Source organism: Eschrichtius robustus, chromosome 6, assembly GCF_028021215.1.
Source record: "Eschrichtius robustus isolate mEscRob2 chromosome 6, mEscRob2.pri, whole genome shotgun sequence".
NCBI classification, from domain to species: Eukaryota; Metazoa; Chordata; class Mammalia; order Artiodactyla; family Eschrichtiidae; genus Eschrichtius; species Eschrichtius robustus.
In genome coordinates, this window is record NC_090829.1 from 22,807,505 (window position 1) to 22,950,979 (window position 143,475).

At 46.7% G+C, this 143,475-nt stretch overlaps 1 protein-coding gene, 1 long non-coding RNA gene and 1 other non-coding gene across 11 annotated transcripts; 2 read left to right on the forward strand and 1 right to left on the reverse strand.

Moving 5' to 3' along the window:
- Positions 1-1,489: 1,489 nt before the first annotated feature.
- On the forward strand, positions 1,490-70,870 carry PXYLP1 (2-phosphoxylose phosphatase 1). 9 transcript variants are annotated; one of them, XM_068546005.1, is made up of 11 exons: positions 1,490-1,559; positions 1,960-2,175; positions 2,756-2,901; positions 13,863-13,909; positions 14,331-14,396; positions 20,917-21,154; positions 38,480-38,611; positions 54,212-54,370; positions 55,659-55,785; positions 63,610-63,749; positions 68,495-70,870. In XM_068546005.1, the coding sequence occupies exons 7-11, from the start codon at positions 38,533-38,535 to the stop codon at positions 69,430-69,432; spliced, it is 1,443 nt and encodes a 480-aa protein (XP_068402106.1). In that variant the 5' UTR covers positions 1,490-1,559; positions 1,960-2,175; positions 2,756-2,901; positions 13,863-13,909; positions 14,331-14,396; positions 20,917-21,154; positions 38,480-38,532; the 3' UTR covers positions 69,433-70,870. The 9 variants fall into 9 exon arrangements, with proteins under 9 accessions (XP_068402106.1, XP_068402104.1, XP_068402105.1 ...); XM_068546003.1 differs by lacking the exon at positions 20,917-21,154; XM_068546004.1 differs by lacking the exons at positions 13,863-13,909; positions 20,917-21,154.
- A 6,982-nt stretch (positions 70,871-77,852) lies between these two features.
- Positions 77,853-77,925, reverse strand: TRNAA-UGC (transfer RNA alanine (anticodon UGC)). The gene has a single exon. It is a non-coding gene; the product is annotated as a tRNA-Ala (tRNA).
- A 52,276-nt stretch (positions 77,926-130,201) lies between these two features.
- On the forward strand, positions 130,202-142,467 carry LOC137766180 (uncharacterized). The gene is made up of 3 exons (XR_011074277.1): positions 130,202-130,530; positions 131,728-131,802; positions 142,193-142,467. It is a non-coding gene; the product is annotated as an uncharacterized lncRNA (long non-coding RNA).
- The last annotated feature ends 1,008 nt before the right edge of the window (positions 142,468-143,475 follow it).

Sequence of the window (143,475 nt, forward strand, 5' to 3'; positions counted from 1 at the left end):
GGACAGTCAGTGGGGTTGTGGAGGGAAGGAGGAGAGGTGTTGGGTGGGGTGCGGTGGGCTGAGAGCCAGGTGGGAGAGTCTGGGGCGATGCTAAGGCGGACAGTGAAAGGACTTTGTGCTGGGAGGTGCGGCTCATGACTGGGAGGGGTTGTGTCAGTGGTCAGGGCAGGGAGGAGCCGAGCACAGTGTGGCATCCCAGAAATGGGGTGAGAAAAGCAGGTTATCAGGATTTAGAAGCAAAGCCTCTCTGGACATTGAGCCTTCAGCTGAGGAAGGCAAACCAGGGGGCTGCGTAAATGGTGAGACCATAGAGCAGATGCAATTGGGAGCTGGCAAGAGATAGAATTTGGTGCTGGGAGTGCTGAACTGAGATGGAAAGTTCTAAGCGGAAAACCAGAGAGTAGGTAGAAATATGGGTAAAGTATCTCCGTGTCGAGTGTGGATTTGGGAGCCATCAATACAGGAGTGAAAGCGGAGGCCAAGTGAGAAACTCCTCCAGAAAGTGCGTCCGGGAGGTCAATGGTAAATATACTTAGGAGCCTATTTTCCGCAAGACCAGTTGCTCTAGGGCACGTAGGGGTCACTGCAGATCTTGAACTGATACCAAAGTCCTCTCTGACAGTCGCAGTTGGTCAGATCATCTCGCGCAGAGAAATCAGGTAGGAATCACCACCAGCTGGGACCCAACATTTGAAAGAAATGACCCCCAATACGATATCATATCAAGTTCAACTGCACGTCTCTCGGGTGTCTTAACAGGGAGTTACAGAAATCAGTCAAGTTCTCTGTGGCTCTCCAGTAGCTCCGAGAACGCTGAGAACCACGGGACGGTGAAGGGGTGGGGAGAGACGCTGCCCGGACCGCGACCTCGCCAGGGCGCCGGCAGGCCACCCAGAGACAGCAGCGTGAAGGTCTAGAGTTGACACACAGGGCCGGATGTGGTGGGAGCCGGAAGGGAAACGTGGAGTAGTCTGAGGGGGGAGGGGGCAAGGTGGCGAGAATCGTGACAGTTTGGATCAGTCACCGGCAATGGTGGACCCCAAACACGCGCGTCCAGCTCAGCACCGGCCCCCGGGTGGCGCCGGGTCAGGCACACTGTCCACAGGCACCCACACTAGGGCTCCAGGCCGTGTCTGTGTACCCGGCCTAGGCGTGCGTCCACGCATCCCTGATCCCGAGCCCCGCGTTGTTAGGCGCGCAGAGGCCCTGCGCCCCGGTGGCCGCGGTCCTCGCGCCCTCAGGGTGCCCGTGACCGTGACTTTCGCACGCTGGGATCTCTGAAGACTGGCCCGTCTCTGGGGCCTGTGTTTGACCTCCTCCAATCAGTGTCCTCTCCGCAGCCCCTTCTGCTCCCTTCCGGCCGCCCGGGCCGCACCGCATCGCCGCCTCTGGGGCGGAGCTCGAGGGCGGCGAGGTCACTAGGGGGCGCTGCGGGCCGTCGCGCTGCCCCGAAGTCGCTGCGCGCCGCCCTCGCCTCCCCCTGCGCCGGGCGGAGCGGGCGGCGAGCGCCGAACCGGGCGCGCTGTGGCGGAGCCGGGGCCGGGCCGGGACCATGGGCGGTGAGCGCGGCGCGGGCCGCGGTAGGGGTGGTTGCCTTTGAGGCTGAGCGGAGCCTCCCGCGGAGGCTCGAGGCGGGCGGGTGTCCCGGGGTGCCGGTCTTGGAGACCGAAGGGGTCCTCTGGACGCGCCAAGGCCGGGACGACCGGGCGTGACTCCGGTGCGAGAGGCGTGGGGGGTCGGGGGCGCGCTTGCGAGCACCGGGTCTGAACGCGGCTACTAAGCTCCCTCCTCCATCCCCGGCCCTTACCCAAACCCCGGCTCCAGACTCGCTTCCACTCCCCAAGCCGCCCCCCCACGCCCACGCGCCCGGATCCCAGTCCCCGCCTTCTCATCCACCGCCCCCTCTCCTAGCCCCAGCGCCCCCTAACCCGGCCTACGATTCCGCCGCCCTTTCCCCAGGCCTTTGCCCCGCAGCCTCCGGTGGGTGCCTCCCTTCACCCGCGCTGCGTCCTGCTTCTCCACCTCCAGCCCCGCACCTCGCCAGCCTCCATCCGCGGTCCCGCCCCTCCAGCCCGCTCCTGCCCGGCCCCCGCACTCCTGCCGCCTGATTCCTGCCGGAACTGGAGCTCGCAGGATCCCCCCTTCCCCGGCCGTGGCGAGCCAGCTGGTCTCCAGGTAAGGAGGCTGCGGTGACGGCAAGTTCTCTGCCGTCTTCCTCGGGGGTGGGGCCGGCTCCTGCCGGCAGCTACCTGCGCCCGGCGCCCCCGGGAGTCCCGGGGCCCAGCGGAGGGGGCCGCTGCGTGCGCAGGTTAACATTCCGGGATGCTCAGGTTAGGACTGCGTGGTTTACACCCCCCGGCGTTGGTTTTGCTCGTGAACTTGCTTAGGTCGCAGTCTTTTAAAGAAGCCGGCTTTGTTACACACACGAAATTGGTTGTGCTTCGAGCTGGTGGCCTTCTTGGCGGCTGCAGCGGTCTTTCAAGGTGTAAGTGTGGGTCGTTAAAGGATTAGCAGTGCCGGAGGATGTGGAGCCATATTTTCCCGCTTAGGCGGGACGTTTCGTGGGGAGGGAGGACATCACCGCCTGGGTGGCCAGTGCCTTCGTGGGAAGACAGGGATGCTTTGTAAGCATTCGAAAAGTAAAATCAGGAGAGTTGCGGAATCAGATCGCGTGCGAATGGGCAAGTGTGGGGTGGACGGCCAAAGGAGCCTCAAGAAGGCTCCACAACTTCGGGACATCTGTTGCTATTTGCAGAAGGCCGGCGGGTGAGCCCGAGTGTGGAGCAGGCAGTGCCCAGCCAGCCTCACAGACGTGACGTGACTGCGGACGGAGCTTGGCAACTCCTCCTCGGAGGTGTTGGTGCCCCGTCTGGACATCTGTGCGAAGAGGATCTAAAGCAGGTGGTTTTTTTTTTTTAATTTATTTACTTTATTTTATTTATTTTTGGCTACGTTGGGTCTTTGTTGCTGAGCACAGGCTTTCTCTAGTTGGGTGAGCGGGGGCTACTCTTCATTGCATTGCGTGGGCTTCTCATTGCGGTGGCTTCTCTTGTTGTGGAGCATGGGCTCTAGGTGCGCAGGCTTCAGTAGTTGTGGCGCACGGGCTTATTTGCTCCGCAGCATGTGGGATCTTCCCAGACAAGGGCTCGAACCTGTGTACCCTGCATTGGCAGGCGGATTCTTAGCCACTGCGCCACTAGGGAAGTCCTAAAGCAGGTGGTTTGAAAAGCCTCGTGTTCCCTGGAGAGAGGTGGAGATGCAGGGTGACAGCCAGAAAGCCAGTGCATGAACCTGCCCCATCGCTTCTCCTGGCTTTCATCAAGTCTTGGATTAAGTTAATTGCCTATTTTAGAGAAAGGGCTTGTAGGAGTCATGTCTCTTCTACAGATCAGCTCCTGGCCAGCCCGCCCTCACTGATGACGCTTGGGAGCCTACTTTTGGGCACCAGGGCCTAGATGGGCCACCTGACCTTCGGAGCACTGCATTTGGAGCATTTGCGGCACTGAGATATCTGCAACTCTTTCTTTTTAGTGATTGACTCGAAGAGTAATTAGCTCAATATTCGTTCACTGTTGAGTAGTGAATTAGTAGGTAATTAGCCCAAGGTCACACTGGGGCTGGGTAGGCTCCCTCTGAGTGCCCACACACTCCTGTGGGTATCTCCTCAGCCCTCGCCAGGTTGCTGTGTGATGAGTTGTTGAACATCAGATGCCCCACTGCCCAGGGTCACCTTCAGCGGTGGGGTGGAACCATCTTTGTGGCCCCAGCACCCAGCCTGGCACCGTCTAAGTGACCGGTACTCAGTGTTTGTCTAGTAAAGAAGTGGTTGTCTTTCCTGATTCCAGGCTGAGTCCATTACCCATGGTTTTCCGTTGTGCTGCACTGTTTCCAAAACATTATCCTTCGATTCATCAGATTTTAAAGAAATATCTTATCTCAACAGAGACAGTCATTTCTGTGTGTATTTGGGGCAGAGAGCTCAATTTATGGGTCAGGCTTTGACAACTGGGTCTCTAACCTCAGGGGGCACTCCAGAATTTCCACGAAGAAAAGCAGTTGTCCTCATGCCACAGCTAGGGTGAGAGGGTGATGGGCACTGTGGAGAGCTAAGGCTTTCTGCTGAGGGGTGAGTCCTCCACAGCTTAATCTCTAGGGCCCTGAGCTGTGGCCGCAGCCCCCTTCAGCATCCCTCATCCCCGCGCATGGTGGGGGAAGCCACTTGTGGAGCCCCGCTGGCTGCTTCAGACGACAGCATCTTCACTCCAGTGGATGCTGCCCACCCCAGGCAGAGCTGGGAGCACCTCTTCTTGCACTTTTTGGGCAATCTGATTTGCTGTGCTGTTGGGGGGAAGGAGGCTGGTGTTTGGGGAAGGTGTTTCTGTCTGTGGGAGGTGGCCGTGACCCACTGGCAGGTAGATCAAAGTCTAGCTCTTCGGCCTCTGTCAAAGGCCAGCTCTGGAGAGAACGGCCAGAGGCCAAAGGGGTGGGAGCAACCTGTGTTCCCTTTTTTCAGGAGTATGGAAAGGGCTGGAATTCAGAATGTCACTTTGATGCGGGAACCCGCACTGCCCACAGGTTTACAGCTGTCATGGGCTTATCTTCCTCACCTGGACTGTCTGTGTCTCCAGGTCTGGCTCATACCCAGGATAACTGCAGCTGGTGAAAATCTGTTTTCTAGAAGACATTTAATTAATGCCTGCAGTTTGTGAGTGAGAGAGAAAGGGGGGGAGGGAGAGAGGAAGAGAGAGAGAGAACTTGCTATATGGAGGGGGTAGGAAAAAGGGTAGCAGAATAGCCAAGGTCCTGAAAACTCACAGAGGTAGACTTCAGCCTTGGGACGAGGCTCTGGGTTGGTGGATGAGGACGTGGGTCCACATTCAGGTGGAGGGGTTGCCATTCGGAGCAAAGTCACTGTGATAGGAAAAACGGCCCCACAGTTACCTGAAATAAGGTGTGCTGGGCCCACTGTTCTGCTTCCTAGAAAGCCTTGAAAGCCAGGTGAGGGCTGGACATAGTGAGGTGGGAGAGCACTGAGCCATTTGAAGTTTTGGATGAGGGTTGTGCCCCTTTGGAAAAGGTGGCTTGAGTGATGACATTGGTCTGGGGTCTGGCCTGGGGGAGCCAGCTCACACCTGAGATGCGGTGTGGGGGAGTGTTCAGGGGTGTGGCCAAAAGAGATGCGGCTGGGAGGGTCTGTGCCCCTGCACTTAGGGGGTGGAGGAGAGACAACAGCTGCCTTCTGGTAGGATGGTGGGCCTGTTGGCAGAAGCAGCCTCCCACAGACTCTTCTTGAGCCTGCTGGGCAGCCTTGCAGATGGAGTAGGGCCTGCTAAGGCCCCTCAACCTGGAGATCCTGCAAGGCAGCCATGAGGAGGCACCCGTGAACCGGGAGTGACCTGTAGGTCTGCTCTGAGTGCAAAAGGCAGGAGGGCCAGGGTGGCCTAACTAAGCCACAGACTCCAGGATAGTAAGCAGCCTTCATCCCTAGAACCAGGAGGCTGCTCCGAATCTTCTTGGGCCTTGGTTAGGGGGGCCACTGGCTTTGGAAAAGAAACAGGGCTATCAGTAATGAAGAGAGGAGACATCGCAGGAGCATGGAGGATGTTAATGATTTTTTTTTTTTTTTGGTAAGATATTCGCCATGTATTTTTTCTTTAGGTCTTTTTTTTTTTAAATTTATTTTTATATTGATTTTTGGCTGTGTTGGGTCTTTGTTTCTGTGCGAGGGCTCTCTCTAGTTGCGGCAAGCGGGGGCCACTCTTCATCGCGGTGCGCAGGCCTCTCACTATCCCGGCTTCTCTTGTTGCGGAGCACAGGCTCCAGACGCGCAGGCTCAGTAGTTGTGGCTCACGGGCCCAGTTGCTCCGTGGCATGTAGGATCTTCCCAGACCAGGGCTCGAACCCGTGTCCCCTGCATTGGCAGGCAGATTCTCAACCACTGCGCCACCAGGGAAGCCCGCTGTTAATGATTAAAAAGGCATTGAGGGCTTCCCTGGTGGCGCAGTGGTTAAGAATCTGCCTGCCAATGCAGGAGACACAAGTTCGAGCCCTGCTCCTGGAAGATCCCACATGCTGCGGAGCAACTAAGCCCGTGCGCCACAACTACTGAGCCTGTGCTCTAGAGCTTGCGAGCCACAACTACTGAGCCCTCGTGCCACAACTACTGAGCCCGCGTGCTCTAGAGCCCGTGCTCCACAAGAGAAGCCACCACAATGAGAAGCCCATGCACCGCAATGAAGAGTAGCCCCTGCTCACTGCAACTAGAGAAAGCCCGCGCGCAGCAGCGAAGACCAGACACAGCCAAAAGTAAATAAATAAAATTTATTTAAAAAAAAAAGGCATTGAGAAAGGACTTGGAGGAGCCTAGTTGTGTGGTTCCTGCAGCCAGGAGGCAGCCTTCACCCATGTCCTCTACTCCGCAAGGAGTATCTGGGATTCACCCCTGCATTCCGGCCCCTCCCTCCCTCCCTCCTCGTCCCTCAGCCCCATCCTCCTGCACTGCACACATTGATCGAGCCACCTCTGTGCTGGTACTAGGGTGGAGGAGAGGTTGGGCAACTCAAATATCTAGTGGTAGCAACTTAGGAACTTGCAAATTCTCTGTGTATTTGCGTAGTCACTTCCCCAACGTATGTGTTCATGTTTCTGTATTATGAGGCATCCTTTTGTCATCTGCTTACCACTCTCTCTATCTCTGTGTGTAACCCACTTCCTTAGAGAGAGCCACAATCAACAGCATAGAAACCAGAGCTTTAAAGAACAGACTAAGATGAAAATTATTGCACCGGGTTCTGACACCGCCTCCCCCTCCTCTCCTCTCCTGTGTGTGGTCAGAGTCATCATTTACACCCAGTTTACAAATAGTTTGAATACTATTTGAACTGCCCCTCAATTACATGGAGACATGTGTCTTTCCAGCTAACAGAAACCACAGCTTACTTTCCTAGACCCACCTCATTCTTGGATCTAACACCAAACTTCAGGCCTTCAGAGATAGAGCAGTATCATTTTGAGCTTTTTAATTATAAAGCTCAAATGAAGCTCTGTTTGCTAATTGTGTTGGCTGCTAATATAGGAGAATTTGAAGTTAGAATGAGACATTCACTGCCTTGTTAACTTTTTATGCTTCTGAAATGAAAGGAGCAGTTGGATTAAGGTAGAGAAAGTAGAAATGTCTGGAAACTCAGAAGTGATAACAGAGGGACACAGTCTTACAGAAATAAATTAAGCTTTAAACATTGTTACTGAAATGTGGAGAGATATAAATAGGAACTACTGTAGAAGTATATGCAAGTACAGAATTTTGACAAGTATAGATTGATAGGTAATAGAAATTCTGGTCTGTCATTTTATTGAAATATATTAATTATTATGATCATATACTATGCTTATGTAGTAGCTTGCCATTTAAATAGGCAACTATGTCCATGATCTTGTTCAATCCTTCTAGCAAGTCTGGGATCTTCTTAGAGGTGGAGACATTGGACCACAGAGTATTTATAAGAGTTTCCCTAGAATTCAGATCTCTTGAGTGGAGAAATACTATGTACCTAGATGTTCCTGCTACAGTTGCTTGATAACTCAGTGTGGTTACATAGTTATTTGAAAATTACAGAACATCTTTACAATGTTCTGTAAGTCAAACAAACAAAAACGGTGTATGCTTAGCACCATCAGAAACTGTCTGGAAGGATTTTTCAGGGTTTGTGGAGGTCAGAGTTTCTCTCTTTTTATTTTAATTTAATTTTTTTTTAATCGAAGCATAGTTGATTTACAATGTTGTGTAGAGGTTCTCTTCTGATTACTTCCTAATACAGAAGTTCCTGTGATTGTGTACTCAGCACAGTGCAGTGGTTCAGCGCGTGGGCTCTGAAGCCAGATTGGCTTTAAATCCTGGATTCATCATTATTAAACTTGTACCCTTGGACAAGTTACTTAACCTCTCTATGCCTTGGTTTCTTCTCTTTTGTGAAGTGGAGGTGATGATAATAATACCTACTTCATGGTATTGTTGCGAAGCTGAAATGAGATAGTACATGACAAGGACTTAGAACACATAGTACATGCTTAAACGTTAGCTGTTTTTTGTTTGTTTTTGTTTTTGTTTTTGTTTTTTTTACTATTCATTCATTCCTTAACGTATTCATCCAAAAAACATTTTTGTTACCAACCGACTGCACTGAGATGGTGGGTATAGGATGACGGATAAGATACGCATAGCCTCTGTCCTCATGAAACAGAGGATATCATACTTAAGTTCACAGTGAAGGACAGGAATAATAGCGCAGGCATTTCCCAGGCACTCACCTGGCTCCAGGCAGCCTTTTATGGCCATGAGAGGCTGCGGTGTAGCCTATAAAGGGTTCACCATGACTGGGGGTGGTGGCAGGCGGCTACCAGATGATCTTCAGCTGGTACACAGTGGTGACGTGGCCTTGCCAGCTGTTGAAGACAGGCACTCATTTGACTGGTCTGTGTCTGACACATGCTGGTTGTTCACCTTTTAACTATCACTCTTGGCCTCAGGTTGTTAGTGGGACGCATGATAAGAGACTGTAAACCCAGTGTTTACTCACCTGGTTTGCCAGCGCTATTCTTGGTCCTGGTCGACAGCACCAGATGCCCTGACCACTGTTCTGGGCTGGCTCTCTAGCAGCCCCGGAAGCCCACGATTCTATCAGAGACCCAGTTCTCTGCGTGAGGAATGGCACAGCTGCCCCTGAGGGCGGGTAGGGGACTAACCTGAGGCAGAGGCCAGACTACTGCTCAAACACAAAATCCAACCGAGTAAATGTGAACATCTAATTGGCTTTATTCAATTGAATTGGGCAGCATCGCATCTAGTAAATAGAAGCCCCCTCTGAGGGGCTGCACAAAATAGAAGGTTTTTATAAATCGAAGGAGGGAGGGGCAAGGAGGCTATTAGTAAAAGAAAGTCAAGGGTTGCTTCAGGCCAGGTCACCTTCTTCTGGGTGAGGGTCAAGGGTCTATCATGTCGTTTACCTCTACTTCCTTTGGGGGATGCGGGGGGATAGAGGGGACCCATGTGACAGATTATGTCATTGGTGCTGGCCAGAAAATTCCATACTGGCCAATTAAGATTACATTTCTGGGGAAGGCTGAAGCTGCAGTTAGGTTAGGTAATAAAACTAGGTTTGAGTTAAAACCCATGATAATGGGTTTTAACACAAGTAATGCCATTTTGGGCCTGTGGTTTTCTCTTTAACACTATCATGTGTCCTGTGTCTGCCATAGCTGGAATCTTCTTCATCTGAAGGTCTCTGGGAAACTGTTGATAGGCTTGGGTTTAATAAGAGGTCCTGGAAAGGGAGGTTCCTTCCACCTCAGACCTCACCCTTCCTTGCTCCATGTGTCCTACAGAGAAACTCCAGCGTGGCAGCCTGCCCAGCTAGCCCTTGCCATCCTGCGGTGGCCCCCAGCGGTGGGCTGAGGACTAGAGAAACCTGTGATTGCTGCCTCAGAACTTGAGCGCTTCTCTGCCTTGCGTGATTAGCACACCCGCTGTTCTACACTGGAGTTCTTTGTACTCATAAGTCAGCAGACTGGAAACCTGATAATCAGTTCTCTTATTGGAGAGCCTGCTTATTTTATTCATTTTTAAACTTCTGGAATCTGAAGTCAATAAGGCTTTGTCTTTTTTTCTTAAAACACTTTCCCCATTCTTGGAAAGTAAAGAAATGGCAAATAATGCCATTCATTAACAACAACAACAAAAAAATTTGTGTGTAGGCAGCATTGAGTTAAAAGGAGGAAAACCTTTTCTCTAGTTTCTGATTTGTTCCCTAGCTGCTCTAACTTCTCTGGTTTGGTTGCCTCTTGATTTCCCAGATGGGGTTGACTTCTGTCACCAGTTTGTCTCCATCACAGTTCTTAAAGGAAACACAGACCTGAGAATCGGAGCTTGGACATTTATGGTTGAAGGTCATGGCTTAGAGGTTTGATTCTTCTGGCTCTGTCTTCAAGGTGAAAAATTACTCTGTCTTTGAGAAAGAGAGTATATTTTAGGAGATCCTAATATCAACAGGCAGGAGGATCTAAGCCAGCCTGCCTCATCCTCGGTTCACATAATTTCCAGCATTTCTAAGTTAGCGGCGTGTGAGTTTTTATGTTCTCCTCTTGTGCATCTTGCTCTAATGACTGCTGATTATCTTGAAACAGTTGCATTAATTGATGGTGTTTAGGGACTCAACGTTCAGTAAGTAATTGCAGTTGGCTGGCTCCGCTGAGCATTGCACGTTCCTGCTACTTGCTTTTTTAGCTTGAGGGGTGTTTGCTGTGTGTGCCCAGTGCCAGAAGGGGAGTGGGGAACTCCTTGCCTCAGGGCGCACCCACCGTCCAGTGCTCACCCTGCCGCCACCCGCAGGACATTGTGTGTCACTGCAGCATCCGTTCCCACTGCATGCAGATTGTCTGCTCAGGGACCTTCTCCCCAGCTTGACTGGGAGCTTCTGGAGCGTAGGGGCTGCACCCAGCTCACCCCTGAATCTTCATCCTTAGCCCAAGAACTGGCATAAAACAGGCCTCAATAAAGGTTGGGTGAATGAATGAATGAATGGTTGCATAGCAGTTAGGATTGTGTTTGGCTGCAAAGTAACAGAAAACCCTACCTTAGTGGCTTAAGTAGATAATGGTTTATTTTTCTCACGTAACAAGATGTTTGAAGGTAGGTGGTTGCTGGCATTGGTTTCAACAGCTGATGTCTGTCTGGACTGACACTCTTATTTTCTTGGCCTTTTCTTCATGATGGCAAGATGGCTGCTGCAGGAAGGAGACACTGACATTCCATTGGCCAGGGCTCAGTCAGATGACCACACCTCCTGCAAGGGAGGCTGGGAAATGTGGTCCAGCCCTGTGCCTAGGAGGAAGAGGAGATGGGTTTCATGGTGAGCTGGCCATCTCTGCCACACTTTCCCTCCCCCGTCCCCCACCAAATCAAGATTCTGTTGGCAAGGAAGGAATGAATATTGAGGGGCAACTGGAGGTGTCTGTCTTGGAAAGAAATGCTGTGCTAAGAAAGCTCCAGACAAAAATAGTCTCTATTCCCAGATCATCTGTCTTAAATCCTGGCCTCTGTTCCCGCCTTTGGGAACCGGACTAACAGGACAATGGAAAGCCCTCATTATCCCTCTTTCTTGACTCAGGCCATGTTCTTAACAGCTTTGAGGGAGTGAGTCCTAGTGGATACCCTTCAGCAGTTGGAGGTTACCCCAGAAGAAATGGCCTTCAGCCTCCTCGAGACCAGAGGAGCCTCTGAGAACTCGAGCCTGTGAGAACTCGAACCTGTGAGAGCTGCTTGCTCATGAGCCTTCCAAGTGCCCCCACTCACCCAGCCTCCCAACGTTTCTCCTCCTCTCCATCCCCCACCCAGCCCCCCTCCAGAGAGGAGGAGAGGCCACAGCAGAGGGACCTCAGCTTCCCACTTAAACCCACTGAGAAGCATTTTCCTACCACTTCTTGCTATCTTTTCTCGGTTACCTTGTTGGTCAATGGTTCATTGATCTATTGGGCTTCAGTGCTTTGTTCTTGTTCAGTTTGCTGTAGGTTTCAGTGACAGGTGCTTCTCCATCCACAGCATCCTTCTCGGTGTCCTTTCTTCCCTCCGTCCCTTCCTTCTTCCCGCACACACCTAATGAGTACCTGCTGCCTTCTCAGCTCTGCATCCACCGAGCCCCGGGGGAGGTAGGCAAGGAAGCTGACACAAGCCTGTGGCGTTGAGGAGTATTGTGGGAGGGCTGTGGTTGCCCAGTGTGGGGGGACCTCACCCAGCCTTGGGTTTAGAGAAGGCTTCTGGGGGGAGGTGGGATTTGAGCTGAGTTTAAGGATGAGCTAGAGGTAACGAGGTCAAGAAGGCATCTGGGCCAAGAGAGTGAAATGGCACAGACGCTGAGTTGGCGGAAGGGGCTCTTGGGGTTGGGGGGAACGGTGAGGAGTGCAGTGCGCTGGAGTTGACGCACTGGGACGTGCGTCATTCACTCATTACACACTCCTGTGCTCCAGGCCCTGGGGTTAGAGCAGTGGACAAGGCAGATTAAGTCCCAGCCCCAAGGGAGCTCGAGGTCTGGGCTCTAATGGGGGATGAGACTGCAGAGGAGGGTGGGCTTGGCTGCTGTCCTAGACTCTGCTCGGAAGGGTTTGCTGTTGGAGGCCGAGTAGGATGTGGGCCCCGTTGCTTGTGCCATCGCCTCTTGTGCCCTGTCCCTCTGTCTCCAACTCCCGTCTTGGTCCTTTGCATTACGCAGTCTATAAAAATAGACGCTGGCACCAGAACATCAGCGTGTAGTTGGTGAGGAAAGCTGGAAACTGTCGCTACATATCAAGATATGCGCCAGCTAGATTTTTGGTGGAGCTCATTCTTGGAGCCCCAAGGATAAGGTCCTAAAGTTTGCTTCAATTTTTTTTTTCTCCTTTCAACTCATACCAAAACTTCTGGCCACTTGGCTCAGAATGAATATGTATTGGTTGTGCCGATTCCCCACCTATGAGCTCATTGGAATGAACATTTAATGCTGAAATCCACCAAGTGAGGACTGGCCTTGCCCTGGGCCGGCCTGATCGGAGGGGCTGAGTCATCTCCACAGGGCAGTCCATCCAGGGTTCGTGTCCAGGTGAGGACCGTGGTCAGCACTACCTGAGAAGGGACCAGCTCTCACCAGCCTGAAAAGTTTTGCTCATCTCCCCAAGGAGAGGAGGGCTGAGCCAGGGTTTGGAGGAGCTGTCAGCTGCCTTTTCTGTGACGAATGGGCGCAAGCGTGGTACTTTCATTCTCCCTTCCCAGCCCTGTTTATTAAGGTGGAATTGACAGTGCTGGGGGCGGGGTGCGGAGTGCAGAGAGAGGAAGCTTCATGCTAGTCTGAGCTCAGGGCTGAATGAAGGGCACTTTGTTTCCAGATAGAGGGATCTCAATCTGTAGGCCAGTCCTATGGTGTTTATTGGGTACCTTTTTGGAGCCAAGTGCTGTAGGGAACGTGCATAATAATAAAACGAGGAGAGGGAGGATCCTTACAACCTGTGATGTTGTGATTTATAATAAGAAATATATATTTGTTCTTTGTCACTGTTTCTGGCACAGAGCTCCTACAACTCTTGATATTTCCTAGAGGAGACCAGAAAGGTGTCTTTTATTATGTTAATGAGGTGACTTTTGGAAAGCCCCCAGGGAACCTGAGGATGGGGGCTGGTTGCCAGGAGAACCAACCTTGTGATTAAAGGATTGGAACTTTCAGTCCCACCCCTGACCTCTGGGCAGGGGTTGGGGGCTGGAAGTTGAATCAGTTGCCCTTGGTCAATGATTTAATCAGTTATGCCTATGTAATGATGATCTTGGTTCTTGTCTTCTTTGAAAAAAAAATTTGGAAAGCGATGGAGATTGTAAAGCAGGTAAAGTGTTTATTAGAAGCAGAGTACGTGTGAAAAGGACACACGGGTGGACTCAGAGGGAGAGTTGCCCTTTTCGGGTGACTTAAATTGCTTATATGGGGCATTTTTCCAGGTTTCCCCTGGCCAATCATCTTGCTAGCTGTCCGTATCTGATCTGATTTAGGGCCCTGCCCAATGTGTGCGCGCATCTTTTAGCCAAGATGGATTCCAGTGTGAGGGTTTCTGGGAGGCTGGCAGGACATATTACGGGCTGACACCTCCTCCCTTCCCTGACCCCTGGGCAACCTTTCTGTGCACATGTAGTTTGGGAGGTCTCCTTGACCCCAGGAATGAGAAATATGTGGCTTCCTTTTTCACCCAAGCAGGGATCAGCTCCTGCAGAGAATTATCTTTGTCTTGAAGTATCTGTCCTCAGGAGACAAATTCCAGCTTCTCAGCTGGGACCCATCTATCTCCTCCCTCAGTGATGCCTCCATAACAACCCAGAGGACACAGGTTGGAGATCCTCCAGGTTGGTGAATGCATGGAGATGTAAGGAGAGTGGGAGAGAGTGGGAAAGCTATAACACCTTTCCCACTTACCTTGCCATGTGCATCTCTTCCATCTGGCTGTTCGTGAGTCATATCCTTTTGTAATACACCGGTAATCTAGTAAGTAAATTGTTTCTCTGAGTTCTGTGAGCCTCTCTAGCAAATTAATTGAACCCAAAGGGAGGGGGGTCGTTGGAACCTTCAATCTATAGCCAGTTAGAAGCACAGGTGACAACCTGGATTTGCAATTGGCATCTGAAGTGGTAAGGGGACAGTCTTGTGGGATTAAACCCGTAACTTGTGAGATCCGAGGCTATTTCCAGGTAGATGGTGTCAGAGTTGAGTTTGTCGACTGAAAAAAATGCATAACCTAAAATTTGAGAATTATGTTTTATTTGGCAGACAAAACTGAGGACTTAAGCCCAGGACACAGCATCTCAGATGCTCTGAGAGACTGCTTCTGCAGAGGTAAGGGAGGAGCCGGGATATATAGGAATTTTTGCTACAAAGATCACACAGTCAGAACATCAAAAGATTACTGTTAATTAAAGAAAACCAGATATCTCAAGTTAAAGAATTTAGTGCTTTTCTATGTATGGGAAGATGCAAAAGTCAGGGCTCACTGAAATCATTCCTTTGATACGCACCTCAGCTATCTAGGGCCAGTATCTTGTGCTTTCTCATCCTGAGTCTCCTCAAGGTGCACCTTGGGGGGTGGGGTGAACAACCAGCTGGTGTTGGAGAAATGCTTGGTGCTGTGGGGAAGAAAACCCCACACACATTGGAATTAGATGAAGAATCATTAATACCCTAAGTGCTTTCCAGGAAATATCTAATCCCTTCCACAAACCCAGGAATGGGGAATTTTACATTCCCCTAGAATGTAAGCTCCACGCGGGTAGGAATTTGGACTGATTTGGTCACTACTCATCCCCAGTTTCTATGACTGTACTTGCCATATAGCAGACGCTCAGTAACTGTCTGTGGGATAAATAATTGAATCACCATTTACAGGTGAGGCATCTGCAGCTCAGAGAGGTAAGGCAACTTGCCTGAGGTGCCACAGCCTGGATCTCAATCCCAGGGGAGGTATCATGAGCTGCGGCTTGGGGTTCCCAGCCCTGTTGCCCTTGGAATACGGATTACTTCTAGGATAACGCTGACCAAGTGCAGCACAACTGTGACAAAACCTTGAGTTGAGTGGCCCGGAAGGTGGTCTGTCTTCTTTCTGCCAGTGCCTTGTAACTCGAGGGTAGGATGAATATGCAGGATGTACCCATCAGCAGAGAGTGACGTTTCCATAATGCCACCTTCATCCTGTCATGGATGCGTTCAGGAACCTCCCATGGCTACTTTCTCCTGCGGGAACCTAGTCTGGTCCCAGCAGTTCTCCACCTGTTCACTGATGAGTCACTGCGTAAAGCCTGTCATCAGTCGACAGTTCAGGGAGGAGTTGGCTGCCCACCCCCCCCACCCCCGGCTCTGTACCACTGCACACAACCTTTATCCTCCTCCAAATGCCTGCTCACATCAGGCGTGCCCACTGATGTCCTCCTTGCCCTTTTAGTTTTAACACAGTTTCTGCCGCTTCCCTGAAGCCCTCTCTGGCCATTCTAGCACAAGCCACTGCCATCCCCCTGAAGCCCCAGTCTGTTTGTACAGTGCATTTCCTAATGGTGTTCCTAGAACCCTGAATTCTGCAGTGTGATGGGGCTTCTGCTGAGTGGGGCATGAGGCCCCTCCTAGCATACTCTGCCTTTATCTTTCTAACACATCAAGTTCCATGTTGCATTGCGTTTTGTTTTTCTTTAACATCTTTATTGGAGTATAATTGCTTCACAGTGGTGTGTTACTTTCTGCTTTATAACAAAGTGAATCAGTTATACATATACATATGTTCCCATATCTCTTCCCTCTTGCGTCTCCCTCCCTCCCACCCTCCCTATCCCACCCCTCTAGGTGGTCACAAAGCACCGAGCTGATCTCCCTGTGCTATGCAGCTGCTTCCCACTAGCTAGCTATTTTACGTTTGGTAGTGTATATATGTCCATGCCACTCTCTCACTTTGTCACAGCTTACCCTTCCCCCTCCCCATATCCTCAAGTCCATTCTCTAGTAGGTCTGTGTCTTTATTCCCGTCTTGCCCCTAGGTTCTTCGTGACCTTTTTTTTTTTTTCTTAGATTCCATATATATGTGTTAGCATATGGTATTTGTTTTTCTCTTTCTGACTTACTTCACTCTGTATGACAGACTCTGGGTCCATCCACCTCACTACAAATAACTCAATTTCGTTTCTTTTTATGGCTGAGTAATATTCCATTGTATATATGTACCACATCTTCTTTATCCATTCATCTGTTGATGGATACTTAGGTTGCTTCCATGTCCTGGCTATTGTAAATAGAGCTGCAATGAACATTTTGGTACATGACTCTTTTTGAATTATGGTTTTCTCAGGGTATATGCCCACTAGTGGGATTGCTGGGTCATATGGTAGTTCTATTTTTAGTTTTTAAAGGAACCTCCATACTGTTTTCCATAATGGCTGTATCAATTTACATTCCCACCAACAGTGCAAGAGTGTTCCCTTTTCTCCACACCCTCTCCAGCATTTATTGTTTCTAGATTTTTTGATGATGGCCATTCTGACAGGTGTGAGATGATATCTCATTGTAGTTTTGATTTGCATTTCTCTAATGATTAATGATGTTGAGCATTCTTTCATGTGTTTGTTGGCAATCTGTATATCTTTTTGGAGAAATGTCTATTTAGGTCTTCTGCCCAGTTTTGGATTGGGTTGTTTGTTTTTTTGATATTGAGCTGCTTGTAAATCTTGGAGATTAATCCTTTGTCAGTTGCTTCATTTGCAAATATCTTCTCCCATTCTGATGGTTGTCTTTTGGTCTTGTTTATGGTTTCCTTTGCTGTGCACCTAAAGCAATTAGAGAAAGAACAGAAAAACCCCAAAGTTAGCAGAAGGAAAGAAATCATAAAGATCAGATCAGAAATCAGTGAAAAAGAAATGAAGGAAATGATAGCAAAGATCAATAAAACTAAAAGCTGGTTCTTTGAGAAGATAAACAAAATTGATAAACCATTAGCCAAACTCATCAAGAAAAAAAGGGAGAAGACTCAAATCAATAGAATTAGAAATGAAAAAGGAGAAGTAACAACTGACACTGCAGAAATACAAAGGATCATGAGAGATTACTACAAGCAACTCTATGCCAATAAATTGGACAACCTGGAAGAAATGGACAAATTCTTAGAAATGCACAACCTGCCAAGACTGAACCAGGAAGAAATAGAAGATATGAACAGGCCAATCACAAGCACTGAAATTGAAACTGTGATTAAAAATCTTCCAACAAACAAAAACCCAGGACCAGATGGCTTCACAGGCGAATTCTATCAGACATTTAGAGAAGAACTAACACTTATCCTTCTCAAACTCTTCCAAAATATAGCAGAGGGAGGAACACTCCCAAACTCATTCTATGAGGCCACCATCACCCTGATACCGAAACCAGACAAAGATGTCACAAAGAAAGAAAACTACAGGCCAATATCACTGATGAACATAGATGCAAAAATCCTCAACAAAATACTAGCAAACAGAATCCAACAGCACATTAAAAGGATCATACACCATGATCAAGTGGGGTTTATCCCAGGAATGCAAGGATTCTTCTTCAATATGCGCAAATCAATCAGTGTGATGCATTGTGTTTTGGAAGAGGTTACTCTTTCAAAACCATTGGTCTCTTTATAATTTATCCTGTACCCACCTTGTGACTTCTTGCTTAGCTACATTGTAAATAAATTTTACAGCTTTCTTTCTTTCCTGATTTTAAACGTAAGACATGTCTACTTAAGAAAATTTGGAAAATGCAGAAGATTATCAAGGAGAAAAGAAATCTTCTAAGATCCCACCACCTGCTTAAAGAAATGTAAGCCAGTCTTCTGTCTTGAGATTGTTTGTTTTAATTAATTAATTAATTTATTTTGGCTGCATTAGGTCTTAGTTGTGGGATGTGGGATCTTTCACTGGGGCGCGGTCTCTTCATTGTGGTGCGCTGGCTTCTCTCTAGTTGTGACGTGTGGGTTTTCTCTCTCTAGTTGTGGCACACAGGCTCCAGAGCGCGTGGGCTCTGTAGTTTGTGGCATGTGGGCTCTCTAGTTGAGGTGCGTGAGCTCAGTAGTTGCGGCACACGGGCTTAGTTGCCCCGCGGCGTGTGGGATCTTCCCAGACCAGGGCTCAAACCCGTGTCCCCTGCATTAGCAGGCAGATTCTCAACCACTGCGCCACCAGGGAAGCCCTGTTTATTGTTTTAATAAGACCAATGGTTCTTTACAGATTCCATTCCAGTTAACCCTCTCACCAACAGTATGTGAAAGAACTCATCCCTGTCGAGACTAGCTTTCACTGGAGATGAACAATCTTTTATTTTTTTGCCTATCTGAAGGGTGAGAGATGCCATGTCATTTTAAAGTTTGTATATCTTTCCATCCTAGTTTTCCAAGCATATACATATATATTAGCGTCATGCAGTGCATGGTTCTGTGTGCTTTTTTTCTTTTTCACATTAAGTCACATTAAAATTTTCATATTTTCTTTTCCCAGTCATTGCGTTGTCCTCAAAAGCTCAGTTGTTCGGGGGTGGTGTCTTAACTGAACTGTTGCAGATCACCTGGAGTTTACTTCTGTCCTCGATCTCCAAAGACCCTGGGAATGACAAGGAAGAGAAAAGAAACCCTCTGTAGAGAATTGACACAGGGTCTCTCCAGTAAACTGGAGCCAAATTGAAATCTGAATTCGATGTTTGCTCAGGGGCTCACCCTGTAGGCATTTGGCAGGGAGGTGCCTAACGAATCACCATGAGCTCTTGTTTCATGTAGGTATCGAACACCATGTGTTCAGTGTTAAGAAGCCTCACCGGTTTCATATGTTCCGTTATAAAAAGCGCCCGGCTTTGTTTGTTGTTACAGAGCGTTTAACATCCGTGAAAATATCCAGGAGGCAGTGTAGTGTAATGGGAATAGCATTGAACTGCTGGTTCCAGATTCCAGCTCTTCCCCTGACTGCTGTGTAGACCTGGAGAAGACACTCAACCTCTTGGGTCTCCCGGGATCTGTGTGGTGAGGATGACCGGGGTGTGAGTAGATTTGGAAAGCCTGGTGGCAGATAGGCTAGTAGTTAGAGGCCAATTCTAGCTCAATATTAATGAGAATTCTAAGAATTTGCAGCTTCTAATAATGGGATTGGCTGTTGTGGTATCATAAAAAACTTAATAGTTGGTCTTTGTCCCAGGTTCCTGGCACACAGCTCCTAAAACCCTTGGAATCTCGAGTGCCAAGAGTGTCTTTCTATGCTAATGAGATGACAGGCTGTGGTGGGGAGGCTACGGAGCTTCAGGCTGAGGGCCTGTGTCTAAAAGACCGAGAAATGACTAAAGGGTTGTAATGATCAGCCCCACCCCGGAATTCCAGGTAGGGGAGAGAAGAGAGCTGGAGGTTGAATTCAGTCATCAGTGGCCAGTGATTTAATCACTCTTGCCTACATAAAGCCTCGATAGAAAACTCTAAACAGCGGCGTTCAGAGAACTTCCAGGTTGACAAACAGAAAGGTGCCGGGAGGGTGGCAAGCCTGGAGAGAGCGTGGAGCTTCTGTGCCCTTGCCCCATACCTTGCCCTTTGCAGTTCTTCTATTTGGCTGCTCCTGAGTTGTATCCTCTATAATAAATCTGTAGTAAGTAACAGAGTTACTTATTCTGTTTCCAGATTTGTGAGCTGTCCTAACAAATGATCAAACCTGAAGTAGGGGGTTGTAGGAACCCCCCTGGCTTTGTAGCCAAAGCAGGACAGAAGCGGCCAGCCTGGGGACCAAGACTTGTGACTGGCATCTGAAGTGGGGCAGTCTTTGGGACTGAGCCCTTAAACGTGTGGGGTCTGAAGCTAACTCTGGGCGGTCAGTGTCAGAAGCGAATTGAATTGTGGGACACCCAGAGCTGGTGTCCGGAGAACTGTAAAGTTGGTTGGTGTGAGAAAAAAGCCCCACACATTTGGTGTCACAGCTATTGTGAGTAAAAACAGCTGAGCTGAATATCGTCCTTCTCCAGAAATGTTCTGACGTGCCGTCAGCCGGCTCTGTGCCAGGCTTTGTCCAGTGCTGGAGACACACTTGTGAACAGAGAGACCCCGTCCCTGCTGTCGGGTGGCTTACGGTCAATCACAGGTGACAGCGGGCCAGCCAGGAATTTCAGCGTGCTTGGTTGTGTAATGACAGTGCTGAGAAGTGTCATGAAGGAGAAGCACAGGGTGACTTGACAGTATCAGACAGGATGCTGATCTAGATAGGGGAGTTCAAGGGCAGCTGCCCTGAGAAAGTGATCCAAGGGCTGATTGGGAGTCAGCAAGGTAGAGAAGAGGGAGGGACAGGAGAGGCAGCATGCCGGCCGGAGGAGGGCAGGGAGGATAGATTGCTGGTGACTGGAGTGAGCCTATTCTCTGTTCATTCATTCGTTCATTAATCCGACAAATATTGACTGAGGACCTTCTCTGGGCCAGGCATCGTTCCTGGCACTGGGGATACAAGAGCAAGACTAAAGTTCCTAGCCTCATGCCGCTCACTGTTGCTGCAAAACAAATCATCCTCAAACTGGATGCTTAAAGCAACCACCCTTTTACTCTCATTCTCATGGTTTGGAGGTGAACCGGGCCCAGCCGGTGATTCTCACTCGGATCTCTCACACAGTCATTCAGGCACTGGCTGGTCTGGAATCATCTGAACGTTCCCTTACTCACACGTCTGCTGTTAGGCATCCCCATCCCTGGCTGGTCTCTCACGTGGTCTCTCCTGTGTCGTGGCCTCAGAGCTCTGAAGCAAGTGACCCAGGAGAGAGCGAGCTAGGCAGAATCTGCATAGACTTTTCTGACCTGGTGTTGGAGCTCACACAGCATCATTTCTATGCCTTTCTACTCCTCCAGGCAGTCCAACGCTGTGCCCAAGGCCTAGAACCTACTCCTGGTGGGAGAAGTGACAGAGAATTTGTGGACATGCGTTAAAACCACCACGCTCTCATGCTCTGCTCTCCCGAGCGTTTCAGCCTTGGCTTCAAACTTACCTGCCTGCCATGGCTCACTCACCAGAGTCTTCCCGAAAGAAGGCAGTCTAATGGCCCCTGGGGGTTCCACCTCCCTCCTCTGCGCGAGCAGCTTCAGAAAGGTACAGTTTTCTCCACCTCAGGTTCTTTCCTGTGAGGGGTTGTGCCCCTTGTGGACTAGCACCGCAGGCATCTGCCCAGCTGCCCCACCTCCTAATGGGTTGTCAGAGGACAGGCATGGACACAGGTCCCAAGTCTCCAAGGAGCAAGGCTCTTCTGTGGGGCTGAGAGACGGCCAGGATGGCTGGAGGGCTCTCGTGCGTGGGCTTGAGGTGAGGCTGGGCCTGCAGGCCACGGGCAGGGTTTGGTCATCATCCCAAGAGCATTATGGGAAACAGAGTTCTCATGACCACCTGCTGGGAAAATGATAGAAGACCGTCCTTCTGGGGGCAACAAGACTTTGGTTGAACATGGTTTTAAATGAATCTGTTAGAATGGTTTGTTTTTCTTACAAAGGAAGATGTCAGGTATGTTCGTAACTTGAGAAAAAGAACCAGATCTCCATCCTGATTCGATCAGTCATAACAAGACTAGTGATATGGCAGTCTGCGGTTAGTTATCACAAGGTTGGCGGGCAAAGCCAATCTTCCATAACCAACAGTTCACAGCACTGCTACTGAACACGATCCACAGCAAACATTCCCACCACCGTGATGTCCTGTAATACACACAATAGTGCCCAACTAATAGTGCCACAGATTTTGGAAGATGACTATTAAGGCTCTAAATATTACAGGATAGCTCTTTGCCCTGTTTAGTAGACATACTTAGAAACTCAATTTAGAAACTCAGTTTTATGGTGAGAATACAGAATAGGTATTTGCTCATCTAGCCTGAGTTTGTGGAGACTGGTGAGTAAACAGGGATCGTGACTATCCCCGTGCTTGGCATTCTCAAAAGCTCTTGCATCGACAGCTTCTTCCTTCATGTTTCTCATTAAGCACCGCTGACTTTTTTTTTAGAACCCCTAGTAAAGTACAAGTAAGTATGACTCACTTTGGAAAACTTGAAAGGACCTGCCATCCACTGAGTGAGGTGGCTGTCTTTGTTCCGAGGTCTCTCCCTCTCTCAGCTCCAAGTTAGGGTTCAAGGCAAACATCATATTCCAGATCACAGAGTGATTTAAAGGTGTAAATAGTCAGAACTCTCCAGAAAATGTTGCCTGATACTAAGCTTAGGGGGTTAGCCCTAATCTGTACATTTAAATATTCCTAGAAAATGCTTGCTCCAAAGCAAAAAAAAAAAAAATGTATTGGTGTATTTTCAGGTGGGTAGCAGACCCATGAGCAGAAAGGAATTAACTGTTACTGAGTTACTGTGACTCAGGTGTTTCGTGAATATTTTGCTTAATCTTTATCAAAAGCCTATGTGTATGGGAGTTCCCTGGTGGCACAGTGGATAAGACTCCACATTCCCAATGCAGGGTGCCTGGGTTCGATCCCTGGTCAGGGAACTAGGTCCCACATGCGTGCTGCAACTAAGAGTTCGCATGCCACAAGTAAGGAGCCCACGTGTCGCAACTAAGACCCAGCAACTAAGACCAAATAAATAAATTTTTTTTTTTAAAAGCCTATGTATATGGACAAGTAACTGTTAGGATTAGTGTTAAGCTGCTATAACAAATAAACCCCCAAATTTCTGTGGCTTAACACAATAGATTATTTTTCCCTTACAAAAATGGTCCAGTTTGGTTCCAGGACAATGGGATCAAGGATGGTGGTGTGTGAAAGTGGTGGGAGCTCTGTTGCACACAGATTTGGGGCCCCAAGCTTGTGGAAGCTCTGCTTCTATAGCATGTGACTTTCAAGTTTGCCTTTCTCTCTTTTCTTTTGGTTATTTTATTTTTTAACACTGTACATTCATATTTACTCAACATCAATTTATATCCTATCTTCTTTTTTCCTCCAGTTTTATTGATATAATTGACATACAACATTGTGTTAGTTTATGGTGTACAACATAATGGTTTGATACGTGTGTATATTGCTAAATAGTCACCACAGTAAGTCTAGTTAATATCCATCACCTCACAGAGTTACAAAAATTTTTTTTCTTGTGATGAAAACTCTGAAGATCTACTCTCTTAGAAACTTTCAAATATACAGTAGAGTATTGTTAGCCATAGTCACCATGCTGTACATAACATCCCAAGAACTTACTTATCTTATAGCTGGAAGTTTATACCTTTTTACCACCTTCACCCATTTTGCCTAATGCCCACCCTTCACCTCTGGCAACCACCAATCTGTTCTCTGTTTCTGTGAGTTCAGTTTTTTGTGTTTTTTTTAAGATTTCACATATAAGTGAGATCATACCATATTTGTCTTTTTCTGTCTGACTTATTTCACTAAGCTTAATGCCCCCAAGATCCATGCATGTTGTCACAAATGGTAGAATTTCCTTCTTTTTCATGGCTGAATAACATCCCATTGTGTATGTGTGTGTGTATATGTAAAGAACCTAAGTGTCCATCAACAGATGAATGGATAAAGAAAATGTAATATATGTATATAGATGTAGATATAGATATATATCTTGGTTATTATAAGTAATGCCACAGTGAACATGGGATGCAGATATCTCTTTGAGGTAGTGATTTTGTTTCCTTCAAACATACACCCAGAAGTGGAATTACTGGATCATATAGTAGTTCTATTTTTAATTTTTTGCAGATCCTCCATGCTATTTTCTGTAGTGGCTGCACCAATTTACATTCCCACCAGTAGTGCGTATGGGTTCCCTTTTCTCCACACCCTCGCCAACACTTGTCATCTCTTGCGTTTTTGATAATAGCCATTCTAATAGGTGTGAGGTGATATCTCATTATGGTTTTGATTTGCATTTCCCTGATGATTGGTGGTATTGAACATCTTTTCAGGTACCTGATGTCTTCTTTGGAAAAATGTCTATTCAGTTCCTCTCCCTTTTTTAAATCAGATTTTTTTTTTTTGCAGCTGAGTTGTATGAGTTCTTTATATATAGTTTAGATATTAATCCCTTATTTGATATGTGATTTGCAAATATTTTAACTCATCACATAGGTTGCCTTTTCATTTTGTTGATGATTTCCTTTGCTGTACAGCAGCTTTTTAGTTTGATATAGTCCCACTTGTTTACTTTTGCTTTTGTTACCTTTGCTTATGGTGTCCATAGGAGCCAAAGGAGTTTACCCTCTATGTTTTCTTCTGGGAGCTTTATGGTTTCAGGTCTTATGTTCAAGTCTGATCCATTTTGAGTCAATTTTTGTGTATGGTATGAGATAGGGATTCAGTTTCATTCTTTTGCATGTGGCTGTACAGTTTTCCAATATCATTTATCGAAGAGGCTATCCTTTACCCATTGTATATTCTTGGCTCCTTTGTTGCAAATTAATTAATCATATATGCGTGGGTTTATTTCTGGGCTGTCTGTTCTATTGATCTATGTATCTGTTTTTATGCCAGTAGTATACTGTTTTGATTACTATAGTTTTATAATACAGCTTGAAATCAGGAAGTGTGATGCCTCCAGCTTTGTTCTTTCTCAAGATTGCTTTGGCTAATTGGGGTCTTTTGTGGTTCCTTACAAATTTTAGGGTTGTTTTTCTATTTCTGTGAAAAATGTCATTGGAATTTTGATAGAATGTGTAGATTGCTTTGGTTAGGATGGACATTTTAAGTTCTTCTAATCCATGAACATGGAATATCTTTCCATTTATTTTCCCTTCCGTTTCTTTCATCAGTGTCTTATAGTTTTCAGTGTACAGATCTTTCACCTCCTTAGCTAAATTTATTCCTGGTATTTTATTCTTTTTGATGCAATTGTAAATGGGATTATTTTCCTAATTTCTTTTTCTGGTAGTTCATTTTTAGTGTATAGAAAGGCAACTGATTTTTGCATATTGATTTTGTAGCCTGTACCTTTACTGAAATTGTTTATTAGTTCCAGGTTTTTTGGTGGAGTCTTTAGGGTTTTTTGTATGTAATATTACATCATCTGCAAATAGAGACAGTTTTACTTCTTCCATTCTGATTTGGATGCCTTTTAATTCTTTTTCTTGCCTAATTGCTCTGGCTAGGACTTCTAGTACTGTGTCGAATAAAAGTGGTGAGAGTGGACATCCTCATCTTGTTTCTGATCTTAGAGGAAAAGTTTTAAGCTTTTCACCATTATATATATGAGTACAATTGACCTTGAGGCTTGTATTTCATTACAACTTTAAGCTGAATCAGTCTAAATGGAGCTTATTACAGTGTTATTCCCTACTTTATGGGAAGGGAGCTGGGACTAAATAGCAGTTCAGATTCCTTCCAAGATAAATGTCTGTGATTCTTTGTGACCGTGTTCTTAGCTCTGCTTTTGCTCTACCTGTCTCTTTATACATGCAAAGAAACCAAAAAAACAAAAACAAAAAACACCAGTTTTGAGAGTTTCTCAAAACATCTGAATCAGAGAATCCTTGGATCTCAGCACATGGATGCTCCTACAGGTCACCCATGCCAGCCCCTCCACAGCGCCTCCAGCAGGTAACTGCCCATTTGACCACCTCCTTGGGCAGGAGGGCTCATTCTGTATTGACATTGATGCTGCCAGCCTCCCACTGACTCACCCAGCAGTTTTCTAAAAGTTTTTTTAGAGGCATGGAGTTCCTGCCCACCAGCGCTGGCAGTGATGTTGACACACAGGGGACCTGGGGCCCCACGCCTCGTCATGACCGAGTCACGGGATGGGCCAGCAGTGAGCACAGGTTTTGTCAAAGCTCTGTAGGTGAGTGTGCTCCCAGCCTGAAAAAGGCCTCCCTGGGAGAAAAGCCTTGATCTGTTGCATGGATGAGCGCTCCATTCATGTATCCACCCAGAGCAAAATTCTATTTCCACGTAGTACTGTTAACATAGAAAAAAATGCAGCTTTCAGAAAGCATAAGTGGCCTTGGCAACCTGCACTTTCAGGCGTGCCTGGTTCACTTTGGACAGCTGAGATTCTCAGGACAGTGTGAGCTTTTTTGTTTTTTTTTTTTCCTTTAAAATTTTGACTTCATCACTGAAATCTTCAATTGTACATCACTTATAGTTCCAGTTTTACAGCCCTGCCTTTTGTGCTTTCCTTTTGTGCTTTCCTTGACATTTTAAGAAACTTTTAATTGACACAGTTTGCTTGCAAAATAAAAAGAATCAGCTGTATTTTTGTAAGTGGCTTTGTGGTGAGTAAGGCATGCCAACTGCGTGTTCTCCCCTTTTTGTTGAGGTACTTATCATTGCTCTTGACATTCTAAAATAAGAATGCCAGTTTCAGATGTGTTGCTTCTAAAACTTAAGAAAGAGCAAAGCAGCCAAGTTGGCTGGCACCCAGAGTTCTCCCCAAATGTCAGGGAAAAAAAATCACTGAAGAGTACATAAAAGTGAAAATCCTGGCTTGCTGAATTATTTATTTCAGTCTCTTCTGGTCCTGAGAAACGATCAGTAGCCCTGACAAGTTTGTCCTTTGTCGAGCTGGAAAAAACCTCAAAGGGAAGAGTGGTGGGCATGTGTAGCTCACGAATGCAGGGCAAAAAAATACTTTACTATTTCAGGGATTTTAAAATACTGAGTCTGCAGATTATCTGCCTCAAAATCCTTTTTGGAAAGAAATGATAGTTAAATACTTCATGCTGCATATTTCAGCACATGTGAAATATGGAATAAAAGGTCTTGTCAGTAGAACATGTAGTCAGTAGTCTGAGGGATACTGCTCTGCTGGTTGTACCCAAGCAAACTGATGCTCGTTAAACGTGTAATTATAACGACGTGTGCTTTGGTTGCTAGATCTGAAAAGGGCTGGTACTGTCATCAGATGACTGGGTTTGAGAATAATTTTTTAGAGTAATTATGTGGGTTGTCAAATCTTCTCCAGCTGTGGGTTGTTACAGGCATCCCCTGCCTCCCTCAGTCCTAACAGAACTCCGATGCTGTTCACCATCTCCCTCCCTCCCTGCGTGGGCCTCCGCCAGGAGGTGAATCCTGATTGGTTTCACCCAGTCTCGGCAGTCCATTCCTGGTGCTGGTGGTCAGTCTGGGGCATGGGCGTGTGACACAGTTCTGGCTGTTGGACGTTTGGGGAAGTCCGCCGGAGGGTTTCTGGGAAAGGCGTCCTGGTGTCCAGTAGAAATGGCCAGGATCATCCCTTCTGCCTCTGCATATTGCCAAGGGTGATGCCTGGAAAGTGCTCACCATCTGTGATCCTTGAGTGGAGCCATCCTAGGGACATGGCAAACACGGAGGATGGCAGAGAGCCCAGAGATGGAAAGATCCTGACTTCCTGATGATGCCTCTGAGTTGCTGAATTAAGCAACCCTGCTGCAACAGTTCCTAGCACCGTGACTCACGTGAGAACGTTGATGGGTCCCTTTGCGTTAGCAGGGTTTTCTATTACCTGCAGCCAAGCCATCTTCATAGATACATGAATTGTTTGAGATAAAACACAAAATGCAACTCAAAAAGAACAAAGGTTACCCCAGCCATGTCTCGTTTAGATCACGTCTCAGAGTGATGTTCAGCCTGGTCAGTGGTGAGCCTAATGCAGTTCGTCATGAATGTGTGTGTGCTCATTCATCACACCCCGCAGAGGGAGCCCCCATGGAGAGGACCCATGTTCTTTAGAGCTAGTGGTGAGTTCTAGTTAGGGGGTTGCTCTGGCTGCTTTAACAGAAATGACAACGACTTTTTTTTTTCTTTTTAAATTCAATTTTTATTTTATATTGGAGTACAGTTGATTTACAATGTTGTGTTTGTCTTGGGTGTACAGCAAGGTGGTTCAGTTATACATCTACATGTATCCATTCTTTTTCACATTCTTTTCCCATATAGGTTATTACAGAAATAACGATGACTTTAAAAGATTGTGAGATTGATTTTTCTCTCCCAAAACAGTTTGAGCTGGTAGGCAGTTAAGGAGATGGATGACCCACGGGGTCACCCAGGGTTCTTCTCTGTCATCTACAAGGATGTTGTCTCCCTGGGCATGGAGAAAGCTGGCTCACCACCATGCCAGGGTGGGAGGGGGGGAAGGAGGAAGGGCAGAGTCGGGTAGTGTAGGCAGCCTCCTTTTGACCCAGCATTGCACATATTACCTCCAATCACAACTCACTGGGCAGAACCTGGTCACATGATGACAGCTGATTGCAAGGGAGTCTGGGAAATAGCTATCTCTATCTGGGTGGCCACGTGTCCAGCTAAAACCTAGAGGATTCTGCTAGTAAGAAGGCAAGAATAGACACTGGGCGACAGTTAGGAGTGTCTGCCACATATGTGCCCTCTACAGTGAAGAGGAAGAACTTGACCAAGGCAGAGTGCTGGCGGCCACTCTCTGGTTGTGAAGCAGGGGTGCGTGCCAGGAGGGCCGGGCTCCCTGAGCAGCCTGGAGCCTTGTGCTGGTCGTGACCTGCCCTTGGCCTGTCTTCCGGTCAAACAGGGGACTTGAACCAGGTGGTATTTAAAACCTCTTCAAACTGACTTGGTCTGTTTGCCGCAGTGCGGGCATTTATCTCTAGGGTGGGCACAGAGACAAGGCGGCAGCAGGGTGAAGACCCCACGTGTGGGTGGTGGGTATTAAAGCCATAAGAGAAGTCACTGCTGACACTTACTGAGAGCTTATTAGGAGCCCAGAACCGGGCTGTGTCCCTTACAAGGATTAACCCCATGAGCCTTACGCACCCTATGAGATGGATTGTTCCTATTTCATAGATGGGGCAGCTGTGGCTCGCTCAGGAAGTGTTAGAGAAGGGCTCTAGACCTGGCCAACTGACCCCGGAGCCCACATACTTAACTCTACGTCATGGGAAGGAGGACTGGGGCCTGCAGTGGGACTTGTGGGGTGTGGCCAGGTCACAGTGAGCCCGGAAAGCAGGGCCAGAGAGCGCTGGGCCTGATGCTGCCCTTATCCAGGGCCAGCTTCGGGCGGGATCTGCAGCGTTGACTGCTCCCCGCCCCCGACTGGTGACCCTGTAGCCAAGGTGACCCTGTGTTGCCACTCCATGTCACATCTGGGCATGATGCTGTCTTGGGTTACATCACCCCTCCCCAGCCCAAGGTAGAAGACAGGCTGTCCTTCAGGAGGAGAGCAATGTGGGTGAGAGCGGCGTCCGGGAGGGTTGGTGTGAGGCACAGCGCAGAATGTTCCAGGGGAGGCACGTTTCGTGGCTCTCAAGCATCCTTTAACGTGTCACCCCTGCTGAGAGGGGCAGGGAGGCCTCAGGGCCTGCTCCTGTCCTGTATTCCCAGAGGAGGCTGGTGCTGGGAAGAGATAGAGAATCCCAGCCCTAGAAAATGAGGGTCAGCCCACGAAGTAGGCCTGTCCCTCAAGCTGGCACTGCTTGGTGGCCTGGCTCCTGAGATCAGACCCCTCCTCTTGCTCCAAACTGGAGGTCAGCGGCTTTGGGCCCTGAGGGGACTCCAGGAAGGGAGTGGGCATCAGTGGGCGAGCAGTCCAGTCCCGTGGTGGTGGGATTCCTTGGGGTCCATTGATAGGCTGGCCTGGGTGGGGGGAGTGAGGCCCTTGTAGCCACCTGCCTGTCGGCGCCAGGCCACAGGCAAACTCCCCGTGGCGGAGCAGACCCAGATGAGGTGAGGGCTCCCTGGCCCAGCCCTGGTGGGGCCTCTGGGCAGCCGGCTGTCCCCGGGTGCAGCAGACTCACTGCAGGTGCAGCTGTGGGGTGATGCCTGGACCAATCCACCTCCCTGCTCTGGCTCCTCTCACTCACAGAGATGCAAACCCTCCTAGAGTCAGGACAGTCTTACTTAGTGCTGTTTCTTTGGTTCGTTCCTAAAACGCACATGTTTTCCTAAAATGCAGTTGTGAACCCGTCAGCTCCAATCTGCTCTTGAAGATTGAGCTCAGCTCGGGCCCAGCTTTCTCCACAGGAAACGGTACCACCCGCTCTGGGCCTAGGTGGGTCCCCTCCCCTCCCCCGCTCTGCTTCCCCATCATGGTACTGGTTTCACAGGCCAAATGTTCTATTTACTCATTGCTCCACTGACCAGACTGTGAGCTTCCTTTTTTTTTTTTTTTTTTAACACTTAAAAAAAATTTTTTTTTTAAACCTCAAACATACACAGAAGCACAGAGGATCATATGATGTGCCCTTAGGATTCATCACCCAGCTTCAGCACTTGTCAACAGTTTGCCAATCTTGTTTCACTAATTCCTCCTTGACCTTCCCCCGCCGCTCCCCCTTCCAGAATATTTTAAAGCAATTCCTAGATCTCATATCCTTTCTCTCATAAGTACATTTCAGCTGTGAGCTTCAAGATGGCAGAAACTGTGTCCTGTATCCTGTGTCCTCAGCACTTTGGATGGTGCTCGACACATATTGGCTTTGGGGAAATACGTTGTTTTGAATCAACTGATTGACTGGATGAATGAATCGGTTTCGGCCTTTAGAACCCAGACTGCAGGTTAGCTGGAGTTTGAATAGCTGGAATGTGAATGACTGCTGGGAGCTCACAGCCCCCTTGGTGCTTTCCAGGAGGTTCTGGAATCTATCAGGCTCTCACTCATCAGACTTTAAGGTTGGTTTATTCTTAGCCAGGCGTCTTTGATTTTGCAATTAAACTCCACTTTGAGGTGACCTTGGAGGGGGAGGACTACGAAGATGCAGCTTTTACCTTTGCTTGGTTCATATTTAGTTCACAATTATAGACTTGAGGGTTTTTTGTTAATTATAATGCTGTATTTACTTAGGCCAAAATGATTAGGACCGAAAAAAAATATATCAAAGTATAGAATACATCTAAAGCATTTTTTTTAATACCGTCTTTCTATTCCTGGTAATGGTATTTTAACTACACATATGAGATAATTGAAAGCACATTTTTCTTTCAAACGGTCATGGTCACGTTTAAAACCCTAAATTCTGTACACTTTGAAGGGGACTCTGAGACCGGAGTCACCAGACGTGGCATTTCCAGCTTTTACAAGGTGAAAATCAGGCCAGGGCTTGGGCTTTGGAAATCTCTGGTGGTAGAATGGTAGCTTGTAAAAATGCCTTTGATATATTCCTTTTTTCTCTTAATTCAGAAGTGGTATTTACCATAATACAGTAATGGGAACTGCCTGTTTACTAGTGCTTTTTTTCAGAATTACATTCTAAAATATTTTCTTTCACTATTCAAATCTGTTGTAAAGTTGAATTAAGTTAACTGAGTTTTCTGTTTGCTTATTTGTTTGTTTTCTTTCTCGCTGCTTCCTCAGGGATTCAGAGTAATAATTCTATTTCTGGATTTAAGATATTTTTACCATGTGGGTTCAGCAGTGGGGACTAAGGCTGGGCCCAGTAGACATTTGATGATTGGTAACTGTTAATATGTTCAGCCTGCAACATGAAACAGTGGTTTCCACTGAAATATTTACAGGGATTGGATTTGGTCATGATGTCATATTGAGTCAAGAGCATCTTCCATGGAAGGTGATGGGACTTGAGAGATGTTTGACGATTAGGGGAGGTGGGAGCTGTACTGAAGTAGGTCGCAATCCCGCAGCATCTCACCCTGCTGATGTGGCAGTGACTCTTCCTGTGGACTTTGCTTTCTGGGCTGTGAGCAGGCTGTGGGCCCAGTCCTGGCTGTCTCTTGGCATGACTTGGACAAGTTCTCTGGGTTATCTGGAGGAGCTGCAGTAGATCCCAGGGGCGTGCGTGCTCTGAACTCCTGTGGAGGGAATATGCAGGCATATGACCAGAAGGAGACCCAAGGAATGCTTGATTTCTTGAGTGGCTGAGAGCCTCCTCGCTAGGGATGGAAAAGGAGAAAGGGTCTCTGGAGAATGGGGCTGGAGCTTGGGCCAGAGAGACGGAGAGAGCCCGTTGGCTGGTAATCCTGTCTTCTTAGGATGGGGCCCAACAGAAGCTGAGACAGATGTTCCAGGCTGGAAAACCTGTGGCAGGGCGGGACACCACAGCTGAGTCAGCCCCAAGGAAGGCTGGCATGGTGGGGCGGGCCAGGAACGGGCTGCAAACGTGGCCGCCCGCCCTGATGGGTGGGGCTGGGCTCGTGAATAAGGCAGTGGCCCGTGGCCAGGGTTTGGAAGGGGAGCCACAGCATGGGGCAGAAGCAGCAGCTCCAGGAAAGGGCGACTCTTTGTGTTTAGTTGGTGGGCAGAGGTCTGTGTGGCTCCTCCAGAGCTGGGGGTCCCACACAGCACCTCCCTGCTCTGCGCCAGGTGCTCTGCATATTATGTTTACTCCTGCTCTTTATTTTATTTTATTTTTTTAATAAATTTATTTATTTGTTTGTTTATTTATTTATTTTTGGCTGCATTGGGTCTTCGTTGCTGCGCACAGGCTTTCTCTAGTTGCAGCGAGCGGGGGCTACTCTTCGTTGCGGTGCGCGGGCTTCTTATTGCGGTGGCTTCTCTTGTTGCGGAGCACGGGCTCTAGGCGCACGGGCTTCAGTAGTTGTGGCACGCAGCCTCAGTAGTTGTGGCTCGCGGGCTCTAGAGCTCAAGCTCAGTAGTTGTGGTGCACAGGCTTAGTTGCTCTGCAGCATGTGGGATCTTCCCAGACCGGGGCTCACACCCGTGTCTCCTGCGTTGGCAGGCGGATTCTTAACCACTGCGCCACCAGGGAAGTCCTACTCCTGCTCTTTTATGTGCTATCCCTAATCTTATTTAAAGATCAGGATCCTGAAACTCAGCAAAGTGAAGTTGTCAGGAGGACACAGAAGAAAACAGCGGCAGAGCAGGGAATTGACACTGATATGCCGGTCTCTGAAGCCTCATGTTTTCCACTATATCAGGGCTCCCCGGAGCTCCTCCACTGAAGAAGTGAAGAAACACCCCAGGGCGGAGCCATACACCAGGTTCTCACGTTGGGGTCCTAGCTCCAGCTGCAAATGCAGACTTCAAAGCCATGTAGTTATATCGTTATTCTTTAGCCATTTGGAAAAAAAAAAAAAAAGAACAGAACATGACCTTCCTTTCCAAGTATTCTAGGAAAATTAGCTCCAGGAGAAGGCATGTATGTGTTTATCCCAGGTTCTGTGTTCATGTGCTGCCCCCTTCCCCCTCCCCCTGGCCCCTAGGCTTTGTGCCACCAGGCTGGTCCTAGCACAGTGGCAGTAATGAGATTCTGACCATTATTTGCCATTTGCAGTATGCCAAAGGAGAGTCAGAAGGTAGGGGCACAGAAACCCAGAACATATCAAGGGGAAACAGTGGGTGTCCCTAGATGGAGGCCTGTGTCATCAAATGAAAAGCCACAGATAACGTGGAGACGTCAATAGCCCAAAACTAAAAGCAGTACGGCAGTCATATGATCCCAGCCATCTGGTTAACCCAACGTATCCTCGGTGTTTTAAATCTGGAACTAAATATAGCTCCTTTCCCCAAAAGCCCTCAGCATATTGAAGAATGTAGATGACATGGAGCTTTGGTATGTGGTGCCTGCAAAAAAAAAGATGAGGATATAGGGATCTAGACCCTGGCTTAGAATTTCCTGGTAAAAACCCAGGGTATTTTCTCTTATTGGATCAGTTAGCTTTTGCTTTACAGGTCTCAAGCTCCCCAAGCTTAGTGGCTTAAAACAGCAACCTTTACATATTTGCTGTGATCTGGGGGTTGGCCGTGCAGTCCTTTTAGTCTGGGCTGACTCTCCCGATCTCCATCTACGGGTGGTATGGCTGGGCTGGATGGTCTCGGATGGCCTTGCTCACATGTGTGGTGATTGGCAGGCTGGTGGTTTGAAGAGAGCCGCAGCCGGGACTGCTTGCCTTGGACCCATGTGGTCTCTCATCGTCCAGCAGCTCGCCTGGGTGTCTTCACACGGTGGTCTTGGTGTTCTAAAAGCAGCCAAGGAGGACAAGCCCTAATGCATAAGTACTTTTCATGCCTCTGTTTGCAGCTTATTTGCTATCGTCCCATTGGCCAAAGCATATACCTTGTCCAAGCTTAGAGTCGGTTTGGGAGGCATCTACACAAGGCCGTGGATACAGAAAGGCATGAACAGACTGGGGGCCGTCACCGCAACAAATCAAACCTGTCTATAAGCCTGAGATTTAACTTAGCAAAAGCAGTTGTTTCCACCTGATGCCCACCTGAAGACGACTCTGAACCAGGCTGTGACTCACCCTCGTGCAAAGAGGCAGTTCTAGTGGCCTCATCTGTCAGTAAGTGTGGTGGAAAATCTCCCGAGAGCCTGGAGGCAGGAAGTGCTTAAAGGTCAGACCCAGCCCAGCACCAGAAGAAAGTTCTCACCACCCACACCCAAATGCAGGGCAACCAAGAGGCAAGTCTGGTTCCCAAGCTTCTAAAGCAAGAGACACCACCAGGCTCAGAAATCAGCGATGGGTGGTTTCCCCCGGGCAGCAAGGCTGCATCCCAGGCCCACAGGGAGAGGCTGAAGATGGCATCTGAGCCGGAGCGACAGAGGGACGGGTGGGGATGAGAACAGGTGACCATTTTAGCACTCACATAGCTGGAGGAACCAGCAAACAGGTTAAGAAACTCTTCCTCTTTCCCAGGAGGAGGGAGGAAGCAGCAGAGTGAACTGACAGAAGATGAGTAGGTAATGAAGCCATTTTCATTACCATTTTCTTTCTTTTTTTAAATTTATTTATTTTATTTATTTATGGCTGCATTGGGTCTTCGTTGCTGCACGTGGGCTTTCTCTAGTTGTGGTGAGCGGGGGCTGCTCTTCGTTGCGGTGCGCAGGCTTCTCATTGCAGTGGCTTCTCTTGTTGCAGAGCACGGGCTCTAGGCGCACAGGCTTCAGTAGCTGTGGCACGCGGGCTTCAGGAGTTGTTGCTCGCGGGCTCTAGAGCGCAGGCTCAGTAGTTGTGGCGCATGGGCTTAGTTGCTCCGCGGCATGTGGGATCTTCCCGGACCAGGGCTCGAACCCATGTTCCCTGCGTTGGCAGGCGGATTCTTAACCACTGCGCCACCAGGGAAGCCCACCATTTTCTTTTAATATTTATTTATTTATTTTCCTTATGTTTTTTGGCTGCGTTGGGTTTTAGTTGTGGCACATGGGATCTTTGTTGAGGCAAGAGGGATCTTTTTGTTATGGTGCGCGGTCTGCTCAGGTTTCTCTCTAGCTGTGGAGTGCGGGTTTTTCTCTCTCTACTCATGGCCGCGGGCTCCAGAGCGTGTGGGCTCTGTAGTTGGCGGCACGCAGGCTCTCTCGTTGAGGTGCGCGAACTCAGTAGCTGTGGCGCGCAGGCTTAGTTGCCCTGCGGCATGTGGGATCCTAGTTCCCCAACCAGGGATCGAACCCGCATCCCCTGCATTGCAAGGAGGATTCTCTACCACTGGACCACCAGGGAAGTTCCTGACAACCATTTTCTTTTGAGCGTCTACCATACGCTGGGGATTGTACTTAGCCTCACAACATCCGTGGGTAATTAGTCCCAATTTACAGATGAGGAAACTGAGTCTCAGAGAGATTAAGTAACTTGGCCCATGGTCGCCAAGCTCGAGGTTCTGACCCAGCTCTGTCTGCCTCCAGAGTGCCGTGTGTCCTTTCTCTGCACGTGCTGCTGATGTGGTCCCACAGAGAAGCATCTTCAGGCAGCAAGAAAAGCAGAACCCTCCTAACAGAACCCTGAAAGGCCCCAAAGGCCATCTGCTGGGCAGGAACACTTGAAGATGTTCGTGTAAAGGAAATGGAGCCCTTCCAAAGGCGGTATTAGCCTCAAAAGAAGGTGGTGGCATAACAGAAGGGACAGGAAGGCATGAAGGAAAGCCCCAGGATATTTATTGTTGGGGGAACAGGGACACCCAAAGGGAGACATTGCTCTGAACCTTCTCCACATTCTGTGATCTAATCTCCTTCCACGCACCCCACTCACCTTCCCCAAATTAAAAGGATCCCCTTATAAGAGGGTCATTGTAAAGTAGAATAAATCCAATCGGGAACGACTGAGTTAGTGAGAGGGTTCTGAAATCCACAGGCTAGTGAGCCAGAAGCAGCCAGCCGTCCTCAGGTAGCTAAGAAGCTGGCACAGGCCAAGAGTTAACTTGTTCCGCGTAGATACATGGGTTGCAACTAGAATCAAGTATGTGGACATGTGGGGATGACACTGTAAGGCATAAGAAAGAGCTTTAGAGGCACAGATCTCATTTCGTATCTTGTCATCACCACTTAATAACCTTGTGCCCTTGAGTTTCGATTTTCTGCTTGCATGTTAGGAATTGCCAAGTCTGTCCTCGGGGCATGTCACGGGAATCCTAAGGGAATGGATGGGTTTGAGCAGTTAGAAGTTCCTGGTTCCTGGAGGAGTGGAGCAAAGGTTGGAAGCTGCCCAGGGGAGTCTGCTCCAGGGAACGCTGACATTCCACCCGGGTGGGGTGTATTTTGGAGATACTGGCCAGTGTTCGTAGCTGAATGTAGCTGAATGTCGGTGCCTTCCATGCTCATCCCTGGGGAGCTTGGCCAGGCAGCAGAACCTGTCCAGGGTGAGGGGTAGAGAGACTGTGACTTGGATTTGACTTAGGCTGCTTTCCTTTGGGCGGGGAGGGGGATGGTTGCGTTGAACCGTCAGATGAGCATTGCCGAGGACACCCCCAAGGTCGAGGATACGAGCGAATAGACTCTGACGCCTCCCAGACACCCCAGGCAAGGAACTCGCCAGCCTGGATCAGCGGCCCAGAGCCACCCAGGCTTGGTGCTTTATATCTGGGATTGGGGTTTGTCCACATGAAGGCTTCACCCTCTTTGTTGCCTCAGGAGGGAACAACTACAGGGCCACAGTCAGATGGGCCCACATCCTGTCTCTCATTGTGACCTCAGCCACCTTGGGGGTTCAGTGCAGAAGTCCTGGCCTTGGCCTCTCACCAAGGGTAGATTCTGGTGGGCTGCTTTCAGGGTCTGTGGGTGTCCTTGCAAACACCCCCAGGGGGAGGCCATGGGGAGTTTGAGTTTTGGAAACAGAAAACATTTATTTGGGGTCCTAAATGTATTAAATCCTGGGTGGGATCAACCAGGGTTGTGTGTTGTTTTAGCCAGAAACGCCAGAGAGCTTGTGAGGCTGTTGAGTCCCCACCAGGGCAGGGAGGTGAGTGTCCCCAGGAGGATAGATCACCTTGGGACATGAAGTACTGGCCCCTGGATAGGAGTGGTGACTAAAGGGACAGAAGCAGTGCTCATTTGAAGGTATAAATTGGGATCCATTTGTTAACAGAGTTGCCGGACGCTGGACATACAGACTCAACTGTGAGGTGCAAGTGTATTTTCATCAGTCTTTTAGCCACTGTTCTCTTGTGGTAGAAAGTCTGACAGGTCTTTTAAAGAAGTGGTTCTCAAACCCCCTTGTAGGGCCCTGGGTGTGGAGGTGGGTGAGTTGGGGGAGGGCAGCTGGGAAGCAAGAGACCCCAGGGCTCTGGCTCCTGCGTCGTTCCCTGCACATGTGCTTTTTTTTTTTTAACAGCTTTGTTGAGGTATAATTCACATACCAAACAACTCACGCGAAGGGTATAATTCAATAGCTTTTAATATATTCATAGAGTTGTGCAGCCCTCACCGCATTAGCAGGTGAGCTTTTATCTGATTGCTTTTCTATTGTATTTGAAGGAGAAAAAGATTCTGCCACTAAAATCAGGTTTGAAGTAACTGTTATAATCTTGCTGTGGTTAAGAACCTTTTGTGAAGAGGCTGTGATTTTCAAGTTCTATTTTAAACCCCAATGAGAATCAGGAAATAAATTTGGTATCTAAGACTGATGGGGTAAAACCCATAGCAACCATTCACTTTTTTCACAGGAGGGACATTTAGAGCCTCATTCAGCATTTTTTTAAAGTCCTTTTGCACAGTTCTAACATGGTCAGAGAAAATTAGAATGGTGAGTGGGGCTGCAGGAAGACCCATGGATGCAGCTGAAATAGGCCCAGTGGTCCAGGATCGGGGGAGGTCTCTAATTAGCACATGTTCCTACTTGGTGTAGGAACAGGTCATCGACACAGCCCGGCTGTCCCTAAAGGCATTAAAGTGGGGCATGAGGCAGTGATTGACATTCAGGCTAACGATCGAAGTTAAAGAAGCAGCGTCATCGTAGCGAAGTGTTCATCAGAAACGGTTGAAGATTTGGAAGTCGGGGGTCAGAATGGGGTGAGCATTTGCTGGTCCTTGTAAAGACTTCATGTGTCTGTCACACTGTAAGTGCTCAATAAACATCCTGTCCGTTTTTCTTTGGAAAGACCATGCTGTAAAATCTCCTCTGTTGAGGTCAGATAAACGAAGCATTCACAGACCGTTCCCACTTGTTAATTTGAAGGGCACCTTCTCAGCTGGGCTAGTTTGGGGGCGAAGACAGCAACAGCGCACGAATGTTCTCCCAAGGGGATTCACGCTTCCCTGTTGGAGGACGGGGCTAATTAGATTATTTCCAGTTGACAGACTTGGTTTTCCACCTTGGAACACATGTTTCTCGCCTCTCCTCTCTTCGCAGGGTGTGTTCCTGATTCGAGGTGAAACCATGACGAGAAGATAAAACAAATAATAATGCTTTTCCGCAATCGCTTCGTGCTGCTGCTGGCCCTGGCTGCGCTGCTGGCCTTCGTGAGCCTCAGCCTCCAGTTCTGTGAGTGTGGCTGGGCTGGCGGGTCCTGGAGGCAGGGGGGAGTGCTTCTCTCTGAAATAGAAGGCCCCATGGGGAGGAAGCACATAGGTCCCAAAGCCTTTGTTCTTTCAATGAACAGTGAGGTTTCAGACAACCCGGTCTTTTTATTGTCGGCCCGGGCGGTGGGTGGCTGTGATTCTGTGCCTGTGAGGAACAAGGGCAATCACTAAGCCTCGTGACTCGTTTTTGGCTTCTCCCTGGATTCCTAAACTGCCTGGTTATTCCTGGATCTTTAGTTCAGGTTCCCAAGGCGAAGACAGTGAGTGGTCAGCTCGTGTCCTCGTGCCAGGTCACACAGCAGAGGTGCCTGGCCCACCAGTTGGTTCTTTGGGGGTTGGGTGTCCGTTATTAAGGAGGGTAGGGGGATTAGGTCCCAGTCCCAAACTCAGCCCCTGGGCAGCATGGACCGTGCATGGGAAACCCCCCATGGCGAGCACAGCTGAGGAAGCCAGTCCGTGGGCCTCACCGCCTGTACTCTGCCCTTCACTGGGAGCCCGTGCTCAGGCTGGGCCCCAAGTCTGTGTGCCCCACTGCTCCCTCAGGGTGGTTGTCCTCAAATAACAGATTTGGTCTGGTACCTTCTTGGTTATAACCCTTCAGTGGTGGGTCTCCGGGAGGCCCCTTGCCTCCCTGGGGCCCCTCTCTCACCTTGAACTTTACACCAGAGGCTTGTCGAGTGGCTTGGCATTCTCTCCACATCCAGGTTGTGCTCTGTGCCCAGATCCTGCCGGCCCCTCTGCCTGGACTGTCCTCCTCACCTCCCTTCCATCTTCTCCTCCACATGGTTCACTCAGCCCTTTCTTTTTCAGGAACGTTCCATGACTCCCTAACTGGGTCTGGGCTTCTTGGCTGTACATCCGGGGTGCCCTGAACCTGCTCCCCTCCTTACACTAGCCGTGCAGTATCATACTTTTTCAGTTCCTGTGTCTTTTCCATCTACAAGACTGTCTGCTCTTTGAGAGCAGGACCCACATCTGTTTCCCTCTTTATCACGGGAACCAGCACTGCCAACCACACAGGAGGTGTCTCAGGAATGTTTAAGAGAATGAATGAATCTACACCTGCTCTGGAAAGCAGGCTGACCCTAATTCCCTATCCTTCTGGTGCTGTGTACTTGAAGCCGAGAAAATATCTGGGCAATGCCGGCAATTGTGTTTTTGCTGCCACCTACCTGCCCTCCACTTTCCACCTCACCCTGATGGGTGGGAGACAAGGGCTTGGCCCCCATCACCGCCTGGGACATCTCTGTGAGGAGGTGGCGTTGCTGTCACTGTCTGCTTGACAGAAGGAAGGGCAGGCGGCTGCGAGAGCAGGGTGCTCTGAGTGTGCTGGGGGACGTGGGAAAGACTTGGCGTTTGGAATAAGTGGTTTGAAGGGAAGCGGCTTTGAACAAGTTTCTCCGCTTCACCTCCAGTTTGTGACATATTCCATGCACACATCTAGTGCATATGACAGGCACTTCAAACAGTAAAGAGAATTAAAAATACTCACTTTGTCCTTCCAGAATAAGGAAAGAGGTCAAGAGAAGATACTTGTTTAAGGTTTAAAGATACTCCAGATGGTTAATAAACTGTTTTTTTTTAAAAAAGAATCTTTTCCAGAAAGTGTGTTAGGACTGTCATTTATTTACTTGTTTATAACTTTTCATTAAAAACTTTCCATCCTGTCACTGGAGAGGCAGGATGTTACAATCAACCTTGATTGTTATTCTGAGACCCTGACAGGTTCTGAGACGTGAATGTGGGTTACTTGTGCTTGCTGCGTTTCTCTTGCATGGGGTGGTTTCCGCATCACTGAATTGGCCTGTGTGTTTCGCTTATATAACTCTTCTGAAAGTACCTTCTGTTTTAGGAGAGCCACTTTTCATCCGTCCTGTTTTTCGGGAAAATTTTGCAGGGTAAATTGGCCTGCCTGGGTCTGAGGTCTTTATTCTTGAATACATTGGAGTTCGGGAAGACATTAAGATATGAACATTCTGACTGCTCTTCTGCTTCTAGGTAAACTGTAACTTTGGAATTTAACTATTTCCGTGTGAAAATTGAGTTAAATTGCTTTATTTTTTAGTCGCTTTATTGGTTGCTAATTATTATGGTGTAAGAAACTGGACTAATTCGTAATACAAAGGTGTCTGCTTAAGTAACACTTATATTTTCATCCTTACCCTAAAATATATGGACTTTTTTCTTTACCGTTTCTTTTGACTTATTTTTGAATACCGGATTAGCACATATAATTGTTTTAGGTGATATATTTGAGGCAATCAAATAGAACTTCGTTTTCTCATGTTTTAAATGAACAATATTGTTTTATTTGTTTTCTGAAATAATTGTATATTTTATTTTGTCTTGTTGATAGTTTTTTTTTTTTTCATATTCATGGTTTGAATATGAGAAAGTTAAGACCCAGGTTACAATGAAAAAAATCAGGTTGTTTAAAAAAGCATTTCTTCCTCTCAGTACAGAAAGTGTGTATGTGAACCCACATATATTTATTAAGTGCTTATGTGTGTTGGATATTTTTCTACACTGTTAGGGTAGAGGTGGTAGGGAAAGGATACAAAAAAGATTAAAATACAGTTCATAGTTTCTCAAACTACGTTTATTTTAAATGGTAGTAGTGACTCCCTGTATGCTAGTAGACATTAATGAAAACTTGATGTTTTCAAGTCCTTGATGTCTTTGAGTTTGGAAATAGAGGGATTCTGAAATTCCCGATATTCAAATCGAAGAAGGGAACAAGTAAGGTATATATATATCATTAGTTATTCTAGTTAAAATGTGTACAAGTGGAAAAATAACTTCTCAAATTGAGGGACTCCTTCAGTGCGGCAGGAAAAGACCACTGGGTTATGAAAACCTGTGGATGATTTGTTATTTTGCTGCTTTTTCTGCTCGTTTGTAATCGTCCATTTTCCTGCTTTGACCCAGCCTTTCCTTCATACTTATCCTGTGCTCTTTTCACCACGTTCCAACCACCATTCCCAGAATAGCAGCGTGGCAGAAGCTCAGCTCGCAGACCCTGGAACCACAGCCTTGGGTTTGAATGCCGCTCTGCCACTTAGCAGCTGTGTGCCCTCGGCAGGTGTGGCCTCCTGGAGCCTCTATTCCTTCTTCTGTAAAATGGAGTTCCTTGTTGCTACTTTGAAACATTGGCGTGAGAACGGAGATTTTGTGGGAAAACCCTTGGCTCGGGGAAGCACAGTCAATGTAAACAGTAGAGTCCTGTCATGATACATCATCACCAGAATCCAGGGCTCTTGGTGTCCCAAAGGCTGCTTCAGCCACTTGTGGAGAGAGCTTTTGAAACAGTATAGCATGCATTTCTTTCTTTTTGATCAGGGTTCATTGGCCATGATAGGGGTCAGTCTACACTGGGCACCTGTATCTTGGGCAGGGCCCTGGTTGACCAGAGCAGGTTCCTAAGGGAGATGTCCAAGGCGGATTGGAAAGTCAGATCCCCAGGTAGAAGAGGGGAGGGTTAACCTGCCAAAGTGAAAGCCAGAGTGAAGGCCGTCTTCAATATCTGAAGAGCCCTATCTCTATCCAGTATCTGCAAGAGGAGTTAGACCAGCTCTGTGTGGCCTGGTGGCCAGGGGGACACATTTTAGTTAAGCATCAAGTGACGCTTCCTGAATGTCATCGTCAGGCGGAGGTGGAGCGGGCTGTGTGCACACCCTGGAGTGTCGCTCTATGCAGAATAGGACAGTAGGCAGGTCACTGGCCCTGATCCCATGTAAAACCTCTTCAGACTCTGAGGTTCTGGGAATTTTATCTTTCGTTGTTGATCCAGTGCCATGAGTTTGCATAGCTTTGTCCTTCAGCAAACATTCCACTGTGTGCTGGGCCAGGGCTGGGCGTTTCATCTCCTAGGAGCCACAGGAGCTGTCTGTCTGGTGGAGGAGAATCCCGAGCAGATACTTGGAACACAGTGTACAATATGCTAGGACAGGAAAGAGGCAGCCCCACGAGGAAGTGGGAAAGAACGTGGACTCCAGAGCCAGACTGCCTGGGTCGAGTCCCTGTCCTGCCACTTACCAGCTATGTGAGCTCAGGCACGTTACCTACCCTCTCTGTGCCTCGGTTTCCTCATCTGTAAAATGGGGATAATGAGAGTTCCTATTTCATTGGGTTGGTAAAGGGTATTTATAACACACCTAGAACAGTTCCTGGCACATAATAATCACTCTATGCACGTTTGTTAAATAAAATGAATGAGAGATGACTCGTGACAGGGTGACATGGGCAGATGAAGGACAAGAAGCCAATCCAGCGTAGGAGGTCAGGGAAGACTCATTCCCAGAGGAGGTGACATCCGCGCTTCAGCCTTGAGGGATGAGTTGGAGTTGTCCAAAGAGGAAGCTGGGAAGGGCATTCCTGGCAGATGGAGGTGGGTGTGCAAAGGCAGGGCAGGAGAGAGCCGGACCAGGTTAGTCACCGGTGTGTAGCTGTGAAGGTGGACAAAGGCCCAGGCCACCTCCATCACCGTGTTATATCCTGAAAGTATGGGGAGCCACTGAAGCAGGGAAGACAGCGTATCATTAGATTTGTCTGGGAAAGACCACAGTCTGGTACAGTGTTTGCCAGAGAGTGGTCTCCTGAGCACCTTGATCAGAGTAGCCCCGGGCGTCTGTTAAAAGGCATGTTCCAAAAACAAAAAAAGAGCACATTTGTGCCCCTCCCCATTGAATCAGAACTGTGGGAGTAGAACTCCCTGGGGGTTCTAATGTACACAGAGTTCGGCTGCTGCCCATTCAGAGGCCGGTGGGAGGCTGATACTGAGAGACAACTCGGGGCCACTTTCCTCCTCCAGTTAAAGGCTGGGAGTGGCTCCGATGAAGGTGTTGGCCCCGAGAGGAAGGAGCAAAGCTGAGAGCATCAGGTGATTCTGTGGACTTTCAGCTAAACGAAGGGGCGGTGCAGCGGTACCGGGGTGAAGAAAGAGAAGGGAAGGCTCTGCCACGCCGTGTAGGGCTCAGGTGGTTCAGTGGATGCTGCCTTCATTCATGCGTCCACGCAGCCGCTCACACAGACGGCCCCTCCACCTGGCTTAAGTGTGCCGAAGGCCGAAGGAAGTACCCGGCGCACATTCTGGGAGGTCGACCACGTGGAGCTGTTGGCTGTGGATGAGGAGGCCCGGGGAGAGCACCTTGAGCAAGCAGAGAAGCAGGACAAGCCCGGCAGCCGGGTGGGAGCGCAGCAGGGGGAAGAGCTGGGGCCTCAGCCTGCCGCCCTTCGAGGTCGGCTGTTGGCATTTGCAGCTGCAGCTCTTCGTGGGTCCCCCCGAAGGTCCGTGGCGTATGGTGGCGGGGATTTTGCTGAGGCACAGATGCACGTAATCATAGCTGTGAGTGGGAAGCTTGGGCTGGTCCTGCGTCCCGCCCTGCAAAGCTGCGGGGCTTTGTCATTCTCTCTTCTCTGTCCTGTGTACATTTTATGGAGGAAAGCATGTGTCCGGGTGATGTGTGTAAATTTGAGGATTCATGAAGATCTTAATATGTTTTGGTGGCAAAGGTTTGGGGATGCAACCCTTAGGATGCCAAGGCTCTAATGTACTGTGTATTTAAAAAACACAGTAATGTTCCTCCTGGGTCTTTATTTTGGTGAGTCGAAGTCCAAAAAACGAGAAATTTAAAATGAGGGCTTGCATTTTTAACCTAAGGGTTCATAGGTTCTAAATAAATTCTTTATTTAGTATTTTTTTAATTAATCTTGATCCTTTTCTTGGAGATTTATTTTCTTTGATTTCTGAGAGTTTTAATTTTGCTTTTTCTTTGAATGTTTCATGCCCAGCTACCACATAGAGTTAAATATCTTTGGGTAGGAAAAATTCTGTAGGTAAGTGACAAAATTAAGTCTGACAAATCAGCTTTTATCATAACGTCTTGAGCTCATGTCACAGTTATTATTGGAGGAGGTGAGAGTATCATGTACCACGCAGGCCCCATTTATGTCCGTGGGTTCTTTCTAGTTTTCTTCCAGGGTGGGGACATTGTTTCTGTCTCTGTCTCTGTCTCTCTCTCTTTCTTTCTTTCTCCCCCCGCCGGCTTCCCGCTCTCTCCCTCACCCTCCCTCTCTCCCTCCCTTCCTTTCTTCCTTCTTTCCTTCCCTCCTTCCTTGTTTCTGATCTTAGAGAATTTCTCCTAAGAATAGACGGAGGCAGAGATGTATGCTCAAAGATGTTTATTGCATCACTGCTTATAATAGGAAAAAGGGGTAGACAACCCACGTGTCCAACAGGAAATACTGCTGCATCCATTATACCATGTTTACATAGACCTGTCTGTATTGACTTGGAAGGTTGTCCATAATATATCTACTAAAAGGACATGTGGTACTTTTATGTGTGTGTGTGTGTGTGTGTGTGTGTGTGTGTAGTCAGCAATATTGATAAGAAGGGAAATCTCCCATTTTAGAGGAGAGGAAACTATCCAGGCTAGTTAGTAAAAACTAGGAAGTGTTAGTAAAAATGAGTCAGTGAATTCAGGAGAACATGTGCCAATCGCCAAGACTGTATGAGGAGAGAGACAAAGTAGGAAAGGAAGCTGCAGGATGTTGACATTGGAGCACCCACTGAGTGGAGGTGAGCCAGGGTTGCAGTGAGAGTCTGCCCAGGTGGAATTTGCACTGATCAGTGTGGGTCCCACTCCTGTTGTCTTGGCAACAGGGCTCCAAGCTGACGACATTAAACAAAAAAAACTTGAAGTGAGGTAAGTGGTCATCAGAAGCAGAGCCCTGTGATCTTGGTAGCGTCCCACCAGGGGGAAGGGGTTGGAGGCGGAGGTTTTTGAGACTGATCAGCAGTGGGGTCTTGGGGGACAGAATCTGAATGCCGAATAAGAAGGTGAAGTCAGGAACGCACACAGAGAGAGCTCTGGAACCGTCTCACCATCCTTCCTGCCAGTGTGGCCCCGGCACACGATGCCTCACTGGGGCCCAGCAGAGCCAGGCCACCTGGAGTGGGAGGGACGGGGAGTTGGCCACAATGCAGGGCCCTCTCTGAATTAACTGTTTTGGGCTCCGGCATCACCTCTTGCCCTCCCTGTCTCCCTCCCTCTTTTTTCTATGTCATCTGAGGGGCTGGACCCCACTGGCCAGGGGTTTTGCCTCTTGGGGAACCTGGAACCCCGCTCTGCTTCTCCCCAGTCTCAGGTATCTAGCAGAGAGTGAGATGGCCAGTCTTCACAGCGTCCAGATGCCTGAGGCCCCCTTGCCCTCCGCAGTGCGTGGTCTCTCACTGAGGTGGCCTCCCCAAGGCTTTCCCACCCACCTGACCGCTCTTCCTTTTGACTCTTTTCACAGAAGCAAATGACCAGCCTTGACCCACCTTTCTGAGCCGTTGGTTTGGTGGCCTCAGTGGGGTGCAGACCTTTGAGACACAGAAAACTTTTTGCTCTTGGGGAAGGGGGAACAATGTCCTTGGGCCATAGTGACCCTGTCACCATTCCCACCGGAGCAGGGACAGGAGAACAGTTTCACCTCTGCCAGGACATCCAGCCACACACACACTGCAGCATTCACTGTGGGTTCTCTGGGTGGGACGAATATGCATGACTCACTTCTTTTTATACCTTAGTATTGATGGCTATTTTAGGATGAACACGTGTTTATATGAATTGTAAAGATCCCTTTTCATTTTGTAAAAAAGAAAAAAAATCTCTTCTTGAGGGTGTTGAAATTGGAAACCTATTTCCAGGTACACTGAGTTCTTAGCCTGAGTTCATGGACATCTGCATTGTCTCACATGGTTTCAGGGGTGCTGTGAACCCCCAGAAATCAAATTTAAAAGTAAGTGTATGCAGTCCTTTTTCAGGGCTGAGGATCAGTAGCTCTTATCGGATTCTCAGAGGTAAGGTAGAGGGGATCCAGGCCCTGAGACGGTTAAGGATGTCTGAGGTTCTTTTCATAGCTCTTTTTGGGGACCTGTCTTGAACGTCTCTCTGATTTCTAGTCTCTGTCATGATTTGGAGTCCTTGGTGCTCGCAGCGTCTAACCCAAGGGACCCGGTTACCAGTGGTCCCATAGGAGTGTGAGGTTTCCTGGCCCCTCCAGGAGTCCGCAGCTGGGCTCAGGCTCAGGTCACGGTGGGTCTCCTGCCCCTGCACTCTGGCCGTCCTGTGGACTTGGGTCTCAGTTGTCAGACGGGGGTCAGGCAGGGAGGAGACAAGAGCTTGCAAACAGCCTAGGACAGGAACTGGGTCCTCAGCCACATGAGGCCCACCCTGTTGGGGGCTCTGGTGGTGTAGTTCTGGTTTTTATTTGAGAATTACACACATTTTTATATTCAGTGCAGGCTGGAGACAGAAAGGGCATTCAAGACGCCTTAGTGGATTGAGGAACACAAAGGGAATTGTGGGAATTACCTGTCAGAGCAAATCATTATTCTTTGGCAGGCCAGTGAAGGAGAGAATTCAAGAGCCTTTTGGACTATTGGGAGGAAGAGATCGGAGACATCAGGTGACAGGACTAGGGGTGTTTAACTTATGAGAAGGCACCATCTTGGATAAGCAGAATTATTTAAGGGAGTTGTGGCCCCAGGGCTGACTGAGGACAGACTTGAGTGGCACAAGGAAGAGGTGACTGTAGTCCCCTAGGGAGGTGACCAGCCCGGGGCTGAGGTCCCAACAAGCGTGAGGCAGGCTATGGAGCTAGGAAGGTGAAAAGCAGGTGCTGGGGCCACACGTCGGCCCCACCAGGTTCTTTGCCGGCGCAGTCAGTGGTGAGACCTCTGGGGCAGCTGAGCGCAGAGCCGAGGAGACAGAGGTCAGCCAACACTTGCCCACCTGCCCTGGGACACCTGTGTGTGTGTCCCTGACACCTGTCTGCAACCTGCCAGCGTGTCTGTGTAATCAGAGGAAGAGCTGACAACTAAACAACAGCAGGATAACTAAACAACTAGGGCAGGGATGGCAGGAGGTGCGGGTTCCGAGGTCACCTGACTCCCTGTAAAACTGACTCTTCCACATGGAGAAGTTCTCTCTCCTGGAAAGGGCCTTTATTGGCACAGTGGGCTAGTTGCCAGATCCCATCCCTGGGGCCGTCAGGATAGCAAGGGGAGGGTCCTGGAGGAGGGGCATGACTACGCCCACCACAGCACAGGATTGGCATGGGAGAGGAGCCACCCACAGAAGGGAAGGAGGGGCGGTGCTCTGACCCAGGCGTGGGCCCACGGTGCTCCATCAAAATCTCCTGTAAAGGCCTGCATACAGCGGGTTCTTCAGGCTAGAGCTGCTGGGAGAAGGCCAGGAAGCAGGTGAATCCTTGTCCTCTGCCCTGGGCCAGAGCCCCCATATGGAGTGAGGAGCTGGAGGCCGTGGGCACCGGCTTAGTGCCCTGGAGGAGAGGCACTGGCCTGTCTTCGCGCAAGTCAGAGTGACTCCCAGGGAATGAGCTGGCTGCACACACCTGGCTGTAACAGGACCCGCTGACTGTGTGCGTCACTGAGCGTCTGGAAGTAACTGGGGGCCTGAGGCCCGGGGCCAGACGGGAAGGAGCTCTCTGCCTAGTGGCCTGTGCTAAGCCATGATCTGACCCTGACCCTGGACTCTTTGTTTTTATCCTTTCCTCTCTTCCGTGGGGCCGTCAATAGAATAAATAAAAATTAAAAGAAGCAAATCATCATTGGATGAAACATCTCTCTTCAGACATGTTCATAGCGTTGGCTGCTGAGCAGAGACTGATAGGCCGTATTTCACCTGAGGCTCTTCTTTTTTTTTTTTTTTTTTTTATATGAATGCTACTGTGTTGTGTTTTGAATTTAACATTTGGTATAGTTTTGTTTTTTTGTTTTTAATATTTATTTATTTATTTGGCTGCACCGGGTCTTTGCTGTGGCACGCGGGATCCGCACTACCATGTACGAGCTCTTTGTTGCGGCATGTGGGATCTTTTTTGTTTTTATTTGCGGCATGTGGGATCTAGTTCCCTGACCAGGGATGGAACCTGGGCCCCCTGCATTGGGAGCGTGGAGTCTTAACCACTGGACCACTAGGGAAGTCCCCTGAGGCTCTTCTTGAGCACTCCTGTGGTACTTCCCAGTATCTCCTTTATATCCAAGTCATTCCTGTGTTATTCTTGCACCTGTACCCCCAAACCAACGACCAGGGTGTGCAGAGGCACCATGACTGAGGGCATTTCCCTCTAAGGACCATACGCCCTTCTGCTCCTTTCTTCTTATTTAATATCTTAACACCATCCCCAACTGGATTGTAAGCTCCTGCAGAAGGGCAGAGACCTTAGTCTTTTATTCTCTGAAGAATTCCCAGCAGGTGCTCAATAAATGTTGGATGGCTGGATGGGAGATGCATAAATACCCGGCCTGGCAGGTCAGCAGGCCTGGCTTACAGGCTGTGGAACTCCAGGCCAGTGCCTTGACCTGCCTCTGCCTGAGGTCCATTGCCTGGCTGATGGTTGCTCTTCCTAGGATGAAGTCCAAGGCTGGAAAAAGCAGTGTGGGCCAGTTGGCTCGAATTCTAGTCACAGCTACAGGGATGTCTGCTAATGAGGCACATGGATCCATCCTCTGTACATTGGGGAGGGTGCGGGTGAGACGGGGAGGGCCTACGTGAAACAGCACCTGATTCTTTTACTCTGTGGTTCTAAGAAGTTTGCTAGTTGCTTTTACGAGTGAGGGGGCCCAAGGAACTGCTTTAGAGCTCATGTTCTCTGCCATTATTTGACATTGAGACCTCGTTGGCATCTTTTTATACAAGAAGTTTTATGGATGTGAGGACAGGATGAAAATGACTGTAGGTGAGATGAGCAAGTAAAGCAGACATAAATGGGAGAGACTCATATCCACGGCGTGCCTTATGAAGTGTTCTCTTCTGCTGGGAAATCACACCACAAAGAAATTGCGTGCCCATTGGTGCTGAGTTAATTATCAATTAAAGGCGTCTCCTATTCTGTAATTCATGTTGGCCACAGTAATACTGTGGTCCCAGGGCACTCATCTAGGTTCATGGGGTTTTTTACACCTACATGATGAAACTTGTTATCCTTCCATCTCTTTGCCTGCCCACTGTTCCTTCTGACGCTCCCACAGTCCTCTTTTCTTCTGAGCTGTTGTCATCTGCGTGGGATCAGCAGAGTTCCTAATTGTCCTGAGGGCATCAGAGGAGCTGGGGAGGCCTGCCAGGAGAAGCAGTATCCTGCAGCGCTAGGCCCCAGGTGTGGAGTCTGCTCCCCAGCCCCCGAGTCTGCCCCGCAGCCCGCTTTGAGATGAACAAGGCAAGCCCAGGACTCCTAATGGGCAAGTCAGGCAGCAGCCGGGGCAGAGGTGCCTCCAGCCCAGGTCTGCTCCTTTGCAGCCAACCTTTCCCCGGATCCCTGCGCATCAGCCCTGGTGGGACCAACTGGACCGGGCTTCAGTGGTACCTAGAGCCAGCTTGCTGCCTCTTGTCTGCTGTGTTTGTCCTCCCTCATCCTCCTCTCCTCTTCCCCGTGTTGCCAGCTTCATTTCTGCCTTTCAGTCCCAGCTTGGGTGTCTTCTCGAGGAAACCTGCTTGGACGATCCCCACCCCCAGGGCTGGTCAGGTGACTGCTTTCCCTTAGTGTTCCCACATGAGGATTCAAGAAGGTATTTCACCAGAAGCATGGAGCACAGTGCCTGGCTCAGGGCAGACCTTTAATTCAACAAGTATTTATGGAGGGCCTTCCCTGTGCTGGTTGCTGGGGGAATATAAACTTGAAAGAGACATAGCTCTGGCCCTCTGGACATTTGGGTTGGCGAGTTGATAACCTGTGGACACCTCTGCTTACATGTACTGTAGTGTGAGCTAGGAGAGCAGCAAGAACCAGGTGGGCTCATAGAAGGGGGATGTCCAAACTACTTGGGGATTCGGGGTGGGCTTCCTGGAGGAGGTGACCCCTGGGATGAGTTATGGAGTTGGCCAGATCTGGGAAACAGAGGTTGGGGTGAGGTTAGAGGCATAAGCAAGGGGAGGGAAACATCCTGAAAAGCATCCTGTGGGAGTGGGGGCAGCTCTGAGCAGTTCAGGACAATGAGAACAAGGTAGGGGAGGGGACGCAGGGAGATGGAGCTGGGGAGACGTCTCACCCCATGGCCTCTATGCATCGGAACTTCCCCTGATTGTCTGGTATCTGGAGGACCCTTCAAAGGACCCCACATGGACTGACGCTGTGTCCTGGTGACTCAGGAAGGTGCAAAACAGTGGAAGGTAATCTCAACAGCTAGTGGGCGAGGCTGACAGGCCCAGATGCCAGAGGAAGCAGCAGATAAAAACTTTCTGGATGGAAGGTTTCTTTACCTGTGGCTTTCAAACCATTGCTTCCTTGAGTTGTGGGTGGTTCCTATCTTAGTCTGTTGGGCTGCTGAATAAAAATACAGTAAACTGGCTGGCTTATAAACAACAGAAGTTTATTTCTCACAGTCCTCAAGACTGGGAAGTCTAAGCTCAAAGCACTGGCAGATTTGGTGTCTAGTGAGAGCCCACTTCCTAGAAGGCATCTTTTTGCTGTAACCTCACATGGCAGAAATGGGGGTGGGGGAGATCTTTGGGGTCTCTTTTATAAGGGCACTAATCTCATTTGTGAGGGCTCCACCCTCTTGACCATATCACTCCCAAAGGCCTCACCTCCAAATACCATCACCTTGGCAGTTAGGATTCAACATGTGAATCTGGAGGGACATAAACGTTCAGCTTATAGCAGTTCCCAGGCGGCAGCCCCAACAAGCCTAACCCCGTGTGCTCTCAGATAAGCCAGCAAACTGGGGGGACTCTGGGACGTGCAGGGACCCATGCCCCTCTGTCCCTGTGTCACTCATATTATCTTGTCTCCTTAGCTTCGCTTTTCCCTGGCCCAGACTCAAAGGGAGTGTGCCCTGAGGCATGGCCAAGGGGCCAGAACCTGGTACCACTTTATAACAGAGCAGAGTCAAGGATTGAGGGGTGCCGCACAGCCGGAAGGGCTGGGTCATTAACATACTGCCTTAGGACATCTACTTTTCATCATTCTCTTGATCTGGCACAAATCCTCCCATGGTAAATGACCTCTGGACACCGGAGCTATGTATTAGCAGTTCTGGGCCCTTCTAGCCGTTAGGAAGAAAGTGGCTCTAGGACCAATCAAAGGGCTAATTTGAGTTGGTGAAGGGCCAACTCTAGCTCTGTGGTTGTTGTTTTATCATAAGTAATGAACAAAAATATGCTTATTGAAAAAAAAGTATATCTAGACATTATAGAAATATACATATATTTCTATACCTATAGAATATATGTAACATATGCTTGTTGTAAATCCATATCTACATATGTATGCGTGTGGATTTGTAAAACAATATACACAGTTACAGAAAAACAAGTGAAAATAATTCTTCACACCCCATTCTACCCATTCCCCAAAGGCATTGTGATGGATGTCCTTGTAGACATTTTTCTGTTCATTTACATAATAAGAGTGTATATTACATAATATTCATACGTTTATGGTTAATTTTTTCTTTCCACAAAAAGACTTACATAAATATCCAGTGACTTGGTTTATTCATTTCATTTATCTTTGATCCTTTTCCATTCTTTTTAACTGTGGCAGAATATGCCACTGTGGATGTAACATTCTGTTCTGCTGATGAAAGATATTTAGGTCATTTCCCTTTTTTTGTTGTTGTTATTAACAGCGCTGCAGTGAATCTCTTTGGCCATACGTCTTGGTGATGGGAATTGATATCTTTGTCGAATAGATTCCAAGAGGTAGAATAATGGGGTCATGGATAAAGCACATGTAACATTTTAGTGGCAACTGCCAAATGCTCCTTCCGCAAAGTCCTTCCAGTTTCCTCTCTCACCTGCAGTATATGGAAATGTAGGTTTCACACCCTTGCCAGTACTGATATTATTGTTAAAATGTGAATTTTTAGTCTGGTGGGGTGGGGGTGAATCACATCCTATTGTTTTATTTTATATTTCTTCAAGTATGTATAATGTTGAACATTTTTTCATGTGTTTATTGCCACTGGTATTTATTTTTCTATAATTAGCCTGCTTATATCCTTTATTGATTGTAGGAGATCTGTGCACTTTGGATATTAATAATTTGTAATATATGTTGCAAATATTTTCCTCTCAGTGGATTGCTTATCTTTTACTTTTGTTTATAACATCTGTTTGCCAAAGGGAAGTTTTAAATATTTACAGAAGAATTTGTAGGAGTAGCTAGGGAATTTAAGTGGATTTAGACTGGTGATTGGGCCCTGTTTTAGCTATTGTTCAAATGTATGCATATATATTATAGGATGATTAATAAGCCTTTTAGAAGTTAAATGATTCATGGGCACACATATTTCCGTGTATTTCCTCAGTTGGCGATGCTAAACATCCAACTATTATTATGTAGGGAGTTCCAAATTGGGAACTCTTAGAAAGACTGGGGACCGCTGACCCAGAAGATGGACTTACAACTGCTTATAAATAATTGATAAAGTGTATGGACCAGGACTCATTTCGTTGAAAGTAACAGAAACCCAACTCAAACTAGCTGAAATAAGAAGACGACTTTCTCGACTTACAGAACTGGAACGTCTAATGGACACTTTAACCACATCTGGACCCAGGGGCTCAAAGGGTGGATGTCCTCAGGTCTTCCTTCCTCTTTCTCTCTGATAACTCTCTTCATTTGTTGGTCTGGCTTATCTCTACTTAGCCTCATTTTCTTCCACTGCAGAGGCTGCCCATGAGCCACAGATGACTGGGGCAGCCCCAGGTTTCCATTCTTAGAGATCAGCGTCCAGGAGAAAAGGAGTCCCTTTCCCCGTGTCTGTAGTGTACCTCTCTCAAGGCGGCAGGACGATGTGATTGACAGTTCAACCCAACCACATGCGGGGGGAGGAGTGGTTCACCAACAGAAAGAGCAGTAGATGAACAAACAGAACAGACTGCAGGGCCCACCCATGATATCCAGCAGACAGTGGGGGAGAACCTGGTCTGGAGGCAGAGGGGTGAACTGGAGATGGCTTTCCATCCACCATGTACACCTTGGGCAGCTGCCTCAACCTCCCCTTGGATCCCTGGCTCTCTGCTCTGTAAAATGGTCTCTTGAGGATTAATGAGCGGTTGCCTGTGCTTGGGCTCAAGGGCCCACAAAGTGCAAAGCAGATGATATTAAATGAGATACGTCAGACACCTGTCTAGCACTTTGTAGGCACTCAATAGGTGATGGTTTTCCTCCTTAGTATTTACCAGAATTCAGAGGGTGTTCAGAACGAAGTAATCGGGTTGCATGAAGTTAGTGTGTAAGTTCTTCCTTTACCACCATGGGTGAGGCCCCCTCTCTCTGGGGAACGCACCTGGTGTTGCATAGATAATTATTGATAAGGAAAGGATAATGGCATTGAGAGAAAGAGGCAGGGCTTGGAGGGGGCTCAAGAAACAGTTGAAGCTGACTTTTTGCTACATTGAAGTCCAGCCTAATTCTGAGGGAGTCGATAGTTACGGTGAAAATCCAGCTGCCCTCTGGGCCCGTCTAGCTGGCCTGTGCACCCTATCCCCTAACTCCCGCCCCCCGCCCAGGACCATGTGTGTTGTGACCTGCTTTGCTTTCTCTGCAGTCCACCTGATCCCAGTGTTGGCAGCTAAGAATGGAGTGACTAGCAAGAATCGAAAGAGGATCATGCCTGACCCGGTGACGGAGCCCCCCGTGATGGACCCCGTTTACGAAGCCCTTTTGTACTGCAACATTCCACGTGTGGCCGAGCGCAGCATGGAAGGTAGGCCTGGCTGCGCTGCCCAACGTGGTACCATCTTCAGGCAGCATCTAAGGAGCTAGACGGCTAGGGCCCAAATCTTGCAGTTGCCACTAGGCTGTGTCCTTGAATGAGTTTCCAGGTCTTAGTTTCCTTGTCTGTAAAATGGGCATAGCTAGCAGTCCCTACTCACAGGGCTGCTGGGAGGATTAAGTGACCTCTTTGAGCAGCACGAGGCTCATGATTAGCCCTCCACAAATGTTTGCCATCATCCTGATTATCAGTGAGACAGCAGTGGGATGGAAAGGTGGCCTTGGCTGGCCCTAGGGTGTCATCCTCAGCTAACTCCTTTCCCGGGCGGGCTCTCTCCGGGCTTAGGACCTCCACAGCATGCCCTGCTGGTGTCTTGAAGTGAAAGTGTAGGAAAATATGATTTCTATGTTGAGCTTTGCTTTTTTGAAAGTGTATCAAAGAACAATGTTGAATATTTATCTGTTTGTGCCCTGCTGTGTTTTGCGAGAGGGAGATTTAAAGCAGAAGTCATTGTTTCCGGTACTTCTGTGGGCCTCCCCTAGTCTGTGGATGTGCATGAGGCTACATGAATAGTCTTCTTTTTGCTTTACAACGGTGTGTTAGTTTCTGCTGCATAACAAAGTGAATCAGCTATATTGTATACACATATCCCCATATCCCCTCCCTCTTGCGTCTCCCTCCCACCCTCCCTATCCCACCCCTCTAGGTGATCACAAAGCACCGAGCTGATCTCCCTGTGCTATGCTGCTGCTTCCCACTAGCTAGCTATTTTACATTTGGTAGTGTATATATGTCCATGCCACTCTCACTTCGTCCCAGCTTACCCTTCCTCCTCCCTGTGTCCTCAAGTCCATTCTCTACGTCTGTGTCTTATATATGTGTTAGCATACGGTATTTGTTTTTCTCTTTCTGACTTACTTCACTCTGTATGACAGACTCTAGGTCCATCCACCTCGCTACAAATAGCTCAATTTCGTTCCTTTTTATGGCTGAGTAGTATTCCATTGTGTATATGTGCCACATCTTCTTTATCCATTACATGAATCGTCCTGCCCACGTTTCACTGGAGGTCAGGTGTGACCTTCACCCCCGCCACACCCCAGAGCCTCCCCGTGACTTCCAGGGGGCTGGGGCGTAACCAGCCCTCTCACGTTCCTCTGCCCTGTGAGGCTAGTGAGAGACCTCCCACCCAGCACAGCACCCTTCCACCATGGTCTGCGAGGTCCAAGGGATGGACATCTCCTGGGTGATAACCAGACAGTGTGCTTCTCTCTCGCAGGTCACGCTCCGCATCATTTTAAGCTGGTCTCAGTGCATGTGTTCATTCGACACGGGGACAGGTACCCACTGTATGTCATTCCCAAAACGAAGCGCCCAGAAATTGACTGCACTCTGGTGGCTAACAGGTAAATTGCAGTTTTCCTAAAAGTCATTTTCAAGAATCTGTTGCCTCTGTTGAAATCAAAAGGCTGACTGGAGAATTACAGAATCGGGGAGTGGCCTACACTCGTCCAGTGAGTACTGTTTGCCAGGAGTCTGATCTTCAGAACAATCCTGCAGGTGAATCCCGTTTCACAGTTGAGAGGACAGAGGCCCAGAGAGGTGAGAACACCTGTCTAAGGCCACACAGCAGATAAACTGAGATCTGAGCCCAGGCCAGCCTGCTCTCTGCAGTCTCCCACCCTGCTGTTCTTCAGTTTGAGGAACAGCTGGGACGGGGTGCAGTGAGCACTGGGTTAGGAGTCCTCGGACCCTGTCGTGCCCGTTCCGTTGAGGGGAGCAGGTCCGTCCCTTAGGCTCTCTGAGCCTCAGCCTTCTGTCTCTAAAATGGGGATGACGCTGCTGCCCGGACAGGGATGGGGTGAGGAATAAGTGGGATGGTAAGGAGGACGCACATTACCAGCTGCAAAGCCACAACCGGAAGACGTTTACTTCAACCTTTTCATTCTTCACCGGAGTAGAGACAGCCTGCCCTTGGTTGAGAGCCCTTACGATGAAAAATACTTGAAAAGAGAGTAGAAATTGTGCACGTGGACATGGCATGGCTCTAAAATGAGAGGCACAGTTAGCAATAAAGTGATGGGCCAGGCCTCAGCAAATGTGTCAGGGGACGCATAACCTCCCAAGCAGAGTTTACTGAATGAGGAGAGGAGGCGGGGGAAGTGCTCGGTGGGGATGACATTCTTTTGATGGAACGCCTTGGGTGCCAGCCTGCCCCGGGCAGCGCCAGCCTGGTGGAACCATGGATTGCCTCCCTGCAGCCAGGGCTGTCCCTTCACAGTGGACTGCAGTGTGGACCCGGGAATTCCAGGTTAACCCTTTGCATCTCAGCCTTCTTATTGTCTAATATCAAGGGGAAGATGGAGTGAACCATTTTATGTAAAAACATCACGAAATGCCACGTGACTCTAGGCTTTCATTTCCTGCTGGAGGCCACGAACCTCGCAGCCTGGGGATTTACGTCTTCTTTTCTGTGTTCAGCAAGTACGGATGCATGTCCTTGTGTCCCATGGGCTGGGAAACACCCTGGATGGAGTCCAGCCCATGTCAGAGCACCAGGCAGTCCCTGGCTTTCTTCCTCGTCTCTAGCCCTCTGTGCTGGCCTTTCTGCTGGGACCCTCGGCCCCTGCCAACCACTGCCTGCCAGCCCCTCACCCTTCAGGCCTTTGCACCTGCCGTTTGGCTTGCTGGCCCCCTTCCAAAGCTCCTTCGAGGCCCCCTGAGATGGTACGCCTTCTAGGAGACCTCTCCCAGTGCATTAGCTGGGATTCTCTGCTTGTATCAGACACTGCCACCGCCTCACTCAACCTGAAAAAGGGGGACGTATGGGAAGAATCTCAGAACAAAATACTTAACGGCCAGACCTTAACTGGCTTAGGACTAGGCAAGGGTGGAGGCCACTTGCTGTGCTGGGTATTAACCCTTTAGTTTCTGGGCTGGAGCACCCAGGGTGGCGGGAGGACACAGGGAGGGCAGCTGGGAGGGGTGGCTTTGCTCCTTCGGGCGCAGCGGAGTGTCGGTGTGTTAACAACTGGCACAGTCCTGCCGTTGTACAGGACTTTGAACAGCCCAGGGACAGGCGGGCCACTAGGCCGCTGAGCTGGCCGGACCCAGAGCAGCCTCAAGGGCTTTGTGGGAGGTGCCACGCTTCAGCCGGCAGCTCGCAGCTTCTGCTCCCCTCTCTCTGGCTGGGCTTCAGGTTCCCGGGCGTGAGAATGGGTCTGCCCCCAGGCCAGTCAGCTGTTGCTGGAGAGGTCCCCGCGAGGCCTCTGAGGGCCACCTGGCTGTTCCCAGGGAAGGGCCCCGTGGGCAGGGCCGCCGGGCGGCGTGCAGGCCTCCAGTGGGCGTGCTGGTGCTCTACGACTTGTCCTCCCAGCATCGTTGTCTGTGCTCTGCCCGCACCACCGGCCCCTCAGGGCACTGGGTCTTATTCCTTCCATATCACTGGTGCCCAGCCCGAGCCTGGCATGTAATAGTTGTTGGACTGGGTTGGTTGCAGAATGAATTCAGGAGCCCAATGAGAATCACAGGTCATCATTGCCTATCATGTATCTATCGTAGGAGATTAGAGTCTTGACCATGAAATCCTCTGAGGCCATTGTCACCGGTTTGATGTAGGGCAAATCCCTTCATCTCTCTGAGCCTCAGTATTCTGTCCGAGAGCATGCGGATAGTAATACGGTAAGTCCCCTGCATACAAACAAGTTCCATTCTGAGAACGCGTTTGTAAGTCCAGTTTGTTGTAAGTCCAACAGAGTTAGCCGAGGTACCCAGCTTTTATAGATGACACCAGACACGTGAACTAACTTACGTGATTGGACATGCGAACGTATGTTCGCATCTTTGAAAGCTTTGAAGGTTCGTATGTAGGGGACTCATCTCACCTCCCTAAAACATCCTTGTGAAGTCTACTAAGGTGATGGAGTAAAGTGCTGAGCCTGGTCCCCACTGAGCGCTTGAGAAATGGTGTTTCATTTACCAAAGCAGCCTGGAATCTCCCAGGCCCGGCCTCTTTTCCTCTCTGAGTGGTCGTGGTCACAGGGCCAGGTCGGGTCCCGGGGCCCCTCGTTCTGCCACAGCCCTGACGGGGCCACTTCTGGAGCTCCCACCTGAGAGGTGCAGTTCCTGGGGACCAGCTGCCCCAGCTGCCTCTGCCTCATTTCCCCTGGCCTTGGTCTTTTGGTCTAGTTCTATTTCATACAAGTACATTCTGTATTTTTAGGAGCTACTTTCAATCCTTTATAGAAAGTGGGTGGAGTATGCATGTTTAATTAATTAATGGCATTTAATGAATTCCATCTTTTATAACAATAAAAGTTGACTTGTCATTATAAACACACGTTTAGTGTAAGAGTGAGCAGGGCTCCCAGCTAAGGGGACCCACGCTGGGCCTCCGAATCCCCTGGGACTGTGGGATCTGGGTCACCAGCTGTGCCTGCTGCCTTCCCAGGTGCCAGTTCGGCTTCACGAATTATTAATTTTCATGGCCTCCTCAAAGGCGGAGCGTCCTGAATTGTGCCCATCACTCCCGTCTGGTGAAGGACACTGGGCTGGTGGCGGGCACGCAGTGAGCTGAATCAGCAGGAGCCGGACACCCCAGTGTTTCCCTTCATAAGGACACCTTCCACGACTCTCAGAGTCTTTGTAGTGGAAGCTGCCTCTTCGTGAGTAGTCGTGGGGCTCAGGAACATTGTCTGGCTGGCAGGTAGAGGTTGACTTGAGAGTTGAGCATGTAGATGGCAGCCGAAGCTGTGGACTTGAATGGTATCACATACAGAACCTCTGGAGGGAGGTAAGGGCCCAAAACAGAGCCCTATAAGAGCACCAGCCAGTTACAGCACAGAGAGAAAGTAGGGTCCCAGGAGGAGATGGAGAAGTTGCAGCAGGAAGGAGGCAGGAGAGTGATGTTATGAGAGCTGAGGAAGCAGAGCTTCAGGAAGGGGGAGGGGGTGGGTAGTCACGTCAAACAGGGCAGAAAGGTCCAGAAAGCTAAAGACTGAGAAGAGTATATTAAGCTTACCTTTTTAGAGTTTCATTTTATTAATAATATAAAATAATAAATTCTTTAATTAGCATAAATTGTAAAAATCCGTGCTGTGAACTTATTATGGTTTCTAGTCATATAAGCTTTTTTGAATTGTGTTTTCTGGTAACAGCGTCACTGGTCTTATACCTCTTCTCTGCTTGTCTTAATGATCTGTACAAAACTCAGTAATTGCTCAGATTATGACTAAAGCACAATAAATTTTCTTGCAGGTGTGTAGATGAGCCTTGGGGTTCCATGTATGTTTTGTGGCATAAATAGGTGTGAAAAATGCATATAAAAATGTAAACAAGACCTCTGAAGTGAATGGTTTGAAGGCTTAAGATGGTAGCACTGCTGGTTCTTTCCATTTTCAATATGAAAATAGATTTCCAATGAGAATACAGTAACGTGGGTTTTTCCTGAAGAAAAATTCATCATCACAGGTATAATCATTTCTGTGTTGGTCAGGGTAAGGCTAGGCTGCATGCTGTTATAATAAAGAGAACCAAGGGGGAATTCCCTGGTGGTCCAGTGGTTAGGACTCGGCGTTTTCACTGCTGTGGGCCTGGATTCAATCCCTGGTCCGTGAACCATAAGCCGCGTGGTGCGCCCAAAAAATAAAAAAGAGGACCAAGAATGCATTGCCTTAGATAATAGAAGTTTATCTCCTGCATGAAGGTCTGAGATGAGTGTTCCAGGTTGTATAACTTGGCTTTACCTGGTCATTCAGGGCCCCAGGTTCCTTCCAGGTTGTTGCTCCCACCGTGCCCTAGGCATGTCTACGTGACTGAACCTGGGTTGCTGCAGTGCCTGAATAGTGGCCAGAAGGAAGGAAGAGAGTGTGAATGGGGCACGCCCGTGATCTGAAAGCCTAAACACAGATTGGCATACATCCTTCCATTCCACTGGAGAATACTTAGTCACGTGGCTCTACCTGACCACTAGGACTTCAGAAATGGGCTCTAACCAAGTTCCCAAGAAGAGGAGAATAGATTTTAGTATATAGCTGTTAAAGAAAAACCAGAGCCAGAGAACAGATAAAGTAGTAAAAACAGATCTTATTCAGGAGTTAATGCAGAAGGGTAGAACTGGACTCAGTTCTGAATACAGCACGGACAAGTGGGGTTTTATAGCCGAGGAGCAGGGTGTGGGTCAGTGGATGGGGAATTACTATGAGGAGACATCAGGGGTCAGGGGGTTCTGGCTAAACTGACTCCACAGGATTCTTGCTGAAGGCAGACCAGGGTGACCAGATACCACTGGGGGTGAGGAATTTGATCATGTATCAAGGGTGATCAGATATCAAAAGTGGGAGATTCTGGCTAAACAGACTTAGCAGGATTTTTGCTGAAAATGGGCAATGCAAAGACAGATATAAATCCAAAGAACATGAAAGTCCGGAGGTCAAGGCTTGGTTGGGAAGAGGGTTCGGAGGAGACTAAAATTTGGTCAAAGAGAGTCTGTTACAAGTAACAGTCTCACTCACAACAGCCTTTATTTTTAATATTTCCATCAAAATCTGGATACTTTAATAAACACTATGGGAACTTGCCATATTCATTGCTACAGATTAAGAAGGCTTGGACTTTTCTTGAAGCATCGAAGGTTGGGGCACTTCCCAGTTGAAATCATTTCTGTGTGCTTCTGAGGTATTTACCGTGTGCTGGGTACCCTCTCCGCTGCAGGGTTGGAGCAGTAGATGCGGTAGGCAGGACTAATCTCGGGTGGCTTTGGCTGTGGCAGCTTGAAGTGGGAATCTCAGTTGCCTGACCAGGGATCGAACCCAGACCACAGTGCTGCCCTGGCTCTTGTCTGCTTTGAAGAAAGAATTCAGCAAAGAGACAAAAAGTAGTGAGGCAAGTAAAGTGTTTATTAGGAGAGAAGATACGTGCGGAGAAAGCATGGGCGGGCTCAGAGAGAGAGAAGGAGAGAGCCGTGGGCTTTTGGGGTGGGTTAAATCACTTATAGGGAGGCAGTTCTGGGTTTCCAATCATCTTGCTTTGTCTGGCTTTGAGTCCATATCTGGTCTGGCTCAGGGCCCTACCCTGGGTGCACGTGCATCTTTTAGCCAAGATGGACTCAGGCGCTAGGTTCCCTGAGAAGTTGACAGAACATATTATGGTCTAGCACCCCCTCCCCTGAGGATCCTTTCTGCGCATGTGTAGCTTGGGGGTCTCCTTGACCTCAAGAATGAGAACTATGTGGTCTCTTTGTCTTTTATCCAAGCAGGACTCAGCTCCTCCTTGCTCCCGCCATTATCTTTATCTTGGAGTATCTGTCCACAGGGGACAGATTCTAGCTGCTCAGCCTGGAACCCATCTATCTCCTGCCTCAGGATCTGGTCATTCAGATCCAGGACAGGCCCAGGGACTGAGGTTACCTGGTCCTATTCCTGATTAAAAGTCTTTTGTTATTCTCTTACGTAAGTGAAGTTTTTCTTCCATGAATCGTCATCTTTCCATATCAAAAACAAGTTTCCATGAATACAGTTAGATATTAATGCATCATTAATGAGTCAGATTCCCTGAAAACTTTCAGTAGTGAAATTTCATTTCTAAAGCTGGTAGCAAAGCTTTTCTTAGCTCCTCAAACATCACCAACCTGAAATAATGGCCTGGAGCAGAACATTTGACTCCTGTTGATGGATAGCCTTTGTTTATGTGGATTTGTTCTGGCAGCCTCATTATCAGTCTGGACATTTTATTTCCCAGTTTGCAAATATTTATGTGTTTTAGCCTCAGGGAAAATAACACATCCTCTGTTTTTATGGGAAGCCATAATGCCCTGTAGCAATCCAGGGTGATTTATTAGACTATATACTGTATGTCAGGATTAGCATTCTCTAATTTTAAAACGTATTTCTGGAATGGATTTTTTTTTAGCTTTATGTTTTTGAAAGATAAACCCATTTTGGCAGCCATTATAAAAGCAGTGCCAAAGTAAATTAGGCTTTCAGACAGCAGGGGTCTGCCATTAAACAATTTATCTTTGCTTCTTTTCGTGCTGATTTAGTTTAGTTGGGAACTACTCTATCTGTCCACCTCTGTTCAGCTGTAAAGTGTATAAACGTTCATAGGCCATTTCATTATTTAAAGAAAAGGTGTGTATACTCATAGGTTATCTCATTATTCAGAGAAATTGCGTATATATTCATAGGTCATTTCATTATTCAGGGAAATTGTGTATTAGTGACTAGAACAATAAATCTTGATTTACCATGTGTACTACATGGCAGAAATATAAATAATGTCAGATCTCATAAATAACCTGGTGTGGTTTTTTTTTCACTATTCATCCCTACCCCACATGCAATGAGATACCATATGTGCAAAATGCATAGTGAGCTGTAGAGATCTGGGTTATCTTAATCAGTTAATTTTCTTCACAGGAGATTTTCCAGAGGTCACATAGGTTAAGGATTAAGGGTTACCCCAGTGAAGGTCGGGATGCATTTTCTAGGAGGAAGAGGCAGCATGTGGAAAGTCTTGGAAGCATGAAAGAACAGGTGTGCAGGGCCCACAGAAGGCAGATGCTGTGCGTGGCCAGAGCGCAGCATTAGGGAGCCCTGGGCCTCAAAGTGAGGCAGGGCCAGAGTAGACTGACGGCTGTGCGTGGCTTCTTGGGAAGGTGGCACCGTGGAAGAGCAGTGACAGTCGGGCTTGCCTTCTACGTCGAGCTCACTGGCTGTGGAGGAGGCAAAATTAGACTGCAGGCAGGCCAAGGAGGAGCCCATGCCATCCAGACAAAAGCTGACTGAGGCAGACCCTGCTCAGGGATGCAGGGATACAGGAGAGGGGGGCAGAGAAGCCCAGGAGGGCACATGTGCAGGGCGCAGGGGAGGGAGAAATCGAGGAGGACCCCCAGCCTCGGCTTGGCTGCCTCGGGTCGGGGGGTTGGTGGCCTCCGGGAGGGGGAGACAGGAGTGGTGCAGGCCTGGGGAACCGGGTGGATGAGGTCAGCGCTGACTCCCACGGTGCTGAGGATGATGGGCACTTGGGTGGAGGGCGGGGTCTCGGGCTGGCCTTACGGAGTGGGGCTTTTATGTGTAGGTGGCAGCGGGCAGGTAATCGTGAAACTGGAATGTACTATTATTGTGGGTGAGAAAGGGCTTGACTCACTTGGGATCCTGCTTGCTGAGGCTGAAATCGTCACGGACGGTTCTGGAGCACGCTAACCACTAACTCTCTCTGTGTTGCCTCTTTAGGAAACCGTATCACCCTAAACTGGAGGCTTTCGTGAGTCACATGTCCAAAGGATCCGGAGCCTCTTTCGAAAGCCCGTTGCACTCCCTGCCTCTTTACCCCAGTCACCAGCTGTGTGAGATGGGAGAGCTCACACAGACAGGTATGTGGAGCTGCCCCTCCCCTACTCAGTCTCCCACCCGCTCCTGTATTTGGTGGACGCGTGTATCGGGGCCTCCTGGGAAAGACGCTGTGGGTGCAGGGGTGAGTAGGGCCAGCACCTCAAGCAGCTGTGTGCCCACCAGGTTATCTAATTCAACGTGTGATTTCTAAATATTAAAAATAACCTTTTTTCTTATTACAAAAACCATATATGTTCATGGAAGAGAAAGCAGGAAAGACAATTAAGCAAAAGGAAGAAAATTTAAAGCACTCACAATCCCACCAAAGAAATTAATAGTCTTTCTTCCTGTGTTTATATCTGCATGCACTCGTGGGCACACGCGCACACACACACACGCACACACGCTCATTCTCACAGGTGGTATCTTCCTAAACACTGTTTTGTAACCTACTTTTTTACTTAACAGTATATTGAGATCATCTTTCCCTATCAATAAATGTTCATCAACAATGTCATTTCTGACAGCTGCATATTATTCCACTATGAATGGGCCATGATTTATGTAACCAGTCCCATGTTCTTAGCTACTTCAGACAAAACAGCTGAAAGGTTTTAATGCACCAGATCTCAGGGAGACATGCATATGGCAGAGCCCCACTGAGCATGGAGTTTGTCTGGCTTGTGTGTTCCTCACGGAAGCCCATCTCTCCCTCTGCAGCCCTGTTCGAAACGTTGTGCAGCCAGTTCACTGTCAGCGTAGGTTGGTGATTTAACGGTGGGGTCACCTTTGTCAGTACGAGAAGGAACTGGTGGTCCCCTAAGAGGTTCCAGCTTCCTACTTCTTCAGTCTGGGACCTTAAAGGACTTTTGCGTGGTCACCAGCCTTTCTGGAGGAATCAAGACAACCGATTGGCCACGTTCTGTTTCTTGATCCACCAGCATCTTAGGACCTCAGCTTTGATGGAAGGAAGGTCTCTGTCCTGTACTTGGCCCTGTTGGTTTCGCCATGTTTTGAAAGCCATTATTGGGATACTGAGTGACAGAGTGGGGCGAGCTGAAGTCTCTGGAGGACTAGCCTTGAATAAGGAGTTTTGTCAAAAGCTTTTGCTAATTAGTTCACGTGCACAAGCTCTGCAGTAGTTTAGATATTTATTTATTTATTTTATTTTTGGCTGTGTTGGGTCTTCTGTGCGAGTTGGGTTTCTGTGCGAGGGCTTTCTCTAGTTGTGGCAAGCGGGGGTCACTCTTCATTGTGGTGCGCGGGCCTCTCACTATCGTGGCCTCTCTTGTTGCGGATCACAGGCTCCAGACGCGCAGACTCAGTAGCTGTGGCTCACAGGCCTAGTTGCTCCGTGGCATGTGGGATCTTCCCGGACCAGGGCTCGAACCCGTGTCCTCCGCATTGGCAGGCGGATTCTCAACCACTGCACCACCAGGGAGCCCCTCTGCATTAGTTTAAAACAGGAGTTCTCTGCCTACCAGATCCAGCGCCCCCTTTTATTAACAACGGTTTTGTGGTGCTCCCTGAACTATCCTGAACTGAAATTCGAATATAACTTTTCTATATACGTAATTTTAGAAAACAGTTATATCAGGCACCCTAATTGTAATATGAAGTAGAAACAACAGGAAACTAATGTATTATATAATTCTGTATATCTCAATATAAATGCCTGAGCACACCTTTGTTAGAAAATAGGATGAAATAATCAGTTGCTTGCACTTCAGTGTAGCTGGGTGTGTGTGACAGCTACAAATGCAGACTGATCAAGGGATGCGTATTGGTGACTCTACTACCCCGTGTCAGGACATGATTTTTTTGACAAGTTGTGATCAGAACAAAAGACAGGTGTCCCTTAATTTATATTGCATTTCTGGAAAATTCAGTGGATGTTAATGTTATGCAAAAATGGTTTTGTGTTTATAGACACAAAAAACCAGATTTGAGATTGAAGTATTTAAACAGGGTTTTCACATGAGGGAATGTCTTGTACATTCAAAAGTTACGTGGGGGCTTCCTGGTGGTGCAGTGGTTGAGCATCTGCCTGCCAATGCAGGGGACACGGGTTCGAGCCCTGGTCTGGGAGGATCCCACATGCCGCGGAGCGGCTGGGCCCGTGAGCCACAGTTGCTGAGCCTGCGCGTCTGGAGCTTGTGCTCCGCAACAAGAGAGGCCGCGATGGTGAGAGGCCCGCACACCGCGATGAAGAGTGGCCCACGCTTGCCGCAACTAGAGAAGGCCCTCGCACGGAAACGAAGACCCAACACAGCCATAAAAAAAAAAAAAAAAAAATTAATTAATTAATTAATTTTTTTAAAAATCCTAGCTTTAAAAAAAAAAAAAAAAAAGTTACGTGGAACAGAAAACAGTTCCTTGTGAAGACTGTCTGGCCCTTGGCCCCCACCCACTAGGGGTCAGGAACGTGCCTCCCCATATTATTGTGACAGACCAAACCCTCCCTGAGGACAGAACCGTGCTTGCCTAGAACCACTGATTGCAAGTAATAGAAACCAACTCAAGCGAAAAAAGGACATTTATTATAAAGATTCAGGGTGACTCACAGACTCTTAAGGGCAAGAATATGACCAGACCTCCAGAGACTGGTGCCAGCAATAAAGAAGCTGTCTGTCCCTGCCTCTATGGTTTTGCTGTGTGTCTGTCAACAGAGACAGTCCTAGCCACGTGTAGAGATGAATTTACATGTTCAGGTTCCTGAGGGAATCTAATGGGGTCCTTGAGGGTCAGTGTCCGTCAGCTGGCTAGGAAGTCAGGGTAATTGCATCGAGCAGCTATTCATTCTAACCTTTCTTCTCCATTGACCTATGATCATCATCGTTTTCTGAATTAGTATTACCCTAGAAATCATTTTTGCGGTTGTTTGCTCCTATTCCCTCGTTCTCGTTTAGTGGTCACTTTTATCTTCTATTTGAAATTTCACATCGCTGTTAGAATCATCATTTGTAAGTGGCACACTTTGGGCACCCCACAGGAGCTGTGTAAGATGCGACTGATCATTAGTGCCTACTCTGTCCCAGATGCTTTGGCAGCTGCCGCATGTAGGGGAGTGGGGGGTGGCCGGATGACTAAGATGCTGTCCTAAAGGAACCTGCAGCTGCAGTGGTACAGCGCATGGAGACCCCTGAGGGTGTTGCTGCGAGTGGCAGGCTCTTACAGAATAAACACGGGTTTTGGAGTAGACAGACCTGTGAAACAGGGCTCATAACATCTTCCCGACAGAGCTGGTGGCAAGCTGCAGTAGACAGCATGTGTAAAGCGCCTAGCACAGTGCTAGCATATGCTAGGCTCCGTGTATGCAGCTGTTGCCTTAGCGGTCCAGCGGCCTGTGCAAACAGGAGGGAATGATTAATTTTGGACCTCTGGGGAGCGGGGGAGGAGGAGGGAGACAGAGAAGGTAGTATTGGAGCCAGGATGAGGATTTCACTGGGAAGAGAAAGGGAAGGGCGTGAACAGAGTCATGAAGATGCAGGTTGTGTTTGGAGAGAAGGAGAAGCCCCGAATGGGTAGTGTTTCTGCAGGAACGTGTAGGGAGGAGGTGCTGTGAGCAGGGACTAAGAGCACAAGGTTGGGCCGCGACAGGGGCTGGAGTTCTGCTCGGCCACGTCTTAACTGTGAATGGCTTGGGCCTCAGTTTCCTCATCTGTAAAATAAGGAAAAGGGGGATAATAATAATATGCCTTCTTTGCTGGGTTTTTGTGAGGATTAAAGGAGAAAGGTTGGCACACAGTAAGTGCGCCAACCTTAATGTACATAGATAGCCTCAGAATACAGGGTAGGTCCAGAGGGGAACGGGAGCAGACACAGATTCTGGATGTTTTTTTTTCAAGATACTATACTGTGGTATAAGTTCCTGTGTGTAGTTCGAAACTATAACAACTAAAAGGTAAACTTAAAATTCACGCTCCTACCCATGTTCCACCTCCCCCCCATTTCTGAGCCCCCATCATCCCCAGGTAACCATTGTGCATCCTTGCAAAATTTTTCTATGCAAAACACAGGCAGCTGCCAATACACGTTCTTATTTTCCCCTCATTTTTATTTAAAAGCAGCATAATAAACATACTGTTCTGCAGTTTGCTTTTTTTTTCCCCAAATATTCTGAGTATCTGGGAGATCATTCCAGATCCATACAGAGACAGTGTCCTTGCTGATGAGCAGGTAAAGCCCTAGCAGGATTGGGCAGAATGTATCCAGAAGGTGAGCAGAGAGCCTTCAGCTGGGAGAGTAGGGAGGATGGTGTGAAGGAGGGAACGTCCCCGAAGTGAGGGGACTAGGCAGCCAGCAAGTGACTTGTTCTCCTTGCATGACAGATTTCCGTGAACTCCTCAGGCACACTGAGGAATGATTTGTCCCAGGGCAGGAGGGAGAAAGCTCTCCTTAGGCCCCTGCCAGTTACCTCCTAGACGTCCACCAGTGCGATGGTTCCTACCCTCTGAGCCCCGCCAGTCACAACCCTCCTCCAGGGGAGGGACCCAGTCAAAAGGGAGGGATCAAGGCAGATGAATGGTCCTTGTGCTTCCCAGAAAGGCGTGGGTCCAGAGGACAGGGCCCCACTCTGCTCGCCCCTTTGTGGATAACCCTGAGGGGCTCCCTCTGCGCGCTGACGTGAGCCCGTTCTCGGGGCTTCCACGCACTGGGGGCCAGGCTCGAGGATGTAACCGTTCGCTGTCTAAAGCATTCCAGAGTTGCACGGGCCTCGACTCCCCGTGCTGTTCCTTTTGCTAAGCTGGTGGTGAGGCAAGCGGGTGGCACTCTTGTGTTTCAGGGGTTGTGCAGCATCTGCAGAATGGCCAGCTGCTGAGGGACATCTATCTGAAGAAGCACAAACTCCTGCCCCATGACTGGTCCACAAAGCAGCTTCACTTGGAGACCACTGGCAAAAGCCGGACGCTGCAGAGTGGGCTGGCTCTGCTTTATGGCTTTCTCCCAGATTTTGACTGGAAGAAGATTTATTTCCGGCACCAGCCCAGCGCTCTCTTCTGCTCTGGGAACTGCTATTGCCCGATGAGGAACCAGTACCTGGAGAAGGAGCAACGTCGGCAGTACCTGTTGCGTCTGAAAAACAGGCAGCTGGAGAGGACCTACGAGGAGCTGGCCAGGATCGTGGACACGCCCACCAAGCAGCTCCGGGCCGCCAACCCCATAGACGCCATGCTCTGCCTCTTCTGCCACAACGTCAGCTTCCCCTGCACCAGGAACGGCTGTGTTAACATGGAGCACTTCAAGGTGATCAAGAGGCATCAGATAGAGGACGAGAGAGAGAGGCAGGAGAAGAAACTGTATCTGGGCTACGCGCTCCTGGGCGCCCACCCCATCCTGAACCAGACCGTGGGCCGCATGCGGCGCGCGGCGGAGGGCCGGAAGGAGGAGCTCTTTGCTCTCTCCTCTGCTCACGACGTCACTCTGGCCCCGATTCTCAGTGCCTTGGGCCTTACCGAAGCCAGGTTCCCGAGGTTCGCGGCCAGGTTGATCTTTGAGCTCTGGCAAGACAGGGAGGAGCCCGGCGAGCACTCCGTCCGGATTCTCTACGACGGTGTCGACGTCACGTTCCACACCTCGTTCTGCCAGGATCACCACAGGCGGTCTCCCAAGCCCATGTGCCCCCTCGAAAACTTCGTCCGCTTTGTCAAAAGGGACACGTTCGTGGCCCTGGGTAGTGGTAGCACTAATTATTATGATGCGTGTCACAGGGAAGGATCCTAAAAGGTACGTGGTGTGGCGCTAACAGGATCTATGCCAATACAGAGGGATGGCAAAGGTCCACTTCTAGTTCTTTCGGTTGCTAAGGGTACAAGGCGATTTCTAAAGGCCGGAAATCATGCTTGGGGGCCACATAGATTTAGGGTTGAACAGTGAGTATGTTGCTGTAATTGGGTACGTGAGTTACTTGGTACACAATGGCCAGTTCACAGAGAAAGGAAGGTACTTTATCATAGCCAGACTTTGCTTAGGATGCTAGAATAACACTTCAGTACCCAAAGCTGCCAATCCACACGTGTGTTCTTTTGATCTGCCTTGGTACTGTATGATGGAACCAGCAAACCTCAGCCAGAAGTTTCTTGATCTGGGACAATCTTACCTTGTCCTTGTTCAGTGAACAATTTCCTGAAGTGATTTATCTAAAATAGGGGTAGGCAGACTTTTTCTGTAAAGGGCCAAATGGTAAATATTGTAGACATTGTGGACCAAAAGGCCACACATAGCGTCTGTCACAGCTCCTCGATTCTGCTCTTGGAACTTGAAAGCAGCGACAGACAGCGCGTGAATGAACAAGCATGGCTGTGTTCATAGGCCGCACAGAACAGGCGGTGGGCCAGGTGTGGCCCGAGGGCCGTAGTTTGCCGACCCCTGTTCTAAAAGCCAGGCTCTGCTACAATTGCACTTCCAGCACTATTGCGAGAGAACCAGTTGAATACCCGGAATTATTCAGTGGCGCCTCCAGTAACTTGTGCTAGAAACACAGAATCTGTATCTGTATCCGACATTATAACAAAAGTTGAGGGGAAATAAACATTGAATCAAAATGAATCATAGAAAAATTATTAGAATATTACTTGATGCTCATGATGATTGATTATGGTATAAGATAATTTTGAGTATGTCTTAAATATTTGTCTGCTGTAGTCTGTTTGCTGTACATGCTGAAATTTTTGTATTCCATTTAGTATTTTTATAGTCTAGGAAAATATTTTCTAAGACCAGTTTTAGATGTGCTCTGATTCCTATGAAATATTCAACTTACTGTACCTGCCTGGGGGTTAGAAGGGAGCCAGAAGCTGAATTCAGGCACTTTCTTCCAACAAAACCAATTATGGCTCATTGCCTTCGACAAGCAGTAGAATTGGATCGACTTTTAAACCATTTCCGTGTTTCAAATGGTAAATTCGAATTGATTTTTAAATAAGTTTTTGGAAGAACTTTGTTACTAGATAGTTAAATAATCTTTATAAGGTATTTTATATATTAGAAGCAATTATAATTAAATCTGTGACTTCTGACTAAAATGGTGCTAGTTCTGTGCGAAGAAATGTAAAGTGAGATTGCCCCATGTCGCTGGTCTTCCAGCCTTTTCTCTTTGTTTTTTGTCCAGTGTTGCATTTGAGTACATCCGTTTCTATTAATAAATTTTTGAAGATTACTCGTACACACAACTCATGGTTTGTAACCTGTAAGTCACTCTGTTTCCGTTCAAGTGAGTTCATACGTTTTCTTAATTTATCTTTTTTTTTAATAAATAAAAACATTTTAAATTAGAAAGCTCTACAGCAGGGGTCCCCAACCCCCAGGCCACAGACTGCAGCCTGTTAGGACCTGGGCCGCACAGCAGGAGGTGAGCGGCAGGCAGGGGAGCGAAGCTTCATCTGTATTTACAGCCGCTCCCCATCGCTCGCATTACCGCCTGAACCATTCCCCGTCCCCCCACCCTGTCCGTGGAAAAACTGTCTTCCACGAAACCAGTCCCTGGTGCTAAAAAGCTTGGGGACCGCTGCGCTACAGTGCACGTGGGTAAGGGAGGGCCAGGCCCCAGCCTAGTGTGGCCAGCTGCAGGCCAAGCTGGGCCCTCAGGGGTGACGGGAAGGGACAGCAGTCCTGCACTGGGCCACAGAGGGGCTGCAGCTTCCTTCTCTGACAGCAGCATCAGGGCTCGGTGGCCGAGAGGATGTGTCACAGCTGGTGGCCTTGGACTGGGTGAAAATTTGTCCCCAGAGCTTCTTTTATTGCTGAAAATTGTGTGTTATCATCTCTCGAGTATTTAAAGCCTAAGCAGGGTTTTTTTGTTGTTGTTCCCACTCACAATCTATCTGAATCAGCACTGCTAAACACAGCTTGAAGATTTAAAAATAAAGGTGAATCAGAAGATGTTTTAAAAATCAATTCACAACATCTGTTGGTAAAGGTGGATATTTTGCATACGAGCCAACATTAAAAGTGTAGATAGAGGTTTTGCCTCCCAAGACATTGGGTATGCATGGCATTAAAGTATCCTCCTCAATATCAACTTCTGAGACATTTCATTTCCATAAACAAACACTGAGCACCCAGGTGAGGTTCCCTTTAACAATATGTATTAGATATATTTCTCATTAAGTTGTTTCCCATAACAGTATATCTATCTTGGAGAGTTCCACATTGAGAGAGGGTGGTGGGGCGGGGGAGGGGGGAGAGAGAGAGAAAGAGGGGGGAGAGAGAGGGAGAGAGAGAGACAGAGAGAGGGAGGGGGGGAGACGGGGGAAGAGAGAGGTGGGGAGAGGGGGAGAGAGGGAGGAGAGAGACAAGGAGGGGGGAGGGGGAGAGAGATGGGGAAGGGGAGAGAGGGAGGAGAGACGAAGGCGAGGGGGGAGGGGGAGAGAGAGAGGGGGAAGGGGAGAGGGGGAGAGAGGAGGAGAGAGGAAGAGAAAGAGAAAGGGAGAGAGAGAGAGAGAAAGGGAGGGAGACGGGGGAGAGGGAGAGAGAAAGAGAGGGAGAGAGAGAGAAAGAGAGACGGGGGAGGGGGAGAGAGAGAGGAGAGAGAGTGAGAGAGAGGAAGAGAAAAGGAAGGAAGAAAGAAAAAGAAAAAGGAAGGAAGGAAGAAAGGGAAGGAGAAAGAAAGGCAGGCAGCTCTTTTAATTCATGATTTCATGATATAGATGAGACATATTTTTAAATTAAAAATGAATGAAATTGAAATGTAACACCAAGGTACTAAAATAGGACTACAAGGCTTTTGAGATACACAGAACAAAGTAGAGAGACCAGCAATTGTATGTGTTGATTAATATGAGTAGAGTACATATTCTTTCTCTAAATTCACTTAGAAATAGAATTGAAGAACTTAATCCAATATTGCTGTTAAGCCTATTTGAGGGTCTTTGTAGCTATAGCAGAATTAGATGTTTGAAAGATTTGAGTGATTCCTTTTTCTAGAACTCATAGAGACTGACGCGGGATAGGCAGGGATGCTTCCGTTTCTCTGACTCTTTAGAAAGCCTTCTGAACAGATTGAGCAGTCTAAGCGTGTTTAAACACAACATAAGTAGAAAGCAGAAGACAGCTGGGGTTTACGTTGTGGGTCTGGCGTGGATCGGGGCTCGCTCAGAGTTCTGGCCTGGGCACCAGTTAGCTCGCATTGCTCAAGGCCACTGAACTGAACGTGGGGTCATGCCCCTGTATAGTGCCTGCCCAGTGGCCAGCTCAGGGGAGCGGTCAGAGCTTTGGCTTAAGAGGAGCCAGCTGACTTCATCAGAGTGTCTGGTCAGGGCTTCCGGGCCTGTGAAGCCCTACTGGCAGCTGAGCGTGGCCTTGATGAGGAGGAGGTGTCCCCGGGACAGCCCCTCCCAGGGCTGCAGAGCCCCTCACGGAGGGGTGGCCTGAGGCCTGGCTTCTGGAGAACTCAGTAGTAAAGGCAATATTTTTGGGGTCCTGCTTCCCTGGGGGGGGGGGCGCCCCACAAGCGTCTATCAACCTAACCCTCCGAGGGAGGTCCTATTACTCCTAATTCAATGAGGAAACAGGGAGAGAGGGAGAGAAAAGCATACAGTCACTTTTCAAAGGAAGAGTCAAAGTGCAGAGTCTAACCCAAGTTTACATGACATCAGTGAAGCTTACAGCACATGGACTGTGTCACACCGTGTCAGAGGCTTTCCTACACTCATTTAATCCTCCCAGTAACCCTACAATATACCAAATTTGCTGGCGAGTATCAGTGAGTACTAAAATATAGTGGGATTACAACAGCTATAAATTTAAATCTAAATGGTTAGGAGAATATTCCAACTCTGCCTCTGACCTTCTGTGGTTACAGTTTTTGTTAAGAAAAAACTACTTACATGAATAATTTTACAAACTCATTTTTGCAGTCATGTTATATTATACTCAGCCACTAGGGGGCAGCATCAAATATAATTGTTAGCCTTCGGGACCAGTCTTCCATTTGTAAAGGAGGTTAGGTATTTCGGGAAGTGTTTTAATAGGGTGACCAGCTGTCCTGGTTTGCCTGGGACTGAGGAGTTTCCCAGGATGCGGGACTTTCAGTGCTAAAAGCGGGCAAGTTCCAGGCACACAGGGACAAGTTGGTTACCCTAGTGTTGTATGAGACATGCATTAGGTGGTACTGTCATTTCCACTTTATAGAAAAAGGGAAGTGTGATGGAGTGACTTCTCTGCAGTTTCACATAGCTAGCTAGTATGCAGCAGAGCTGAGGCTCAAAGCTGTCGTCCATTAACCCAAAGGCCCATGTTCTTAAGCAGAATATGATTACGCATCTCTGAACCATCCAGGACTGTTTGGTCACATGCAACAGAAAACTGTCTACAGTGATTAAGCTAATAAAGCCTTCCAATTTCTCCAGTGGCTCCACCATGTCATCAGGAACCGAGGCTGCTATCTACATCTTACTGGCCAGAATGGGGTCCCGTAGGCCACTGCCACTGCAGAGAAGTCTAGGAAAGGGAGTATTTTTATTGGGCACATTGCTGTCTCAAGCAAATCAGGCCTTCTTAATAAGGAAGAAGGGGAAAATGGATACTGGTTAGAGAACCAGCAGTGACTGTCACATTCTCCAAAGCCACCCCTTAGAACTGAAGTGTGGTGGATACTACCCCACCCAGATTCCCCACTTCAGGGATTCTTTCCCCAGTGGCTGGGAGTGTGCAGGCTGGCAGTGCCTCTTTCCCAGGCAGCCACATCCACTGACGGGGCAGGGCAGGGATTGAAAGACCTGGGGACAACCCTGAGGGGCCATCCCAGCTTTGGTGCTCCCCACGGGGTCTGTTGAGGCCTTGTGACTGCACTGCAGCCCATTTCTTCTGCCCCATCCTGCTTCCTTCCCCTCCTTCACAGTGTCGACCCCAAGAACACTCGCCAATAAACTTCCTACATCCACATCTGTCTCAGAGTCTGCTTCCTGGGAACCGAGCTGCAATGGAAGGCAAGCAAATCCTAGGGACTAAGGCCTCTGCTAGTCTGGGCAGTAAAGCTGGAGTCATTTATTTGAAAGAGACAACGTAGCTATTGATCACAAATTTCTTCTATCACTGCCTGTGAGAGGCTTACCATTTCAATGCGGAAGCTAAGTAAGCACACGTGAAGCAACAGGACACACAGAGGGCTGTTACAGTAAAACTCACCGTTTATTGAACACATATTAGGGGCTGGACACTGGGCCAAGCACTCAACTGAAGAGTCTCTGTCTCAGAGTATGAGTAGGCATCTATGATCTCCGTTTTACAGGTAAGGAACAGAGGCTCAGAGGCAGACACCTGCCTAGGATGGCGTAGTCACTAGTGAGTAGCAGACTCAGGCCTGGGCTGGACTACAGAGCTCCCCCAGCTTCCTTAGCTCACCCCTTCCTCTACCCTCACACAAGTGAATAAGTAAAACTGGGAACTTGGGGTGTAGGCAAGAGTTTACCCAACCCCAGGGAATGATCGCTGTTCCAGATGTTCATGTTTCTAGCAGTTTCTAATGCAGCATTTCAAAGAAATTAGGATCGTCTTATAATGGTTATCTTAGCCTGGGTTCCTTTGAAAAGCAGAGTCTGAGAAAAAAACCTTAAGTGTAGGTATTCAATAGGAAATGTGGTCCCCAGGAGCAAAGGTGAAGGACAGAGGGGGGGAAAAGGGAGGGGAAAGCCAGCGCGAGGATGCACACTGAGCTGACCGTGGTGATAGGCCATCCAGCCGAGGGACCTCCCAGAAGCCTTGTGAAATGCACCTCCTCACTGGCCACCTGGGGGAAGAGGGGGGGTACATTTATCCCTCAGCTCTGTCCACAGCTGTGCCTCCCTCGCTTCTGGGTGGAACATGCATGAGTGGGTCCACCTGAGCAACTGAGAAGCCCTCGGGCAGGAAGCAAGAGAAGGAGATGCTGCAGATCAAAGCCTGCAGGGCCTGGTGGTCACACAGTGGCTGGGAAAAGACACGAGGCCGAGAGGATTGGAACTGGAGCAGGCGATGCACAGGGTGAGGACAAGCCAGCGTTCATTGAGCGCTTTAACATGCCAGGCGCTGTGCTGTGTTTCATAAGCATAACCTTGTTTCATCCTCACAGCAACCCTGTGGCTTAGAAATCATCGTTCTCATCTCTCATTTGTAAGAGGAGGAAAGAAACAGAAGAGGTCATTTGCCAAAGCCTCATAGGCAGGAAGTGACAGAACCGGGAGTCAAACCAGCCTGACCCCTGAGCCCTCGCTCAGGATCACTGTACCATTATATTAAACATTCCTCCCGGAGCCCCACGTGAAGTATGTGCGAGCGCTTACTAATATGCACTAAATACATATTCAATTTCTGCCATTTATGGATTGTACCTTTGTGTCAGTGCAAAGCAAATCATTCCACTCCTTGTTAAAAACCCTCCACTGCCTTCTAGAGAAAATCCAAGCTCCCCAAGGTGACTCACCAGGCCCTTCATGGTCTGGCTCCCTATTACTATTACTTGCAAGAGTACATGACTGAAGGGCTTGTCCACAGATGGTAGTTGTGATGTGTTTTTTTGTACACCTGGGAGACAGAAAAAGGGTCTTTGTATCACCATGTGGGATGTCAGGTTTGCAGAGTCTCTGAAAGGCACAGTCCTGTCCAGAGCCACCCCCAGCAACTCTCCCTCAGGACCTAGCAATCCCCAGTCCTTCACCCTCCTCCCCTTCCCCCATTGTGTCCCCTTCCCCAGATCCCAGAAAAGGAAAGCACTTTGGAACCACATAGACCGAGTTCAAATCCAGTTCTGTATCACTTCCCAGCTATGAGGGCTCAGGCAAGGTAGCTAGTCTCTCTAGGCCTCAGGTTCCTCACCTGTAAACCAGGATGACACCTCCCACGAGAGAGCACAGGTAAAGCCCCGCGCACGTGGGTCACCTCCACAATGGAGCCTCCATACTGCCCCCACTTACGCTTCCTTTTAACTGTGCAGAGTCACCGAAACCAGCTGGAACCAGAATATTGCCCCTGCCCATTTTTTAAAGCCAGGAAGCCCACCTGGAGGCACAGCATCACGCTCTAGGCGTAACTGGGAGATACAACTCCCTGAGCTCATGCACTTCTCTTTGGGAGAGGAAAGAACTTGAATCTTCTGCGTCCTGCCTTTGTGACAGTGTCGTATTTGGCACCTTACATAAACATCTCAATTACTTCTCAAGGGAAAGGAAGCTCATTGCTTGTCCTTTCCTCATGTTTCTGTCATCATCTATGTCTAACCTCCAGCTTCCTGCTTTAGTTATTAGAGTGGCTGTCCATTGCAGAAGCAGCAGCTGAGCACAGCATTCAGCAAAGGAACGGGAGTCTGGAGGCTTTAGGCCATTGGTCTGGCCCCTCCATGGCCCCTCGAGGCACTGAAGGAGAAGCAGCCCGGGAAGTGACGTGCACCTCGACAGAAGGCAGATCCTGCCCTGGATGGCTCCGCTGTAGGAAGCTGCACCCCTCCCTGCTCCTGGGGCCCACCAGTGAGGCACTCCTCCTCCATCCTCCCTCCTCCCCAGTGCTCAGGAACGGCAAGTCCTTTTCCTGGTGGGCAGCTGGCTGCTTCCTCCCAGCATGGAGCCAAGTGTGTCTTGGCTAGGCACTCCCCACATGAGAAGTCCTTTCAGGAGCCTTTCTTCAGAAGCTGCCCAGAGACGGGGGCTTCCACAAATGGTCAGGGGCACCCTGTGCCCGTGAAGGGGCGCCACACCGCCCTCTAGTGGCAACTCCGTCTAGCCCTGTTCTGCAGTTTTCCCTCTTTCCCTGTTCCCCACAGAGATGAGGCCTCTTTCCCAGCAAACTGAAGCTCCCTCTGGTGGCCTAGGAGTCAACTCTTCTCTCCACCTGTGTCCGCTGTCTTCAAGATGTGAGTAGAGACACACTGTCTCCATATGGTCTCACCCCAACTGCCCTTTTGTCTAACTGATGAACCAGCTGTTTAGCAGTCTCATAACTGGCTCCCTGATGGACAGACCATTAAATTGACCTTCTCACTGATGGATCCTGATGGACTACTGTCCATCTGAAAAATTAATCCTAACTGACTGGCTGATTAAGTTTCAAAATCACAAATCATTTGATTGACCTACAGTCTAACTGACCTACTAAGCCTAAATAACTCAACACCACCTGATAAGTTTTTTTTTTTTTTTTTTTTTTTTGAGGCCACACAGCTTGTGGGATCTTAGTTCCCCGACCAGGGATCAAACCTGGGCCCCCTGCAGTGCAAGCACAGAGTCCTAACCACTGGACCGCCAGGGAAGTCCCTACACCTGTAAAGCTTGAACTGTCTGCCTGGCTGACTCACCCACTAACCAGCAGAGGACTGACAAGACTGACAGCTTGGCTCTAACTAGGGCTAACACTTGGATGGGAGGAGAGGCTGCCCCTTCCTCATACCTTGATTCCTCTTCGGGCTTGGGGGCCTACTCGTCTCCCCTCCAGAGCCACCTCAAGACTGCAGAGGGGGCAACCAGGAAACTGACCTTCTGATCTACCTCTAGTGAGGTTCTTAACCAGGGCTCCACAGATGGGTTTCAATTCTGTTTTCCAAACAGTGTGGCTATAAAGATGTGTGCTCTCTCGGAAGAGGGTTCACAGCTTTCACAGGATTCTCAAAAGAATCCAGCATACACAAATATCGTCAGAACTACTGCTCAGGGAAGATCCTCAGCAAACACATTCAGATAGGCAAAGCCCTTACCTCAATTCAAGCCCCATTTCTCTCTCACATCGGGCCAGGGTGGCAAGAAGGTAACTAGGAAGACTGGGAGAGTCATAGTGGACATGCATGTAGCAGGGTGGAAGAATGAAGGCTGAGCTGTGTGTGAATTTTCCAGAGAGAGGCCCAAGGATATCAATGTGTGTCCTTTTGGTTTGTAGGCTACCCTTAGCCCAAGATGCTGGGCACCCTCCGCTCTGGGCAGAGACTCTTTGAGCTGAGACAAAGGATACATTTACTAGGGCCTTTGTCTGGGGTAGGGAGTATGTGTGAGCGTGTGATTACGAGGAACTATGTGGCTGTGTGTATTTACACACCAGTGTGCTCACAAGGGTGGGCATAACAGAGCCGTGTTGCTATGTGCGTGAATATCCTTTGGGTCAGTGTACATCTGAATAGTTTTGTGACTATCTACACATGCGTGCTCACTTGTGGACCCCCTCAAGTCTTTGGGGGAGGTTGAAACAGATTCTCAGTAAGAATTTCACTGAGTGAGAATATCTACAGACACTCCAGCAGCGCACACCAGAAATCTGGGAATCCTCTACTCCTCCCCCTCCTTGAACCCCCATCATCCCCTCAGTCCACTGTCACCATCGGCTCCCATCACCTCTCCCTGGACTACTATTCGGTCTTCAATGCCCTCCCCTCGCCACCCCTCCGAACCGCAGCCACAGTGACCTTAAAAAATGAAGTTAGGATGGCAGCGCGCCCCACCCGAAACCGACAACAGATTTACACTGTCAGGGGATAACGCCCATCTCCTCCATGCGACTCGAGGGTCCCTGCATGGCCGTAGCCCTGCTCACTGGGAACTCTCCTCTCTCAGGCCCCGGCTTTAGATGCGTCGCCCCTGGGCCTGGTCCTATGCCACACCCCGAGCTTTGGCCCTTAGGCGTTGCTCCTAACCCTCACATCGCGGAGATTATCACTTGCTGCTGTAACTGCCCAGTTACAATTGGCAACTGTAATTGACAGAGAACCCAAGTCCGTCTGTCACGTCCCACCTCGGGACCCCTACCCACAGGACAAAGCCTAAGCCGCCGTAGGTCAGAAGCCCACCACGCACAAGCGCACACGTCTCTCTCCCGCGCCGCGGAGCATTGGAAGCCGGGACGTGTAGACAGAAATGCGCGTGCGCATAAAGACCAGCAGGAACTACGACCCCCCCCCAGAATCCTCCTGACCAACACTCCATTTCCCACAAAGCCTCGCGGGGCCCACCCCGGAACTGCGCTCTTTTCCTGAAAGCGGAAGTTAGGGTGAGTCCGGCAGTGGAGTTGGTTTCGGAGGGAGTAGAACGGTGCGAGGTTTTGAGTATTGTCTACCTCCAGGGGTCGTTCGTGAGTCAGAGAAACCGGGACTTCAGAAGGAAAGGACCTGGCGAGATCCCTCAGTGCATTGTTCCGTTCCCTCTGGCGCGCACGGTCAGGCCCGCTGCAGCCTTGCACTCTGCCCGCTGCGGCTTTGTCGCCCTCCCGCCGCTGCGTGCTCTCTTCCCACCTCTGGGCGTCTCTGGGGATAGAGGCCAATGGCTAGATGGTCTCAGGTACCCCTTATTCCCAATCCTGCATTGCCTATCTTCCACTGGGAAGAAGTGAAAACCTTGGCCGTAAGGGCATAACCCACAGGGCTCCCCCTGTGGGTCCCACAGCTCTTTTGCTTCTTCCAGCAGTAGCTGCAGGAGTCGAAGCTGTGGGCAGTGGGGACAGGTGTGGACAGTAGCAGGGAGGGTGGAAATTTGTGGTTCCTGACCTGCTGTCCCGGTTCCCAAGAGGATAACTTTCCTGTGGCCCCAGCCTTATGGCTATATAGGGTCCGTCCAGCACATGTCCTTAATTGCTTGGATTCTGGAGAAAGTCAGCCTCCTTCTTCAGACCCTCCAGTTCCAGCCTCATCCCTCAGACCCCAGCAACGCCTGTCTGGGCCCCACTGCCTATTTCACCTTTTCACATTTTCGAAAGTGTGACTGGAGCTAGACTGTCTGCTGCCAGGGTGGCACACTCACATGGCTGTTGGCAGGAGACTCAGTTTGTCACCATGTGGACCTTTCCAGAGGGCTTTGAGTATCCTCGCAACATGGCAGCTAGCTTCCCCCAGAGCAAGTGATCCAGGAGAGAAGGAGCAAGACAGAGGCATTGATGTCTTTTATGATCTACCCTTGTAAGTCACATTCTGTAATTTCTGCCACATTCTATTCATTAGGAATGAGTCGTGTGTAAAGCCCATACTCAAGAAGAGGGAAATTAATCTCCACCTCCTAAAGGGAGGAGGACCAAAGAACACGTGGACATATTTTAATAGCACTACATTTAGTGAACCAATATTTTCCAAATGCCCAATGCATGATGTTACAAAACCATGATGCATGGGTAAAAAAAATCTATTTCGATTGCAAGATAGCCCAACTGGTTTTTAATGTAACAGAGTATGAAAAGTTCATTGATGTAGTGTTAGATTCCACATTGCTACTAAGCTTTAAGAAGCTATCATTTGTTGAGTTTTGGTATAGTATCAAATAAGAATATCCAAAATTATCTGAAAAGGTTATTAATATACTACCTTCATTTCCAACTACTTAATCTCTGTGAGGCCAAATTTTCTTCATATACTTCACCCAAAACAATATTAGAACAGACTGGAATGCAGAAGCAAGTATGAGAACCCAGCTGTCTTCTACTAGGCCAGACAGATTTGCAAAAATGTAAAACAGTGAAGCCCTTCTCAGTAATTAATTTTTGTTTTTTTCTTAAAAAGTGGGTGTGTGTGTGTTTGCATTAACAAGTATTGGATTTATTATTGTAACTTTTAAATGAATTAAATATTTTAAAATCTTCTCAGTTTCAATTTCTAATATGGTGATTACTGATAGATATAATCTATATAAACAGGGGATTTCCCTGGTGGTCCAGTGGTTAAGAATTGCCTTCCAATGCAGAGGGTGCGGGTTTGATCCCTGGTCAGGGAGCTAAGATCCCACATGCCTTGCAGCCAAAAAAACAAAACATAAAACAGAAGCAGTATTGTAACAAATTCAATAAAGACTTTAAAAATGGTCCACATCAAAAAAATCTTTAAAAAAAATCCTTATAAACCAAAGCCTTTTGGCATCCTCAATAATTTTTAGAGTGTAAAGGGGCTCTGAGACCAAAAAGTTTGAAAACCACTGTCTAAGCAATCACGATGGTCCTGTCATCCTTGAAATGACATGTTTAAGTATGGGCATGCGGTGCAGTTCTGGCCAATGACGTATGAAGTGGGGTGTAGGCATTGTGTTCAGTTTTCAGTTCAGGGTATTAAATGGAAACATACATAGGGTCTTCAAAGGGATTGGTAATATTCTGTTTCTTATGCTAGATGATTGATATGTGATATTTATTCACCTTCTTTATCTCTTACATATTAAATTATTTTGTATGTGAAATATTTTATAACAAAAAAATTAAAAGAACACATGGAAGAGAAGATTCCTCTTCCTCTCTGTAAGCGTTGTGTCTGTTTTGCAGCATATTCGTTTGGTATATTGGGCCTAAGTATGCATTGTTGGGCTCTGAAGAATTTTGTGTGTGTTTCATGGCTCTCTGAGCCTGTATCAACAACGTATTTGTGATATTTGACTTGTAACCTGAGAGTCCCCAGACCTCTCGCCACATACGCAATCTCACCACATTCACCAGGCTGTCAGTTCACGTTGTACAAAGTCCCTCATAAAAAGACCTTCCCTGCTCTGGTTTAGTCCCTTCTCCCCTAAGGTCAAGCAGGATACCAAGGTCTGTCATGCATCACATCTTTGCCAAGTTCTCTCACCTAAGGCCCTTACAAGAGTAGATATCAACTGGGCTTGCCAGCTCACCAGTTCTGCAAACTACCACACACTAAATCCACTTTAGACCCCTTTTAGAATTTGTATGAGCACCTTCTAAATGGAACCCACAACAGGTACAAAGGCAGGCTCACTACACCGTTGTTGAGTGAGTGGACCCTCTCCCAGTGTGGTCACCCATGTGGTTCCAGCAACCCGCAGTCACACTGAAGGACCTAGAGCTATGAAACCATGGTTTCTGGGTTTCTCCTACCCCTCCTCTTAATGTAACTTTCTCAGAAATTCATGAATCAGGTAGTAAATTAGAGAATTCAACATTCCAATTAGGTTTGAATGGATACCTGAACGAAATCTGGGCTTGGCTATCATGGGTGAAGGGGGAATGCCTATTGGCCAGGTACAAAACATGTCTGCTACGATTGTCTACATATATATGTATATTTTAAATCTTTCCACAATAAAGTGTATTGCTGTGTGACTAAAAAAGAAAATGAGTAAAGGTAATGAATATGAAGGGGAAATAGACAAATAAAACAAAGAAATGCAGCCACATTTTGAGGTATTGAGACAGATATGCTTAGAGGAAGCAGACCCATTTGCTGAAACCCAATTTACTGATCAATGCACCCTATTTACTTGCTGCTTTTGCCTGTTTATACAATTTACAGCAATTCATAGTGGATGGAATTTTTAAAACAACCTTTGAACATTTCTAAGGTTTTGGAATACTGGCCAAAATCTAAGTAGGCCAGTATTCCATTATATCTGCATAACAACATTTTAAGAGCTCTTCAGTCTGTCACAGCCCGGTTAGAAGAGAAGAGATGTCTAGGAGAAAATATTCATGAGACGTATAAAAGATAAAAGCCATAGCCCACATATGTAAATCAATAAGAAAAAGGCAACCTAGTTAAAAAATGGACAAATAATATGAATAGGCAATTCACAGATTCAGAAATACGGTTGACTGAAATACATTTGGCAAGGTTTTCAACATCAGTAGTAGAAAATACAAGATAAATACAAGGTAAAACAGCAGGAATATGCTTATTTTTACAACATTATCAGATAGTTAGAAAGAGTAATAGGGTTGGTGAAGGTGTTTCTGACATCAAGAATTTTCATAGAGTTCCATGTTAATATGAGTGTAAATTGGTACAGAATTTTTGGTAGGCAATTTGGCTGTAATCAAAACAGTATGGTACTGGCACAAAAACAGAAATATAGATCAATGGAACAAGATAGAAAGCCCAGAAATAAACCCACGCAGCTATGGTCAATTAATATACGTCAAAGGAGGCAAGACTATACAGTGGAGGAAAGACAATCTCTTCAATAAATGGTGCTGGGAAAACTGGACAGCTGCATGTAAAAAAATGAAATTAGAACATTCTTTAACACCATACACAAACTCAAAATTGATTAAAGACCCTAATGTAAGACTGGATACTCTAAAACTCTTAGAGGAAAACATAGGCAGAACACTCTGATATAAATTGTAGCAATAACTTTTTTGAGCTCTCTCCTAGAGTAATGGAAATAAAAACAAAAATAAACAAGTGGGACCTGATTAAACTCAAAATCTTTTGCACAGCAAAGGAAACCATAAATAAAATGAAAAGACAACCCACAGAATGGGAGAAAATATTTTCAAATGATGCAACTGACAAGGGATTAGTCTCCAAAATTTACAAACAGCTCATGCGGCTCAATATCAAAAAAACCCAAACAACCCAATCAAAAAATGGGCAGAAGACCTAAATAGACATTTCTCCAAAGAAGACATACAGATGGCGAAGAGGCACAGGAAAAGATACTCAACATCGCTAATCATTAGAGACATGCAAATCAAAACTACAGTGGGATATCACCTCACACCAGTCAGAATGGCCATCATCAGAAAATCTATAAACAGTAAAGGCTGGAGAGGGTGTGGAGAAAAGGGAACCCTCTTGCACTGTTGGTGGGAATGTAAATTGGTACAGCTACTGTGGAGAACAGTATGGAGGTTCCTTAAAAAACTAAAAATAGAGCTACCATATGATGCAGCAATCCCATTCCTGGGCATATATCTGGAGAAAAACATGGTTCAAAAGGACACATGCACCCCAGTGTTCGTGGCAGCACTGTTCACAATAGCAGAGACATGGAAGCAACCTAAATGTCCATTGACAGATGAATGGATAAAGAAGATGTAGCACATATATACAATGGAATATTACTCAGCCATTAAAAAGAATGAAATAATACTATTTGCAGCAACATGGATGGACCTGGAGATTATCATACTAAGTGAAGTAAGTCAGACAAAGAAAGACAAATATAATATGATATCGCTTATATGTGGAATCTAAACAAAAAATGATACAAATGAACTTATGAAACAGAAAGAGACTCACAGACTTGGAGAACGAACTTATGGTTACTAGGGGAAAGGGTGGGGGAGAGGGATAGTTGGGGAGTTTGGCATTGACATGAACACACTGCTATGTTTAAAATAGATAACCAACAGGGACCTACTGTATAGCACAGGGAGCTCTGCTCAATATTCTGTAATAACCTAAATGGGAAAAGAATTTGAAAAAGAATAGATACATGTTTATGTATAACTGAATCACTTTGCTGTACACCTGAAACTAACACAACATTGTTAATCAACTATACTCCAGTACAAAATAAAAATTTTTTTTAAAAAAACAAGAAAACCTTTAAAAAATCACCATTAAAACACTTGTGGGGCTTCCCTGGTGGCGCAGTGGTTGAGAGTCTGCCTGCCAATGCAGGAGACACGGGTTCGAGCCCTGATCTGGGAGGATCCCGCATGCTGCAGAGCAACTGGGCCCGTGAGCCACAATTGCTGAGCCTGCGCGTCTGGAGCCTGAGCTCCGCAACAAGAGAGGCCGCGATAGTGAGAGGCCCGCGCACCGCGATGAAGAATGGCCCCAACTTGCCGCAGCTGGAGAAAGCCCTCGCACAGAAACGAAGACCCAACACAGCCATAAATAAATAGATAAATAAATAAATTAAAAACAAACAAACAAACAAAAAAAAAAACTCAGCAGAGAAAACCTTACCCCAAATTATCAGATTAACTTCATCATAATAGGGACACTGACATCACGTACCTCTTATGAGATAAACTGCGAAGGACACAGCAACACTCCTATTAAAAAAAAAAAAACAAAAAAAACCAAAAAAAAACACTTGTGTTTCCTTTGAGGTAGTAGGGGGAACTACTAGTAGGGGGACAGAGTGGGCGAGGCTAGGGAATGACATAGTGGGAGGGGCTAAAGGGCTGGAGTGTAAGGGGGGAGATCTGTGGGACTGGGAGTGATTTGACCAGACTGGGATTGATGGGTGAGGGGGAAAGGGTCGAGGGTTTGGAGGAACCAAAAGGTGCTTGAAAGGACTGGGGGAAGTGAGAACAAATGGCAGTGGGAGGACTGAGACGGATTAGAAACAACTGAAGAAACTTTCGTTTCTTCAGGGGGACGGGTGGAACTGGCAGGGACTAGGAAGGTAAAATGGAAACAACTGGCTTTCAGTGAATTGGCCCAGAGCCACTGGCAAACAGGACCTGTTAACACTGAGCAAGGCTCCTGTGGAAGAAGGAGGTTTGACGCAAACAGGAAACACTAATTTTCAGAATTCTACCAACTGTGCCTTGCAGAGTTCTTTTACTTCCTCTTGTCTTGGCTCTGTTATTACATTGTAGTTTGCCTCTAAATCAGCTGAGATCTTTGAAGACTCCTTTATCTGACCGTCAAGGGTGTGACTCTTTCCCACGTGATCCTAGGTACAAAATAGACATTTCAGCTGCCTCTAGTAGAAACTTCCTCTGTCACTTTTTTAAAAAATTAATTAATTAATTTATTTATTTATTTTATTTTTGACTGTGTTGGGTCTTCGCTTCTGTGCGAGGACTTTCTCTAGTTGCGGCAAGTGGGGGCCACTCTTCATTGCGGTGCGCGGGCCTCTCACTGTCGCGGCCTCACTTGTTGCGGAGCACAGGCTCCAGACGCGCAGGCTCAGTAATTGTGGCTCACGGGTCCAGCTGCTCCGTGGCATGTGGGATCTTCCCAGACCAGGGCTCGAACCCGTGTCCCCTGCACCGGCAGGCAGACTCTCAACCACTGCACCACCAAGGAAGCCCCCTGTCTGTCACTCTTAAAACTTGGGAAGTTGCTTCAGATCCTGGGAGGGCATGAATGAAGGCTCTCTCTGCAATAGAGTGTAAGTATGCATAAGGACGTGCAGATCTCTTTCTCTTCTCTCTTGGTTTGAGTCATGCATTATTTTAACAAGTAGAGGGCCCTATGGTCACTGGCTTTCTCTGTGGTTCATGCTATTTTCCACAGTGAATCACAGGGCAACCAAACAGCAAGAATCTTCAGCGGGTGGAGGCGTGGGGTTATGGGCTGAATCATATCCTCCCAAATTTCTTATGTTAAAACCCTAACACCTGTTGCTTCATAATGTGACTATATTTGGAGATGGGGCCTTTAAAAAGGTGATTAAGTTAAATGAGCCCATTAGAGTGGGTCCTAATCCAATCTGACTGGTTCTATTATATAAGAAGAGTGAATTTGGACACACAAAAGACACAACAGGGATGTGCACACACAGAGCAAAGGACACAGCAAGAAGCTAGCCATCTGGAGGCCTGAGTATAGATGGTCCTGAGCCTAAAGACGTGGATAGTGATATGGCCTTGCAAGGCTGAGAGGATGAAAAAAGGGGGAGACCACCTCAGACTAGGGAAAGGATGAGGGAGTAGGTGACAGCTTGTTCCACTAGAAGGTTCTTTGAACCCTGTTATTCCAAAGAAACTAGCCAAACTCAGCAGACTCAAGGTTTTTTATTTTTCTTTTTTATTGACGTAAAGTTGAATTACAATGTTGTGTTAATTACTGATGTACAGCAAAGTGACTCAGTTATACATATATACACATTCTTTTTCATATTCTTTTCCATTATGGTTTATCACAGGATATTCAATATAGTTTCCTGCGCTATACAGTAGGACCTTGTTGCTTATCCATTCTATATATACCAGTTTGCATCTGCTAATCCCAAACTCCCACTGCTACCCTCTCCCACCCACCTCCCCCTTGGCAACCACCAGTCTATTCTCTATGTTCCTGATTTTGTTTCTGTTTCATAGATAGGTTCACATGTGTCATATTTTAGATTCCACATATAAGTGATATCATATAGTATTTTTCTTTCTGACTTACTTCACTTAGTATGATAATCTCTAGTTGCATCCATTTGCTGCAAATGGTATTATTTTCTTCTTTTTTATGGCTGAGTAGTATTCCATTGTATATATGTACCACATCTTCTTTATCCATTCATCTGTTGATGGATATTTAGGTTGTTTCCATGTCTTGGCTATTGTGAACAGTGCTGCAATGAACACTGAGGTGCATGTATCCTTCTGAACCATGTCTTTCTCTGGATATGTGCCCAGGAGTGGGATTGCTGGATCATATGGTAATTCTATTTTTAGTTTTCTGAGGAACTTCCATACTGTTTTCCACAGTGGCTGCACTAACTTACATTCCCACCAACAGTGTAGGAGTGTTGCCTTTTTTCCACACCATCTCCAACATTTGTTATTTGTAGACCTTTTAATGATGGCCATTCTGACTGTTGTGAAGTGGTACCTCATTGTAGTTTTGATTTGCATTTCTCTAATAAGTAGTGATGTTGAGCATATTTTCATGTGCCTCTCGGTATGTCTTCTTTGGAGAAATGTCTATTTAGGTCTTCCGCCCATTTTTTGATTGGTTTGTTTGTTTTTTTGTTGCCGAGTTGTATGAGCTGTTTCTATATTTTGGAAATTAAGCCTTTGTCGGTCGCATCGTTTGCAAATATTTGCTCCCGTTCTCGAGTTTCAGCATTGCCTTTTTCTTTGTATAATCTCTACCCGAATTCCAGCCAATTGCCTTTTGTGCCTCCAGCAGGCTCCTGAATTTCAAGCTTGTGCTCACTGCTATATCCTCAGCACCATCATCTAGAACGGTGGTACTCAACAAGTATTTGCTGAATGGATCAATAGACGTATGTATGGGTAGATGAGTGTGTGTATGAAGCTATCTGGGTCTAAGATGCAGTACCTGCTCCTGCTTCCCACAGCAATTTGTGATTCTCTTTGTGGTGGGTCCATTTCTCCTTCCACCTGCCCCCTGATGGCTCTAAAAGCCCTTAGTCATTTGGCTCAAATGCCCTAGCTTTGGAGACCAGCTACTTATTAACTAAACCGTTGCACCACTCGCTCTTATAGCCTTAAATTAATTTGGGTTAATTCTTAACTGTTTCCTTTCTGTTCATGTGTCATTTAATGGTTTGCCTTTATCTGATTTTCCCCAATTTCCTGTGCATTTGTGGTTTTCTACAGGAGCTCTGTACCAGAGGCCTCATGTGGCCACACCAAACGAGTGTGGACACCTAAGGTTTCCAGGAGGGTTCTCCTGCTGCTCTGGGTCTCATCCAACTGGTGTCCATCCAAATATTCCCAGCCAAGGTTATTTATGCTAGAGGAGGAAGAATGCCCGCCCCAGAGCCAGTTCTTGGGGAAAAGAAGAATTCTTGATATAGCCCGAGCCCCCAAAGAAGAAAGATTTCTCTGCAACAGCTAAAGGTTGGTGACATACTTTTCCTCCAACTCAGTGAAAGCTGTCCATGTTTGCTTTCTTTCCCATGCATTTCATTAGTGTGTTTTGTCCAAATGACCTTTGGAATAAACAAGAAGGAAAAAATTTTAAATCAACAGAATAAGCTTGATGGGGCACTGAGAGTTTATCCATCATTGATTCTCAACATCTAGCATAGTGCCAGACAGGCAGATACTTAATAAATGTTTGATGAAGGAAGGAGAGAAAGATAGGAGGGAAGGAGAGAAAAAGGAAAGGATTGGAGATTGCCATGAATGGAAAGAATGCTAATTTATTATTTAGAAATAATATGGTGATAACATAGTTGTGTTTTCAAAGCTAATTAGTTGCATTATCACTGACACCTTGCATTTTATTGATTTTAGAATCAATAAAACAAATTAAATCACTTTACAAATTGAAGGATGTATTTATAAAGATAAAATAAATAGTAGACAACCAGAATAGCAACAACAAAAAAGTGCTCTTTGGAACTTAAGCATAAACAGCACTGCTCATATTTTAAGATAAATTCAAAACTCTGTAATGTAATAGCCATTTGTTCTGTCTATGCCCAATTCTCCAAAGCAAATTAAAACAATCAAGGACTTTATTTATGGATAAATGCAAGCCAATCATGGAGGTGAGAGAATTGACTGTAACTGGTCAGTATGGTATTTAGAAAAGGTCAACTAATCAGAAACTAATCAGAAAGGTCAACTAATTTAGAAAAGGTCAACTAATCAGAAACTAATGTGCATTAAATAAATTTACAAATATCTAGACTTCCTGCTGTTGAGAGGGATTAACCACTCAAAAGTATTTTCTTATGTGTCAAGGAAAAACATCTCAGTGCAGAAAAAGAAAAAGATTATGGAAATTAGCATTTTTTTTTAGTACCAATCTTTCATTTATTTAAGATCATACAGGCTACAAAGTTCAGGTCCAGCAAAATAACTCTAAATGACACATACATGGCAAAAGAACACACCACCGTGATGGAGGTAGAAGGGGAATAATTAAGCTCTATCGTTTTTATAAAATCAAGATCTCAAAAGGGATTGTTTTTTCAGCAATTCAAATAGTGACGTATATTAAAGTTCTCAATGTTAGGAAAAAGTCACTATAATTTTATGTCATTTTAATTTGGGGAAAATAAAATACAACATAGGAGAAAAATCTAAAAACATTTCCAAAACAAATTCAGAGAAACATCCATTCTGACACCAGTCTTGCAAAGATTGTATTAATGAGGCATGTAATTTGTTTTGAAGGATTTGCCAGAGTGATTTAGACTATTATGATCAGCACAACTGTATTATAAAAGAAAACTGTTGGTAATGTAAGTAGATGATGACTGGTGACTGCCAAAAGAAAAAGAAAAAAAAAATTTACTATCTTAGCTGCTGTGGGGTGTTCCCAAAGTTATAATAAGATGATTCAGGCTTTTGTGTCAATAAATTTCACCTGTGAAACTGATTAGTGCAAGAGTTCAGTGGGTCCCAAACTTCAGTCAGTGATCATTTTTGTCCTGTTTTTTTGCCACTCGTACCGCCATTTAACATGTTTTTTTTCCTTTAAATTAAACTATTTTTTAACTTAAATATATTTAAAAAGAAACTTAGTGGATATTACCGCCTAATGTCATCTGTGATAGGCATTCTTTGGAGAACTCTTCAATAACAAAATAATAATAATAATTAATAATAATAATAATTTAAGACTATTTCAAAACTAACTCTATGAGGTAGAGACATACTGGTAGAGAAGAAATTAGAATCCTTAGAACTCATGGGAAAGAGTTTGGATAAATCATATGCTCAGATTACAGTTTGCTTTTTGCGGCTTTATTTAAGAAGCAAGTTAATGTTTATATGACACTGAACTTCAAAGTCCAGGCAATAAGGAGGAAAACAGAGAGAGAGAGAAAAACAGTTGGCTTGTCACTTCTTGTTTTTCCTTACCCTGTAGCAAGGCCCCAGGGGGCAGCAGCACACAGACACTGGAGAGAACCAAAGCAGGGGGATGGGGTCTTGTCTTACCAGAGTACAGTACTTTTTAATTAAATTATAAAAATTTATTATGCTAAGATACAAGCGCTGTGTTTCCTGACTCACGTGGCACTTATTCTTGTTGGAGTTTCACTATGTCTTTAAATAATAATCTTCTTTTCTACAGTCTTGGTGTAAAATTCTTTACCTTACCTCCTTTGTATGATGCAACCTCTGACCATGTTGTGTGTCTTTACTGTGATACTCTTGGTTTATAGATGTGAGTGCTGTTATTGTAACAAAGTAGGACATTTTCTATATAATACAATGAAACAGCATTATTCGTTTCAAGTACTTCCTTTCTGATTCTTCCCTCTTGTGGGGGATTTTCACTTATTCTAGCCTCGTACGTAGAAATGTCAAGTCCTGGAAAAGGTCCCTTTAAAGTTGGACTCCATAGTTGACAGGTCTGTGTGTTCCTAAAAGAGTATCTGAAAGACAGGAAAGGAAGCTGAAGAGATTTTCTTCAAATGAAATGCAGGATAAGATTTCAAGAGCTAACTGTCTCGTCCTTCAAAGACAAGGAACGTAACTCTGCACTCCTTAAGTGTGGGCTGCACAGCATGACTTCCTTCCAAAGAGCACAGTATGGAAGCAGGCAGGGATTGACTTTACAGTGGAAAGACCTGACAGACACAACCTCAGCCAGGTGACCGAGGTCAGCATCAGCAGTGATAACTCATGTCGATAGCGTGCACCTTGATGTGAGGTGATGAAAATGGCACTTGACCTCTATGGTCGTCCTCTCCAAAACAAATGACCCCAGTCTAATAATGAGAAAAACATCAGACACACCCAAACTGAAGGAAATTCTGTAAATATCTGACCAGTAGTCCTCAAAACTGTCAAGGTCATTTAAAAAAAAAAAAAAAAAAGTGTGAGAAACTATCACAGCCCAGAGGAACCTATGGAGACATGACAACTAAATGTAATATGGTATCCTGAATGCTTCCGTAGAACCAGAAAAGGAGATTACCTACAAACTAAGGAAATCTGAATGAAGTATGGCCTTTCGATAATAATAATGTATCAGTATTTGTTCATTTGTTACGACAAATGCACCACACTAAGGTAAGGCGTTAACAGTAGGGGAAACTTGGGTGTTGGGTACATGGGAATTCTCTCTGCTATCGTATCAACTTTTCTCTAGACCTAAAACTATTCTAAAATAAAAAGTTTACTTAAAAAAAAAAAAAAGCTAACTAACTGCCAGAGAAACCACAGGTTGGAAAACTACTGAGACTCTTCGTGACTTCCAGTATTTCCTGAAAACCCAAGAGAAACTTTGTAATCACATCAAGAATTAGGTGCTCGGGGCTTCCCTGGTGGCGCAGTGGTTGAGAATCTGCCTGCCAATGCAGGGATCATGGGTTCGAGCCCTGGTCTGGGAAGATCCCACATGCCGCGGAGCAACTGGGCCCGTGAGCCACAACTACTGAGCCTGCGCGTCTGGAGCCTGTGCTCCTCAACAAGAGAGGCCGCGATAGTGAGAGGCCCACGCACCGCGATGAAGAGTGGCCCCCGCTTGCTGCAACTGGGGAAAGCCCTCACACAGAAACGAAGACCCAACACAGCCATAAATAAATAAATAAATTAATTAATTAATTTAAAAAAAAAAGAATTAGGTGCTGCTTCTGGTGGCTGTTACCCCAAGATTAATGGGGACAGATTCTAGTTGTACAGTCTAGTGCTTGAAGTTACCTCAAGAGGGAGGAGCCAGGAAGAAAGGCAGGGATAAATCATTTAATATACACATTCATTCATTTATTCATTCACACACACACCCCTGCAATGAAACAGTGACACTCTCTTTCCCGGTCAACTCTCCCAGTCTCCATGGACTTCTCTGTGTCTATCCATCCTTACAGGTGGTGTTTCTCATACACTTTCATGTACCTACTGCCCTACGTCTTTCTGTCCTCGGCTTCATCTACCACTTACTTGCCGTAATTCTCTCACCTGTAAATAGATCCACATGTCTAAAACGTCCCCACATGCACAACACGCAGGGTGCTCAGTGCTCCTCAAAACTTGCTGAGCCTCTGCCCTTTTAATCCCTCTTTTTGTGAATGATGCCACCAACCCCTCAGCCACCCTGATCAGGAGCTCACCCTGTGCTGAGCTATCCCACAAAGCCCCTCAGCTACCGAATTGTGCAGATTCTACCTCCTAAATGTTTCTCGGAGCTGAGCCCTTCTCTCCAACCTCAGAGCCTTAGCTCGGCTTCTTACCATGTCTCATCCCAGAGACAGCCTCCGTCCCCTAGCCAGACTTCCACCTCCAGCCCATCTACCCCTCACCCTGCCCACACAGGGGTGTCTCTAACACACAGACCTGACCGTGCCATTCCTCTGCAGACGCCCTCCAAGATTACCTGTCACCCCTGGAATAAAGGCCAGGTTCGTCAGCCCGGCACACAAGTCCCTTTGTGAATGACAAGCCTCCGCTTGTCATTCTCCCCTCATCTCATGCCATGTTCTCAAACTCACCTTCTGCTTCTACCATATGACTGGGATTCTCTTGCCCAATTTCTTTCCGTGCCCTCCTCCTACTTGGGCTTCAATATCCAACCCAAATTCTCTTTGGCAACGTTCTCTGAGACTTCAAGCCTGAGGCAGGCGCCTTAAGGGCTCCTCCTTAGCGTTCTAAGTGCCCCCCTACCAATCCAGTCCCTGTTCCCCCCCGCCACTCCACCCCCACTGTGCATAACTCAGGCATCAAGCTCAGTCATTAATTCAGTAATTGGCTAGTCTAAAGGCTAAAAATACAGCAGTGAACAGAACAGAAAACAGAACAAAAAACCCTGTCTTATTGGAGTGTTCACTCTTTGCACACTGCCTCTGATTTTCCTTCTCCCTAGGGAGATTTTGAAGGCGAGAACTGCTCTTACATGCATCTTAAATACTTAGCATAGTACGCAGCACATAATTGGTGCTCAAAAAACACAGATGAATAGTCCATGAATGAAGGCCCGTGATTTTGTTCCTCCCATCCTTCATGCCAACTCAAGGATAGGAGTTAGAGGAATGCCTTCATCGTGCCGCGGAAAAACAACTTGAATGCCTCACTCCATCACTTCCCCAATCCTCCCAATTAGTTCATTTCGTTTCCCTTAGAGCAGCAGCAGTTTAGTGGCGCGTCTGCATGTGCTTCTCTGAGGGTGTCCAGTTGCCTCTGGAGGGAACAATTCCTACACCATCAGAATATCATAAATGCTGGTTGTTTTTAATTTTAAGAATCAAGCTCTAGATGAAGCACAAAGAATTCTATTTCTAGAACAGAACAAAGACGTTATAAACTTTGTTGCCATGGAACCATGATAGTCCGGGGCCCGGAGCTTAGGGATGGGGCGGAAGAGAGCAGAAGTGGAAGGACAGGCAAAGTGGGTTAGTTTCCTCGGCTACAAAACCGGAAGTGCGGAAGTGTCGTGAAGCTGCCTTGCGCCGATGTGTCAAGAACTAGAAAATTATCCTTAAACCTCTGTTGCTTCTTTTTATTGGACAGCCTGTGGTACTGTTTGAGACTTTTTTTTTTTAAATTAGGTGCACACTATTATATTTGTAAATTTAGGAAACTAGTTGGATTAGCAAACCAGTGAAGGGATGGCATGCATATTGTGGAAGAGGCATGTATACTGTGTGCGTGGCATGCACCGTCGCCAGGAGGGGGGGTTTGTGCTCCCTCCTCGCGGGGACGGGCGTTGGGAGGGGGACGAGCCCAGTGTTGACTGCAGCCGGTGACCTCAGGGAGCTTTGGCCTTCCCATCAGTGCTGAGTCACTGGCTGAACTAAGGCTGACATGCTGTCCTGACTTTAAGGCCACCATGGTGGCCCCCCCTCGGCCCCCAGAGCCTCAGGGACAGACTCCTAGGAATTCAGCACAGGTGCTGGGAAGTCTAGCACAACCTTCCGGAAAGCCTTCCTCCACCCGATGGGGGATGTACGGTGCCGTCCTCCTTCCTTTTTGTCCTCTTTTCTGATGATGTCATTCTCGTCCATCCTGTGGAGCTGTTGGACAGAGCACAGCCTGTGCACCTGGAGGACCAGGATGAGAGGGGGGCCACGTACCGCCTTGTCCGGGAACCTTGTGCAGGATGCTCAACTCTATACCTCACTTCCCTCCCATCTTCCCCACATCTGTGGATTCTTGATTACGTAGGGGACACAGAGGCAGAGAGAGCTGGCCAGACCAAATGTTTTACCATCAAACTGGGCCTGGTGAGGGAGCATCTTAAACCGTCATCCCCAGGGAAGTTTGTAGCATCAGGGCCCTTCCCTTAGGGCAGGCCGAGTGCAGCCTGCACCTTTCCAGGACCCATTCATCACTGTTGCTCATGTCTGCTCCAAGAATGCCTGTGTGTGCATGTCATGAGTGGGTGTTTCGCTGTGATGACCTTGGAGAGGTTTCGACATAAGGCTGTTCTCCTCTGAATTCCTTTGGCTGTGTGTCGTAAGCTGAGGATATAAGCTGAGGCTGAGCTGGGAGAGAGTTTGGGTGTTCCCCATTCCTGGATTTGGGCGGAAAGAGTAAGGTCTGAGAAGCACAGATCTAGTGGGAGACTAGACTAGTTCTCACTGGCCCCTGCACAAGTGTCTGGAGATCATGTGTTCTTACTGGAGAGGACTCTTCTGGGAAGGCCTGTGAGTCAAGCCCCCTGGAGTCCTCAGCTGGGTGACTTCACATGAGTCACCACGCTGCTTGATGTCTGATGAATAAGTGGAGATAATGCATTTTGCCTTCACTGATCTCAAGGCGTGTGACCCTTTTGGGGGAGGGTCAGCAGCGGGAGATGTGTCATTGTTTCCCGTTGCTGACCACTCTCTTTTCCTGCAGACCGTGTCAAACGGCACATCTGAGCGGCTCGACGTCTGATTCTTGCTCTTATCTTGTTTTTCTTTTTCCTGATGTTTTTTTCTCCTAAGTTGAATCATTCACGGCTCTTCATGGCCTCTGAAATGAGCTGAATTTTCCTGGCCTTTCATTCGAATTCTGCCTCCTTCCCATTTTCCCATTCCAAACGCCCTGTTCTCCGACCAAATTCATCAGCTAAGCACTCCCTGGACACCTCACAGACATTTCCACCCTTGCCCGCGCCTCTTGTCTGGATGCACCCATCACTCCCACCCCTCAGATTTTACTTTCTCTTCTTATGTAAATACACAGAAACCCTGCCCAAGCCCCACCTGGTCTCTCCTCCCATCTCTGAGCCCGTAGCCCTAAGTGTACTTGTGACACCCTTGTACCAGGCCGGGTTGATGGCTGCTGGCATCTTATCTGCCCTGCCTCCCCTTTGTGCTGGGGACAGGTCTTTCACTTTGCTGTGTTTCCAGAGCATTTCCAGAGCTTGGGGCAGGCTATAGTATGTCTATAATATGTAACGGGTGCTCCTTGATGTTTGCCTGAGATAAGGATGAAACAAGCTGCCGCCCTGAGCACTGCACCTACTGTTTGTTCCCAGGGCCCTTGGGTTCTAGGGGAGCCTGCAGCTGAGAGTAGGGGAGGGGCGCAGAGAGAAGGAACCCAGAGCTAACTAGGCTTATAGCTCTTCTGTATGGAAGTTTCAAGTAACATTAAAAAAAAAAAAAAATCTGTGCTGAAACTTTGAAAACCATTGCATCCCACTGTTATTATTTCCATGGCTCATGTGATAAAACAGTAGGAAAAAAATTCATGCCCACCATTGAACAGTGCCCCTGTAACACTGAGAAACCATCAGAAAAGGAAGGGTTTGGCCCAAAGAGTGGGCATTTTACACAGAACCAGGAAAAAAAATCTGACTTGTAAGAAAGAGACAAATGAACTTGCTGAGACCATCTAAATTCTAGAAGTTTGCATTTTGGGTCACCAGAGGTCACAAGTGATGGAAGCTCTGACGTGAATCGTCCACGTGGTTACACCTGTCTCCTCCGTGCAGGCCTCGGAGGCCCCCAGGGGTCGGCGTGAAGCCAGGGCCGGTGAAGCCTTGGGTGGATGTGGGAGACAGAACGGAGCGGACCGGTTCAGTGAGAGGGGCGGGCGGTGTGAGGCTCGGCGGAGGAAGGCTGGGGCGGCCACCCACCCGCTTGGTTGCTCAGCTCAGCCTCCCTCAACCCCAACTTCTCTCTGCTGGCCTCTGCTTGTCACCCCCTCCTTGTCCTCGAGGTGGCCACCAGCCCAGAGTCTATGGGTCCTCCTGGCGCCAGAGCCTGCGGGCCTCTGACCCACTGCCCCGCAGGTCACGTTGTAAGAGGGAGACCCTGGGGCTGACTGGGTCCAGCCGGCACTGAGTGGAGGCGAGGGGTTGCCAGGGCATCAGGCTGGCCACAGGAAGCCCAACAGGGCAAGCGGCTAACAGACCCTGCGCTGTAGTTTGCAGGGGTTCTGAGCCCACATGTCCATTGTGCGAGCACAGGGGTGTCGCAGGGGGGAATTGCAGTGTCAGAATCCATCAACAGCTGTGAGCCTCTTGCTTCCTCCGGAGGCTGCAGCCTTGCTTCCTCTCCCCCAGGGTGGACTTTGCAGCGTGGGACAGGGTCTGCTTAACAAGCTTCTCAGCTTTGGCAATAGAGGAAGTCAGAACACAGGAGGCCTTCCTACACAGTGCGGTAACTTACGTACAGGGCAGGGTCTGAAGCCAGCACATAAGATGAAAATACATGTCATCAAAACGTCTCCGGAAAATCCCTTAAATCACCCATAAGGTATGGGACCCATACGTCTCTCAGCAAACCCGGCACAGCCGGTTTTTCCTTTAGCACCAGAGCAGACTGTGTTTTTTGGCTGACAACCAGGGGATGTGATTACTGTGTGCTCAGGGAGCCATGTGTTATGAAAAAAAATCTTTAAATGTTAGATCCATTCTCAGCTAGAGAGCTCCATGGGCAAGTGCATGTTCTCTCTGAGGCATCTCCTCATAGGAATGTGGGGGGAATACCTCACAACCTAAGATCATCCCCCTGTCCTGCCCTTCTCTTCCCCAGCCTCCTCTCCCCTGCCTGCCCCTCCCTCCCTCCTGTCTTTCTTTCTTCCTCCCTCCCTCCCTCTCTCTCTTTCTCTCTTTCTTTCCTTCTTTCCCTCCCTTTCTCCCTCCCTCCCCCTGCCTCATTTCTTTCTTTCTTTCCTCCAAGGATATATTATGGTTACACTGACCTCAGTTATTTGTTCCTGGGATGGGACGTCGCTGTAGAAGCACAGTACCTCTATTTGTTCCCCATCTGGCGCTTGTTATCTTTTCTCCGCACGGGGACTAGGTGCTCTCTGAGGCAGGAACAATATCTTGTAGTTTGCAGCCTCTCCCCTGTACCTTCCCCAACCCAGGCACCAGCAACCCCGGCCATCTGCATGTACCATGTCCTGCTTAGATGTGCCTTGGTTAACTGGTTGATTCCACCCATGCTTAGTTCCTCTACCTGAGAAGTGAACGTTAACTAAGGAAGGGAAAAGGTACCTTAACACAAAACACGTAGCTGATGTTGAACAATTAGCTAACAATGGAAGGCTCACCCTTCAGGTCATTTCCCTAAAAATGAACAGATGTGCTGGATCGGTGGTCTTCAACTTGGCCATCTGTAAGAATCACTGGAGAGAAAAGATTCTGATTCAGTAGCCTGGGCAGGTCAAGAATCTGCATTTCTGACACCACGGCTGCTGCTGCCATGTCCCCCAGCCCAGTGCTGATGCAGGACCACACCGCACCGTCACGGAAGGGGCTGTGATGGGAGAAACAGCCCCACATCCTCACGCATGAACTGAGGATAATACTCTTCCCCAGGGCCTGGTATATAGGTTTGTTGTGAGGACAAAATGGCTTAACATTTGTGAAGCACTCAGAGCAGCGCCTGACACAAAGTAAGTGCCATGCAAGTGTTTTTAGGTAACAATAACTTGTAAAATCCCACGCTAGTTGTCTGCCAGTACACTCTACCTCTACACCTCCTAAACAAATGAAATCAGCTTCTCAGATGCGGGTGAAATCCTGGGTGGAGACAGCTAGGAAACAAAATAAGAAGTGTGACTATTACTCATCATAATTTTCCTTGCCACGGAGCAGGTAAAGGTGTGGTCCACATCTGCTGTGCTAGGCGGCTGGGTTGGAAGAACAGCCCCTACAGACACAGGCCTTCCACGGCTGCCAAAGCCAGCACAGTTATTCTTCCCAGGGCCCAGCTCACCTCCTCAGACGACCTCCCCACAGAGGTCTCTGCTGACCTCTGTCATATGTTGATGCCACCCCTAGTCTCTGTCAATCACATTACCCCATGTTATTTCATCTTAACAGTCATCACTATTTTAAATGATCTGATTTACGTATATCTGTTTAGCTATGATGTCTTCCCTGCTAGAACTTAAGGATAGCTGTCTCATTCTCTGCTATATCCTGCGCCTCGAGCAATGCTTGACACCTAGTAGATGCCCAATTAATATTTATGAATGCATGTACCACAACAGTGTCAGAGAGTAGGAATTGAAGGGGAAAATATAACACATTCGTTCTTTTTTGCCTATCGTTATCTTTCTAGCTCTCATTACCGTGAGCTGGGAGCTGCTCCCCAAGGGCTGGGCATCTGAGGGCAGCCCATCCTGTATGGGACCACTTAACCACTGGAAAAGGACCCCTGCCAACTTTCCCTGGAAGGCTGTCAGCCTGGCCTGACTGCAGACCAGTGGGACATTTGTCTTCAGGCCTCAGCTAGGTACAGTGGCACTGGCTGGTGCCTTAGACAACCCTTATTCTCAGAAATATTCACACGCTCTACATGGAGACATAAAACCCAAGCCATTTGGGCTTCCCAGCCAGAGCAACTGGCATGCTTTTCAACTTCCTTCCCTAGCCCGTCAGGTATAAAATTTACTGTTTTATATATCCAGATGGATCATGGGCTGGGTATCTCGGTAGCTCAAATCAAAGACAGAAAATTCCTAATGGGGAGTCACAGATGAATTTATAAGTACAACCAATCCAAGCTTTTGTAGTGTCTCTCACCAAGACCGCTTTTGGCATTTGGGCCGGGATCCTACTCTGTGGTGTGGGACTTTCTCACCCACTAGGACATTTAATATCCCTCATCCCTGGGGAACTAAATGACAATACCCTGGATGTCAAAAAAGTGCCACCAGGCATTTCCAAACACCCACTGGGGCTAAGACTGACCCATTTGAGAACTGCTAGTTGGGGAAAGTAAATTGCTTCATTTGACCTTAAATGTGGTATTTTAGCATCAGCTTGTTTGGGAAGTTTTAAAAATTAATTTGTAATTAGAGAAGTAATCGTCTCTTTGTAGAAATTTATTTTAGATAAAGCTGAAGTCTCTTTTGACACCTACTTCCAGTTTTAGTCACCTGCCCACTTCTCTGTGAAAATGAGGGTAATGGTTTCTATCGGTTTCTATGTGCTTCCATACGTATATAGAAACCTGTATACAAGTCTAGTAGAGTGTTGCTGGTGTGTGTTTGTACACACGCATCTCATCTGCAACTTGAGATTTTCACTCGGCAACATGTGTTGAAGGCCTTTCTTTGCGTGTCCGCACACGTAGAAAATGCCTTCTCCATTGTGACGGCTCGCAGTATTTCACTGTGTCGATGGGCCTCTTAGCAGACAGCAGCGAAGGAAACTGCTTGCTCTGGTCCTGTGACCAGACCACAGGACCAGATGAGACAAAGGCTGAAGTCGTTTTGAATCATTGTCTCCAACCCTGCTGCTGTCCACAAGACAAAGCAGTGCCTTGACTTGAATTTGGAAGTAGTATCTCTAAGCCTGGCTACTCTGGCTAGTGGATAAGCCCAGCTCTCTGAGTCTCCTGCACTGCAATGGATTCCTTTCCTTCCTCAGCCTCTAATGTACCATTTTCCATCAATAAGTTGTGGTTCTAAGAGACCAGGTTTGATGATCACCTTTGTCCCTGAACGAAGCAATGCATGAAGAAGGATGTTTATTTTTATGAGTAATTGTAGGTCTATGCAGTGAGTACCTAATACCAGGCACTTTCATCCCTTATCTCTAAGCTCCACAACATCCTTCACAATAGGTATCACTAGCTCATTTTTACAGATGAGAAAACTGATACCTAGAGAAGTTAGACAACTGGCCCAAGCTGTTCAGTTGTCGAGTGGAGAGTTGGGGCACAAACCCAGGGCTTGCTCTCAGATGATAAACTGTGATACCAATGATTTACTTATTTAGTCAACAATATTTATTGAATGTCTGTAATATGCTGGAAATGGTACCCAGCACCAGGAACACAGCAGTGAACAAAGCAATAAACAAAGAGGAGATCTTTGCCGTCATAGAGCTTACCTTCTAGTCGGGGAGACGATTAAGAAGTAAACACACAGATACTGTAACTTAGAGGACGTGAAGTACTGTGAATGAATGTAAAGCAGAATAAGGGGACTGTGAGTTGCAAAAGGGGTTTCTTTTTTTTTAAGATTTTTTTTTTTGATGTGGACCATTTTTAAAGTCTTTATTGAATTTGTGACAATATTGCTTCTGTTTTATGTTTTTTGGTTTTTTGGTTGCGAGGCATGTGGGATCTTAGCTCCCCAACCAGGGATGGAACCTGCACCCTCGCACTGGGAGGCAAAGTCTGAACCACTGGACCACCAGGGAAGTCCCAGAAGGGGCTTCTTTAGAAAGGGTGTTGGATAAGGCCTCCCTGAGGTGGTGACATTCAAGCACAGACCTGAACGAAGCAAGAGAGCGAGCCATGCTGCAATCTCAGGTGAACCAGGGAGACATCAGCAGGTGCAAAGGCCCTGAGGTGGAGCGTGCTGAGTATGTCTAAGAAGCATATGGACGTCAGCAAGGCTGGACTGGAGGCAACAAGGCAGGGAGATGTGGAGGTCAGATCAGCGAGAAGACAGGCCCTGATCACTTGAGCTTTCTAGGCCATGGTCAGGACTTTGGACGGATTCCAAGTGTGATAGGAAGTCACTGGAGAGTTTTGAACACGGGAGTAGTATGACATGGCTTAAATTTTTAGAGAATCATCCAGGCTCCTATAGGAAGGAAGATTGAAGGCAGGGTAGAGTAGATTCAAGGACATCAGTTAGAAGGCCACTGTAGGAATCCCAGGAAGACAAGATAGTGGCTTGGCCCAGAGTGGTAAGCTGGGGAGAGGGTAAGAGTGGTCTGATTAAGAGTATGGTTTGAAGGTAGAACTGATAAGGCTTTTTGATGAATTGGATAACCCTTAAGGGGGAAGAAGAGCACTTAAGAATGATTCCTGGGTTTTTGCCTGAGCACCTCATTGGAGATGGTACCATTTACTGAAATGAGAAAGCCTGGTAATGGGGCAGGGAGTTAGGGAGCAAATCTGGGGAGGTGTGGAGAATCAAGGGTTCTATTTTTGCATTAGCATGTGATGACTGTTAGACCTGAAGACAGAAGTGTTGAATCAGCAAATGGATACATCAGAAAGAATCCACGTTAGAGATACATTTGGGAGTCATTGATACATTTACAGGTGTGGCGCTTAATGAGTTTCCTGGGAATTGAGTAGAACTATTCATCTAGCTGATTATCTACTATGTGTAGCTCACAGTGCTTTGTGCTTGGAATATAGCAGCAAGCAAGACAGACGTGGTAATTACTCTAAGTGACTTGCTTTAAGCCCAGCATGCCACCAGGAATGGTCTTGACCTCTTTTATTGTTAAATTTGTTAAATGTTAGAGTAGAAGCCAGCTTAGAGATGACCAAGTTCAAGCTCCCAAAGGCGCTCTCCAATTTACAGCAGAGGAAACTGAGGCCTGGAGAGGTTAAGTGCTTTGTTAAAATCTGTTGTGTAGAAACCACTTACATTTTAAGGGACTTCCCTGGAGGTCCAGTGGTTAGGACTCCGTGCTTCCACTGCAGGGGGCGCGGGTTCGATCCCTGGTCGGGGAACTAAGATCCCACAAGCCGCACAGTGCGGCCAATAAAACAAAAAAAACAACCCACCGCTTACATTTTAGATTTTTTCCAAAGATGCGTATGTCCTGTCCACATTGTTCGTATTGTTCATTTTTCTTTATCTTTTCTTATAGTCTAAGAAAGAAAGTTGAAGTTGAGTGGAGAGTAAAAAAGATGGTGAAAGACTTTGCCTAAAAGACCTAAGAGGAATTCAATTGAATTCAATAAGGATTTATTAAATACCTACTGTGCTGGAGACTACGGGTGTAAGGATGATTAAGAAGCATCCAAAGACAGCCCACAGAATAGGGGAAAATATTTGCAAGTTACATTTCTGAGAAGGGACTTGTATCTAGAATATGTAAAAATTCTTACAACTTAATAATAAAAAGACAAATAACCCAGTTAAAAAACTGGCAAAGGGAAAAAAATGGGCAAATCACAGCATCCAAGACCCCAGTAGTGGGGTCAGACTCCAGTGTAATCTTGTGACCTTCCTCAGCTTCCAGGGGGTTCCGTCCAAGGAGCAGGGCAGCGGCATCACTGGGGAGCTTGGGGCTTGGTGTTAAGTCATAAACGTCAGCGTGGCGGGAGCGTCAGGGAGCAGTCACAGGGCCCTTGGAGACTAGATGATGACATGAGGCCAGAACATGAGCTGACCAGGCCGCAAGGCTGGCCAACTCCCAGGAGTAGGGGAGGGAAGATGGTGGAGGAGAAGGACTCAGAGCGAAGAGGCCCGAGCAGGTGGATTGCCTCTTCCTTGGTGGCCACAGATGCTGGGAGATGGCACCTAAGACCACAGCATGCTAAGGCATCTAGTTCACGCATGGTCTTCTGGTCCATACCAGCAGAGGGTGGTAGCCTAGGCCCCCTGCTGGTTGACGATTCCAGGGCAGAGCAGGTTGAAGATTCTGGGGCCACTGCCGAGAAAGAAATGGACTGACATCTTGAGCAACCACAGTGGAGCCAGGGCCGGGCAGATTTCAAAGTATGATTCTCCTTCTGGGAAAAGAATATTCACAAAAGCTCTGCCTCAAACGCGGTGTGACCTTGAGAAGGTTACGTGGCTCGAATTCATGGCAGTTGTCTCCTTTGTCTGTATGCCCCATGGCATGCTCGCTTGTGTGAATTCCATGAATGAGGCCAATGGATTCTCTTGTCAGCGATTCTCAAACATCTCCATCCAAGAACCTCTAACAGTAGAGGAGAGAAAACTTGGATCCTGGAAACTCTGGCAGACGTGGCTCTAAATTGTACGTCCAAAGCATAAAATCTGCTTCATGTGTTCCATTTACCTTAGGAACCCGGGTGTACTTTGTATTCTAGTAATAGCAGGACAGGAGACCTTAAACTGTGGTCAACTTCTTTTGGCTACATTTTAGTCAGTTCTGTAATAGTTTTCCCCTGTTGCTGTAAAAATCACCACATACTTGGTGGCTTAAAATACATTCTTATTGATAGAGAAGACAAGATGGCAGAGTAGAAGGACGTGAGCTCACCTCTTCTTACAGAAACACCAAAATCACAACTAACTGCTGAACAACCATTGATAAAATACATACTTATTATCTGACGGTTCTGCGTGTCAGAAGTTTGACATGGGTCCCACTGGGCTAAAGTCAAGGTGTCAGCAGGACTGTGTTTCTTTCTGGGGGCTCCAGGGGAGAACCCTTTTCCCCACCCTCCCCAGCTCTAGAAGCTAGCCCCCTTCCTTGGCTCGTGGCTCTCATCCTCCATCTTCAAAGCCAGTGATATTGTGTCCGCATGGCCCTTCTTCCATAGTCACGCCCCCCTCTCACTGGCGCTCTGCTTCGAAGGACTCCTGCGATTACGTTGTGCTCACCCACATAATCCAGCATAATCTCCCCCTCTCAAGGTTCATGACCTTAATCACTTCTGCAAAGCCCCTTTTGCCATGTAAAGTGACATGTTCACAGGTTCTAGGGATTAGGACGTGGACATCTTTGAGGGGGAGCCATTATTCTGCCTACCAGAGTTGGTAAGGCCAGAAGCCCTTCTGTCAATCCTAGGGAAGAAATAAAGTGATTTCCCATCTTCCCGAGAAGGTAGCTAGGCCTGGTATATATCTAGACACTTCTTATCATCAAGGGTCTAGACTTTACTGAGTATTGCCAAGAGTTAGCAACTGCCTCCCCCCACCCCAGATGTGCTTCTGAGAACTTTTGCAAAAGAAAGTAGCTGGGTAAAACTGTATTTGGGTGGGTTGAAAAGACGAGGCAGTCACTCTGGATAGATGTCTGGTCTGGGAAGAAGCTCTGGTGGTTTCTGTGGGAAAGGGAGATGCAGTGCTCCTAGGATATATATCTATATATATCTACATATATCTATATATATATATAGAAGGCTTTGAGAGGGTTGATCAGAGTCAGTCCTGGGGACACAGGTGTGGAGTGACCACAGAGGTGCCCCCTGGGGATGGAAGGTCCGGGCCTGGACAGCTGATATTGGACCACCTGTGCTGGGAAGAGGTAAACACTGGCCCGTGGAGGATGCAGGGATGTGAGCATTGAAGAAGGTGGAGTTCTGCTCGGGCTGCCGCTCTTCCGTCCCACAAGATCTAAAGCCAAGCCGACCTCACGGTGCGAGGAGAGAGTCCTCTTTTCCCAGCCCCATCTGCCTGCATGTGCGACTCACGGTGCTTCTGTTCGTTCAACTTTGAGCTTCTTTCGTGTGAACTAATTCTCCTGCCTCATTGTGCAAGGAGAGTATTCTCCCATCTCCCCCTCGGGTTCCATCTCTGAGCTGGCACGCGCTGGCATATTACTTCTCCCTGAACCCAGGAAATCTGTCGAAGGGCGTGGTGTGTGCGTGAGCGTGCGTGCGTGCGTGCGTGCGTGTTGGGCGCCGGAGACGTGGGAGGGTGGGATCCTGATCCTCTCCCAGGTGCCGGTGCCCGTCCCCGTGCCTGCCACGCAGTAGCTTTCCAACATTAGTCCCTTCCCCATCCCTCCCTTACCCACTCCCACAGCTTACCTTCCTCCCCAAGCCCCGATCTTGGTGGCAACTGAAAACACCCCCGTGGAGTTCCCAAAGGCCTCTCAGGGGACAAGATCAGCCGCATGGAGAACTTGTGCTCAGAGCCTGTGAGCAGAAGGGAGTGCCTGTCCTCCGCAGGGGCTGGGGTGGCAGTTTCTGGCTTACTGAGGCCACTGTGTGGGAAGATATTTCCTGGGACAACCCCCGACTGGCAGCCAGTTCCCTAAATAGTGACTTGATTTTCTCACCAGTGAGAGCAATCACCTCCCAGACTCCTGCCGTTCATCCTTTGACCACGTTCTGCCCAAGGCAGGGGCTCACCTCGGAGGTTCTCAATCCTGTCTGCACGTCAGAATCACAGGGACCTTAAAATTACTGACACCTGGCTTCTCACCCCAGAGACTCTCACTTAACTGGCTTGGCTAAGGCTTCCTGGGATCAGCCGGCAGGGCTAACCAGTTACCAGGAGACTTTCTTTGTGAATAACCTTGAGGCTGGGGTGCGGGTGAGGGTAGCAGCGTTGAAATAAACGTTTCCCATTAGCTGGGAAGTTTCTTTGTTAGCTCCTCCCCTTTCATTTATTCCACTCTTTCTCCTTTTCTCCCTTCTACCCATTTGTATTATAATTACTTAGAATTCATTGTACAGTTGCCTTTTGTTCATCCAAGCTGTTGTTCCATTGCAACAAAGGGCGAGGATGAAAAAAGGCAGCACAGTCTACAGCTTCTTAACGTTTTTATTTCCTCTTGGCTTGAAAGTCTTGCTGAAGGAGCAGAGGGGAGTTGGGGTGAGACGCTCAGACTCAGGGTAAATAGGAAATGAGTCAATGTCCAGTCTGGCCCAGCCTGGTCTGCTCCATGTAGCCAACCATCGACTTTCTAGAAAGCACAGGCCAAGGGCATGTCTCAAACTCTCGGGGTTTCCTTTATGGCGTAGTGCTCAGGTCTGAAGGAGACTAAGGCTCAAGGCTCCTACACATACCCGGTAGATTTCAGAATCTCTGAAAGAAGGCACTGTCTACTGTGAATGTTTTATTCTGCTGTCTGCCAGGAGGAAATTAGTGTGGGAAAACAGCCAGCTCAGCACTTCCACTACTAGCTTTTATAAAGGAAGAATCAAAGAATTATTCTTCATTTTTGTTGCAAAGCCTGGGTTTCAGAATATTATTCTTTCATAGTCTCATGACATTTACCGAAGAAGCTTTTCTTTAAAAATAAATTTATTTATTTATTTATTTTTGGCTGCGTTGGGTCTTTGTTGCTGAGCGTGGGATTTTTCTAGTTGCAGCGAGCGGGGTCCCCTCTTCGTTGCGGTGTGCGGGCTTCTCACTGCAGTGGCTTCTCTTGTTGCGGACCACGGGCTCTAGGCACGTGGGCTTCAGTAGTTGTGGCATGCGGGCTCAGTAGTTGTGGCTCACGGGTTCTAGAGCGCAGGCTCAGTAGCTGTGCACGGGCTTAGTTGCTCCGCGGCATGTGGGATCTTCCCGGACCAGGGCTCGAACCCGTGTCCCCTGCATTGGCAGGTGGATTCTTAACCATTGCACCACCAGGGAAGCCCCAAGAATGTTAAACTTGGTGGTGCTGGTTTAGAAGTCATACGGTGTACGTGTTGTGTGTGGGTGGGCATTTATGCCATCATGGAAATTGTAGTTGTGCATCTTAGATTATATGTTCCTAGAATTAGGATTAGAGATAAAATGAGAGGAAAGAAATGGTTTCCATGTCCAAAGGCTGGTTGATATGTTTTCGGATTTAAAAAATAAAAGTGTCATTTAATTGGCAATAGTTATTATATTAGCAATAGTTTATGGCTCATTCGAACCTGATCTTAACCCATTAAGATAACCCTGGCTCAACTGGCCAAGGCTATGGCTCCAATTTCATCTGAGTGCAAACAGAGCTGCAGAGGTATACACATATATATTTATATTATACATAGACACATATATTTAACCTAAGGAATGTCCATACTATGTATAATGCTATGTACATGTTGCTCGGGTCATGGGCCCATTGGTTTCAGATCCATTCCTTACCTTCCCCTGCTCTGCTCTGTGTCTCAGGGGGACTGGCCACTGCGGTTTTTCCAGGCTGCCAGGTCACCTGTGTTCCAGCTGGGCTCAGCCAATGAGAAGCACTGGGCTGGGGGAAGGGAAAAGCCAGGGTGTTTCTCTCCCAGGAAGCCTCCGGCCCTTCTATGACATTTCTGACAGTAGCTGTAGCAAGGCTCCAGCTCCTGCCAGGAGGGCTAGCTGTGCTTCCAGCCGACATCAGTGACCCCGGTCGCTGGTCTCTGGTAACAACACCTCCTCTGATTTTCCCTCTGGCCCAAGCATGGCAGTGACTTCCACGGTCACTAATCTAAACTTCTCAGATTGTCCATCAACTGTGTAACCAATTACCTGCACTAAATTCCCTCTGTTATAAATATGTGTGGTAATTTCTGTTGTTCTGGGTAGACCCTGACTGATAACATATGTCATGGTTAAAAGGTATTTTTAACACAACATTGTAAATCAACTATACCTCAATTTAAAAAAAGTATTTTTCTTTAACGTAAGTTAGCCACTAGCAAATTCTTTAATTCGGGTTGTGGTTACCAATGTATTATTATCTGTAATTATTTGTTTGAAGAGCAGTTCAGAATCTATTGAAGTTATTATTGCCAGTAATAAGCATTTGCCAGTAAGAAGCATTTTAAAATGCTTAAATAAATAAATGGTTGTGAATTCTACCATCTTGAGCTTCAAAGCAGTGGCCTAATTTTACTCAGTACATTCACAGGATAAATGTAATGGAAATAGTGCATCATGAGCCCACGAATGATTGTTTTTCAAAATAGAACTACCACTATTTTGTATTTTGCAAAAATAGCTCACATTCATTCTTGAGCTAATGTACATACTGACTTGCAGCAATAATATCACAGAGGAATGATCTGGTAGTAGTTTCAGTAAAAGAAATACTCATAATAACTACATTGAAACTGGGAAGTAATTTATATCTCCCTCTCTAAGTGATTTACGTTTATCATTACTTGCAATATCTTTCCTGAACCTTTGCCTAAAACCCTCTCTGCTGCTGGCTGCAAATTCAGATCGACTGTATCATTCCAGGAGGGGAACGCATTAGTAGACTATCTTCTAAGAGCCCTCAACTATAGCAAGTCACTTTGGCTACCACTTCCTGTCTTCCCTCCCTTCTGCATCTTGCCCAAGTGTTTTTTGTTTGGTTGGTTTTTATAAATTTATTTATTTATTTATATTTTATTTTTGGCTGTGTTGGGTCTTCGTTGCTGTGCACAGGCTTTCTCTAGTTGCAGCGAGCAGGGGCTACTCTCCATTGCAGTGCGTGGGGCTTCTAGTTGCAGTGGCTTCTCTTGCTGCGGAGCATGGGCTCTAGGCGTGCGGGCTTCAGCAGTTATGGCACGTAGGCTCAGTAGTTGTGGCTCGCAGGCTCTAGAGTGCAGGCTCAGTAGTTGTGGCGCACGGGCTTACTTGCTCTGCGGCATATGGGACCTTCCCGGACCAGGGCTTGAACCCTTGTCCCCTGCATTGGCAGACAGATTCTTAACCACTGTGCCACCAGGGACGTCCCTTGCCCAAGTTTAAAGGACCCTACAAGTGAAAGAAACGCATATAAAAGAGCCAGGATTTCAAACACAGAAAGTGGCACTGTACCTATCAAGAGAGTATATGGATGTCTGCTTAAAGATGGCAGATGAAGCATGCTTGATTTTATCCTCACCAAAAACCCCACTAAAATGATAATAATGACATTTAAAAAGTGATAAATACTCAGTAATGGCAAAGGGACTCTCAGCAGATAAGAGATTTAAAAGAATTTCTGGGGGGTAGATAGTGGATAGAGGAGTGATGGCAGAAGAAAGAGAATAGAGGAAGCTAAACTTATATTATGTGAGTGGGAATTTGAAGGCAGATAGAACAGAGAAGGAAATCTTTTGCAAGACAGAACTTGGGATACTAGGCAATTCATAAACAGCAGCTGTGAGAGTGATGGGGCTGAAACTATGGTGACTGATAAAATGGCACAAAGGAGCAGTTGGCCTCTCACCCCACTTGGCAGCCAGATAGGCCACCCCGACACATTCCCCCTTCCAATAAAAAAACAACAACCTTGTTCTTCTCTCTACAAAATGTAATGGCCCCAAAGATAAGACCCTGACATGCTGGGATTTAGGAGTTCCCTAGCTGGGTCTTTGCCAGGTAATTATAGTAAAAGTAATAGAAGCGGTAAATAGTCATATAACACTGTAATGAATACATTACATATTAATTCATTTAATGTTCACAACAACTCCAGGAGAGACTGAAGAACAGAGTGGTTAGATAACTTGCCTAAGGTCGCACAGCAAGTAACTGGCAGAGCTAGATCACCACAATGTAGACGCGCAACTAATAAGCCCCATCCATGTGCAAAAAAAAAAAGTACCAATTAGCATCTTATTGCCTCATCCTCATGAGGATGTTGTGAAGAAAGGTCACAACATGAAAGCTAGATGGAAATAAACACAGGAGTGACCCAGAGGAAAGAGTAAAGACACGAAACACCAAGGAAGAAAGAAACCTCCAATTAGTGTCCTCAGAGAAATCTGGAAAGATATTTCATCGTAAAAGAACAGGATACAATGAATGAAAAAGAAATAATCAGAGAAGTGTAAATAGCCCCTTCAAATTAAAAACCACATTTATATTAAAAAATTCAACAGAAGCATTAGAATATAAATTCAAAGAAATCTCCCAGAGAAAGGACAAAGGGATGGAAATCATAAGAGAAAAAAGTCTTAGAGGCTAATCCAGGATGTCCTACATCTGACCAACAGAAGTTACAGAAAGAAAAATTAGATAATGTGAAATATAAGATGTTTCCCAGAGGTGAAGGACATGAGTCTTCTAGACATATAATCATAAATTTTACACATCGAGGATGTAGAAGAGGTCCTCTATGATGTTTATAATCTGTTCTGAGACCAAAACTAAGTCTTTCGTGCTCTCTCAATAGTCTAGAAGTTGAAAATGAGTAACAGGGTCTACATTACTGTGACCGTGAAAATATTGTGTGCCGTTGGGCTAGTAATCACTCTGATTACATGTCTTTTCCTGTATAGCTTTTTGGTTTTTCCCCCCCTGGAGTTTGTATTTGCCTTTGTGAGAATCATTGCCATTATTTAATTCTCAAGTCTACCTAATTTCCTTAACTGATCAGGCTTTCTTTCAAATCCCCTTCTTTGCTCCTGAGACACTCCTATTTGGACAGTTTGCTCTCCAGTCTCCTGCACCAGAATCACTTGGTATCTTCCCTGGATTCAATTGCTTCCTGGACCCCACATCTTGTTCTTTATGGTCTTACTCCCTTGGTTTACTGAAGCAGATCCTCAGGTAACTTCTTTAGAAAGGATGTGTAGGCAATCAGTTTTCTTCCACCTTGTATTCAGTTTTCACATTTAATTGATACCTTGGCTAGGAAGAGATTTTTACGTTGAAATCTTTTTTCTGGGAATGTTGAAAAATTGCTCCAATGTCTTTTAGCATCCAGTGTTGCTAATGACAGGTCAGATATAATTCAAATTTTTGTTCTGTTGGTAAGCTCACTTCTCTCCTCTACTCTCACCCTCTTAAAATGGGTACATCATGCAATAGCAACATAAGCATATTGTTAAACGGTATGGAGATGTCTACCAGAAGAAATGTCTTGGAAGGTAAGAAGTGGTTGCCTCTGCAGAGTGGGACTGGGAAAGACAGAAAACCATGGCTTTTATTTTTTTCTTAACAATGTGCATGATTATTTGGACAAAGCTTTAAAAATTATAAGACATGGGTTGCAAAACTATAAAGAAAAGCAGGTGAAAGATGATCACACAAGTCAGAATTGTGTTACCTTTGGGTCAGGGAGAGAGCTGTGCCCAGGACTCAGGAAGGGGATGCTGGGGGCTCCTGCAGAGCTGACCTCACTGCCATTTGACTTGGGGGGCGATTAACCAGTTGCTTGCCTTACACTTATCCTTTATAAGTATAAAGTCTTTGCTTTACATTTACACTTACATGTTTCATGAATTCTTCTGACAAATGAGTCACACTTTTTTTTAAAAAGGCATATGACATACTTTCATTCCAAAGGCCAATTTAAATACATAGTCCAAGTCCAATATACAAAACAAAACAATTAGAAAAAATTATAAATAACATCCATCTCTCCTTTTTGTTTCTCTCAGATTCAATATTATAAACTGAAAATATTAAGTATTAAGTGTAATCTTCATCTAACAATGTATTATTTTTATCTGAGTTAAGCTGATATTTTTTGAGGGTTTTAAAAATCTCCATGGAAAACAAAGAGAAGATGCAGTTTGAACCTCAGGTTGCTCAAGATTTCAACACAAAGTGAAAGCCTCGTTTTATGAGGTTATATTTCAAGAAGTAGACTTCCAATTCTTTAATTCAGTTCCACATTGACTGCGTACCTGAAACTACCAGGAATTCATATACTCATAAGTATTTATGCCAGCCTGATTCTAGGCCTGAGGTACAGACGGGGTCCTTGCCCTCATAGAGCTTACATTCTAGGGGAGCAGGGAAGACAGATAGTCAGCAATTTAATAAATCAATGTATAATATATCAGGTGATAAAGCAAAATAAAGCAGGAAAATGAGTTGGGGACTGGGCAGGAGGGCTGCTTTTCCCTGTAAGACCGGAATGCAGTGAGGGAGGAGCCATGTGGTTATCTTGGGGAAGGAGAATCCTCCCAGCACCTTGCCTGCTTCTGGGGACACACAAACGTCTATGTTTCTGTCCTCGAGGTGTGTATAGGCTATGAAAGAACCGGGTGATCTTTTGACCTCTCAGAATCCAAATTTCATGGAATCCTAGGATTCAAAGTATGTTGTAGAGTGAAGATATATAGATGAGGAGAAGGTCAGTGGAAGGGCTTCAAGTTGAAAGAAAGATGAGGAAGGAAACAGAAGTGGCAGAAACATTCATCAAGGGATGGCTGGCTAGACCGAGCAGAGGGAAGGGATAAAAAAAAATGGCAGAAACAACAATATCGGTGTGTGAGGGGCCTGGGGAAGAACTTCAAGCCATGCTGTCGTCTTAAAGGTCATATCTGTAATCATTACAGGCCCACAGGCCAATGGGCTCAGACGTCAAACATGCACAGAGAAGGCTGAGGAAACTTGACCACATAATTGAAGCAGGAACACCCCCAAATAAGACTAAGCTGCCTTCAGTCTTAGTACTGATTTGCAGCCCAAAAAAAACCCCCAAACAATGGAAAAACCTTCCTCCCCACCCAAGAGCCTTGAAAAGTAGCCCAGTGCAGGCCACGGAGGGAGCACAACACAGCAAAGCTTCCTCCAAAGAGACAGCCATCCCTTCCCCCACCCGTCTGCTCACTCACCAGGACTACTCAGACCCTCTCTCTCTTCCTCTCCCCACCAAGACCTCTGTCTCCATCACCCTCACTGTTTCTCTTCCTCCCTCCTTCCTCTCCCTCTTTTACCCAACCCTAATCCTCTCTTCTTTCAGGGAGATCTGACCCCATTCCCCCAAGGGTGATTCCCCCCTTCTCCAGCCTGTTCCATTTTGCATCCCTTACCTCAGCTCAGACAAACCAAAGACCCTTCCTCCAACCCACACCCCTTAGAAGGAACAGAGAAGGAAGGAACTCTAGAAACTTCTTGTTGAATGTCTTCACTTATGTTACTAGACAGAAAGCAAGAGTTGACATTGGAACTCATGGAAGAAAACTGGGAACCAATCACCTACCAATACAAGAGCGATTTCAGTTTTCCAGCGGGTGGGGATGGTGAGGAAGGGAGAGGGGGAAGAAGGAGAGAGAGAACAGTGGCTCTGAGCTACCATCATTCCTGTGCATGTCTGTCTCATTCTTGGAGTCTGCACCTTCCATAGCGCCTTAGTGCATATAAATACCTGAATGAAGGAGTGCATTTGAGTGAATGAGTGAATGAGCAAGGTGACATGGCAAAATCAGACACTGAGTGCAGTGAGGTTGCTCCCAGGTGCCACTTACTCACCTTTAGCTGGGATGGTTTCTTGGGAGCTGTGCTGGACTCCAGCAGTTGTCTCCAGGGACACTCTCTTTATTCCTCCTTCAAGTGTGGTCTTGCAGAACAACATGATCATCAGCCAACTTCCGCAGTTTCTCATGACCACCTTCTGAAGTTAACACTTGGGCACTTGGTCTTAGGCTAGTTCCCAGGTTTCTCCAACCCAGACCCTCCTGATTGGACTTGTTGATTTCCTAAATCAACAATCCCTTTACTCTCCTTTACTAATAGTGCAGATTAAGTCACATCAAGGAATAAACCTCTTTAGAAGTTCTATGCACAACACACACAATGCTTGCGTCTCAAAGTCAACTTTTTTTTTTTTTAATACCATAAGCATCATTACAAAAAAATCATTACTAACCCAGAGAACCTCTAACACTTGGCATCTCTCATGGGAGCTGCCTGCTAATCCACCTTAAACTCTGCTTTCATCATGTAATTCTCATGCTGGAAACTTAACCACCTCATGTCTGAACTCTGCTGCCCAGAAAGCCATCCACGATCTGGTCCCACCCTCCAGATGGAACTCCCTGTGTTCCCCTGTTACTCCCAACATCACCATCTATCTCAACCAAGCAGTGAGCATTCTCACCTCTGTCCCTTTTTCAAGTCCCTGGCAACTTCTCCTTCCCTTCCACTTCTCTCTTCCAGCCAACTGAAATCAGGAAACTGGATGGGACAAGGGTTTCCTCCCAGGACGCCTCCTCCAGGGAGACTTCCCTGACTCATCCAGTCCTTGTGGCTCCCTGGGCTCCCTGTGTTTTACCTATCACCTCGGCCCCATTCTGCATTTCATGGCCCATAGTCTTATATCTCCAGCGAGCTGGTGCCTTCTTCCTGGAAGGACCATATCTTTTACTTCTCTGTATCTGCAGAGTGCATACCACATTGCCTTTTTGTGCAGTGAGTGTTAATTTAAAACTCTGACTCAAAGGAAATAAATCCCTTTGTGTAGGGACTTGCAGTTCATCCAGTTGTCCCCAGCTGTACCTCCTGGGCAGTGGGAGAGTTACTAGTGTCATCAAGATCTAGGTCTAGGCTGGTGTCCCCAATTCCAGACCCCATTTTCATGATTCTTCTCACTCTCTTTTTTTTTTTTTTTTTGACCGCGCCGCGCAGCATGCGGGATTTTAGTTCCCGACCAGGGATAGAACCCAGGCCCCCTGCATTGGGAGCGTGGAGTCTTACCCAGTGGACCACCAAGGAAGTCCCCTGCATGTTGTTCAGACAAGAGAGAATTTCTAAGAGGTGAAGATTATGATCAGAGGAAGGAGTTAAGGAAGCTCTGGTCAAAATGTAGGCACCCCTCTCATTCCAAGGGGAAATTCCATAGATTACATTACAGAGAGAAATGCGGGTGACAGGTAAGAATTGCTCCACCAGACCCAGGTGCAAAGGATGCTACATTTTTCTATTTCTCTAAAATCAAATTAAACTTGGCTTCAAATTTCTTACTCACCAAGGTTGGGGAAGAGGCCAATATCATGGTTATTGGGTCTCCCTGTCCCTGGCTCCCAGGCTCTCACAGGCCCAGGAAAGAGGGGATATCCTGATTCGTAGGCCATGGTGGGCGCCATGGTTACCACTGCTCCTTCTGCTACCCCATGTGCTGGCCTTTTCTGGCTTGGAGGACCATTCAGAGGCTTCTTGTTGCTATGTTCCTCTTGCCACTGGCCACAGGTATCCATGGAAACCCCCATCCAGGCTCTCAAAGCAGGAGTGTGTGGTGTCCAGCCCCCACTGGCTTTCAGGTAGCCTCTCACCTGAGTTCCTGCAGGGATGGTGGGACACAGACCCTCCTGCCACCCTGGAAACCTGCATCCACTACCTCTACACATGCACACGCACACACACACATACACATGCACACACACACAGAATTCTCCATCTCAGGGACGCCACCAATAAGCCTGGGCCAAATATCCCTCCTTTCAAAACAGCAACTGTTTCCGCCATCCTGAAAAATTCTTCTTCATATGACTTGTTTCCAACCGAAGATCTGAGTGAAGGACCTTAACCTGGGACCTAGAAATGTCTCTGTTTAAGACTCCGAAGCACAAAGGACTATTTCTTTTCCCCTGAGGAAGACAAGCCCAGAACTTAAAACTGAAGGCCAAGATGAAAATTACCTTATCATTCTTTTTGACTGATAAGGGCACAACAGTAAAAAGGATAAGGCACCGATTGACTTCATGGGTGAACACTGAGCCTGTGGGGTGTGTGTTTGTGTGTATGCTGGGTGGGGGGGGGTCGGTGAGGTGGCTAAAAGCATTAATGCAGGAGATTTGGACCCCTGATGAAATCTCAAAGGGCAGCTTAGCAGGAGCAGCCAGGAAAGAAACCCAAGCCACGTGTCTGCAGCATTAACTGTAGCAGGTGCCACTGTGTCCTGTGACCATTCAAAATGAGGAAACGGCAATTTGCAAAGATTTCCTGTGCAGCCGTTGGTCTAGGGCTGATGTGAGGAACAGGGCTGCTAGTATAGTGGCCCGGGGGTCAGGAGGGCCTGAAGACCCCCTGTGCTCCACTCACAGAGCCCTGCAGCCTGGCAGGGGGCTGTGCCTGATGGGACACCTTTTTCTAACTCATCAAATGTGTTATAGGACTGATATGGCCCTATTTAGGAAGGACAGTGGGATAAAGAAATATACCAGGCTCAGGAAAAGTCTGCGTATTTGGTGGACTGTAAAGATGATAAAACTCTGTACTGAGACCCAACCTTATATTAAAGCAGGGAAACCAACAGCAGGGAAATGAAAAGCATCCATACAACTGACCCTTGATCAAGGGAAGCCAGGCAGAAGGAAATCGGGACACAGTAGCTACCCCATCCTCTCCTCCCTCTCTTCCCCAGTCCCTCCCCCACCCTTGCCCCTCCCCATAGAGTCAGTCAGTCGGTTGTGCACCATATTAAGAAGAAGCCAGGTAATATGGCTAATATCAGTTCAGGCAAAGAAAGGAGAATTTTAAAATTAAATTCTCCCTTAAAGAAATAGAGTAGGGCTTTTCAAGACGATTAATCCTGCCAGGGGTCCTTATTCAGTATTGTAAGCAACCTGAATATTATCTTTAAAAGTGTACTCAGGGGCTTCCCTGGTGGCGCAGCGGTTAAGAATCCGCCTGCCAATGCAGGAGACACGGGTTTGAGCCCTGGTCCAGGAAGATCCCACATGCCGCGAAGCAACTAAGCCCATGAGCCACAACTACTGAGCCTGCGCTCTAGAGCCTTCGAGCCACAGCTACTGAAGCCCATGCTCCTAGAGCCCGTGCTCTGCAACAAGAGAAGCCACCGCAATGAGAAGCCCGTGCACCACAACGAAGAGTAGCCCCGCCTCGCCGCAACTAGAGAAAGCCCGCACACAGCAACAAAGACCCAGCGCAGAAAGAAAGAAAGAAAGAAAGAAAGAAAGAAAGAAAGAAAGAAAGAAAGAAAGAAAGAAGGAAAGAAAGAAAGGGAGAAAGAAAAAAGTGTACTCAGTATAAGCCTCTTAGAATGGGGAAATTGGGATAGGAAGGATTTGAGATTTCCTTCATTAACCATCAAGAATGGTTTTTTAATATGGGAACGTGTGTATATGTGTAGCTGATTCACTTTGTTATAAAGCAGAAACTAACACACCATTGTGAAGCAATTACACTTCAATAAAGATGTTTAAAAAAAAAAAGAATGGTTTTTTAAAAGTTGATTTGGGCATTATGGATGTAATACCTGTTCGTGGCAGAAAATAATTAGATCCTACGAAATTGCTCTTTAAAAATTATACATATTAAAGTATATATGCAACACCACTATATGTTTGATCTTTTCCCCATATGCTTGACAGTGATGGATAGTCTCAGTCTTCTCCATGGCGGCCCATCTGACAAGCAAACGACCTTCACTGCATTGGCTCCGCTTCCCTGATGCTAGCGATGTTGAGCATCTTTCACACACTATTCGTCATTTCGGTTTTTTCTATGAATCACTTGTTCATATTCTTTGCCCTTTTTAATGTGTCGTTTTTTAGTTAGTACTGATAGTCATCTTTTAATTATTATAACTCTTGAAAATATCATCTCAGAGTCTGTCATTTGTCCTTTAACTTTGCTTATGGTATCTTTTGCCATCCAGAAGGCTTAGGTTTTTATGGAGAGAAATCCATCACTGACTTTTTAAAAAATATTTATTTATTATTTATTTATTTTTGACTGCGTCGGGTCTTAGATGCGGCATGCGGGATCTTCGTGGAGGCATGCAGGATCTTTCGTTGCGGCATGCAGGATCTTTCGTTGCGGCATGTGGGCTTCTCTCTAGTTGTGGCCCGCAGGCTCCAGGGCACATGGGCTCTGAGGTTGTGGCGTGCGGGTTCCAAAGTGCGTGGGCTCTGTAGTTTGTGGCACGCGGGCTCTAGCTGAGACACGCGAGCTCAGTAGTTGTGGCGCACGGGCTTATTTGCCCTGCAGCATGTGGGATCTTACTTCCCTGACCAGGGATCGAGCCCTTGTCCCCCGCATTGTAAGGCAGGTTCTTTACCACTGGACCACCAGGGAAGCCCCCATCACTGACTTTCTTCATGGCACCTGGGATTTTGTGATTTATTTAGGAAGGTCTCCTCCATCATAGGATTATAAAAAATATTCTCTTTTATTCTTTTAAAAGACCTTTATAGTCTTTAAAAATGTGTGTATAGTCAACCTAGCTTTTACTTATGTGGCCTATAACACAGGGGTTCATTAACCACCAGACAATTCATTAACACAGACCATTCATTAAAAGCACCTAAGCCCATTTTTCCATGCATCCTGGAGAAAAAGGGAAACCAAGCTCTTTCATCCACCTGAGAGACAGTGGTGAACACTCTGCAAGGGAGGAAAGGACGTGTAGCACTAGTCTATGTCCGACAGAGATGGTCTGCTCTCGTGGGAAGACTATCATGGCAACCACATAACTTAAACTCTCTGAAATGGTCTTGATTTGCAATATTCTTTCTTCCTGACCCACTGTTACCACCCAACTTTTGATTTGGAAACTGTGGAGCTAATACAGTCAATGAGGTTGTGTGTCCATGAGCCTGTAAAAGGGACAGATAAACACCACATGAAGTATGTCTAATTCTGTGAAATCAGAGGAGCAAGGGACAATTCTGCCTGGGAAGATGAGGGAGAACATTTGAACTGGACCTTGAAGGCAAGTTAAATTTTGAGAGACCAAGGTGGTGAGAGAGGTCATTCTAGGCCAAGGGAACATAGGAGCAAAGGCAGAGAAGCAGAAAAGCATGGGTTGTATTTCTGGAACCACTCATGATCTGTTTGATTGTCTGCCTTATAGGGAAGTAGCGAAGGATTAAGTTAGATGGTAGTTTGAGGCTGGAGGGTGGAAAGCCTTGAATACCAAGGCAATGAGTTTGTGCTTTATTCTCTAGGTAATGGATGACCACTGAAGGTTTTATTTTTTTAAATAGCTTTACTGAGATATAATTTATATACCATACACTTTACCCACTTAAAGTATACAGTTCAATGTTTTTTAGTGTATTCACAAATATGTACAACCATCATCACAGTCAATTTTAGAACATTTTCATCACCTCAGAAAGAACTCTTATACCCTTTGTCTGTCGCCCCCTAACCCTCCATTCCCATCCCAGGCCTAAGAAACTACTAATCTATTTTCTGTCCCTATAGATTTCCCTGTTCTGGACATTTCATATGAAAGGAATCGTATAATATGTGGTCTTCTGTGACTAGCTTCTTTTGCTTGGTATAATATTACCAATGATGGTGTAAGCAACAGAATTCTCCAATCAAAGTGGCTCTAGAGAGGATGTTCTAGATGCAGGATGGTGGAAGGGGGTTGGAAGGCCAAGGAGAGCCATTACGAGGCCATAAAAGTAAGTAGCTGTTATGGGGTCATGTGAGTGCTCAATAAGGAAGCTTTGGGCTGCAAGTAAGAAGACACTGAACTATAAATGGCTTAAGTACCAGGGACATATTATCTTACTCACAGGAAATCTGGAGATGGGAGTTTCTAGATTTGATCCATGGCTTACCAGTGTTGCCAAAGATGCACATTCTTCCATCTTTCTCTCTATCATCTTAGTGCAGTGGCTTTTGTGCTCTGACTTTTCTCCTCATTGTTGCAAGATGCCTTGTTGCTCTTTAAGGTATCACCTCTTCATATAGTTGCTTATAAAATATGCATCTTTGTTTTATAAGAGAGCAAACTTTTTCCCTGTAGCCCACCCAACAGACTTTCCCTCTCAGACCACTCGTCAGGACCACATCATATATCCGTGCCTTAGCTTAGGTAGGCCAAAAATGTGCCTATGTGACATTGTCATCTTCTGTGATGGGTGGTGGTCTCTGCCAGCAAGAAGGAAGGGAGATGGAGGTGCTCTTGGGTAGGCAAACAATGATGTTTGCTACAAGGGCCAAAGAAGAGTCAAGATAGACCAGCATCTTTAGTCCAACAAAGGACAGTCTTTCCTGAAGATATGAGTGACCAGCAGGGTCAAATGACACAGTGAGGACAAGAAGGATCAAGGCCAAGAAAAAGGTGATGGAATTGGTTTGTAGTTAGTTACTGGTAACCTTTAATTACTATCTTCCAGTAACAGGAACGAAGAAGATAGTAAATTAGAGTTTTGAGAAGAGAAGAGATAGATAGATGGCAAAAAAAGAATGGGACCTTTTAAAGAGAAAGCAGGAGAGAAATCGGGCAACAGGATCAAATGAAAAGTGTTTTTCAAGATGGGACGATTCCTGTGGATAACAAGATAACTTACTGAGATGCTAATTTGTGGTTTTTGTTCTCACTACCATAGGTCATGATCATGGAGATTTAAATAGTGGAGTAAAATAAATAATTAAAAATATATTTCCAAATTAGGAGTACATTTGTTTAACATTAAAAGCAAAAGGGATCTTAGGCAAGACATGAAACACAGAAGCCATAAAGGAAAGTGTTTGACTACATACCGATTTAAATGTGTTGTATATGTAAATATATACAACACACAAAGTCAAAAGACCAGTGATAGAGAAAAGTGAGTATTTGCAACACACAGCTAATATGTGCCTAAAGATACCTATATTAGGTATCAAAGAGCACCTACAAATTGATAAGAAAATGACAAACAAATCAATCGAAAAATAGGCAAAGGATATGGAAAGGCGATTCACAAAAGAAACATACAAATGGTCAATAAACTTACTAAAAGTTATTCAAACTCACCCATAATACTAACCCCTATACAGTGCTCATTATAAGCCAGGCACTTTTCATAGAGCTTTACATCTATTTACTCACGTAATCCTCATAGCAACCCTGTAAGGGGGTACTTGATTATCTCCATTTGACAGATGTGAAAAGTATCTTAAGACTCTTGATTAAGGAAATACAGCCATTAAGTGTCAATTTTTGGGCTTCAGACTCTGTGCTTATAACCACTATACTTAGAGTCAGGGAAACGCAAATTAAAACAAAAGCAAGATGCCAATTTTTACCCATCAGATTGGTAAAACTTAAAAAGAGTGATAACACACAGTGATGGCAAAGACGTGAGAGAATGTTCAGTCTCATATATTGCTGGTAGGAGTATGACTTGCTTCAGCTTTTTTGAAAACCATCTGGAAATATCTATAAAATTAAAAATACACACAAAAAATTTGAGTCAACAATTTCACTTTGGACAATCTATTCCATAGGAATAAAATATGAAAGTATAAGTGCAAGAATATTTATTGCAGCATTACTCTAATGGCAAAACAAACAAATGAACAAAAATATCTGGAAAAAAACCCTCTTTGTCTATCAGAATGATTGAGCAACATATGATTGGCCATACCAAGAATTAGATCACTCTTTCCCAAACTTGGATCAACCTTATACCATTAAAACATTCTTATTTGAGTTGGCTTCAGAGTTCTCCAGAGGAACAGAACTAAAAGGAGTTATAGTATCATATATATAGAGAGAGAGACAGAGAGAGAGAGAGAATTTATTATAAGGAACTGGTCACAGAATTATGGGGGCTGAGAAGTCCCATGTTCCACCATCTGCAAGGTGTAGCCCCAGGAAAGCCAGTGGTACAGTCCTGAGAACCAGGAGAGCCCATACTATAGGTCTCAGTCCAAGGGCAGGAGAATATCGATGACCCAGCTCAAGCAGAAAGGCAGAGAGAGGCCAAATTCTCCCTGCCTCTGCCTTTGTGTACTATTCAGGCCCTCAACAGATTGTCTGATACTCACCCACACTGGGGAAGGCCATCTGCTTTACTCAGTCTACCAATTCAAATGCTAATGCTAATTTCATCCAGAAACATTCTCACAGACACACCCAGAAATAATGTTTAGCCAGATATCTGGGCACCCTGTGATCCAGTCAAGCTGACACATTAAATTGACCAGTACATGGGAATTTGTTATGAAATGAAGTTTTTATAGCACCATAGTCAATAGAAAACCAATATTACTTGCTGTAACTAGAAAGTATCTATAATAATTAATACGACAACAACAAAAGGATGTTATTCATTTCTAGTTAGATAGCATGGCCTACAGAAGATCTTAATCCTGAGCCAAGCTCTCTACAAAAAAGTGAACTCTCAAGTGTCAGAGAGATATTAAAGACACACACCACGTGATGCAGTGTCATTTAATGCCTTGTTATAGACCATCTAATCTCCTTGGAGCCCACAGTACCGAGCAGCCCCAACTTCTGGAAACATACAGGAGATCCTTATCTGAAGGATCTGAAGAGAGATTCACAATTTACTAAATTAAAAAAAAAAGCAAACTGTTGACAATTCCAGCTTTTGTACAACAAGCAAAGTTAAAAGAACCCTCCGTATATGGATTGAAGTTTGTCTTGGTGAGCACGTGGAGAAGTGGATGAATGTCTTTTTTTAAAAATATGATTATTTATTTATTTACTTATTTTGGCCTCTCGGCATGAGGGATCTTAGTTCCCTGACCAGGGATCGAACCTGTGCCCCCTGCAGTGGAGGCATGGAGTCTTAACCACTGGACCACCAGGGAAGTCCCATGAATATCTTAAGTATTACCACAGGACATTGCCATTTTTGTAAGTCAAAAATGATCTAAAGTTGGCATTTTAATATAGTCCCACCTAATAAACCACTAAGGATGTTAACATTGATTATGTGAAGGAGTGATGGAAAATCTTTTATTACATTGCTTTTAATTATAAGCGTGTATTGCTTTTGAATTTTTCTCAATTCTAATAAAAACACTTTAAAAGGAATGAATGAGAGCACTTAGCCTGAGCTGTCAAAAGCTGTGAATAAGCTGCAAGTCTTTGTTTATGTGTCAATTATATCTCAATAAAGCTGGGGTGGGGGGAGAGGGGAGGAAAAAATGCAAGTTCTTGGGAGGGTCACACCATTTCTCTAATCCACCTCAGCACTATTGACATTTGGGGCTGGATAATTCTTTGCTGGGGGTATGGAGGAGCTGTCCTGTGTATTGTAGGGTGTTTAGCAGTATCCCTGGCTTCTACATATCCCTGACAGTAACATCCCCCCAGCCCCAACCAAAAAACAGCCAAAAATGTCTGCAGACGTTGCCAAATGTCCCCTGAGGGCAGAATGACCCGGATGAGAACCACTGCTCTAGTCCTCAGTTTCTCATCAGTGACGGGAGACCTTGAACCAAGTGCTTTCCACGCTCCCTAGAAGCACCAGCATTCCCTGATGGCATCAACATGGATGGAATCTAGAAATGTGCTTTCCAGAAGCTGTTTTCCTCCATAGCCACTAGGGGGAGCACTCTGCAATACAAAGGCCAAAACAGAGCCCTGGGGGAACTTGTTTGCCCCTCCTCCTTGGACTTTGCTGTCGGTTCCCAACGCCCCAGCCTTTAATAAATAGCCTTTGATGTTGAGTGATGATAACCCTTAACCACGAGGCATGAAGAGCTATTTGTCTTGTGATTTGTGCCATAAAAGTCGTTGTTTTAGATATGGTGGAAGAGTGCAAAATGTTCTTTACTTTTTCAACATTCTTTGTAAGGCAGTTAGATGAATCATACCACAAAAAAGAAGCTGTGCATCTCCATGTGGAGAGTCTGTGCAACAACGAGGCTAAAAGGTGAAAGATCTAGTTCTCTTCCTGGTCCTGCCACTTCCAGGCTGTGTGATGTTGGCCAAGTCTCTTAACCTTTCTGGTTATATATAAGAGAGCTGAGGAGATAGGCTGAGAAGTTACTTACTTAAGGTTAAATACTGAGTTAAATGGTCAAGCACGGATTTGGATCTGACCTGTCAACTTCATGGGATAGTTGTGAGAATCAAATGAGATGGAGTAGGTGAAAGAGTTTTGAAAAATAGAAACCACCATGCAAGTTCAGGGTGTGCATTTGCAGATACTGTGGGAGTGAGAAGAGGTGATAGCTAAGAGATAGCCTGGCAGGGGTGGAGGATGGGGGCAGGGAACTGGGTGAGGGTAGGTCCAAACAGGTTACAGAAGATATTCCTCCATCAAAGTGTTATAAATTACAGGAAAAGGCCTCAATGTCCCCAAATCTTTTACTACTGACAGGACATAAGGTTTCAATCCCCATCAAAATGAACAGGCCACTTGGAGGGGTATTACTTTACGCTCTTATGAGATATTTATACACCTTAATGAAAGTGAAAAATCTATTCCAGGGGACTTCCCCGGTGGCGCAGTGGTTAAGAATCCGCCTGCCAATGCAGGGGACACGGGTTCGAGCCCTGGTCCGGGAAGATCCCACATGCCGCGGAGCAACTAAGCCCGCGTGCCACAGCTACTGAGCCCACGTGCCGCAACTACTGAAGCCCGTGCGCCTAGAGCTCCGTGCTCCACAGCGAGAGAAGCCTCCCCAGTGAGAAGCCCCCGCACCACAATAAAGAGTGGCCCCTGCTCCCCGCAACTAGGGAAAGCCCGCACGCAGCAACAAAGACCCAATGCAGCCAAAAATTAATTAATTAATTAATTAAAAAAAAATCTACTCCAACACTGATTTTTAAACTTTTTAAAAACCCTGAACCACAGTAAGAAATAGGTTTCACAGAGAGACCCAGCTCACACACGTTATAAAACTGAAACAGAAGTCTTACGTGTAATGCACTTGGAAATTTTCTATTCTGTTTTCTCTTATTCTGTCACTGGAAACCAATGCTCATTTTGACACAATAGACAGTGGGTCTTGACTTTCAGTTTTAAAAGCATTGTACCAGAAGTTTTCATGGGAGAAGAGGAGGAAACATAGGGTCCTGGTGCTGGGTAAGGGAAGAAACAGAGATATGGCCCCCAAACATGACTCAGGGAGCCTCAAAGATGAACTTTTTACATTTTTCTAGGGGCTGATTCTTTGAGGAGGAAGAAAAAAGAGCAAAAATCCCAAATTCACCTAAATGAGTGAGGATAGGCCACTGAGCAGTAGCCTCCAGGCTCGATTCTCAGAGGTCCTGTTCTAAACCCCACACCATTAACGTAAAGTCTGGATGGGCGTGGTGTAATCACCACCACAACAAAAAATAAAAACCCTACCTTTATTGAGCCCTTCTTATACATCAGACATTGCACTAAGCACTTTACATGAGTGATGGGACAAAAATTAAGCTTGAGTGCTCCCTGATTTTCCTTTCTTCCTGCTCACTAAGAAGAGTTCTGGCTTTGCCTGTCCAGTTTCTTTTCCTGCCCCATCAGAAGAAGAACTGGACAGAAGTAGAGGGACTGGAAGAACACTGGTTAGGGCTGGAGAAAGAGCTTTGTAGGGAGCTTGGGAGAAAGAAGGGGAGGCTAAAGCTGTGGGGTATAAAGGGCTTGGATATGAGGGGAAAAGGCTGTGAAGAAGAATTGCAGGGGGCTCTGTATGACGTTTGAGAAATGCAAGTATTGAATATAAGTTAATTTAAAGTTACTTTTTGACGACTGGGCTGGATTTCTCAGACTATAACATCATCCTGACACTGGCCCAGGTGGGTCATGGTCTTAATAGGGTTACATAAGCACTATCTTATTTAATCCGCATTACAAACCCATGAGGTGGTGTTGTTTTTTGGTTTTGGGGTTTTTTTTTTTCAGACTAGAAAAGGAGGCTGGTATAGGCTAAGTAACATTAAACTCATACAGCTAATAAATTTGGAAAAATACTCCCCAAGTTGATCTATAGGTAGAACACGATCTCCGTCAAAATCCCAGCTGGATTTTTTGCAGAAATTGAAAAGATAATCCTGAAAATCATATGGAAATGCAAGGGATCCAGAATAGCCAAAACAACTGTGAAAAAGAATAAAGTTGGTAGACTCATACTTCTGAATTTCCAAACTTTTTATGAAGCTACAGTAATCAAAACAGTGTGGTGCTGGTGTAAGAACAGACATCTAGATCAATGGAATAGAATTAAGAGTCCAGAAATAAACTAATATTTGTGGTCAGTTGAGATTTGACAAAGGGGTCAAGACAATTCGTTGGGGGAAAGAATAGACTATATTTAAATAACTTTTAAAATTCTAGATCAGTTTTAGATGTACAGAATTCTTGTGAGAATAGTCTTTGCAACAAATGGTTCTGGAACAACTGGATATCCATGTGCAAAGAATGAATTTGGATCCTTACCTTACATAAAAATTAACTTCAAGTGAATCATAGACCTAAACGTAAGAACTAAAGCTATAAAACTCTTAGAAAACTCAGGTGTAAATCTTTATGACCTTGGGTTAGACAACAGTTTCTCAGATGTGACACCAAAAGCACAAATGATAAAAGAGAAGATAGATAAGTTGAACTTCATCAAAGTTAAAATTTTTTTCTCCTTCAAAGACTACCATAAAGAAAATGAAACACCTACAGACAGGGAGATGTATTTGTAAAACATATAATTGACAAAAGCTTTGTATCCAGAATATATAAAGAACCCCTACAAGTAAAAAATAAAAAGACAAATAATTTAATTAAAAAATGAATAAAGGATTTGAATTGTCTAATTCGCCAAAGAAGGTATACAAATGGCCAATAAGTTGATGAAAAGATACTCAACATCATTAGTCATTAGGGTAATGCAAATCGAAACCAAAATGAGATACTACATCACACCTAGTAGGATGGCTAGAATCTAAAACACAGACAATAAGATTGTTGGTGAGGATGTGGAGAAATCAGAGTTCTCACACATCACTGATGGGAATGTGAAATGGTACAGCTCTTTGGAAAACAGTTTGACAGTTCTTCAAAATGTTAAACATAGAGTTACCTTATGACCCAGCAATTCCACTCCTTGGTATCCACCCAATAGACACGAAAACATATGTCCACACAAAAACTTGTACTCAAGTGTTCATGGCAACACTATTTGTAACAGCCAAAAATGAAAACAATGTGTTCATCAGCTGATGTATGGATAAACAAAATGTGGTTATAGCTACACAATGGAATCTTATTTAGGCATAAAAAGGAATGAAGTACTGATATACTCTACAACATGGGCAAACCTTAAGAACATTATGCTGAATGAAAGAAGCCAGACACAAAAGGCCACATATTGCATGGTTCCATTTATACGAAGTGTCCAGAAGAGGCAAATCTACAGAGACAGAGAGAAGATTAATGTTTGCCCAGGACTGCGGGGAGGTGGAGGCAGATGAGGAATGACTGCTAGTGGGCACAAGGTTTCTTTTTGGGGTGATAAAAATGTTCTAACACGAGGTTTGGATCATACACTTCTATAAATAGACTAAAAATCCATTGACTTGTACACTGTAAGTGGGTTAACTTTAGGGCATATAAATTATACCATAATAATAAATTGTTTTTTTAAAAGTGATTGAGATGAGAAAAATTGGAGGCAGCAAGTACAGACAAGTCTTCTAAGTCTTTGTTGTTGTTTTTTAAATTTCCAGTATATAACTGCACTTGTTGTACCAAAGAGGAGGGTTCTCCAGATGGCGTAGAGGTTAGGGGTGTCGCTGTACTTACATCTCTGTGTCCTCAAATAGATGTTTTGCCCAGTTCTCTGATTTTATCCTCACTGTTAGAATCAACCCCAGAGCATACAATGCAAGGAGCTGTGTCTCACTTAAGCTTATTCGTCATTTCTCCTTCTTTGCTTTATCTTTCTCTTCACATTATCCTGGTCCCACAAGGTAGATTGAAAAAAAATCAGCCTCTGTTCATCTAATTAGAGAAATAAATACCCATGTATATGAAGCAAGCAAGGCCATGGAGCCTTTGGGGAAACAGCAGGGAGGTGCCCAGGGGCATTTTCTGCACAGAGAAGAAAAGAATCAACAAGCCTTTGCCAGAAATGCCTGGAACTTAAAGCGCTCTCCTCAGCCCAAGGTCAGGCTCTGTGCAGACGTTGACAGTGACCCGGGTTGCTGCTGCCTTGATCCAAAGCATGTGGCTTTCTCTCTTCTGAAACTCACCTCTGCTAATTCCTCCTGCCTGGGGAGTCAGACCCCACAGCACAAGTGTTAAGTCCTCAGAGTGGCAACTGGCAGCAGTTCCAGGAACAAAGCAACGACGTCCCCAACGATCAGAGGGATTGATTTCCTGAGCCCAGGGGAGGGATCCCGTGACCAGACACCCGGCCCCACGGTGGAAAGGAGAGCCGCGGAGTGGCATCACTGAGGAGGCCAGAACCTCTCTGCCCACTGCCACAAGGGGCTGGAGAGTCCTGGCTTTTATCTTCCTCTTGGAATCATGGAAAAGTACAACCACAGAATCATGAACCACAGGGGGAGAAGGTACCTCGAAAGTCATTCTTATCCAGGGCCCGGATACCCCCATAAACGGATGTTCTCCCCTTGCCAGCCCTCCTCACCTTGGCTCGAGCACAGCCACTGACGGGACTCTCACTCCGTCCCAGAAAGGCAGCTGATTCCTGGTAGGGCAGCGCTCAGGGCAGCGACTGCCGTTGTCAGGTCCAGCTCCGTTTCCTGTCACTTCCAGCCCCTCCTGGTGCTTTGAAACCACATGGCAGTTCCAGCTCTTTCTCCAAGTCTCGGGGTCTTTGAGAACGCGCTCGTGTCATTCTTCCCCGTTGTCTTCACGTCTGCCGCAGCCTTGTGCCTTTAGCTGCACTCACCCTCCCACCCACACCCCTGAGGCCAGGGGGCAATGAAGATAAGTCTGGGCCTCTGAGCTGCTCTGTCCACTGTGCCCTCAGACCCTGCATCCGCCACGCACCACCAGACCTCCCTAGCTTTGTCTTCTGGTTCTAGCTCCTCACCGCCCCTTGAACCCGACCAGACTTGCCCGCCCCCTGCCCCACCCCCCGGCCACTCTGAGTATCCAAGCTTCAGACATCGTGTTGACCCATCGAAAGAGCTTGAGGCCTACTACCCTAAACAGATCATCCCTAATTGCTCCACTCTTTCCTCATAGGATGTGGTTTCAAGCCCCATCATCACCCTCATTTCCCCTCACCTGGACAGGCTACTCTTGGTCAATATTCATTCATTCGCTCAGCCACTCAGCAACATGGTTGAGAACACAGGGTTTGAGATCAGATGATGCAGACTCTGCCCCTAACTAGCTATGAGACTTTAGAGAAGTGTCTTCATGTCTCTGAGCACCTCATCTGTAGAACTAGGAATAATAATAGTACCTACCTCATAGCTTTGTCATGATAAAAATAAACGAAATAATCTCTAAAGCACTTAGCACAGAGGCTCCAACATTCACTGCAAGTATTCGATACATGTTCTTTACTATTTGATTTTAAAATGATCATTCATTTATACATCATGTGTTTACTGCGCCCCGTGGCAGGCACTGGGATATAAATACCCCTCTTAAAGAGAGGGGCCCCCTTCAATCCAGGATGTGCAAGCTTACACTGGTACCCAGAGAGCAGAGAGCGGAGGCCCAGGGTCATGGTACGAAGGCAGAGAATAGACACTGAGCACTGCTTGCTGCCCAGGGTGGGTGACAAGGGCACTTGCCACCTTTCCAGATCTCTTTGAGTACCACAGCAACTCCCTGGGTAAGGTGGCACCACAGGGAAGCGGGGGGATGCCGGAGGGTGAGGTGAGAAATCCCCAGAGAAATACCCTCCCCTGCTTCTTCTTCGGCAGAAAGCGGCCATGCCTCTGCCATGCAGGAGGGCCATGTCCCCTGGGGAGGCCTTGCTGAATCTGCCTGGGACGGTTCCGGAAGTAGGAAGGGCGGCCGGGGGTGGGGAGGCGGCAGGAATGTTCTGGCCTGCTGCTCGTCCAGGCGAGTGTCCCGAGAGGAGGGCCTCTGGACATCAAAGATTCCTTTTGTCCCCTTCCGAGTGGCAGGGCAGACCGGCCACTGGCGATGACTCAGGCCTGGCCCTGACGTCACCCACGCCCGGCCACTGGCCTCCCTCTGCAGCCAGGAAACTGGCTGGGGAGTGGCACTCGCAGACTGCAGCAAATCTCAAAATAAGGAGGCGACTGCCTCTCTCCTCCTCCTCCTCTCCATCGCCCCACAGCACACCTTTCTTTCCTTTTCTGCTGCTGCTTTTTTTCTTTGAAGCCTCACAGAAGGTTTTACTTATAGATCAACTTTCAAAATGTAGGAAGTCAGAATGGGTGACATCATCAGAAAGATATGTGGAGCTGATCTCGACAAGAAGTGAAGAACCCAGAGCAAGAAGGCGGTTATAACTCCTGAGTCCAGGGAGTTGGCAGCGTCTGGGTTTCAGAGGAGCCAGCGCCTCCGAGTAAGTGAAGGCCACCCCCAGACCCCCTCACTCAGCGCCCTTCACTGTGGGGCGCCATCTTGTTCCCTGACACCTGTGCCTGGCAGGCCCCAGCCCGAAGGGAGGGAATGGGGGCTGCATCTGGGAGACCCTCCGAATACGGCACCAAAGGGATCTCTCTGATCTTTTTCTTCTCCACAGGACCAGACAAGAATGCGTTTCCTCTCGAAAAAAAAAAAAAAAAAAAAAATATATATATACACACACACACATATATATATCTGTGTGTGTGTGTATCTGTGTATACACACACACACACACACACACACTAAGGCTGAATTCTGGGGAAAATGGCCCATGTCGTGCCTTCCACCCCGTCACTCCTCTTGTTTTGTTTCCTCTTCCTCCTTCTGCCCTAGTGCTCTGTTTTGGACAGCCAGAATGTTTGTTCAGTTCTGAACTATTTGCTTCCTGGATCTTATACCAAGTAATCAGACACAAAAATAAACCCTGTTCTAGGCAAATACGTGCCCTGGGCCGTCAAATGGTATTTTCGCACCTAACCTGTTAAAAGATGGCAGCTCTGGTAAGAAAACGACCACAACCAGCTGCCTTTACCCAGCGTGTTTCTGGTTGCCTGTGGCTGTTCTGGTGCGTACACCTCCACTGTCTCACTGCCCTGTTTACAGAGAGCTTATTTTCATTCCTACGTGTGCCATCGCATCTGGGATGATATTAAACACAAAGACAGATTATAATGTATCTTTGGTGTCTGTTTTAATTTCACCTAAAGAAATCTTAAGTTTTTGCATAGCTTGTAATTTTACAAGCTCTGGAAGTTTCTACCCAAGAGAGTTAAATTCCCGAGAGAAAAGTTTTAACGTGTACATAAGAACTGCAGAGCACACAGACATAGAAATCATACCCAGTTCTCCTGGCTTCCAAAGACATCTCCTGAGTCATTATCTAGTCTTTGTACAGCTTACTTAGCAGAGAAGAATTGTTCTTTATAAATTCAGTTTTATAATGATGGGGTGGGAGGGTATTTTAAAATGTATCTTATGTTATGAATGCAATAGGGAAGCTCGTTGCTTACTGAAAAAGAGTGGCAGATTTCTTTATAAACTGAAAACACCCTTTGGAAATTAACCATGGCACACCAATATATCTGTTTTGTAGGTCTTACATTTTACTTTTTGTTTTATTTTCATATATCAGGTTGTCTTGAAGTGAGGCTCTGCTAAACCACTCTTCTTCTGGCTGTAAGAGCTGAATGCTGTGACCATTAATTTGGTGAGTGTCATTTGTCCCTAATGGCTGCTTAAATTTAGTTTACTAAATCTATTCTTTTGCTTTGCAGTAAGGTTTAAGGAAAGGGGAGAAGGCACAGGGACTTCTGCACACAATGATAACAGCTGTATCAAAGAGGGTAATAGGAATAGTTAAGATAGGCTAATTGCTGTAATAGACCGAAAAATGTATAATGACTCAAACATAATAGAAGTTTATTTCTTGGTCTTGTAACAGTAGAGGTTAGTGGGGCAACTCTCTTTCATGCATTCATTCAGAGACATGGGTTGAGAGAGGCTCCACCTTCTGCAGTATGTGGTTTCCAAGGTCACCTGGGATTGTTTCCACTTCCCAGTGGAGGAAGAAAAAAAGAGTGTGAAAAGGTGCACATGGAGACTTTCATGGCCCCTGCCTAGAAGTGGTGCGCAACACTTCTACTAATACGCTATTGGCTAAAATGCCGGTCACATGACCACATCTGACTGCAAAGAGGTCTGGGAAATGTAGTCCCTGGGGTGGGGAGAAGCCACTTGCCAGTGACAGCTCAGGAGAGCTTCTGGAGAAAAGAGGTAGTCTTCTCTGGTACAGCATAATAAGGAACTTAGAGATGCTCAAGGATAGGACAGCAGAATGAAGCAGTCGGAGAAATAAACAGTGATCAGATATTTAGAATTCTCTAACAGACACTCTTAGGTAAAGAGTGGGCAAGGAGCAGTGGGTGAGATTTTTCAAGATGCCTCTGTCCATTCTGACCCTAAGCATTTACATGAGCGCCATCAGGCCACCACTGGCCAGTGAACCACGAAGGACATTCTTCCCCCTTCCCCACCCCCACAAAAGGTCCTCTTGGTCTAGGACCATTCTGGCTCCGTTTCCTGGTCCTGGGTGTAGTCATGGTTGTTGGAATTGTCCGACAGAATTCTGTTCCACCAGTAGTCACTAGGAAAGCTCATAGTTTCTTTAACTCATGGTTCTGTCTGCTCTTGTGGGTGTTGGGAAGCTACCCTCCTCCAGATCTTGGCATACTTTTTAATAGTGGGAGGTAGTGGAGGGAATTCCTGACAAGATGGGATCTTCAAATCAAGTTATTAGAGAAACATGTAAAAGCAGACTAAAATGGCTCTGGCTGGGGAGATTAATGCTCCCCAAAGGATTTGATATACAATTCTAGCTTTTTCTTTTCAGCAAAAGTTGCAAAACATTTACTGAAATAATGAGTGATAAGGTTATAAGCCCTGTCTGAAGAACCCTGAATTAATTTGATATTTTATGTAACCTTTTCACCATTGTTGGTCTTAGTGCAGTATCCCCCTCGCTGGTAAATATCAGAAACCATATGGTGGTACCTCTATGATGGTCCCAAGGCATCATAAAGACCTCCAATAAAAATGGACTATATGTGCTCACTTCAACAGCACACACACTATAAAAATGGACTCCAGTCCTTGCCTGAGCTGCCTGGTACCTACTTCTCTAGTTTTGTTGTCAATATCTGACTAGACAGTCCATTTTCTGATTATATTTTACCCCTGGACTTGACATTTCTGGCACTCACACCCACACCCTGAAGAATATACATTGTCCATTGTGTGGGAAGGCCAGCTACTGGCTGGTTTAACACAGCTCTCAGGCTCTCTTGGAGCCTAACGTCTGGCCTCATCTCCTCTTACTGCTGCCTCGCCTCTGCCCAGCCCCCTCACATCTGGAGTGGGCTAAGGAGGAGTGGAATAGAAGAACAAGTTACTTATTGCAAAAGTGCTTCAACCTTTGAAAGTCCATTTTCTTGGTTTGGTGGGTCCCAGAAGTGTCTACTGGGCGGAGAGAGCTGGCTGGGCTAGTGGAGTAAACTAAAGATAAGACCAGCTTGAACGGGAGAGTACAGTGCCTGTAACAAGGGAGCAGCCAGGAGGAGTAAGTTGAGAACAAGTACCAGGTTTCAAAAGCTGGAGCCAAGTGAGGACGATCTGTTGCTGCATGTACAAGCCTAAAGGAGTCTGCCAGGAAGGGCAGGGCCAAAGGCCATGGTCAAGGAGGAAAAGGAGTCAGGGTCCATTCACTGGGGAGACTCTTAGTCATAGCTTGTTAATTTCAACTGCCATGTGATAATGACTCCTCAAAGCACTAAGTATGCAGGAATTGTCAAATGAGTGTGTGTAGAAGGGGTTAGCTGGGGTCAACCTGCTGATTTTTAATGTCTAGCTGCCTAGCATGGCAGAGAGAGGAGTGCGGCCGCCAAATCAAAATTTCATTGCCACCAGCACGAACCCTCCACAGGGAATTGGTACAGCACACTGGGTGACACCACGGACCCACCAGCAAGGCAGCGGTAACAAATACACACTTTGTAAATATTTTGATCTTTGACATTTTCAAAAAAGCGTCCAAGTAGACATTACGGGGAAAGTTAGACTTTCTTGAGCTTCCTTAACTTATAATTTTATATTTTATTTTACTTCTAAATTTTTTTTGTTGAAGTATTATTAATTTACAGTGTTGGGTTTGTTTCTGGTGTATAGAAAAGTGATTCAGTTTTATATATATAAATTTTTTTTTTTCCGTTCTTAATTCCATATGAGGGATAGAATTCAAATCTGGGGACTCATAGTCTTTTCAGAGCTTAGGTCATCCCTGTTGATTTGTGATACGCAGATGTGGTCTGGGCACAACTGGCTGACGTGGGCAGTGCCTGGACCAGTTTGTTATTTTTAACCCCAGAGGTTTTATACTTTTCATGGCACAGAAGTACAAGCTCCCCTCTTGCTCTGGGTCAGCATTATGAATGTCCTGTTACTCCCTTTGGAGGATTTTGCAATCAGGCCACGTTACAGACACCAAAGCTAAGAATTCACGGTAATGGGGCTTCATAATTTCTCATGCTGAAATCCCCTGACTTCTTGTCAAGAACGCAGTTGGAAAACACCACACTGAAGACTTCAGGGTTTTGTTTTTAACTCAAGCCTCTGGTTTTCATCAGAACTTTATAGCTTCCTCCTGCTTCCGAAATGGTATTTTTAAAAAATGTAAAACTGAGATTCTGTCAGAATAAGTAAGGTAATATATGTGAAATGGTTTGGGCAACTTAGGAAAATGTGTGGCAACTCGAGTTGTTGACGAAAACAAGTACCATAGTTATGGTCAGCATTGGCGTTTGGCTTTTGATATTGCTATTAATATTGTAAGTATCATATTTATTTATTTTTTGGTCTCTCTAAATTGACTTTCATCTGGAATCCTTAGCACTACTTCCTTTATATATATACATACACACATATATATATATATAAATTATTTATTTATGTTTGGCTGCGTTGGGTCTTCGTTGCTGAGTGGGGGCTACTCTTCGTTGCGGTGCGTGGGCTTCTCATTGCGGTGGCTTCTCTTGTTGCGGAGCACGGGCTCTAGGTGCGCGGGATTCAGTAGTTGTGGCACGCGGGCTCAGCAACTGTGGCTCACAGGCTCTAGAGCTCAGGCTCAGTAACTGTGGCGCACGGGCTTAGTTGCTCCGTGGCATGTGGGATCTTCCCGGACCAGGGACCAAACCCATGTCCCTGCACTGGCAGGCAGATTCGGATTCTTAACCACTGTGCCACCTGGGAAGTCCCCGCACCACTTCCTAACTAGCCAAAGCATGTGGTGTAAAAATTTCAAGGACATTTGAAAAGCTTTGACTCTAGGCCAGGGGCCTAACCACAAAGCTTCTAATCTTATTCAGAGACACTTGACCTGGGACTCACTAAGATCCATGAGGGAGGGTATTTGAGCCATCTCTCTGCCAAAAAATGATGCTTCCTGGCATTCGATGGGGCTCCCAGTGCACTGGCCAGAGGAGATTCTGAAAGCACTCCACAGAAGCACTGGCCCTGGGTGGCGTCTCCCAAGCCGGAATAGAGCCCATCATCTGTCCAGAAGCCCGTAAGCAGAGTGCAGTCTCTCTGCTTGGTGTTCTGGGTAGGGGCCGGGGGGATTACACACAGAGACAACAAGCATGAGATCAACCCAAGAGCAGTAAAGATGTTGTGGAAACTGTGAATTCCCTTCCACATTCCAGTTCCTATAGTCTGTTATCTTCAAATGCAGCAGGAAAGTAGTATCTAGTGAAAAGGACTTTCTCATTGACCCAAATTCCTTGGCATCGACTATAGCAAGGCACTTTGCAAAAGAGGATGTAGCTTAAAATTCACCCCAGCACCGGACTCAGTCTATCTGTCTTCCAAGTCCTCTTGCAGCAGCGAGGCCATGGCTGGGCTGGGCTCCTAAGAGGCCACTCTTCCCTCTCTTTTCACTCTACATGAGGCAAATTCCTTTTCTTTACTTTTAAAAAATTTGTAAAAAGAGCCATAACTAGTCACTATACAAAATCTAAATCTGGAAAATACAGAAAAATATCAAGAAGAAACCAACAATCTCTAGTAATCCAACAACCAAGCAACAATTCAATATTAACATGTCAATGTATTTCTTTTCCATTTTTCAAATATATTCTTTTCTTCTTTTAAACATTACTGAAATGGTATTTTATATGCTTTTTTTCACCCCACTTAACGTTATGTTGTAAACATTTTTTCAAGTCACTAAATGATTTTGAAAATTTGATTTTTAATGGCTGTGTTTCCATTGCATGGATATATCTTAATTTATCCATTCTTTTTTTATGTACATTTTTATTGCCTCTAGTGTTCCGCTATTGTAAACACAAAAACATTCTTGTAGATAAATCTTGGTGGACACCTTAGGCAAAATTCCTAGAATTGAATCAGTAGGTCAAACGACCTATTTTTAAAGTTCCTAATGCATATTGATAAATTAGCCTCTAAAAAATTACCAATGTCTATTTCAAAACCTAAGTCCCCTTCAGTTTCTCATGTTAAAATGCATGCTCCTAGGCCCCAGTGGCATCAAAAGCTCTGAGGAGGGGGCCTAGGAATATGCATTTTAATATACCCTCCCAATCCTTATGCACATTAAGGCCTGAGAACTATTGTTAATGCTGCATTCAATTCAATAAACATTCATTTTCAGCAACACTTATTAGACAGAAAATAGTTAACCCTAAGCTAATATATCTAAACCAGAATTTAACTTAAAAGCTCTTTTTGGCTTCTGAATTTTAATTTTAATTTCTCCTTAATCGTGGTTTGGTATAGTTGAAGGATTATCAGCTAGGGAGTTAGGAAACCTTATCGTAAATATGAGGTAACTGAGCCCCAGAATGGTTAATTTACTCACTTATGGTTGTTACCCAAAGATTTAGTGGCAAAGGTAGAACTAGAACTTGAATAAACAAAGGGCCCGGATCCACCCAACCTCTGGGTAGTGTTACCAAGTCCAAGCTCAGTAGTAGTAGCAGTAGCTCGCCACACGACAGGCCAGTAAATCGAGAGAGGAGGTGTTGGGGCAAAGGGATGGTGACTTTATTCAGAAAGCCAGCAGACTGAGAAGATGGTGGACTAGGGTCCCAAACAACCAGCCTACCAGAGTTAGAATTCAGGCATCTTTTATACTAAAAGGGGAGGAGGTGTGGCTAGTCGTTGCAAACTTCTTGGTGTCAGAATCCTTTGGTCCTGCAGCTGTCCAAGTAGGTCTGGTCACAATGTTCCTATAAACCTCCAACAAGACAAATGTTATTCTCTGTTCTGCAACTTTTTATCTCTATGTGAATGGAGAAGTGTTATACCTCTAAAGGTCAGAGCCTTGAGAATGGGCTATCACTTATATTTCAGGCTATGGGCAACACTGTTTTACAGAACGTGCAGAGCCAGCATGACTAAGCGCAGGCCACAGAGCACAAAGGTTAGAGCTAAAGGAATAGATCTACTATGGAGTCAGGTTTGTTCTTCTCTGTTACAGCAGTAGAGACAAGGCGCCGAGAGAAGACTGACTCCTGAAGTGAGCGCTTGCTTCCACCAGGGAATTTTTATCTGCCTTCTGATAGGCAGGGCATACCTCAGGACATGTGTGGGCGGCCCAGACCCTGCAAGGGTCACCTCATGAGACCACTCTGGGCCCTGAACCCCGAGGTGGTAACACTTAGACCAAGGAGGACACAGGATAGCCACACGGATCCAGACCATGAGGGCTGAGTATGAGGTTGGGTCCAGAATCAGAAGCCAAGAGAACAGTGCAGGGGCAGGCAAGGGCAAGACTCATACTGTGGCAAAAGTTATGTCGCAGCAGCGTGAGTTGAAAAGACCAAGCCAGAGCCGGGGGGAGCTGCCGTGCATTCAGCCTGGAGGATGGAGTCTCATTACCCAACCTCACGGTCAGGCAAGGTACTGCCCCAGTCTGCGCCTGCCTCATTATATCCGAAAGGTGCTGTGGGCTGGGCTGCCTTCTGACAGCAGATAAGTAGGAGCACCTGGCCGAACGAGGACAATGGGCCAGAGAAGAGGTACCCAAGAATGGAAACTTGGAAAATCCTCTGTTACACCAGAGAACGTAGTGAACAAACAACAACCAAATTTGAAAATTCTCACCACCTTCTAAGAGGAAGTGTAACTATCCATCTTATCTGTATAACTCTGCTCAAAGCCATCAGACCATACCCACTGGTCACCTGACAGTATCTGGCTGCCCTTCCACTCATTTTATCAATACTACCTCAACTTCTGGAGGGTCACTATCGTATCATTTGACTTTTGGGTTCAGCCTCCACAGACTGCTCAGCCCCCAACAGTCCCCAGTTCACGGTCAGGTTCTATATATCACCATTTGGGTTCCTCCATGCCCAGGTTCACGTCCATGTCCTGTGAATGCACCAGGTAAAGCACAAGAGCCAAAAGTCAAAGGAGCGCCTTCGTTCACTGCACCCATCCTACACAAAGAAGCATGAAGGAATTTGCCTAGGATCACAGAGCTTCCCTGCTTCTGTGCACGATCTCCATTATCTCTTGGCTGTCCCCATGAAGGATCACTGCCCTCCTGATTCTTGGCCTCCTGGTCCAAACCTGTGGAGCCAGGGTCATGATGGGTATGGATTCTGGGAAGGTCCACAGCCTCCCTTGAATCAGGGGTACAGCAGATGGAAGGTGACTTTCCAGACATGGCTGGGCCAACTCGAGTCATCGCTATGAGGCTGGCCCTTTACAAAGCCCATTTCCCTGGTGTCCTGAGCAACTTCCTTGGCTGAGACACCTTCTGCTATGCACATGGAATTCTAATTGCTGGCAGGACCTGGATCCCTAGGCTAGGAAGATCCATGGGGTGGTGACAGCAGTGCCTCCAGATCTAACTCCCAGGAGGTGGAAGTCAGAGTTCCGTGACATCCAGACAAAGTGTCCGCATGCTGCTGGAGAGTCTTGAGTGGTCAACAGAGTAGGAGGTCCAAGGGCAAGAACTGTTCAGTGTGGCCTGTGACATCTGACAAGTGCCACTGGTGGTCCCATCCTTACCTGTCTGTGCTGACTCCATGTCCGCCCCACCGCCACCCTGCCGGAACAAACACACATCCTGCTAATAAGTTACCAACTTTAGGAATAAAAAGCACTTATACAGTCTCTGGCCAAAGCTGCAGGAGGACGCCAGCCCAGGCAAAGTCCGTCACTGCCCCTTGACTGTCATATCATGGCCTTCTTATTACCCCATGGGAGCAAGTATCGCTGGTATCAAGTCTGCCTGCTGGGCCAAGAGGTACTGCCTCAAAGAAGCCCAACATTCCCAGATGGCAATGTCCCACTACTGCCGTCAAGAGGAACCAGACAAACCTGAAACCTCACCCCGTATCAAGAGCCCCATTTTCCATCATCAAAATGCCAGACAGCCCACACTGCTGTGTAGACAAGTATTAGGAAAGCTGGAACAGTGAAAGATATCTGAAGCCATGCCATTCAAGCCCTGAAGGCCCCACACTTGACTGCCATCTTGACTGGGGACCATCAAAAGGAGCCCCTATGCATCTATCAGGATGGCTAAAATAAAAAATACTGATGTTACCAAATGCTGGCGAGAATGTAGAGAAACCAGATTGCTCATACACTGCTGGTGGGAGTATAAATGGTTCAGCCACTCTGGAAAACAGTTTGATAGTTTTTAATAAAGTTAAACATACACTTACCGTACATTCCCACTCCTGGGTATTTACAGGCGAGAAATGAAAACTTAGGTTCACACAAAAACCTGTACATGAATATTCATAGCAGTTTTATTTGTTATAGCTTAAAACTGGACACCCACCACGTGTCCTTCAGTGGATAACAAACTGTGGTACCTCCATACCATGGATTACTATTCAGCAGTAAAAAGGCACATCTTCCCATCCAACATGAATGGATCATAAGGGCATTCTGCTGGGTGAAAGAAAGCCAGTTCCAAAGGGTTACAGACTGCATGATTGCACTTACATAACATTCTTAAAGGGACAAAATTACAGTGTTGGAGAACAGATCAGTGCCAGGGGTTAGGGTTGGTGGAAGGTGGGACTATGGTGGGGTAGCACAGGAGTTTCTTTGTGGTGATGGAATAGTTTTGTATCTTGATTGTGTTGATGGCTTCTCCAATCTCCACATGTGATAAAATTTCATAGAGCTCTAGACACACAGACACACACACACACACAGAATGCATGTAAAAACTGGTGAAATCTGAAGTAGTAGTCTGTACCTGAGTTAACTGTGTCGTACCAATATTACTTTCTTGGTTTAGAGAATGTACTACAGTAGTATCAGATAATACCATTCTGGGAAGACAGATGACATCATACAGTTACTGTACTATTTTTGCAACTTCTTGTGAATCTTAAACTCTTTCCCCAAAAATTATTAAAAGCAACTTTTTAAAAGTTTTATTTTAGGTTTAAAAAAAGGGGGAGGTTGTTCCTCACCCCAAGGAAGGGGGATTCAGCCACTCCACTGGCTTCTCTTTTATGAGCAACTCCTATTGTTTATTTTGCCGCTTTCTAATTTATGGTTAGGCGTCTACGGCGGCATCCTGGTGGCTTTGGCCTCACCCTCTGCTTCTCAGAGTCAATCAGAGTCAGCCCATCTCAGACCCAATCAAAGCTCATCTTCCAGCACTGAGTGTGAATGTTCTCCCCTCCTCCACCCTGAGACTGTAACTTCAAAGACTCAGATCTAAGAAATGGTCTCACGGTGAAAAATCAAGGACAAATCATCCTTCTCACCCCTGCACGGTCATTTCTTTTCTGGAATGGCTCTATGTCTTCCCTGTTCTTCATACAGATTATTCACTTCACCTTCACCAAATGGCCCCTCCTCTAATGGAAGGAGATTAACCCTTCTCTGCCCCCTCTCAATCTCATTCCGCTGAGGGCTTTCTCTCACCAGCTCTGCTCTCTCCGGGCCTCGTGCCCTCAGCTGAACGCTCCAGTGTGAGATGGCTGCCTTCCCTTTGAAGCATTTATGCCTCTGTCAAACACCTTTTTGCCAGACTTGGCCCTGGGAAGACAGTTTTGAAATTAAACTTATCGTGAGCCCCCTGGGTTTGCAGTATGGAATCGCACGAGGCCCTGGGCATTTAGGTCGAGGGGTACCTGCTGTGCTCACTACCTTCAGGGCCATATCTTAGTGAAATTCTAGAATTATTTATTCCCTTGTTTTGTGGTGGGGTCCCCAGCACCACCTAAGATTGGGGCTGTGCATATGAGACTGATGTCTATGTGGCATGCTGTCCGGATATGACAAGACACACACACACAAGCCACTGTCCCCCAGGACTGGCCTCAGTCCCTAATTTCCTGCCATGCCTTATTCATCAGGGGCAGCCATCTCAAGAGACCATGGTGAGAGGGACATAGGTGTACGTGTCTTAGGCCTGGTTGTGAGCTGTAATCAGGTTGCTGGGCCAGAAAGGGGACTATTCGAATTGTTGCTCTTCAGTGGGCGTTGGTGAATCTCCTAGTTTTGCACCTTCTGGTTTCAAAACCATACTGAACAACAGAAAATGAAACCTGCAACTTATTTTTAGCTGCTTATGCTAACTCATGAGATTTTTCTTTGCAAACCAAATAGGATAAAAGCCTACTTCAGCTGGCTGAACTTAATCTGAATGACTTAATATAGCAATCAAGCCTATCACCTCTGATACTTCTCAAATAACACTTGGTCCCAGGTGATATTTTGCCTAATATTTACTATTTTGCTAAAAATTATATTTAGTTGAGCTTTAAAAAAATTAAGTATTCTATAACATTTTCTTCTGAGAGGAACTGGGAAAGAAGTTATAAACCCTCTATACTGGAATCTATTCATTAATTCACTTATTCTATAACCATTTGTCAGGCACCTATTTAGGTGAAAAGTGGATTTTTTTTTTTAAATTGAGCCAGTGTGTTGAATTACAGAGAGCAGAATACTAGTAATTAAGGAATACGGCTTTTATCCTGGTTGCTGAGGTCTTCAGATATCACAGTCTCTTTGAATCTGATTTTCTCCTCCCTCAGAGAAAGGGTTCAGGGGCTTCCCTGATGGCGCAGTGGTTAAGAATCCGCCTACCAATGCAGGGGACACAGGTTCGAGCCCTGGTCCGGGAAGAAGATCCCACATGCCGCGGAGCAACTAAGCCCGTGCGCCACAACTAATGAGCCTGTGCTCTAGAGCATGCAAGCCACAACTACAGAAGCCCACGCGCCTAGAGCCCGTGCTCTGCAACGAGAAGCCACTGCAATGAGAAGCCCGCGCACCGCGACGAAGAGTAGCCCCCGCTCACCGCAACTAGAGGAAGCCTGCGCGCAGCAGTGAAGACCCAACGCAGCCAAAAATAAATAAATAAATAAATGAAATTTATTTAAAAAAAGAAAGAAGGGGTTCAGATGACATCATCTGAAGTGCCTTGCCCGTCCTATAATTCTGTGAAATGCGCTATGCCATTGAGAGCCCGAGGAAACGTTGAGGCACATTTTGGAGGCAGTGGTGTGGTCGTCAAGCCACCCTTATTTCTGTGTCCCCTTTCCCTGTTATAGGAGGGACAGATGTAAACAAAGCCTGTGGTCTGCTTGCCAGACAACTTGTCCCCCCACCCCCCTGACTTGGTAAACAAGTGATTAAGAACTTGAAAGACTTCCATAGGTATTTTTAGTCCCCAGATCCGTTCCTTAACTCATGGAACAAGTTCTCTAATTTTCGGAAGTGGTTTCAAAGGACAAAGCTGAAGATTCCACTGGTAGTGGTGGGAGCTGAGAAAGGACCCCTAATTTGGTGTTGGTTAATCAAGATCCTACCCATATAAGCCCCTCCATTGCACCTGGCGATGCTCTAGGTGCTGTGGGAGATACAGAGATCTCACAGGATGCCAGCCAGAGACGTGAGTAAAGGCAGGTAATTCAACACAACAAAAACATATTGTGCTTTTATCTTTAGTCCAAAGGAAGTGAAGATTCACTGAGGTTTGTTAGGCTGCTCTGGTGAGAAGAGGTTCATGGTTGTGACCTTTCTGAACCACAAATTCATTCATCTGAGAGAAGAGAAAGCAAATGAATTTGTTCCCAGGTTGTCTTGGAATATTTGCTGCCCAGGATGAAGAAAGGTATGAGGAGAGGATTATGTTCTCACGTGGGGTAGATTTTGCCCATCTGTAAGAATTCTTCCTTCTCCACTTTCATTTACGTCACCACCTTCCCTCTTCAACCTAGTTGCCTGCTAGTCTCTCTAGAAAAAAGAAACTCAGCCTTCTTGCTGAATGTCTTTTGCCAATTCAGGATCTAGAAGACCCTGCTGTTTCACTTGC

Excerpts from the sequence above, each read along its gene's own strand:
- PXYLP1 (XM_068546005.1), top strand. The coding sequence starts at position 38,533 with ATGCTTTTCCGCAATCGCTTCGTGCTGCTGCTGGCCCTGGCTGCGCTG. Across the intron at positions 38,612-54,211 it reads GAGCCTCAGCCTCCAGTTCT|TCCACCTGATCCCAGTGTTG; the intron begins GTGAGTGTGGCT and ends CTTTCTCTGCAG. Across the intron at positions 54,371-55,658 it reads GGCCGAGCGCAGCATGGAAG|GTCACGCTCCGCATCATTTT; the intron begins GTAGGCCTGGCT and ends TCTCTCTCGCAG.